Raw genomic sequence first — 143,053 nt, forward strand, 5'->3', positions numbered from 1 at the left:
CGGATCCCGGGCTTTGGGGGTGGACCGAGCTGAATCTCCTCTCCCTCCGGTGCCAATCCGAGCTGGGGCCATGCGCGGGCGTCGCGGGGGAAGGACGTGCTTGCTCACCTTGCCTCTCTTCAAGTGACCGAGGAGGGTGGACATAGAGGTGAAGAAGAGCGGTCCATTCGGCCACGCCTAGATCCGCAGTGCTGCAGGCACCGGACCTCACCACGACACCGCCCCGCGGGTGCTTTGAGGGTGTCTGATCCCGAGTGCAGGTGACTGCCCACGCATGGCTTCAACAGTGGCCGAATGAGGAGTCCTCGCAGAGGAGCCTTCACTCCTGAGCAATACCTTCCCCCTTCAGGGCCCAAAACTGTTAGAAAGTTCCTCTTTGTACGCGCCTGACATCTTCATGACTGTTTTTGAAGGTATTTAGCTCTTTTCTTTCCCGCCTTGCAGTGTTGCGGTCCCTTCTGGCCTGGAGAAGAAACTTCTGGCTGACCGTCGACGCCTTTTTGAGGGATTAGAAGCCTCCATCACTTTTCAGGTCTGCTGCCTCCCCCAGCTTTATTATAGCAACTTCCCCGTGGTCCAGCACTTGCCAGGCCTGCGGGGGAAGCCCCAGGTCTGAGAGCTGGGGTTGGGCAAGCAGGAGATCCGACTGTAGATCCTCAGCCCAGACACCTACTCTTTTATTCCATTCTCACAGTCTCAGTAGAGCAGAGAGGAATCTTTTAACGGATCCAGGAGTTCCTCCTGGAGTTCCTGGGGATAGAAGCCTTTGCAGAAGGGGCAGCCTCTGGGCCTGGGCCCAGTTCCAGCCTACTCTTCCTGACTCCTTTTGTGGGACCTTGGACTCGTGGGTGTTCTGTGCAATGCCACCCTGCCCCCTTAGAGTTATAGGTGCCTGTTAGTATTCCTTGGGAGACTTTAAAGGGAAGAGGAAGACGGATGGGACAGGGCTTCCAGCTTCTTTGAAACTGTTTTCCTTTCTTGGGCCTCCCTATTTATACATGCCAGGGAAATCATAAACAGCTGAGAGAGCTTGGTTTGGCACATGAAATTACCCAGCAGCAAAGGTTTCCTTGTGAACCAAGGGAGGAATTTACTCCAGAATTTTTTCTAGTCTTTTTTATTAGGAACTCGCAAGAGCCGTGGGAAGCAGGCAGGCTTGCCTGTCAGTCTGTTTCCTCCCTCCTAACCTGATGCCGCATTCTCTGCTTTGTGTTCTGGGACCTGACCACAGAGGGGCCCAGGAGCCCCAAGGAGGAGAGCACTCTCTATACTTCCTATTTTGACGTATCTGGACCTAGTAAGAGGGGGTGACTAATTCTGTCTGCGTGAGCCAGGCCTAGGGGATGAGTAATAGTTTGCCAGAAGAGGGATCAGGGCAAGAGCTGTTCCATGGCACGGGGGCAGCTTGTGCAAAGGCACTGAGGTTTTCTGAGCCTTCTACATGGCTGGACTTCACAGGCAGTGGGATGCCGGGAAAGGCTTGTGACCCATGCAGTGACCGTGAACTCATGGAACCAGTTGTTGAGGAGGAAGTGCTGTGTCAGAGGCTGGGGGCCCTGAGGAGGCCATCTCAAGGTCAGCAGGCAGGTCCGAATCAGAGCAGTGCCTGGTGGGATGGCCAACAGCAGGTCCTGGAAACTTAGGTAAATTTTATCTGAAGATAGATGGGATACAACTACTTACTATTATCTCGGTGTTGCTGGTTTTCTTCTTTAAAAAATGGCTTTAAAGGAAATAGACTTGTGCTTTAGGTTCAAACTGAGGGACAGTCACGTAGGCTCTTTTGTCTTGATTGCTCTCCTCTTTCCCTCGAGGTGGACAGTGGTCTGTGCACTGACCTAGACTGTCACAGCAAGCTCTGTGCTTGGGAGGGAGCACTCCCTGTCTCCTAGTGCTCTGGGAACAGTGGTCCCTCCTCCTGTCCCTCCTCCTGACTCATGTGGGCTTTTGGCTTCTAGATGACCTGTGTTTAGACATAAAGATATTATCATTCTGACCTGGAGGGTTTTGCTCAAACACTGATCTTTGGCTTCCTTCAAGGAAACTCCTCTGGTCTGCGCCCACAGCTTTGGAATATTTGCTGACCAGAAATGACAGGTTAGAGGGAGAGAGATGTAAGAGAAATTACAAGTGCGAGCCTAGGCCTGGGGCTGCATTCTCCGTTCTTTTTATATGTCTGTGTGTGTAAGTGGAGACCTGAATAATCACACAGATGTTGTAGTAGGAGCTGCGGGCCGCTTCCCGCCACCCGGCTAGCTTTACCCGAAATAATTACATGGAAACTGTATTCTTTTGAACACTGCTTGGCCCATTAGTTCCAGCCTCTTATTAGCTAGCTCTTACATATTGATCTAACCCATTTCTAATATTCTGTGTAGCACCACGAGCTGGCTTACCAGGAAAGATCTTAACCTGCGTCTGTCTGGAGTGGGAGAATCATGGCGACTGCCGGACTCGGCTTCTTTCTCCCAGCATTCTGTTCTGTCTACTCCGCCTACCTAATTTTCTGTCCTATCAAAGGGTCAAGGCAGTTTCTTTATTTAACCAATGAAATCAACACAAAACAGAAGACTCTCCCCCATCACACAGAAACTAATTAATCACAACACTGTTCTACCAGTGACTCAGCCATATTTCTAGCTAGCTCTTACATCTTGAATTAACCCATTCTATTAATCTGTATGTCACCATGAGGCTATAGCTTACTGGGTAAGGTTCTGACTGGCATCTTTCCCCTTTGGCAGCTATATGGCGTCTCTTTGACTCTCCCTACTTTCTCTCTATATCTCTGTTCAGATTTCCCACTTGGTTTTACACTGCTAAACCATTGACTGAAACAGCTTTATTCAGCAACCAATAAAGCAGTACATATACAGAAGGACATTCCACATCATCTCCCCTTTCCTGTCTAATTAAAAAGAAAGACTTTAATTTTAACATAGTAAAATTACATATACAAAACAATTATCAAGCAAGAATTATAGTTATAATATTTTGTATGAGTCTAAAGTTTTGTATCTAATTTATCTTTTATCATAACTAAGGAAAACTATAACTATCTGTCTCTAACTCCACCAAAGACCCAAAAGGATATAATATTACCTAAATAAACAGAAGTGCACTGTAAGCAACTTCCAAAGTTCTTTTGTAACATTGGGGCATCCATCTTCAGCCTACAGGTCCATAGTATCCAGCGGACTTTTCCATGAAGCAGGAAATTTGAAGCTCTGTTCACTTGTAATGGCAAAGATTATTAGTTGCTTTCTTCTGTGTCCTGCAGAATGTCTGGCAGTTTACTCTGTGAAGCAGGAACCCTGAAGGACCATCCCATCTTTTGGAATGTTTAGCCGGCATTTTTCTGTGTGTCCTGCATGCCCGGTTCATATAACATACCATTAAACAGTCTAGGCAGGAGCAATTTCTTGCCCAAATGGCTAGCCTTGTCATATTGAAGGCAAATTCCATAATGAGTTTCTTCGATATCCACCAACCTCTCTGAAGCAATTGGTGCTACCCAGAAGCAGACATGTCTCACTGTTGAGAAAAGTTTAAGTTTTTAAAACATTTTAAATGCCATATTCTCTAGGTCTTTGGAGTGTTGAAGATTATCTATCTAGCTGAAATAACATGAAATACATGTGCACATGTGGTGTATGTATGTGTGGATGAGCATGCTGGGGTGCACATGTGACAGTGTGTATGTGTGGGTGAGCATGCTGGGGTGCACATGTGGTGTGTGCGTATGTGTGGGTGAGCATGCTGGGGTGCACATGTGGTGTGTGTATGTGTGGGTGAGCATGCTGGGGTGCACATGTGGTGTGTGTATGTGTGGGTGAGCATGCTGGGGTGCACATGTGATGGTGTGTATGTGTGATATGCATGTGTGTGGGTGAGCATGCTGGCCATCTGAGAACAACTTTGCAGACTCAGTCTTTCCTTCTACCTTTATCTGGGGTCTGGGGGCCAAACTCAGGTCATCAGGCACGTGTAGGAGTCTTTGCTCTGCTCGGCCACCTCACCAGCCCCTCCACTCTTTATTTTATTTATTTATTTATTTTTTTTTTTTTGAGAGAGTCTCAGTGAACCTGGAGCTCAACAATTCAGCTAGGCTGACCAGCCAATGAGCTTCCAGGATCCACCTGTCCCTGTTCTCTCCACGATCAACACAGGAGGTCCAGGTGTGCTGCTGTGCACCTGACATTTACATGGTGCTGGGGACTTGGTATGCACAGCCCAGGGAAGACTGGAGGGGCCTAGGATTATTTATCAACACATGTGTTCTTTACCATCAACGTCCCCAGGGTGCAGATCAATCTCCCATCTATTTTAGGAAATTAAGGCTCCTGGATGCAGGCAAGGTCCTTTGTTAGCTGGGCGCCCGACCAGAACTGGTCCTTCCTCTCTACTATTTGTCAAACTCTTAGACATCCCCAAAGGCTGGGTAAAGTGAGTCCCCCCCGGTACCTCCTAAGAAAATGTGAGCTGAAGCAGAGAAAAGCGGGTCCCGGGAGTTATGCTATGCGTGGCGGTGGTGGGGAGGGCGGGCCATGTTTAGGCAGCTGAGGGAGGTTAAGTAAAAATATCTCCTCCCTTTCGGCTGAATGAGCGTGTGTCATATTACAGCCTGGTGCGGTTTGTGAAGTCGGAGACCACAGGCCGGCTCAGTTCCTGCTGCTGCCTGCTTCCCCTCCTCCTCCTCTTGAGCTGTGTTCCTTTGCTCCTGCTCTGCCTAGGACCACAAGGGGAATTACAGGGTAGGGGAGAGAAAAATCAGTAGGTGTGGTAGGTGAGGCGACGGGGCTGAGGGCCAGGGCTGGGGTCCGGTCTGTGCCCCTCACAGAATGAAGAGTAGGATTTGGCTCTTGCATGCCTTTTTAATGGACTCCGGTGACCATCGCACACCATGGGGCGGGAAGCAGTGTGGGGCTTGCCTAGTGTGGGTGGCTCTGAGTCAGAGTGCTTTGTGCTCAGCCTACTGACACAGAATCTTCGTGCCTAGAAGTGGCAGGTGAGCCCGATGCAGTCAGATGCAGAAGTTCTGTGGCCCTCCTTGAATCTGGACAGACTCTTCTAGAATTGGAGCAGAACCAATAGCCCCATTTTGCAGACAGGAAGCTGAGAGTGGGGTTTCACTCCCAGACAGTATTCCTTGATTTCCAATTCACCTTCAGCTCTTATTGATTTGTTTACTATTCAAATAGTCTTAGGAAGGAAGAAATGTTGACTCTGTTTTACAGATAAGCAAACTGAGGCCTTTCTTGGGGGAGTGAAGCTGCTTACCCTCTTTACAGTAACCCTGATGTTGTCCTTATGTTACCCACTTTGCAGATGAGAAAACTGAGGCCCAGAACACTGAGTCTCCTTTCCCAGCTCTGTGCTCTGTAGTTAGTGCTGCTCATCGTTAGCTCTGCACAGTGTCTTGGTACCTCCTGCACTCAGTGCTTGATTTAGGGAATGGGAAATGGGTCTCACTATACAGGCCTGGCTGGCCTAGAGTTCGCTCTGTAGACCAGGCTGGCTTCAGACTCACAGAGATCTGCCTGCCTCTGCCTCCTAAGTCCTGGGATTAAGAGTGTGCACCCTTGTCTGGTCTGTTTTCTGTTTGGTTATTTGGTTTTCCTGGTTATAACATCTCCCTGAAATCGGCTTTCCAAGAGGAATCCAGAAAGGGTTTGAGCCACGGAACCTGGTCGGGAACTCTTACGAGGGGCCAAGCCCATGGGGGTGGATTCCACCCCTGTGCTCCATTGGCTAAGTAAATGGTGTCTTGTTACTTTCCAACCTCAACGGCTTTGTCATTTGGGCCAAGTACTTAGCAAGCGCAGGATATATATTCATGCCTCTCAGCCTCCAGGGTGGGGCCCTAGTGTCCCTGCTCAGAGGCTGTGGCTGGACCAGACTCGGGTGAGTGCTCTGTAAATAATAGTTAAATCTGGGGAGTGGCCTGGTGGCATTTCTGCTTCGTCTCCTCAGTGGACTTTCCTTCCTCGTGGTGACAGGAGCTTGTGATACAAAATTTGGAAAATAGAAGTTTTTTAAAGATTTAAAAACAACAACAACAAAGAATTATCCTTAGCTGGCACCTAAGTGAGCACTACTAATTTTTGGGTGTGTTTTCTTCCTGGCATTTTCTTTTTTAGAAAAGATTTATTTTATGGTTTCTGTGTGTATGCAAGTATATCGGTGTGTGGGTTGTGCATTTTAGTGTAAGCGCTTGCAGAGGCCAGAGGCGGCTGATCTGGAGTTGGGGTGACAGACCTGGAGCTCCCTGGCGTGGGGGCTGTGAACTGAACTCAGATCTCTGGACGAGCCCTGCTCTCTGGCCTCCGCTTCCTGGCATTTTAAACACCACACAATGGTCATACTGTATGTACAATTTTCTGTTCTTTTAGATTTTTTCTCAATATTATAACAAATATTTTCTCATGAAGGATTCTTTAAACGTAACATAAAGTTGTTCTCAGGTTTACTGTGGTTTGGTTTTGTTTTTTTGAGACAGGGTTTCTCTGTATAACAGCCCTAGCTGTCCTGAAACTAGCTCTGTAGACCAGGCTGGCCTTGAACTCACAGAAATCTGCCTGCCTCTGCCTCCTGAGTGCTGGCATTAGCACTGCTCCACTTCTATATAAACTCTTACTCTCGTGGGCCAGAAGATTAAAATGATAGACTAATATGTGGTTAGTTTTTTCACTCTTGGGGGCCTGCCACCCAGCTCTCAAATAAATAAACCGAGACTTATTCCTACTTATGAATGCCTGGCCTCAGCTTGTTTCTAACCAGCTTTTCTAACTTAGATCATCCTGTTTCTCTTTAACTACGTTTCACCTCTGGGCTTTTTGCCTTTCTTTATTCTATATGTCTTTCTTTCCTTCTTACTCCATGGCTGGCTGTGTGGCTGGCCCCTGACATCCTCCTCTCCTTTTCTCCTCCCTTTTCTCGAGGTTCCTCTATTTATTCTCTCTGCCTGCCAAACCCATGTATTTCTCTTTCCTGCCTTGCTATTGGCCATCCAGCTCTTTATTAGACCAATCAGGTGTTTTAGGCAGGCAAAGTAATACAGTTTTACAGAGTTAAACAAATGCAACATAAAAGAATGCAACACATCTTTACATCATTAAACAAATATTCCACAGTATAAACAAATGTAACACACCTTAAACTAATATTCCGTAACAACAGAATAATTAATTTTATTTATTTATTTTTAAGTTTTTCTTTTTCCTTTTCTTTCCTGGTGTTGGGCATTAGACCCAGGACTTCATACATGCTAGACAACCTCTTTGCTGTACTCCCAACCCTATTTTTTGTAAATTATAAAAGTGAGGTGTGCTAGATTTTCATCACTATTATTCCACTCCCGGTGGCAGGTAGGTACCTTCACTTAACAATCATCTAAGCTCACACGTTTAGACTGTTCATAAACAATACCATGCTGAACACCCTAATAATTTTATATGTTCTTTAAAAAATTATTTACATTTATTTATTTATTTGTATGTGTGTGTGTGTGTGTGTGTGTGCACACATGCCAAGGCAAGGGTCACAAGACAACTTTGTGGAGTCTGTTCTCTCCATAATGCTTAGACCCACTGAGCTACCTCTTGCCCGGGTTCTTTCTTCATTATTACAAATGGAGTTCCTGGCTCAGTTCTGAGACATTTGATAGCTTATGCTTTGCCCACTTGTTATCCAGAAGAGTTGCAGTGGTCATGAGTGGTCCTGTGTTTCTGCCATCACTGGTGGGGAAACCGCATCCTTGAAGGAGCACTGTGACTGGCTACCAGGAGTCCAGTTGTCCTGCAGACTTCGGCAAATCTTTCTGCACAGTCCAGTATCAGAAAAGGGTGGAGCTGAGACTTTCAGTGGCAGAGCAGAGGGACCGTGGCTCTCTTTCCAGTTTCAGTGGCAGAGCAGAGGGACCGTGGCTCTCTTTCCAGTTTCTGCTTTGCACTTGCGGTTTGACCCCGATTGGATCTCCTCTCTGCAGAGGTTACTTGGTTCTCTTTGTGCTCGTGGTGCAGACCTTCAGTGGACCACCTCTGTGCCTTGGTTTCCTCAAGGGTAAAGTTAAGATTTCAATGTTAGCTCCCCACATTTTTGTTAGTTTGTTAAGACAGGGTTTCCTATGCCTAGCTGGTCTTGAACTCACTAAGTAGCTGAGTGGCCCTGCACTCCTACCTCCATTACAAGTGCTATGATTACATCTTGTACCACCTTGCCCAGCTGTGCATGCTAGTCCAGCCCTCTGCCGGCTGCAGGGTTCTGCAATGCACCGCCTTGCCCAGCTGTGCATGCTAGGCCAGCCCTCTGCCGGCTGCAGGGTTCTGCAATGCACCTATGCGGTGCTTCCCCAGTGCAGATCGTTCAGACTCTCAGAATTGCTGTTTTCTCATCTGATCCAAGCACCCTGGAGCGGGAGCAGAAGGGCAAGGGCCATGGTCTTTGTATGGTCACATGTTATTGCTTCTTGAGCTTCAGGCCAGGAGGTGAAAGCCAGTTGAGCTGTGGCATTCAGAGTGGGATTTGCATGGGCTACCCTAGGCCCTGTCCCCTTTGCACTTTACCAGACTGTTTGTCTATGAAGCAAGAGGACACTTGGTTCTAGAACACACCTTTAGAAGCTGGGAACGGCCGGCCTGGCTCTTTAGATGGTCTTTTAAAAGCTTGCAGAGTTCGTGGTTGCATAAAATTCCATTTTCATGGCGGTGAATGTTTTAGAAGCGGCAGGGCTGTGTTCAGGAACTTTTTAGAAAGGTGGAATCTGAGACTCTGCCCTTAGGGTGGCCATATTTAGCAGCTAAGGAAACAGGATGCTAGTTAAATTAGAATTTCAGATAAAGAATGAGTAATTATTTAGTATTATTTTGCTCCCTGCAATATTTAGGGCATACTTACAAAGAAAAATCAATGCATATCTGCAGTTCAAATGTAAATTGACATGCAGAGTTTTTCCGGCAACCCTACCTCCCTGGCGCCACTGCATCTGTTCTGGACTCCTGCAGAAGCCTCATGGGATGCTTGTACAGTTTCAAGTGTGGAAAGCATTATGTGCTAGAGGCCTTCCTGTCGAAGCCCAAGCTGAATGCTTTTTGTAATGACTGCGTGTCTAAATTAGAACATAGTATTTATTGGGGGTCTGATAATTCCAACATTGTATACGTCTGAATTTTCTGTATTGTGTTTTCATATTACAGAGAACTATAGGACTTACTATCCTGCCATTAGGCCCACCTGTGGTTCCAAAAGGTCCCCCACATTACAATGAAAATATATAGAGAAATAGAAAATTAATTTATCCATGGTTCTGTCCAAAACTGAGGTGGGTGGGTGAGTCTCAGTCCATCTCTGCCTGAGTGGCAACATGCACAGGGGAAAGAAAGCCAGGAAATACACATTCGAGCCGAGTTTCTCTTGGCATCGGGGCTCTTGTGGGTGGGCCATCGTCACTGCCCACGTGGAATTTCCCTAGAATAAAGCCAGTTCCTAGGCCTCTGTTACACCGCAGTGTTAGCAGATGAGGGGAAAGCTCCTGGCTTTAGGAGAAGCCCTGGCAGCTCTGGAGGCTTCGGTCTCCCCACCTCCATAAACATCTCTGCCAGTGCCCATGCCAAGCTACTCTCAGCCTCCACACTTGGGACGGGAGCACCGACCTTTGTGTGCCCAACCCTGATACTGTCTGCGCGGACCCCGAAGAAGGTGACACTCTTGACTGCCTTCTCACCTGACAGGTTTCCCCATCTGAACGGTAGAGATGGTCTGAGGAACTGCCAATTCCACCTCTTCACTCCACACACGCCCCGAGAGAGAGTGTTGCTACAAGCGCTCACCTAGCCCCGAGTGCCATCACTTGTGTAGTTTAAAAGTGCACATCTGAATCAAAACTCTTTCAGTTACTTTTCAACCCCAGGCTTGGGAAGATCAGGGAACTTGGCCATGGACATCTTGGGTACTGACTTGCCTGAGTCATTTGCCTGCCTATTTGACCTGGTTCTCTAACTTGGCTCCCACTCCTCTGTGCATGGGAGTGCTGCCTCCTCCTCACCTCCCAAGTCAGCTTCCCACCTGACCAGGGCCAGATCTCAAGGTCAAGTGAAGACCTGATCTGTCCGTTTTGCATCCTGGAGTGGGGTGCAGCTCTGAGGACAGGGAGGTGACACTGTGACTCTAGGCAAATGCTTTTAGACTTCTTCTAATAATTTTGAAAGTAGATAGACATGATGTTCTTTTTTTTTTTTTTTTGATTTTCGAGACAGGGTTTCCCCGTAGCTTTTTGGTTCCCGTCCTGGAACTAGCTCTGTAGACCAGGCTGGCCTCGAACTCACAAAGATCTGCCTGCCTCTGCCTCCCGAGTGCTGGGATTAAAGGCGTGCGCCACCACCGCCCGGCAGACATGATGTTCTGAAGAATCTCCCAGACTTACCATGACTACAATCACCCAGGAATTGATTCCTTAGGGCTGGGTTGGGGCCTGGAATCTGCATTCCCATGAGTGTCCAGTTCATGCTGTTGCTGCCGGTCCAAGGGTCACACTGAACTGTAAGATTCTAAATTGCGGACTGGGTGGAGTGCTTATCTAGCATGCATAGCACTGACTTAGAGCCACAGCGTGCTAAAGTGGATGCAGTGGTGCACGCCTGTATGCAGTGGGGTGATGTTGCACACCTGTATGCAGTGGTGTACACCTGTATGCAGTGGGGTGATGTTGCACGCCTGTGTGCAGTGGTGTGATGTTGTACACCTGTATGCAGTGGTGTGATGTTGCATGCCTGTATGCAGTGGTGTGATGTTGTACACCTGTATGCAGTGGTGTGATGTTGTACACCTGTATGCAGTGGTGTGATGTTGCACGCCTGTATGCAGTGGTGTGATGTACACCTGTATGCAGTGGTGTGATGTTGTACACCTGTATGAAGTGGGTATGGTGTTGTACACCTGTATGAAGTGGGTGTGATGTTGTACACTTGTATGAAGTGGGTGTGGTGTTGTACACTTGTATGAAGTGGATGTGGTGTTGCACACCTATATGAAGCAGGTGTGATGTTGCACACTGTATGAAGCGGCTGTAGTGATGCACACCTGTATGAAGCAGGTGTGATGTTGCGCACTGTATGAAGCGGCTGTGGTGAGGCACACCTGTATGAAGCGGGTGTGATGTTGTACACCTGTATAAAGTGGGCAGAAAGATAAAAATTTCAAGATTACATTTGCTGTGTATTGAATTCAAAGCCAGCCTGCGATAAATGAGACCCTGTCTCAGAAAAATTGGGCAGTCAGTCAACTGATAGTCAATTTAGAATGGATATTTCAAAATTAAGCCTATTGATAAGGCATAAATAGCCAGTTTAGATTCAGATGCTTTTTTCTTTTCTTCAGAGCTGCTCGTAGAACCCAGAGCCTTGTGCTTGTTGGGCAAGCCTTCCCCCAACCCAGGTAGCTCACCCTGGAGATTCCTTCTGTCCATCCTGCCTCCCTCTTCTCTTCGAACTCTGGGTCAGACTTTATCCCACTGTTTCTAGAATGCAAGCAGTTGTTGAAATAGTTTCCTGCTAAGTCATGAAGAGGTGGAGAAATAGGGCCCTTCAACAGGAGAGAATGACTCAGTGGGAAGCCATCTGAAGGCCTGCAATGTGGCTTTGAAAAACATCTCCACCAGAGGGTTTTACATTTAAGATGATAAACATCATTCTCAATTTGTGGCTTGCCGTGGCCCAGATCACGTACCCTGTGGCCCCATATACAAGAGACAGCAGTGGTTTGCCGTGGCTCAGATCATGTACCCTGTGGCCCCGTATACAATAGACAGCAGTGGCTTGCCGTGGCTCAGATCACGTACCCTGTGGCCCTCTGCAGAAATGTGCTGTAAGCCTGAGCAACCAAAGCTTCGGGTCTTTCTCCAAGTGAGTAGGAAGTGTACCCTTATTTATAGCTTGATACTGAGTACAAGCTAGACCCAAGAGTAGCAGTCTGCCTAGACCTCTTAGCTGTGTGTCTTGACCCCTGGGGCCTTACTTCACCTCTCTAAGCCTGAGGTCTTGCTTGGCAAGATGAGCGGCATGGTACCTGCCTGGCAGATTTCCTATATTGCCTGTCGAGTCTAATGCCTGGTAGGTGTACAGAAAGTGACAACTTGGCCGTTTGAATCCTTGTGGTGTGACTGGCCATCTAGTCCAAAAGTCCTACTGATGACTCGGGACGGGTCTTATAGGGTGAGAACAACCACCGCTGCAGCCTCCACCTTCCACAGGCAGAATGCTCCGAATGAGGTCCCCTGGTGGCCTGCACACTGTCAGTGAGCTCCCTGCCAGAGGCTAGCTTTTCCTTGGTGGACAGCCTGATTCTGGGAAGCTGCCTCCTCTCCCTGAGCTCCAAGGCAGTGCAGGCAGATGTGCAGACAGACTCAGAACCAGCTGCCTGGAGCTATGGTGGGGGCTGCGACAGAAACCCTCTATTTCTTGCTCCCTTGGGAGCATGTGGGTGGAGACCGGGCTAGTAGCATCAGCGACTTGCAGATCTTGTTTTCCAGTTGCTTCTGCCCTTCTAGAAGGGAAACCCGCAAACTTCGTCTTAGCTGGGGTCTTTGTAAACCTAGTGAAGCGTGAAAGCTGGAGTCCATCACAGGAAGCGTGCAGTGCTTTTCTTGCCCATAGATGGCAGCATCTGTATTGTGAGCAAGTTCTGTGGGAGTGTGCCTGTGAGCACACATGTCACACATGCGTGCAAGCATATCCTTTGGGGAGTCTGGAGCTGCAGCGGGCAGGGTCTGGAGTAGCATGCGCAGATCTTAGTCTGCTGGGAGAGACCCATACAGACATAGACTGCTGGTATTTAGTGTGGCAGAGAACCTAGGAACTGAGGGGTGAAGGACACAGGGTACAAAACTTGCCCGGAGGATGCAGGGGCAGAACACACTCTATGTGGCAGGAGTCTGTGGTTCAAGCGGCTGGCCATGACAGACCACAGGGAGTAGACACCGAAAGTTGGCAAAGGATCCTACACTTTGTCTGGGGCTGTGTGGAGCCACTGCGGGTCTGAGCGACCCAGTGATGTGGTCTGGGTCTGCTCTGAGGAGGTTTACACTGGGAGAGAGTCAGAGACAGAGTGGCCAGCCGAGAGGTAGGGTGTGTTCCCCTGTAGTCAGAGGCTGAACTGAATTGGAAGTCAACGTGAGCTGGAGGTCGTGGGAGTGCCTGGACCTCTGTGTGGATGGAAGATGGGAGATGTGGCCGGGGGTACCCATTGCTGCATGGGAAGCGTGAGGAAAGGGGTGCACTTAGGAACGTAAGCAACCCCCCAAGTGAGCAGGTGGGACCGGTTTGGAGTTAATGGAGTGTGCATAGCTGTCTGTCATTTTTCAAAACAAACCCCCATGTGCTTTGACATGCCTCTAGGAATTGGGATTTTCTGCAAGATATTTGAGAAAGGCCTGTAGAGGTGCCATTTAACTTTAGTACCCCAGACCTAGAGAAACATGTGACCTCTGACCCCTCTGCCTGTGGCTCCATGCCTACTACTGTGTTACCTACTGACATTGCAGAACCCATCAGCAAAGTCTGGGCCATGTACTCCGGTTAGGAAGGGGCTTGTATTGTCACATCAGGAGCCTTGGGGGCTCTTCTAATGGGCACTGGAGGTGGCGTTTGCTGGGTCATGTACTGCGCCACAGCCTTAGAGTGAAGCAGTTACTCCAAGGAGCTCATAGCCTGGCATCCTGAGGTCCACTCTTGACCAGCTCAACCCTCCAGCATCAGGTGTGGGCAGCACTGGCTGGAGATCTGCAGGTAGGCGGGATTTACCCGTGTGACCTCAGACACTGACACTGAGATTCCTGGGCCCTTTTCCAGGTTCCGCCAACACTCCCTCTCCCAGTGCCTGGCAGCTGTCACAGCGTCTCCTCCCGGAGTGGCTGTCTTCTCCTTGCACGGCTCTGAAAGGTAGGTAGAGCAACACAGAACCACTGTCCACGCAGTGTCCCGGGAGTCTAGATGATTCCGGAATGGAAGCAGCTGAACAGCTTTTGTGGACTATTCATTGCCCCATCTGCTCCTCACCAAGGGGAAGGCAGCTGAAGGCAGGGGTGAGGCGGGCTGAGCGCCCCATGCCTGCTCCCGCCCTGGCTGCTCTGTGGTGGGAGGAGAGGTGGGAACCCTCCCTTGCAGGTTGTGGAGAGGTGGACAAAGTTGGGTGTGGCCACCAAGTCCCCACTTGTTGACTTAGGAGGCACCTGAGGAGTGTGAGTCATGGGAGACTGGATGAGTCATTCCCACCTGGCTGGGCCCGCCTATCAGATTCCAGGGTGAGCCTGCGCTGCAGTGCACTGGTGGGGGGGGGGGGGGCAGAGTGCAGAGTGCTGGGCTGCAAGCCAGGAGACCCTGATTCCTTGAGTGGGTCCTGGGCGTTTCCTCCTGGAGGGCGGTACATTTGGTCTCCTCCTTGTCTAACAAGGTGGTGGTGGGGATCAGACAGCCCCGCAGATAACTTTGTGAGATGGAAAGCCAGGAGGGTCACTGTGAGAGCATTTCAACCTAACAGAAGACAACTTCCAGTTGTGTGAGGAGAAAGGAAAGCGCCCTGCGGCCCATGGCATCCGTGGTCCATGGCATCAGTGGCCAGCTCATGATGTCACCGTTGCTTGCCAAACGAAGCAGGAAGCAAGTGCTTGCATTTCCCAATCCTCCACTCCACCCAGCGGAGGAGCTGAGCATGCCTCTGTCCCTCTGAAAGTCTAGATGACAGGGCCTTTGTCCTTGGACCCAGAGGTTTCTAGAAGGTTCCCTAGGCCCAGAGGTCTGGCCACCCTCAGCTACCACTGAATGATCACATCTGGCTTCTGGGGTACATACTTCTGACAGTCCAGAAACTGGGGTGTCCCTTCCTGTGTATGATTTTGCTAGCCATGTCACAAGGCCCTTACATTCTGTCTGCCTGCCCAACTTCTGGAAACACCAGAGGGCCACAGCCAGATCTGCTCGGGCCTAGCTGAGGGTCTCAGGAGTCTGCCTGTTCACCCTTGCGGCTCCCCTATCCCCTGCACTGCACCCGCCCCACGTTCACCTCCACGAACTTGGATGTAAGCACGGCGCCCTGGTGTCCTCCCATCAGATCCTCAGATATCCTTGTCCCAAGTCTCTGGCACACTGATACCTTTTTCTCCATCTGGAACATTCTCTCCCTGGCTGCTGAAAGGCTGTCTTGTCAGTTTCCCCGAGCTGCCCCACCCACCCTTTCTGACTATGCACAGCGCTTTGTTTTTCTGACTTAAATGTTAGGCAGATTCTGGAATCCATTCATTCCCAGAATCATGTGACAAGTATCTAGGGCCTGAGTTGGCAATTAGAGAAGACATAAAGAATACAAGCTTCCCATTCCTCCTGGGTCTTGTGTAGATGGCTGTGCCTGCCGTGGCTTCCTGGGTCTTGTGTAGATGGATCTGATGTTCTAAGGGAGCAGCTAGGAGGAGGTGTTTCTCTGTACAGGCAGAGGAGCATGAGTGTCGGATGGCAGGGTGAGCTAGGAAGGGAGAGCGCCCCTCAGACGCAATGGGGAATGGCCAGGCAAGGGACCAGGGCTTCCAGGCCATGCTGCCCTTGACTGTGGATTTTACTCCACGCTACTAGAGACTGTTAGGAGCTTCCCAGTGGGAGACTTGGAGAACTTCATTAATGACGCCATCTCACACATGCATACATATACGCATGCACACGCGCGTGCACGCGCATCTTATGACCCTGCATGGTGGTGTTTAGTGTTTTCCTCACTGAAGTGCCCTGATTCTTCATGTAGGACTTGATGTCGAGAAGTCCTGGGAAATGTGTGCTTTCCCAGGATTCTCTTGGCTCTTTGCCTCCCGCCTCCCACCACCCTCCTGTCACCCTCCTGCCAGCCTCTCTCCCCCCCATCTCCCAGCCAACCCTTGCTGACTCTCTGGAATGGGTGGTGAACTGCCCCGTCCTGAAAGAGGAGCCATGCAGTCCCTGAGGGAGACAGCTGTGGCCCATACCCAGATGCTTTGCAAGACACCCATGGGGCCGTCAGCTTGTCCTGCCCTGGGATGGGCGCTGGGCTGAGGTGGGGAGTTGGGCGTTCCAGGCAAGAGGATTATGTGCAAAGGGCTGGCTACCTGGGGGCCTGTGTGCCTGAGGACGAGTGAGTCATGTCTGGAGACTGAGCTGAGAGTAGCAGGAGACACGGATGTCTGAAGAGACCTCGGATGCTAGCTAAGCTTCAGTCTTCGGGTCACTGGGAGCCATAGATGGCCACTGAGGACAGGAATGGCTCGACTGCTAAGATTCAGAGCAGTCAATTATGGCAGGCAAAGAGGAGGGCGGTCAGAGGGGCAATGCAGGACTCTCGTAGGAGATTGTGTTCCAGTGAAGCTCTGTCACGTCCCTTCCCTACACAGAGACACACACAGAGATATACACACAGACACACAGACACACAGAGACACACACACAGGGATATACACACACAGACACACACAGAGATATACACACAGACACACATACACAGAGACACACACACAGAGATATACACACACAGACACACAGAGACACACATACACACAGAGACACACACACAGAGATATACACACACAGAGACACACAGAGATATACACACAGACACACATACACAGAGACACACACACAGAGATATACACACACAGACACACAGAGACACACACACATACACACAGAGACACACACACAGAGATATACACACACAGAGACACACACAGAGATATACACACAGACACACATACACACAGAGACACACACACAGAGATATACACACACAGACACACAGAGACACACACACAGACACACATACACACAGAGACACACACACAGAGATATACACACACAGACACACACAGAGATATACACACAGACACATATATACACAGAGACACACACACAGAGATATACACACACAGACACACACAGAGATATACACACAGACACACAGACACACAGAGATATACACACAGAGACACACAGAGATATACACGCAGACACACAGACACACAGAGACACATACACAGAGATATACACACACAGACACACAGAGACACACACACAGACATACACACAGAGACACACACACAGACAGAGATATACGCACAGAGACACACATACATACACAGAGAGAGAGACATACACAGACACAGAGACAGAGATATATATATATACACACAGACACACAGAGACACACACAGACGTACATACAGACACACACAGACAGAGATATGCACACACAGAGACATACAGACAGACACACACGCAGACAGATAGAAACTCAGACACACACACATTCAGACAGATACACACACACACACACATACACACACACGCGCGCGCGCGAATGACCTCTCTCTCTCTCTCTCTCTCTCTCTCTCTCTCTCTCTGTGTTCTTCGCTCTTCCCCCATTCTGTTCCCACTGTCCAGCTAGGCTGACTTGAGTCAGATCACTGCAGCACCGGACTCTAGGAGTAAGTCTGAGCTAGTGTCTCTGAACAGAACGTGCCCAGTCCCTCTCAGCTTCATTCTCTGTATCCGTGAAGGAGGGCTCGGGTGGTGACCTGTGAAGGAAGGGGTACAGCACTTGGGTACATGCGATGGCTGGGGAGCCTCTACTGTAAGGTCGAGGCCCTGCCCAGGTCACAACAGGCTGTTCCCAGCAGTGCCCAGGAAGGCCACAAGGAGGATTTGGGGGGTAGGGCTGGAGCTGCCTTTAGCAGTGGTGTCTGGCCCAGGCACGGGGCTGGTTAGGACTTTGCACTCAGCACTCAGGATGGTGAGATTCTCAAAAATTCTAGACAATAACAGCAACAACGTTTAATTTGCAATGTGCCACAGGGGCTGTGATGTAGCTCGGCAATAGAGGGCCTGCCTGGGATTGGTTCCCAGCACTTCAGTAACGATAAAAAGAATGACAAAATACAGTTTCCGAGTTGATTGGGGCTAGGCACAATGAGATGTTTGAGAAGCAGGGTGTCACAGCATCCTGGCTGAAAGGGCCCAAGGGTGCACACCGACCTCCCTAGTTCACATTTTGGGAAACTGAGTCCCAGGCAGAAGCAATGGAAGAAGCAGAAAAAGAAGGCTAGGTCCAGGTCTAGTCTCCTTTTTAGGCGGGTGTGGCTCTTTGTTCAAACCCTATTCCTCAAGAATTGTGAACAATGGCTTCCTGAAGAAGTTTTAGTTAACTGTGTGCAGCGGGGGTGGGGGGCATTTCTGGGGCCGTTTATGCTCTGATGCCTGTCGAGCTGGGCCTGGCATAACTATTTCAGCCCAAGCCAGAAGGGCCTATTTATAGCTGCTAGATTGAAGCCTGGCCTATCTCAAGAGGCCTTTTCCCTTCTGCCCTGCCCAGCCATGGCTGAGGAAAACGCCCTAGGGGGAATGATGAGCAGCTGGGAACTGAGGGGCTCTCTGAAGCCTGTTCAAGCAGGACCACAGATTAGCATCCAATTATAATGGCTCTCTGCCTGTTCTGATGTCCTCTTCTGGCCTCCAACGGCACTACATACACATGTATGGTGCAGAGACATATATGCAGTAGAACACCCATAAACATAAAATTAAACAAATCTTTAAAAAATAAGGATAAAAAAGATGTATTTATTTTCATTTTTTTATTTTCATTGTTTTGCCTACATTTAAAAAAATTGTTTATTTATTATATATATACTTTCCAGGAGACAGTGCCAGATCTCATTACAGATGGTTATGAGCCACCATGTGGGTGCTGGGAGTTGAACTCAAGACCTTTGGGACAGCAGTCAGTGCTCTTAACCTCTGAGCCATCTCTCCATTCCTTGCCTACATGTCTTTAGCACTGTATGTGTGCCTGGTTCTAAAGAGACCAGAAGAGGACATTGGTTCCCTTGCTATGGGAGTTAGGGGTGTTTGTGAGCTGCCATTTAGTGCTGGAGCTGAACCCGGGTCCTTTGCAAGAGTGGCCAATGCTCTTAACCACTGCACCAACTCCCCAGCCCACGTAGGTGCTTTCTAAAAGGAGCAAGGGAGAGAGTAACAGGCTTCAAAATCTAGCCCTGGATTTAAACTCTGCTCTGCCTTTCCTAACTGTGCAAGACTTACTTCTCTGAGCCTCAGTTTCCCTGTCTCTAAAATTGGATGATGGCACCCATAAGTTTTAATGAGGATTCAGAAAACTGGTGCTTATGAAGTTCATATCATGGGGCTGAGGAGATGGCTTTAATAGCTGAAGTGCTGGCCCCACGTGCCTGTTTGATCCCTTGCACCTACATAACCACAGGGAAGGGACGGCAGGGACAGGAGGATCTCCCGGGGTTGCTGGCTAGACTGTCTGAGCTAATAAGTGAGCTCCAGGCTCAAGGAGAAGACATGTCCTCCAAAATATGGTGAAGAATGATTCATTGAGACAGCTGACCTTGATTCCCTAGCCTCTACATATATGAGCACACATCTGCACACACATACACACATCTGCACACATACCTACACACACATATGTGCACACATCTATACACACCTGCACACACACGTGCACAATACCTGCACACACATATGTGTACACATCTGCGCATACACACATCTGCACACACACATCTGCACACGCACATCTGCACACACACCTGTGCGCTCACACCTGCACACACATCTGCACACACCTTCAGACACATACACGCACACATCTGTGCATACACACCTGCATACACATCTGTAAGTGCACATTTGTGCACATACATCTGCTCATACACATCTGCACACATCTGCGTGCACGTGCACGCGCACACACACACACACACAGACACACGGTTGTTGTCGTGACGCCTGCGCATATGGAGCTTCAGTGTGCAGAAGGGAGTTTTATTTGCCGGTGATGAAGCTGAGGCTCCTTACGTATGTGCTGCACCTCTCAGTGGCCAAGAACAGTCAGGCTTGGGGAACCCTGACCTCCCACAGGGCCCTGACCTTTCTCTCTCCTCCTCCCAGCCCCCTGGGCCGATCCTGTTCCCAAGGTTCTGGGGAGCTCCGTGTTAGGGATTGTTTTTCTTAAGAAGTCCCTTCTGTGGTGCCACAGGATGACTCAGAGCTCTGAGTCACAGCTGATGGCAGGGGAGGCCCGCCCTGGGGGAGGCAGAGGGGAAGGATGGAAGAAAACAGGAAGGGGACCAGTTAGTCCCAGCTGGCCTGCTGTTTGATCCACCAGACCCAGGAGGCCCCTTCTCCTGCTTAGCCTCAGTTTCCCCAACTATGATTGTGCTGAGTGGACCCCACCCAGTTCTGCACATACCAATGCTGGGAGTCTGTGCTCTTTCCAAACTCTCCCAGGCCTCAAACTCACAGAGATCCACCTGCCTCTGCCTCCCGAGTGCTGGGATTAAAGGCGTGCACCACCATGCTTGGCTAACACGAGGACTTTTGTTTCCACAACAACATTCAACATTCCTGAAATATAATTCACATAACTGATTAAATTCACATAGTGTTGAAATAAGAGCAGCGGGGCTGTGTCCCTGGCACCTGGCCACCCGCATGGCTTATGCCCAAAAATAATTACATGGAAATTGTATTCTTTTGAACACTGCCTGGCCCATTAGTTCCAGCCTCTTATTGGCTAGCTCTTACATATTGATCTAACCCATTTTTAATATTTTGTGTAGCACCACGAGCTGGCTTACCAGGAAAGATCTTAACCTACGTCTGTCTGGAGTGGGAGAATCATGGCGACCCCTGACTCGGCTTCCTTCTCCCAGCATTCTCTTCTGTTTACTCCACCCACCTAAGGGTTGGCCTATCAAATGGGCCTAGGCAGTTTCTTTATTAATTAACCAATAAAAGCAACAGATTAATACAAGACCCACCTCCATCAACATAGAGTACACACACACATACACATACACACACATATATTTCTGCCATTTTCATGAACTCTGATTCTTAGTGAATTCAGGGTTTTGAAATCATCTCCACAATCATGTTTGAGAGACTTTTCTTTCCTCCCTTCCCTCCTCTTCCCTCCCTCTCCCTGTCCTTCCCTCCTTCTCTCCCTCCATCTTCTTTCTTGAGACAGAGTATCTCTATGTAGCCCTGGTTTCCCAGAAACTTGTGTAGACCAGGCTGGCCTCGAACTCGCTGAGATCCGCCTGCTTCTGCCTCCTGAGTGCTGGGGTTAATGGCATGCACCACCACACCTGGCAAGAACATGTTCATTACTCCGAAATGTTCCCTGTGCTTCACTGCCCACAGCTAATCAGCATCCGTGTCTAGCCCTCCCCACTACAGCATCCGTGTCTAGCCCCCCCTTATCAGCATCCGTGTCTAGCCCTCCCCCTTTATCAGCATCCGTGTCTAGCCCTCCCCCTTTATCAGCATCCGTGTCTAGCCCTCCCCCTTTATCAGCATCTGTGTCTAGCCCTCCCCCCTTATCAGCATCTGTCTCTAGCTCCCCCTCATTCAGGGTCTGTCTCTAGCCCCCCTCATCAGTATCTGTCTCTAGCCCCCCCCCCTTTCTGGCCCTGTGCAAACAGTTATCCTGCTCTGAACCTAGGATGTCTTCTCAGTATGAGGTCACCGCACCCTCTTACCATCTGTTAGGATTTCCCAGCATACACAGTGTCTCGTACACAGCAGATCATGGGCACATGGGCCTGGTGCGTGGCCCAGACTCAGGCACCATCTCAGAGCACTTACCTAGCATGCCAAGAGCTGGGATGGACACCAGTTATCTACTTCTCTGTCAGAGAAGCGCTACTGGCATCACGTTCTAGAGCTGAAGAAGGCCAGGCATTGACAGGACAGGTTGCTTTGACAAGGTCACACGGTGACAGAGGCTGGGGAGTGTCCCTAACTATGACGTCGTATTGCCCCTGCCCCTGGGGTGAGTACCACCACAAGGATGTAGCATGTAGCATGTAGTGTAGCTTATAGCTTGTAGCATGTGTTTTCAAGGACTGAGGCCCGGTACAGAGGACATAGACATCAGCACCCAGCAGAGTGTATGGTGGGTGAATCCTCATCGGGGCAAGAGCGGCATTGATGAAGCTGCAGAAGAGAAACCTAGTGCAGGCCTAAGGAACACAGGCTGGTGTGTGACATGGCCGTGTGTTTGTATGTGACACTGGAGCTCTGGTACATATGGGTTCCTAGGCCCCAGGAGGCTCTGTCATGGTAGGACCTGGGGCCCAGCAAGAGGTTTTTCTCCTCCTTACAAAGGCCTGCCTGTTTCTTCCTCCTGTTTCTGGATGCCAAAGAGTGGGCATGTTCCAGAGGAGGACAGGGGCCTCAAGTACGCCCACTGTCCCTTTAGCTCAGACAGGGGTCAAGGCATGGGGCCAAGCCCGTGGTTCAGGAAGAGCCTGCCAGGCCTCCAACTCCCCACTCTCCAAGGCAGCCCCCCACCCCAGCACTAGCTGGGGCCAGCACCAGTAATTTTCCTCTCCCTGATCCTCCTTCTTATTGGCTCCCTGACTGCTTTGCTGGCTCGAGAGAGATTGCCTTCAAGCCTTTGGGGAGTCGATTGCTAGCAGCTGCTGTGGGAGGTGCGGAGAAGGAGGAAGAGGAGGAGGTTACAGGTTGTGCACAACAGTTTCTTGAGCCCTCTCAGTACCTGGAGCTCACCATTTTATCCTGTTTCTTCTGAACAAAAGTGACAGGCCCAAGGTCACACGTAGCCAGTTCCCAGAGTTCCTGGCAGGGAGCTGGGTCACACAGAGGCTAGGGTAGATGGCAAAGGATGTCTGGTAGTCAATGAGCTATGCTGCTTAGGGCACATGGGTACCAGATCTCAGAGGGTCAAGCCTGGGAGCCCTGTGTATGTATTGGGGCCATGGAGGGGTCAGGAGCAGTGGCGGCCACAGGCCTACTTGAACGTAAGATCTTGTGAATCCTCCCTCTCTGCTCCTTGCTAGCCCCTGGCCTTCATCTTTTCATTGGAGTTTTTTTCTGGATTTTTAAAAATTTAATTAATATTAGATGCAGCAAATCTGTGACATGCCTGGCTGTCCTGTGTCCAAGGGCAGTGAAGTTCAGAGGGCTTGAATTTCTTGTCACAGTCAGCTTGTGAGTGTTGGGGTCCATACTGTTTTGGGTTGACAAAGCAAGAAGAGATTCTTGAGGTAGATAGGAAGGCTCGGAAGGCTGGCTCTTCTGGTGACTAGCCACCACCCTGTCTCCGGCCTTGGTTGGAACCCTCCAGCTGTCCCTTGCTTTGAGTGTGAAAGCGAGGTAGAGGCCAAGGGTGGGCACGGAGCAAGTGAGCTGCAGGTGTGTAAAGGCCAGCAGGTGCTGTGGGCCATCTTTGGATGTCATGGTTGCTAGGCACCAGCTCAGTGACACACTCAGAGTCAGGGTCTTCTGTCCTCCCAGACATACATCAGGGTAGCCTTGTTGCTCTGCTTTATAGAAAATGAAATTGGAACATTAGAAAGGGACCACGGACCCTGTCCCCTGAGCTGATTCACATCCCTCCATGAATGAGACCTGTCATCTACTATCTCTTGGCTATGCCTGCCCCTTTGCCCTCGCTGGGACCACTGCCTACGGGCTGCAGTGGGGCATTCGGGCCATCATGCCGTGGCCAGAGTCCTGCACCCACCACCACTCTCCATTCCCAGAACTCTCTCCATTGCAGAACTTGTTAATCCCAAAGATGTGATGAGAAAGCCCACTGACCCAAATCATCATGGGCAAATTAATTAAGGCAAGCAATTAATTAAAGCAAGTTTTTTTTTATTCATGTACACAAGCTGCCTTTCCCTAAATGTGGAGTTTGAGAGATCAGCACTGGGCATGAGGAAGACAAGGTTTTTATAACCGAGGGGTAGGGGGTTTCCAACTGGGGGATTTGAAGGGCAAAACTGACAGGGTTACAGGAGCAGAACATAAACATAATAGGTTAGTCATAACAACCTCCTGAAGCAAAGACATGATTGCAAGGTGGTCCTAACAAGGTAGCCATAACAACAGGTAGTCATAACAATCTTTTGGAACAAAGGTAGGGTTCCAAGATGGTTACAACTTTTTTATACAAAGATGTGGTTGCAGCTTCCTGGAAGAGGCAGTACAGAACCATTTGTATTTAAGGTTACAGATGGGGCAGAGCCTAATCCTTGAGAAACAGATTTAATCATAAATAGGAATGGACCTAGTTTATCTTTACTGTAAGATGGCTTTATCGCCCAAGATGGAGGCAGGCTGGTTCATCCACTGAAGCTCTGCTCTCTTTGGACAGCAGCCCACATTTCCCTTCCCCTTACACCATCACTTCACTGTACCGTCCTACAGTCTGATTCTTCCCAGAACTTCACAGGAGTGAACCCACAACATTCCTGCCTTGTGACGGGCACAGTGTCCTTGAGGGTCATCCCTCTAGCAGGATGTAATCTTTTCACAGGTTACTGTTCTGCTGTTTAAATATGCTTGTTGATTGTCTACTCACTCATTAATGAACCACTGGCTTGCTTCCATGTTTGAATTGTTGTGGGCAGTGTTGTTGTGAACATGGCTGTGCAGATGCCTCTTAGACAGCTTGCTTTTATAAACCAGTATTTTTTGAACATTTATTTTATGAAAAATCCTCTCTCTCTCCTCTCTCTCTCTCTCTCTCTCTCTCTCTCTCTCACACACACACACACACACACACACACACACACACACACACACTTTGTGGTTTGTTCTGAGATCCGGTCTTGCTGGCTAGCCCTGGGTGAGCTGAAACTTATTATGCAAACTGGGCTGGCCTCAAAGTTGCTTCTCTCGCCTGCCTGAGCACTGCTTGTACAGGTAGGTACACACTATCATACTTGGCAGGGAAGGTCTTTTGGTCTCTAATTTACACACAAGAAAATTAGGCTCAGAGAGACAGAAACTCACCCAAGCGACTGACCCAGCAAAAATGGCAGCTTTTTCTTCACAGGCTTCATCTGCACTAGGCTACACTGAGTCCAGTGTATTTCACCTGGTTATATGTCTTTAAGGTGTATGTGTGTGTATGGTATGTAAGTGCAGGTAACTGTAGCGGCCAGAAGAGGGCGTCAGATCCTCTGGGGTGGAAGTTACAACTGGTTGTGAGCCATCTGATATGGGTGCTGGAAACCAAACTGAGGTCCTCCCCAAGGGCAGTATGTGCCCTTAACAGCTGTTCCCTTATTAAATTCTCACAGCCTTCATGGGAAGAAGATACTACGGTCCCTACCTACACATAAGGGCACTGAGGCTCGAGTGCCAAGGTGACTTTCTCAGGGCCACTCAGCCGGTTAAGGGGTAGATCTTAAGCCCCCACTTTTGCTAGCGGAGTTCTTCCCCATTACATGCCCAAATCCTTCCTCTGAGCGGTTGCCTCCAGTGGCATCTCTTGACCCTTCCTCTGTGGCAGGGGCATCACAGACCCTGCCTTTCTGTCTGCACCTCACCCGGGTCTCCAGCTGATCCTGCCCCAACTCACCATGCCTGTGCTTGGGCCTGTGTTTGTGCCCCAGCTTCTCGGAGGTTGCTACAGAGTTCTGGGATAAGTGGGGGTGTGAGGGTCTAGGACTCAGTTTTTTGCAGTCCCAAGTTTCTCAGGGTTGGAGCATCTGCCTCAGGGCAGGAGAGACCGATAGCTACAGCGAGTCCTGGTGGAAGAGGCCTGAACTCATACACGGCCAAATCTTGTTGCTTCCAGGGCTCGGGGCCAGGCCTCCTTTGCCTGTGCTCACAGCACTGGGTGGGGTTGGCTCTGGGAGCTGGGAGAGGGTCTGTGGCTTCGGTCCCTGGGATAGAGTCAAACAAACCCCACTGGCCATCTTCCCAGTAGCTGTCCACACCCAGTACAGACTTGGCCAGGACAGAGGGCCAGCTGGCCATGCTGTTCCATAAGACCCAGGCCTTGCCTCTGGCCTGGTTGACCACAGACCTGAGTTCTAAGTCTAGGCTGTTGATACTGGCCCAATGGCCTTGAGGCATCACCTTTTTCTGCTTGGTGTTATCTACAAAGAGATGGGAGGTCAGTGGCCATTACTACTGGCAGTCCTCTGGCTTGCCCCCATAGTTCTGCACGTGGGTACTACTGTCTCTACTTACAGATGAACTCCTGGAGGCTCAGAAAGGGAAATAACCCAGTCCAGACTGCAGTCTAGCCCAAGCCCAAGTCCCATTTGAAAGCTGTAGTCTTACCCCTATTGCTCCGGAGTGTGAATCGCTGCCTTCAGGCCTCTGAAAAGAAGAAAGCAGGCTATTCAGGGATCCTTTGGGAGATGCTGTGTATCGTATCAGACCTTAGAGTCCCCTGAGGTCCCAGGAGCCTGACATTTTAAAATCCTCATTTAAAAATGAAGAAGCTGAGGCCTTGACTACAGGTGCTGAGGTCTGTGCATTCATGTCCTGGGGGCTTGCCAGAACTTGTGCGGGCCCTGCTTGTTTTCACGGGGTTTCATAACTGCCTCTTTGTTTACTGATCCTTGTCCCTCCTGGCAAAATCCTAGGCCAGAAGGGTGGGTGCTCCCAGGGGACCCAGAGCACAGTTGTGGGCCAAAGGCCAACAAGCTCTGAGGGAAAGAAGGGAGCTCTTCCAGTGAGTGGCCGGCTGCCGGAGAGATGGAGAGTTGTGTGTCTGAGCTGAGGGAACAGGACAGGGAGTGTCTTCCCAGCCTGCCAAGGGCGATGGTGAGACCTCTCATCTGGTAGCCTCCCTACACAGGCAGCCCACAGAGGTCCAGAGACTGACTTCCAGTTAGTCGGAGAGAGAATGGGCCAAGAGATGGTTATGGGATCCTGGGTCCAACCATGGGGTGGGGGTGGAGGTCTGCAGAAGGACATTAGCTGTACCCCTCGGTCCTGTGGCAGACATTGAGAAGGTGCCTGATGGGAAGGGGGCACTGGGCAGTACTCGTGAATGGCCAAGATGGGCAATCAAGGGGGTCAAGGGGCCAAGGGGGTACCTAAGGCACAGCGAAGAGCAGGGCCTAGGGTGTGTGAACCGAACAAACAGATGGTTTCGATATAGTTATATTGAAATCAGAGCAACCATCCCAGACCTGAGTGTCTGATATGGAGGTACCCCAGTCTTTCTCCACCCAGTGGCCATGGCCTGGGATCTTCTTAGACATTCAGTTGTCCTGGGTAATGACATCAGGCATCTGGAGGGCTCGAGGGCTTTCCTGGAACCTCCTCTGGCCCCGGCCGAGGAGATTTCTGCCTGCCTGTCTGGCATGGGCTTGGACTGGTTTAGCAACAGCAACCTTTTTCCTGCACAAGGTTGCTGCTCCCTGACCAGGTGAGGTGGGGCCAGGGCTCCTGCTTCATCTCCCAGATAGAACTGGAGCCCAGGAGTCCCTGGTAAGAGTTTGGACCTCAGCAAGACCCTCTTCCACATGAGTGCCTGAGCCGTGGTTTCTCTGTCAGTGGTGTGCCTGCCTTCCTTCTGCACGTATCTGCTTGCTCCCCCTGGATCCATACATCCTTTTCCAAGCAGGGAACAGAGTCAGGCAGGGTTCCCACATCAAAGACTTCACTAGGTGTGTGCTGTAGTGAGAAGTTTCGGGCTTTGGGGTGCTGTAGGGCAGCAGCCAGGCTTGATTACTCCCCGAGGTGGGGTGACGTGCTGCTACTGATGTCAGAGTCTCCTTCTCACACCTGGGGTCCTAGCTGCTCTGATTCAGAAGGACCTGTCAAGGTGACCTGGTCCCCATTTTGAAGATGAAAACCTTGAAGCTCAGAAGCAAGTAGGTTCTGTGCAGGATGGTGCAGCCAGGATCTGGGAGTGCTGAGGCCAGAAATGGCCTTAGAGTCAGAGTAGCAAGGCCTTGGCTTTTGGATAGATACTGAGACCCAGAGAAGGACGATGAGCTGCCCCCATCCAGGCGTCTGTGGCAGAGCCTTCCCTAACACGGGGCATGCCCCTTTTCCCCTTCACTTGAATCCCCTTGTCCCCTTGACCTCAAGCCTCGTCCAGGCATGGAACAGAGTAGAGAGATGCCCCTCTTGTCTCCATTCGCTGATGCCCTGGAGTGAAGGTTTCTAGGCTCCAGGGTCCCAGAAAGCAGAGGCAGAGGCTGGGCCTTGTCTCCATTCGCTAATGCCCTGGAGTGAAGGTTTCTAGGCTCCAGGGGTCCCAGAAAGCAGAGGCTGGGCCTTGGTCACTGTGACCCAAACTCCATAGCTGGCCAGCAAAACCACACCACCTTTGTGAACATTAACCTGGGGCCAGGGACTCTGGGCTGGTTCACTGACCCCAGGGGTCGAGGCCAAGCCATAACAGCCCTCTGTTAAATCACCAGCTGGACAAACTGGGCAACACTGCTCCTGAGGGACTGCTGAGCCAGTCCAGCCGCTGGCTCAGGCTGCTTGCCATTTCCCAAGTCGGCTGAGGAGCAAGTATCCCTTTACGCATGTTCTTAAAGCATTCTTTCTACAGAACAGTTGTTAAACAAACAAAACCAGCAACTCCCTTGGATATATTCTCATCCCATTTTAGATCTTGTTTTTTGCTGTTTTACATCTCAGGATGTAATTTGCTGGCACACGTGGTTAGCTCACTGGGGTATACAGTTCTGTGGTTTTTCAGTGGTGTGAACTGGTTGCTTGATCATCATCATGGTATGGGATTAAAAACGTCCCATCATCCTCAAAGGTTTCTTGTGCCAGCCACAGTGATCCGAACACTCCCTCCAGCCTCGGGCAGCCATGGTGCTGTCCGGAGTGAAAGGGCTGTCTTCACCACTTCCAAGCATGCCAACGGCTTTGACCGTTTGGTGTTTACTGACTTTTCAAGGGTTTGTGCACCAACCTGCACCCTCTTAGAAAGAAAGAGAAGAGCCACTCGATAGTCATCATTGTGCAATTTGCTTCTTGCCCTTGGAGGTCTCTCCATGCCTCCTGAGTGCCTACTATGTGCCACGAGGCACAATTGGCTCCAACTCACACGCACCCCCAGCTGCACTGTGGACTGTGGTCCATTATGTGACAGCCCCATCACTTGCTTCCCCAGGATATTTTGGGTTCTTTCCAATTCTCTTCCAACAATGCTTCAATGAATATCCTTGTCCACTGAAAGCAGTTCTGTGAATCCACTCTGTGTTAGTCCAGGGCAGCCCACTATAGGCTCCACAGGTCTGGGGGTGGGATTGATAGACTGTGGAGCTCAGAGGACTCAAGGCTTCTACAGGCATCTGATAAAATCCCGAGGTTTAGGTTTGCAAAGGCCTCAGGCTACCTACCTTCCTTGCCAGCCCACAGCCCCCTAAGCCAGACCCTTGTTATTCTCTGGGCATGGCCTGTGCTTGCCTGCTCTTTGCCCATACTTTGCTCCTCCCTGGGATGCTGTTCTCAGTCCCAGCTGTCCTCTCTGTCCCCTTAGGCTTCACCTATGTCCTCTTAGGCGGGGAGACATTGGGATGGGAGAGGGCAAACTTCTGTCTTGTAAGGAATAATGCAGTGCAGACTCCGAAGGGAACTGGTTGGTGAGCGTTCTCACCTGCGGACCAGGCTTTCTGAGCGGGCCTGATCTAACCCTCTGCAACCTCTGCTGACTGGAGACTGAGGTACAGTACACGGGAGTACTGCCTAAGTCCCTAATTTCCCAGTAATGAGCTGAGGAGTGGAGGGAGACCCAAATCGTGTCTCCCCAGGAGAGGGTGCAGAATAGTTTCAGACTGCACTGTTTTCCCCTTCTGTGAAATGCGCTCTCTTTAGAATATCTGATCTGAAGAGGATTCTCCAGTGAGCCTTTGAGCAGAAAGCGCCACAACCGGTTAGTTCATGCTAGGTGGATTTTGCCGGTTTGGTTTGTTTAGTTTTTGTTAGACCTGCTAATTGAACTAATAAGAGGGGGTTTGCACAGGTCACAGAAAAACAGCTCTCACAGAGTTAGCATCTGCTGTATGTCAGATCACATGCCGGATCTCCCGTTTGGAACTTAGGGTCCAAGGGGCGACCGCACCCATTTGGGTCGGTGTGGGAACCCAGATGTCTCCGAGATCCAGGACAGATCCCCGCCTCCCCCGCGGGCTACAAGGCCCTCCCTGCGGGGCGGTCTCCAGCTGGGGCGGGATGGGGCGGCTAGCTACTTAAAGGTCGGGGCAACCGCGAAGCCGCGGCCGCAGCCTGGGTCCTCACTGTCGCCATGGCTCCGCAACTCTCGCTGCTCTGCACGCTGGTCTTGGCGCTGTACGCACAGTCGCTGTCCGGTGCGGCCACTGGGTCGCGGGGCACAACCGGAGTGAGGGCGCCCCAAGGTCGGGTGTCTGAGGCGCGGGTGAGTGCCCGGGGTCACCGGGGCTCCCCGAGTAATTGTCTGTTGTAAGTTCTTGCAGATACAGCGCTAGGAAAAGGGGAGTAATTCAGGTGTAGAATGGAAAAACTGTTTTGTTGCTTTGTAAGTATGTCTTGCTGCTTCGGGGCTCCTGGGGCGTGGGTGGGGGCCCTGGGCCAAGGCTGTTTCCTTCCCTGCAGGCTAACCTCACCTTGGCCGGATCTTTACTACTGATTTGGATCCCATCTCCTTTACCATGTCTAATTTCTTCTCCTGTCTGCCCCCACCCCCACCCCCGTGCTGGTCTCCTCTCAGATTCCTCCTCACTTGGTGTCCCCCCCACCCCGTTTTCTATGGACGTGACTGTTATTATTCTCTACTTTCTGTGATTCCCTCTTTTCTCCCCCACACCCCACCTCTCGGTTCCCCTTTATGTCCTCCTCTACCTGTCTTGAGTTTCTCTCCCCAGTCTGGTGTTGCTTCTCCCCCGCGAATTTTGTTCCTACCAGACCTCCTTCTGGCTGAGGTGACCTACTGACTTCCATCTATAGGCGCCAGCCTAACCGTCTGCCCCACAGCCGCCCGCCATCCCCAGAGCATGCTTGGCAGCCTTTCCCCGCCTCAGCCTTCTCCTCCTAACAGGTTCCTGCAGACTTCAGGCTCCATTCCTCCCCCTTTTCCAAGATTTGGAAATGGGGTGGGTTCTGGGGTGGGGCAGGAGGGAGGAGGCAGACAGCGCAGGAGGCCACTTGGGCCCGCTAAGCCTATCCTTTCTTGGGGTGTTGACGGAAGATGGGGAGGGGCGCCTGAGGTGATTTTCCCTCTTCCGAAGAGCCAAAGCAAATAGGCCATGTGACTTGGGGTCAGGCCCCTTTCCTTTTGGATCCTCAGTTTCCCCATTTGCAGAGTAGGGGTGGATAATGAGTCCCAAGAAGGTGCTGGAAGAAACCCAACAGAATCTCTGGGGACCGGGAGCCACCGCCATCTGGGAGAGTACCTATACACAGAGTACTCTTGGGGTCCAGGAACATCCCTCTATGTTGCTCCCCAACTGAGGGTCCCAGAAAGACAGCCTGCCTCTGTGTACCTTAGCTGTCCAAACTGGCCACAGAAAAGGCGGGAGCTCTCGGTCTCCATAACAATAAACAAAAAGAGAGCTGAGTTGGAGACCGAGGCTGGTGGAGGATTAAACATTAACTCCCAGAAAAGGGCTGATGCTCCACCCCACGGGCGAGCAGGAGGCTCAAGTGAGTCACTCCTGGTGCTAGAACCCACCCTCCCTCGTGCCTGGGGTCTCCCTGCCGAGACCCATACGGTTGCTCAGGCTCTGCCCTGTTTTTCTGCAGCCCGGCACCATGGTGGTGGAGCACCCGGAATTCCTTAAGGCAGGGAAGGAGCCTGGCCTGCAGATCTGGCGTGTGGAGAAGTTTGACCTGGTGCCTGTGCCCCCCAACCTCTATGGAGACTTCTTCACGGGTGATGCGTATGTCATCCTGAAGACAGTGCAGCTGAGGAATGGGAACCTGCAGTATGACCTCCACTATTGGCTGGGTAAGTGAGCTGCTCCTGCTCCCCGACCCTGCCCCTCAAAGCATGGATAGACCTGGAAGCTGAGGGCTATGTGTGTCAGGCCTTGGTTATTGGTCACATACCACCACACTCCAGAGCCAGCCTGACCAAGTTCATATCCCTTCTCTGCCCCATTGACCTGCGAGCCACCTTGGTAACTCAGCAGTGTTTTTTTTTTTTTGTTTTGTTTTTTTTTTTTTTTTTTGATTTTTCGAGACAGGGTTTCTCTGTAGCTTTTTTGGTTCCTATCCTGGAACTAGCTCTTGTAGACCAGGCTGGCCTCGAACTCACAGAGATCCTCCTGCCTCTGCCTCCCGAGTGCTGGGATTAAAGGCGTGCGCCACCACCGCCTGGCTCAGCAGTGTTTTTATAGAGTGGACGTGCTGACAGCAAGGTGACATGGGGACCCTGGATCCCTCTGCACTACTTTAACTCCAATCATCCCCTCATTTTTTTTTCCTTCACAGTTAGGAGCCTAGAGTCCCTAACATTGGCTCTGATCTGTTTGTGTTAGGGTTACCCCATTATACAGATGGAGTAACTGAGGCTCTTAAAAGGCAAGAAGGGACTTACTCAATTTCTATAGCCAGGCTAGAATAGAGCTGTTGGCTCTGGGTGCCTCCTCCTCAAAGGGCCAAGACTACCTTCCAGATGCCAATCTCATGCTGCCCTGCTGTTCCCTAGGCAACGAGTGCAGCCAGGATGAGAGCGGGGCAGCCGCCATCTTTACGGTTCAGCTGGATGACTATCTGAACGGCCGGGCTGTGCAGCACCGTGAGGTCCAGGGCTTTGAATCATCCACATTCCTCGGCTACTTCAAGTCCGGCCTGAAGTACAAGGTGGGTTGGCGTTTACTATTTGACTGGCCAGGGCTCCCAGTCTCCCAGTCTTGTGGAGTGATGGACAGATGGGGCAGGTGTCAGGCTCTGGAGTCTCCCAGCCGTGGGTTTGAACCCTGGTCTCTCTTCCCAGTGCAGTGGCCTTGAACAAGCCACACTCCCTCCCTGACCCTTTGATTCCTTGCCTTACAATGAAAAGAAGGTTCTCTATATCCTCAGCGTTTTCTTCCCACGTCACAGCGAGCCCCATGGGTGACCTTCTCATGCCCCCCGAGGGGCTGTGCCAAGTCCCAGTTCTGCACCTGTTAGGGCTTTGCTGACAGGACTCTATGGTAGGTGTCTGACAGGCTGCTTTCACCACCACCCCCTTTCCCTTGAACTTGGACTTTCACACGTCTGGACCTGACAGGAGCATTTCCAAGCTGGGAACCCTGGAAACTGTACCCCAGTATGCTGTGTGACCCACAGCCTGGCTTGCCTCTCTGGTTTCCTGCCCTGCAGTCCCAGGGAGATGATTTGGTGCACAGGTGACCGGAAAATGTCCCAAAGCTTGGCTCCTTGAAGGTGTCAGGAGAAGCAGGATTTTTTTTGGGGGGGGGAGTTTCTAAACAGGGTTTCTCTCTAGCTTTGAAGCTTATCCTGGAACTAGTTTTTGTAGTCCAGGCTGGCCTTGCACTCACAGAGATCCACCTGCCTCTGCCTCTTGAGTGCTGGGATTAAAGGCTTGCGCCACCACTGCCCAACTGAGAAGCAGGGTATTTATGAAGTTCAGTTCTCTTTGTTTAGGGTAGAGAGGGGATTACAAGTTTGTGAACCCGATGAGTCTGAATCTCTCATTTGATGGGGTCTGGGGCAACTAAAGTACAGAGAGGTTGAGGATTGGGGTGAGGTCACACAGTGAGTTAAATGGACCTATGACTAGAACCCAGATCACCTGCCAGTTTTCCAGTGCTGTTCCCACTAAACCGATCTCCCATGACCAGTTCCAGTGGTCACTCTCTGACCTTCAGAGTCCTCTTTGTTGATGCAGAAATGTCTCCCTCACTCCCAGGTGAGGGACGGGAACTGAGAGACAGAGAGTACCTGTGACACTTAGATATCAAGGGAGGGTGTGTCCTGAACCAGCTCAGGATGGGTGGGGCTGGGCTTGCTTTCCCAACAGCATTTGCTGGGCTGCTGTGGCTGCCCATCCTCAGGGTCCTCAAAATCGTGAGTCAGGAGAGGCGGGAAGCCACGTCCTGCTGCAGCAAGACCAGCATCGTCTCTCCATTGGCCGTTCACTCAGCAGACAGGATCAGTTCCTGCATCAAGCTGGCTGTGGTGGCACACACTTGGAATTTCAGAATTTAGGGGGCAAAGAATAAGGAGTTCAAGGTTCTCCTCTCCTAGATAGTGCATCCACAGCCTTGTCTAAACAATACTCAGTGGGGAATAAAAGGAAGGAGAGAGGGAGACAGACTGTGCCAGCACCCGCTGTGACCCTCACGACGCAGGTGTAGTACTGAACCTGTGTGACCGTCTTATATCCTCGAAAGTTCCCCAGGAGGAGACAACAAGTGGTGGAAGCCCAGCCAGGGCTCCCCTCATTCCACAGGTGCTGCACTGAGCACTGGGTGTCAGAGGTGTGGGGCAGATCGCTTCCTTTCTAAGGACTTGAGGGGACTGGCAGTCTTCAGGAAGTCAATCCACTGAACGCAGGAAGGAAGAGAGGGGGAGTCCAGGGCGTTCACGTGGTCAGCTCTCATGTGATCAGCTCCCATGTGGTCAGCTCTCACGTGGTCAGCTCTCACGTGGTCAGCTCTCACGTGGTCAGCTCTCACGTGGTCAGCTCTCACGTGGTCAGCTCTCACAGGGAGCACAGTTGTCCCTCTGCCTCAGGTACCCGTTGCTTGGGGGAAAGCTTAGCAGATGTAAATGTGACAGTGGCCATGAACACAAGGACAGATTACCAGGCCAGAGAACATTGCAGTGCAGGCTATGGGTGCCTCAGGTTTGGAGCCATAGGTACAGTATATTGAGGTCTCGCCATTGCCGTTAGGGTGGTAGAGGTATCCCATTTTATAGATGAGAAAGCTGAGGTCCTGTGGAAAGGACCTACAAGCTAGCAGAGTGCTCTCATATCTCGTGCCATGGACTTTGCTCTGCCCTTTCCTCAGTTTACCTCATCCTGTGAGATGCTCGCTAGGACCGGCCGCACTGTGTAGATGGGGGGGGGGGAGATGTGCCGCCGTGCCCAGGATGCAGCTGGCAGTGGTGTGAGTGAGATTCAGACTCACGTGGAAAGGGTCTTGTGCCGCCCAGAGTGGGCGTTCCAAGAGTCCCTGACCTTTTCTCTGAGCTCCGTGGGGCTCATCCCCTGCATATCTAACTAGCCTCTCCTATATCAAAGGGATTTTAGGGAATGTTCTTGACCATGCTCTGAGGAACACTTGAGAGGCAGATTCCAATCAGGGCTCAGATTTGTGGCTTCAGTCATGAAAGGAACTGTCCCCGGAGGACACGTGAGACCTGTTTACACCTCCTGCAGGTCCTTAGGCCACCCCCGCACTTGGCAGTCCCAGACCAAGGTCCTCGGCCTCCCCACCCTCATCTATTATAGATGCCGAGAAGCTTGGCTTGTTACACAAGACTTGTTTCTATGAAAGCCTCCCGGGAGCTACTTCTGTCCTGGATCAGAGAAGGGGCAGAGAGGGGACACGGAGCCACCAGGAAGAGCTGCTGTTATTGTTCTGTGTCACTGTCCTGGGTGGGGGTGGGAAGGGTTCCAATCCCTTATTACTCACCCTCCTGGCTCTCCCCTTTCATCTTTACCCCCTACCCTGGGGACCCTCCCTCCCTCAAAGGACTTAAGTCCTTTGCTCAAAGAGAATCTGGGTCTATCAGTCCTGGAAGCCCAGACCATGGGCTAGCTGGAAACCAGACATCTGGACCATGGGCTAGCTGGAAACCAGACATCTGCTGGCACCTTGTCGTAGGAAAGGACTGGGTGGAGGATGGCTAGGTCCAACCTCAGCAAGGTTTTAGTTGTGTGTTTTTTCTTCATGGAAACTTTAGCGCAACCCCCCCCCCCAGCCAGCTGAATAAGGCAAGCTTCACATAGACAAGCCAACACTAAGGAGCAGCCCTTAGAGGGGCCATCCTGGGACTCCACCCTCAAAGGCAAAAACCAGTGGTGATTGGTGGCTTTGGTTCTTTCCACAAACCGGCCTGTCTGCCTCATGTCCTAATTCAGAGGGTGGCTCTTTAAACAACTCGCCCTGTGGGATTTGTTAGAAGAAACAGATGCTGATCTCTTCCCACCCAGAGATTAGATTAGACAGCAGTAATCAGTCCCTTAAAGAGAAAGGAATAGAAAAGTTCTAAAAGTTCCCATTCTCTCCTGTGTACAGCTACTGGTGTCTTCTGAGAACTCGCTTGATTTAGAGTGTTTGTGTGTGTGTGTGTGTGTGTGTGTGTGTGTGTCTGAGGTGGGGGAGGAGGGAGAGAGGGCGGAAGGAGAGAGAGAACTAATAAGAATTCCTGATGCCTGACATTTATGATACAAAAAGCCCTTTTTTCTTTCAAAGAGTTTTTTTTTTTATTTTGGTTTTGTTATTGTTGTTGTTTGTTTTTGTTTTTGGAGATAGGATTTCTCTATGTAGTCCTGGCTATCCTGGAACTCACTCTGTAGATCAGGCTGGCCTCAGTCTCCTGATTGCTGGGATTAAAGGTGTGTGCCCAATCAAAGAGTTATTTTTTAAATAGCAGAACGAAAGGCTTGCTTGAACAAGTGAAAGTATTTCCGAGTATACAAAACAAGCAGGCGGCCTCTCCTGTCCCCACGCTCACTTGTGTCTGAAGAGCCAGTACAACAGGTCCTCTTGGCACCCACTTATTTGGAGAAGCTTCTCAGACCCCCTCGTTCTTGCTTTCCAGCTGATCGAAGTCCTGGGTCATAGACTCTCAGGAGTCCCAGGGCTGATGGGAATGAGGCTGGCTTCTAAAAGGCAAAAGATCATGGGGTTGAAGCCCAGCTGTGCAGCCAACTTGTGGGGAGCACAGACACCTGCTCGGTCCCTCCTTACCTCTACCCCTTGCCTAAGAACTGTTTCAGTGACTTTCCTACCTTAGAGACTTGTGAGTCCTTCATGGACAGCGGGTGCCCAGCCTTACTACTGCTTAGTCATGGTGCCCTGGGGGCCTGTGGGCACAGGGTGATACCACTCTTTCCTGGTCCCCAGTGACTCTTAGGATTGTCTTGCCTCAGCCCTTGCCCTCCTCTAGACCCCAGTCACATTCTTGAATCTCAGGCATCATGGCCAGCTGGGCCCCCATCAGAACTTAGATTTATTCTTTCTATGATGGGAAAAATTCCTGGCTTACCATTGACTTGTGGACTTCCCAAGTAGAGTGGAAGCTATGATATGGCCCCGCTCCACACTGGGCTCATTCATGCCTAGTGGCACCCACAGCTATGCCAGAAGTGCTCTTGAGAGTGTTAGGGTAGCTCAGTCAGAACTGAACGGTTTGATTGAGGCCTGCAAAGCTGAATAGATCTTACGTCTATATCTGGAATGGCCACCAGAGGGCGCTCCAGCCCCAGCAACGGGAACCAGCTTGTACTAGATGAGTGACCCTTGGGACTCTAAGGAGAACATGGCTTTGCAGATTCAGACACACTGAGTTTTGATCATGGCTCCGCCAGCCAGCCCTCCTCACCTGTGAGATAGGTGCGGAGTATGTGGCATAGTGGGTATGGTCACGTGACAAACATCCATCGCACTCACTGTTACTGTGCAGAACAGGTACCTGGTTCCTGGCCTTTTTCTCCTCCCCTCCGTCAAGCTTGTATGGCCAGTGTCAGACTTAGCATTGCAGGGAGGTAGGCAGCCAGGGCCCTGGCTGGGGCGGTCTGAGGGCCTAGAGCCCGAGCTCCTACCCCTAAAGTGTGTGGAATGGGAAGAAGCCTTGACGTGCCACAGGCTTGCTGAGCATGCCTGAGGAAGTGTCCTCACTTCCCTGGGCTTTGGCTTAGGCCGGGCAAATGAGTGTAAGGCTGAAGGCTGGTGAGTCCCTGGAACCGGAGAGTCCCAGCAAGCTTTCTTTGGCTTCCTGCTGAATCAAGGGCCTGTGACATCTGTGGCAGGGAAGCCCATGAATGGGCTCCTCCAGAATTTGGTGATGGCTGGAGGGTGGAGGAGAGGCCTGAGGCGGAGAGAGGGAACGAGATTATCAGTGTCATTGCTCACGGTGGTGGAGGGCTGCCCCTTCCCGCTGCCTGCCTCTGAAGGCCCAAGCCACTCAGCACCACAGGAGGAAGGAGAAGGATGATGGGCCTGGGGAAGTCCAGGAGGACCTTCAGAGAGCCTGGGACGGTACAGAGGCCGGAGATGAGCAGGCTAGCACTTACTTAGCAGTGTGTGCTTTACAGAACAGGTGCTCAAACACTGTGAGGAGGGGCAAAGTGGCAAGGGAGGGGCTGTGTGGAGCAGAGGCAGACAGGATGCTCAGCCTAGGAGCCTTTGCTGTGCTCCTGTGCATTGTGCAGCAGGCAGGGTTGGTGAGTAAGGAACATCCCCTACACTTTGATCCTGGGTCTCTTTCCTTGAAGAAGATGGTGAATAGGTTGCCGCAGCGTCCCTTGGGGATGCTGGTTTTGAATGAGGAGTGTTTGCAGCCCTTTGACTCAGGGAAGTAACTCCAGGGATCTTTTAGGGGAAGTGTGAGATTCAGTGGGGTGTAGTGTGTAGGGAACCTAACACCCCTCCTTAGTTGTGTGATCTTGGGTAAATGTCATTCATTTTCTGAATCCCAGAAAAGAATGTCTCAATATTGGACACAGTAACAGTGATAGTCTTGAGTTAGCTGAGACCCACTGGACAGAATCTCCCTCCCCCCAGTCCTGTGCCCCCTCCGTATCTACTTCACTGGACCTTCTCCCTGGACTAACACTGTTCCTTGGCCTGACAGAAAGGAGGCGTGGCATCCGGATTCAAGCATGTGGTACCCAATGAGGTGGTGGTGCAGAGGCTCTTCCAGGTCAAAGGACGCCGTGTAGTCCGTGCCACGGAGGTGCCTGTGTCCTGGGACAGCTTCAACAATGGTGACTGCTTCATTCTGGACCTGGGAAACGTGAGTCTGGCCTGCCCCTTTCCAGGGCAACTGTGATCATCTGGATTAGATCTGACTCTGGGGAGGGGGAACACTCATGAACGGGGAGAGACCACAGGGACCAGAGAACCCAGATGTGTCATGCATGGATCTTGGGTCCTCATCATCTGCACAACGTTTTTGATGCGCAGACTCCCTGATATCTCTTAACACACACAGCTACATCCCTATTAAAACCCATACGCTCATTTCTAAGCCCATGGCATTTGTGGGCAAAACCTGCAGGCTCTTGTCCGCTGTGGACACTAGCGCCGCAGTGAGTGCCCGGACACGTAGACTTGGACGCACAGTGTATGACATCATTGGCTGCATATGTACCCAGTATGTGTCAATGTGTGTGGTGTATATCCCCAGGCCTACTTACAGGTAAGTGGGTGGTTCCCTACATGCCTCGTAGCTCCACAGAACACAAACCTGCAATGCACCCCAAAACTTCTGTGCGTATGTACCTGTGGCCTAATGCCCTATCTTCACTTAGCACAGGCTTTTTAAAAAAGCCTTAAAAATTATTTTATGTGTAAGCATGTTTTGTCTTCATGTATGTCTGTGTACTGTGTGTGTGCCTGGTGTTTACAGGGCCAAAAAAGGGAGTTGGATGCTGTGGGACCGGAGTTGCAGGTGGCTGTGAGCTGCCTTGTGGGTGCTGGTGTCGATCCCAGGTCCTCTGCAAGAGCAGCCAGCGCTCTTAAACTGCTGAGCCGCCTCTCGAGCCTCAGTATAGTTTCTTTTGTTGAAGCAAAATGCTGTGGTGTGTTCACCCAGTGGACATGCCTGTCAAGCTCCTATCTAACTGAAGACCGGGAAATACAACATTGCGGTTACCTGGAAAGCGTTGGTTGTTCCTTCCCAGTCCCTTTACCCCTCCTTTGGAACTCTCTCAACAGAATAGGCTCGTTTTGCACATTTCTGAAATTATTTGCAGGAGACCATCCTCTTTTGGCAAATTCTTCTTTTCAACCTTGCCTTTCTGAGATTCCTCGCTGTTGCTGCCTTCGGGTGTAGCTTAGGCGCTCCTTGCTTTGTAAGAGTCGACTCCATAGGTAGTCAGCTGCATGCCCGTTGTCATGGGTGCCCGGTCGGTTCTGGTTCTGGCTGCTCGGAACACTGTAGCACGGATCTTTTAGGGCATATACCTTCAGGCCTGCAGATCTGGTGGGGGTGTGGCTCTGGTGGGATACTGGCTAGCACACAGATTGGGTGAAGGCCAGGGACACTGTGGGAGCTGTAGAACATCAGTGCCTGCAGTTTTGCTTCCCACCAGCAGGGGACTCTATAACACAAGCTTGGCGATTGCATAGCTTAAGTAAAAGTTGATTTAGGCTCACCGGCTGGGGTGTGATGGGGTTCTTTACAGAATGGCTGATGTAGACAGGCAAATGGCCTGTGGAAAATAGTCGAGAGACAGCGGTGTAGCAGGAAAGACTGTACCTAAATGAAAAACATTAATCCCAACACAGCCACAATGACTATCAAACTTTAACGTGAACTTCAGAGGAACAAATTATATGTAGTCCATAGCAGCCAGCAATCTTGAGGCTGTTGTGCATGTCAGTATCCTCGAATGCAGAGAGCACCCCATTGCCCTTGTGTGACCCGTGTGTGTAATGTGCTGGCCCTCACCTGGGCCAGCGTGGGCCAAGGGAAGCTTTACATACCCACAGTGTGCACACTGCCACCCTTTCAGGCAGGCTGTGCAAAGTCTGGACTCTGACGTCCTGGGGTCTCTGTCTTACAGAATATCTATCAGTGGTGTGGTACCAACAGCAACAGATTTGAAAGGCTGAAGGCCACACAGGTGTCCAAGGGCATCCGGGACAACGAGAGGAGTGGCCGTGCCCAAGTACACGTGTCTGAAGAGGGTGCAGAGCCAGAAGCAATGCTCCAGGTGTCTGTGGAATGTTGGTGGGGTGAACGGGGGTGGGGTGGGGGAGTCTACTCCTACCTTCTTTATAAAGAGTTATTTGTCAGATCCCTTCCTGCCCTTAAGACCTTTTTTGATTTTCTACCTGGCCTGAACATTTAGGGGGTAGGAAGTTAGCTTCCTACAACTGTAACTCCCCTGAGAACTGGAATCTCAGGGTGTGGTGTATGCTGGGAGTGTGCATCCACCCTCCAGCAAGGAGGACCAAGCCTTCCAAAGGAGCAGGTTAGCAAGGAGGTGTCCCAACATTTCTTGAGGACTACCTGAAACTATTGTGACCCAGCCGTCAGCGTCTTCTTCTGACATTCCTGTTTATTTATGGCTCATTTGGTTAGCATTGTGATGGGGCTGTCAGTTACCATGGTTTGAGAATCTACCAACGGAGGCGAGCTTCCCTGGAAAACGGAAGGGGAAATGTCTGCCATGTGCCGCTGTATGCTCCCACTTGCTGGGGAGTTTTGACTTTTGTAAGGAGCATAAGGATTTTATGGGGAGAAAGAAAAAGATCCCAGACATCAGGGACAGTAGCCAGGATGTTAAGGTCTCAAATGGAACAGATACCAGAGACAATAGCTGGGATGTTAAGGTCTGTTAACAAACAGAGCAAACAAACTTGAAGCCTTGTTAGCTGAGGTTCCAGTTCTGACAGCCTCCTGGAAGCTGTGTGAGCCAGTAAGCTTGTCTCTCCTGCTCTCTGCGCCCCCTGCTGTGAATGGAGGGAGGTAAAGCAGAGCCCCTCTAGTCCTGGCTGGAAGGACTGGGGGAAGGGCTAGTCTGGAGGCGGGGCACCGAGAGGGAAGGACATTGACAGGCAGGTCATGGGAACTTTTTCTCCAAAGGGATCGGTTCTAGATGTCAGGGCCAGGCAGGCTCTGTCCACGTAGGCTGGCCTGCTGGGGAGCTCTCTCAGAAGCCTCTGGGCTCATGGTCACCCTTCCACCCCATCTCCACACCTTCCCCAGGTGCTGGGTCCCAAGCCGGACCTGCCTGCAGGCACCGAGGACACAGCAAAGGAGGATGCAGCCAACCGGAAACTGGCTAAGCTCTACAAGGTGAGCCCCAGGGGTACTGTTTCCCCACACCAACCCGGGTCAGGCTGGGGAGGCAGGAGGCTCCACCTCCCTCAGCTGCCCTGGCTGGGGGACCGACGTCCTAGGGCTTGGCTGCTGACCACTTATACTTGGCTCTCTACCCCTCCTTGCAGAAAGAAACAAACTTTTGTTGTTGTTTTGGATTGAGTTTGGGATTTTGTTATTGTATTTGTTTGACAGGATCTTGTTTTACTGTGTAGCCCAGGCTAACCTTGATCTTTGCAGAATTCTATAGGATTTCTGGGAGTCTGGGTCGGAAGAGGTGATGAGAAAGTATCACAGAACTGGGGTGAAGGTGATGGCTAACATTTCTGATAATGTCTTCCTTGTGTGTCTTTGGGTACACTTTTCAGTGCTGGGGTCCAGTCCAGGCCTTGGCTTGTGCACAAATCGGCCTGGTGCCAGTCTTAGCCCCTCCCCTGTCATTTTAGAATCCAGGATGAGTTCACGGGCTTTGCTATGTGGCAGTCTCTAGCTCCCAAATCTTCCTCTCCGGGGACTCAGGAGCCTCTGCTTACTCTGAGCCAGTCTTGTGAAATTTGGCCAGTGGACATCTTGGTTTTAAGTCGAATGAACTCTTTCTATTAGGATTCTGAGGTTTACAGGAATACCGAGGAGAGAGCCCGTATCCCCTCCTCTGGCTTCTTCGCCCTAGTGTAAGCAGGCAGACTTTCCAGCTAAGCCATTGAGAGGAGGCCAAGGCTGCCAACCAATTAGTTGTGTTATCCTGCTTCTCCAAGCTCGTTCCAAGCACAGTCCTGGTGGCACATAGTGTTTGGCCCTTGTTGTTTCCTTCTCAATACTCATGGTCTCCCAAGCTTCCCAGCAAACTCTTTACCACTTCTCAGAGGCCCGACACCTTTTATCCTAGATGGCCTTGAACTCACTGAGCTGTGAGGATGACCTTGAATGCCTCCACCTCTTGAGTTCCAGATTGCAGGAGTGCACCACCACACTGGATTTATGTGGTACTGGAGAATGAGACCCCCAGGCCTTGTTCATACTAGACAAGCAGAGCTCCATGCCCAGCCCCAAGACCCTCCCTCTGCTCTGTTTACCCACCTTCCTGTTCCAGGTGCAGCATCCACGTCACACGCTGGGTCACCTGCTTGGCTGTGCTGCAGGGCTGGAGGGGCCTGGACATTGATCTGACCCTCTAGGTGCTCACGTGGCCCTTCCATCCCCACAGGTCTCCAACGGTGCAGGCAGCATGTCAGTCTCCCTCGTGGCCGACGAGAACCCATTCGCCCAGGGCGCCTTGAGAACTGAGGACTGCTTCATCCTGGACCATGGCCGAGATGGGAAAATCTTTGTCTGGAAAGGTACGGGCAGGCGCCTAGGGTCCACTGGTCTTCAGAGGTATCAGAGGTCTCAGCCCCAGAGAGAACACTGTCACAATAAGAAATGATCAAGATGCTAAGCTAATGCCTAGCTTTGCAGTTGGCTTACTGTAGGGTCCTCGCCCCTTGCTGAGTCTGAGGCCTTGTTAGGGCTCAAATGACTGTTTGCCAAGTGACTGACAAGATTGGTCCTCTGGGAAGTTAATTGACACTACAGAACATTTATATATCTTTATAAAGTGTAGCTTTGTGGGACCCAAACTCCTGCAGGCCAGCATTCTGGATGGGGTAAGCCGTACGTTATTGTGTGGCTTGCTCTCTGCCAGGGGGTGGGGCACTGGGAAAGTCTTTGTGGATGGAGTTGCTCCTGTGAGACTGTTGGGCCTGGTTGTTTCTGAGACACAGACATCTAAGAAACCCTCTCCCTCTCATCCCCGGGGCTTCCTCAGATGCGCTGAGACTGGTGCTGGGAATTGGGAGGGAGGCAGCAGGTGGAGACAGCAAGAACGTGCTGGGCTGGCTGTCCAGGCGATCTGGGCATGGACCAGTCAGGGCCTCAGCTGACTCTGAGGTTCTCAAGGCTGGAGCAGAAGGAGGAGTGTGTCACCTTGGAAGGGGACATCTGCGCAGGGTGTGCAGCCTGGTGTTTGTACTGACGCAGCAGGTCAACTTCCTGTGACCTCTCTGAGACACCCATTTCCTTATATATGAGAGGGAACAGACAGCCATGACCTCTCAGATTTAAGGCTGTTATATGGATTAAATGAAATAATCTGTGTGTGGTTATGGTACCAAATCTGTGTTCAGTAAGTGAGCCACAGTGGTTAACATGGTTGCTGTTATTGGCCAGGACCCCAGAGGGGGCGTCTCTTGTAACTAGAAGCCCCCAGTTTAGGATGTTGCTCCCTGGTTACCTATGGTCTAAGTTTAAGGAGAGTAGGAGCTTGGGCTGCTGCCCTCTCCTGGGACCTCTGAGCTTCTGTCTTAGTAAGGATTTCTATTGCTGCGAAGAGACACCATGACCACAGCAATTTTTTGTTTGTTTGTTTTTTGTTTTTTGTTTTTCGAGACAAGGTTTCTCTGTAGCTTTGGGGCCTATCCTGGAACTAGCTCTTGTAGACCAGGCTGACCTTGAACTCACAGAGATCCACCTGCCTCTGCCTCCGAAGTGCTGGGATTAAAGGCACACGCCACCACCGCCTGGCTCACAGCAACTATTTTAAGGAAACAATTAATCGGGGCTGGCTTACAGTTCAGAGGTTTAGTCCGTTATCATCATGGCAGGAAGCATGGTGGCACACAGGCTGACATGGTGCTGGAGAAGTAGCTGAGAGTTCTACATCCTGATCTGCAGGCAGCAGGAAGAGAGAGCGACACTGGGCTTGGCTTGAGCATCTGAGACCTCAGAGCCCACCCCCATTGACACACTTCTTCCAACAAGGCCACACCCCCTAATAGTGCCACTCTCTATGAACCAGTGGGGGTCATTTGCATTCAGACCAGCACGGCTGTGACCTGGCATCTTTCCCTTGACTTCTGGCAGGCAAGCAGGCCAACACAGAAGAGCGGAAGGCTGCCCTCAAAACAGCCTCTGACTTCATCACCAAGATGGAGTATCCCAGACAGACCCAGGTAACGGTCTGAGGCCAGAAAGAGACAGATTCAGTTGGGGTAAGGGAGGGAGGAGTCCGCCATCCTCCTTGGGGACCAGGTGGGCACCCGAGGCTCCCTGAGGCCCTTGCTAGGCAGTCTTGCCATGTTCTCCCCTTCTCTCCCCTTTCAGGTTTCCGTTCTCCCAGAGGGTGGAGAGACCCCGCTGTTCAAGCAGTTCTTTAAGAACTGGCGGGACCCAGACCAGACAGACGGCCCCGGCCTGGCCTACCTCTCCAGCCACATTGCCAACGTGGAGCGGGTGCCTTTTGATGCAGCAACACTGCACACCTCCACTGCCATGGCCGCGCAGCATGGCATGGACGATGACGGCACTGGCCAGAAGCAGGTAATGGAACCTCAGGTCTAGAGCAAAGACCTGGCTCTGCCAGATTTCACAGGCCAGGTTCAGTCAGTGGCCCCAAGGTAAAGAATGGCAAAGGGAAGATGGGGGTGATTTTATCAATGTAGCCACACTGGGGAGGACAAGAAAAGGGGCCTCATGGCCCCCAAGTCCAACTTCACAGCCTGGACATGAGGGAGAGAAGGGGCTGGAGGTGTGTGTGTAAGCAAGCAGTCCTGGCCAACGTGTGGCTTAGTCAGCACCTCAGATCTGGTTCACAAGGAGGTCTGAGTAGGTCTGCATATCTGGGCAGGGTGAGAAAGCTGCTCTTGCAGTGACTGCAGGTTCCGAACAGTGACCGTCTTTGCCTTTAGCCTCGCAGGCAGCTGAGATAGGTCAGCAAGGTGCCCCTTGGAGTAACATGCAGAGCTGAGCAAGTAATTCAGAGTAAGGGAGACCCAAACCAAACAGAGACCTAGACATCCTTCCGGCTTCAGTTGCTGCTGGGCCCAGGCAGGAGAAGGATTCTGTGCCTGGGCCAGCTTTTGCTGGCCGCTTCCCTTTCTGTCCCCTCCCTCCCCGGCCCCCGGGGCTTCATGTCCCCACCCTCTGCCTCCCTGAGGAGGTTTCTTTCTTGTTTTCTACCACAGTCACCGTGGATGAGATTCTTTTGTTTAACTTTTGTTTGTTTGTTGGCAACAAATATCACCTGGGTACCTACTATGTGCCGGTCTCTTTGCCGGGCTCCCGGCCCCATCTTTTTGCCTAGGAGTGCCTGGTTGGAAGGGGAGGTGACCTCGGCCACAGCAGAATCTTGAAATCTGTTCTCAGAGTTGAAAAGAGAACAGGGGATTTTGTGGGAACGCAGGAAGGGAAGTGGGAATGAGGTGGCTGGGGTGGGTTTGTTGCTGGGGTCTAGGGGCACATTCCAGGTGTGACTTCTCCCAGTTTGGTGCTGATCCCATCTTCAGGAAGGGCCGTGGATGCCCGTCATGGGGTGTGGTGGTAATACAGTATTTTCGGTTTTCTTTTGTTTTTAGTAGATGCACGACAGATTTGGTTCTGTGCTTTAGAAATACTCCGTAAAAATAGGTAGGAGGCAGAAGCATGAAACTGGGACGTCTGTGATGGTTTAAGGAGAAACAATGAGGCACTTGGGACTAGTACAGGTGGAGGTGTATGCAGAGATGTTGAGGACCCAGAGTCCGTTTCAGGCTGGTGTCCACTGTCTTCCTAAGAAGAGACTACGGGGTCGTCTTTGCATGGCCTCATTACTGTCGTGGATACTCGCTTTCGTTATTGCAGAGTGTGGGGCCGAGGAAGCGGAAGTATTTAGTAGACAGAGAGTTGAGCTTGGCTGAGTCTCCTGGGCCCACTCACTCAACTTCTCTGCCCCTCATTGTAAAATGGGCTTGGGCAGTGTCTCCACTTGACCACCAGGTGTCACTGCAGGGCCTCCCGATGACGAAAGTCCTGTCACCGGATCTCCGTAGAGATGAGCCTGCAGGGGTCATTCCGAGGCCAACCAACTATGGCCCTGTTGAGTGAGATGACCCCTAAAATCCCAGTGCTTCCGTAACAATGGGGAGAATGGAAATGTTGGGGATGAAATATCAGTCCCGTTGGCTAGCGGCTGATGCTGGCACGTAGCATCATGCCATCTGCATGATTAGAGTTTAGGCGTGGAGGACTTCCCCTTAATTGTTTCAGATAAGAAAACTCCGGTCCTGAGAGGCACCTCTCAAGGGGTGGGGCTTAGGTCTGACTCAGGCCTGGCTCAGCCTTCTGATCTAGAGCTATCTTGAGGGGTCTTTCAGGGGGAAGTGAGAGGAGCTGCCCTGCCGCGCCTCTCACGAGCCCTGTGAGTGGGGTATATTGTTCGACTTTTCTTGGACCTGAGTGGCGACCTGTTACCTATACTGTCCGCTATCCTGGGGTCTCCAGCTAGCCCGAGGTAACAGCGTCTGACCCCAACTCCACCCCCGCAGATCTGGAGAATCGAAGGCTCCAACAAGGTACCCGTGGACCCTGCCACATACGGGCAGTTCTATGGAGGCGACAGCTACATCATTCTGTACAATTATCGCCACGGTGGCCGCCAGGGACAGATCATCTACAACTGGTGAGGGGCCTGGGCTGTCCGCTTGGTGTTAGCGGGAGCACGTGGGGACCAGACTGTGCCTGACTGTGGTGGCAAGAGGTAAAGGGCGAGATGACCAGAGGGAGTCTTGATATAGAGGCCTGAGCTGAGACAGCCACACCCTGCTGGGACTCCTTCTTGAAAGACCCTCGGGGAGGACCTTCCCTCAGGAGGAGACCCCTGAACCCAAGGAACAGTCCGAGACCACTGGCTGTAAATAGCAAGAGGTTTATTGGGCGTACACAGGTACCTGGTGCCTCCAGGCTGGGCAGGGGGTCTTTTATATGGAAACGGGCAGGCGGAGCAGGCATATAGAAGCAAAGGCATGGATACAGGAATCCTATTGGTCAATTCGAATGAGGAGATGGGTCAATTTGGGGACAAGTTCCTTGGGGATCTGATAATAATAGCTGACTTGGCCCTATCTAGGGCACATGTAGTTTTTCCCAGGACTGTTCGTTCCCCTCCTAGGCCGGGTGTCTGACCATAGATATCCTGTTTGACCGCCTAGGAGTGCTGACTTTACCTTGAACTTACATCTATTTGTGTGAAAGCTTTGCAAACTGGCGTAACAGCAGCTAAGCTGGGGTCTTTCATTCTCACCCACAACTCTAAACTTCTCGCCATCAGAATATGACGTGCCATCTTAGGGACAGAGACACACCAACCCAGCAGCTCCTGCCAGTCAATGCCAAGTCCCCTTCAGAGGCTGTCTTCCACTGTAATAGTTGTAGATGATTCTGTATTACATAGATACGTAGTATTAGTATGTATGTCAATTACAGCAATTATTTTATTGTTTTATAGCAGAGCATATAATCCCATTGCTCCCAACCCAGAGCAGAGTCCAAAGTTGTCAATCTGAACATTTCGTCCCACCTGTACCCCTGCAGACTCGTCCGCCAAGCCCCATCCTCTCCTGTTGACAGCTTGGCAGTTTTTATTTATCCTTTTTGCATGATCACTGGAAGGATGTGTAAGGTATCCCCAGCTCTCCAGCGTCTGTGTCTGCTCCAGTATCCCCAGCTCTCCATTCCTGTCTTTTCTGGCCCAGGCCCTAACTGAGACTCCATGGGACATCTCTAGGACCCCACAGGGTGTATCTTGTGTCCCTTCAGTCCCCTGGGATCTGCCCTTTTCCTTCATGACCATAACCCCCTGAAGAGTGATGCTCAGGAACCACGCACTCAGACTCAGTTCCAAAGCCCCATACTTCTAAAGCAGCTGCACTTATAAACTAGATAATACACAAATTATGATGGGGAGTCGTGGGGACTGAGCCCAGATTCTTGGACGTACTAGGCAAACCATTACTACTGATCTATAAGTCCAGCACCCTTTTTGCCTTTTATTTGAGGCAGAGTCTCACTAATTTGCTCATGCTGGCCTTGAACTTGCAGTCCTCCTGCCTCGGCCTCTCAAGTAGCTGAGACTCCAGGCCTGCACCACTAAGCTCAACATATGATACAGATTTTTTTGAGACAATGTTTCTTTATGAAGCCCTGGCTACCTGGAACTCACCCTGTAGATCAGGCTGGACTCCAGCTCAGAGATCTGCCTGCCTCCGCCTCCTTAGTACTGGAATTAAAGACTTGCGCCACCATGCCCGGTTGATACAAAATTCTTAAGAAGGCTTTTGACTTACAGCATATGCCTGGTACAAGGTCCAGCCTTGGCAAGTGGAGGCAGGGGACCGTGAGTCTCTGTAACACTCCCGTCTCAGGGTATCCCCATGAGGCTATGTCTGGTGTCTTTCCCTACCGATGACACATCTCATACCTGCTGTTTCCAGCCCATCTTGCATACAGGGAGATGCCCTGACCACTTTTGTACATTTTGCTTTTGAGTCCCAGTACCCTCTCATGGCTGTCCATCAGGGGATGGACCAGGGAGGTTCCTGCAGGGACATTTAGGACAAGGAGATCTACCTACTGTAGTTGGACCTATGATACTAAGTAAGAACACAGTCTGCTGAGCTGGGGTGGGCAGAGTGGGGAGGCTATTGTCGCTGGTTCTCCCCACTGCTCCATCTCTACAACAAGGAGGCTTATGGGTTACTGGAGCTGAGGGCAAGAAAGAGGCCCAGGGCTCTATGTAAGCTAGGGCTGAGTCTCTCTCCCTCTTCTAGGCAGGGCGCCCAGTCTACCCAGGATGAGGTTGCTGCATCTGCCATCCTGAGTGCCCAACTGGATGAGGAGCTGGGAGGAACTCCTGTCCAGGTGAGTCAGAACAGTGCCTCTTAGGGCTCCAGTCAGGGCTTGTTCTCTCTGCTCATTTATCTTCCTAATTATTCATGCACTCATCCAGGCACCTGCCCCCTCACCATCATCCATCCGTCCATCCATCTGTCCGTCCATCCATCCATCCATCCATCCATCCATCCATCCGTCCATCCATCTGTCCGCCCATCTCTCCATCTGTCCATCCATCTATCTGCCCGTCTATCCGTCCGTCCGTCCCTCCATCCATCTCTCCATCTGTCCATCCATCTATCCGCCCGTCTGTCCGTCCGCCCGTCTGTCCGTCCGTCCGTCCATCCATTCATCCTTCCATCCATCTATCCATCCGTCCATCCATCTGTCTGCCCATCTGTCCATCTGTCCGTCCATCTACCCATGCACACACCTACCTACCCATCCACCCACTTACCATCCATCCATCCGTCCATCTGTCCATCCATCCATCCATCCATCCATCCATCCATCCGTCCATGTATCTGTCTGTTCATCCATCCACCCATGCACCCACCCACCCATCCATCCATCCGTCCCTTGGTCCATCCACTCACCCACCCAACCATCCATCTGCTCACCGACCCATGCAACAGATATTTATGCAGGGTTTTGTCTGTACTGGGCTTAGTGTCGGCATCCAGTATATAGACACTGTCTTTCCTGGGCAGTGTCTCCATACCCTCCCTTGGCTGTGAGGCAGGAATGACACAGTTGGTTCCTGTAGGGCACATTTAGGACAAGGAAACCCATGTGCTGCTTTAGTTCTAAGTAGGAAGATGGTGGAGGTTGGGGCTGTGTGGGGTACAGCAGAGCCTCCAGATCTGAGGGCTTTTTGCATCCCTCTGCCCCCTGACTTGTTTAGGACTGACATCAGCATTCTGGAAGAATATACATAAGCAATCTGCTCTTCCTTTTAAGGTCATATTTGCAAACTTGGAGTCCCCTGGTTCTTGGAGCAGACTCAGGGACTGCAGGGCAAGGCTTCACGGAGACAATGGGTGGGAAAACAGCCAAGACAGCAGCAACCAGGGGCTTTGGCAGTGCCATCATCCCCAGCTCGCCCTGCTCAGTGCTCCGGTGCTGCCAGGTCATAGTTCTCCCATCCATAGCCAGATGTGGTAGTCTTTCTGAAGGGAGCGGTCCAGAGTCACAGAGAAACGCTGTTGGATGGGGGTGGGGGGCTGGAGAGACGGCTCAGCGGTTAAGAGCACTGACTGCTGTTCCAGAGGACCTAGGGTCAATTCTCAGCACCCACAAAGCAGCTCACAACTGTTTGTAACCCCAGTTCCAGGGGATCTGACACCCTCACACAGATATACATGCAGGCAAAAACACTGTTGTATAAAATTTAAAAAACTATGAAAAAGCAAAGCTGATCTTCTCCTCTCTCACCACCAGAGTCGAGTGGTCCAAGGCAAGGAACCTGCACACCTCATGAGCTTGTTTGGCGGGAAACCCATGATCATCTACAAGGGTGGTACCTCCCGAGACGGGGGTCAGACAACCCCTGCCAGTACCCGTCTCTTCCAAGTCCGAGCCAGCAGCTCTGGAGCCACCAGAGCCGTTGAGGTAATGTCAGGTCCCGGAACGTGGGCAAGATTGCCCTCCTGACGTCTTCTAAACCCACTGAGTAGACCTCCAGAGGCCCAGGGTTGAGAAGGCCTGGGTGGGATGAGGAAGCAGATTTTCAGGGCTTTCTGACTCGGCAGCCCCTTATCCCATCAGACCTCCATCATAGGCAGCTCACTACCTTCTCCAGAATTCATTCCGTGCAGCCTGAACTGCATGTCTGGCTCCACTGTAGTAGACCACTATGGTCTCGGCACTGTGGAGAATTGCTCTAGTACTTCCTTTGTTTTTGAACATTCAACTTTTGTTAATGTAGCCCCAAATTTCAGATCATTCTCACTTGTCACAGCATGTCTGAGAAGTGTGGGAGTTAGCCTGACCCCTCAGTGTCCAAAGTCTGTGTGCTGTCCGTCTGTGAGGGAAGAGGTCCACTTGCTGCAGGGTCCCTGGGCTGTCAGGATGGGCTGGGTTGCATTTCCTTGCTCCTGACTGAATGCTGTATTCCCCACCCGCCTCCAGGTGATGCCCAAGGCTGGTGCTCTGAACTCCAATGATGCCTTCGTGCTGAAAACCCCGTCAGCCGCCTACCTGTGGGTGGGTGCAGGAGCCAGCGAGGCAGAGAAGACCGGGGCCCAGGAGCTGCTGAGGGTGCTGCGAGCCCAGCCTGTGCAGGTGGAGGAAGGCAGAGAGCCAGGTGGGAGCCAGGGCCCCACCACTTCCATCTGCATCCTTCTCTGGTGCCTTCACCCTTGTGGGTGTTAAATGGGAGCAGGAGGATGAAATGAGCCCAGTGGCCAGTGAATGACAGGGTAGTCTCCAGACACTGAAGGAAAGAGAACTTGGCATGGATGGTCCAAGAGGACCCCGGAGATGGTGACAAGGGGTGACAGTGTCAGAGGGGTTCTCCTTACCTTTAGAGCTACAGAGAGAAGGGTATTAGTCATCTTTGATACTAAGAACCCATCCCCTCCTTCTTGGTACCTCATGGAAGCAGTGAAGGGTTGCTTGGTCTGCATCTGCCCGGCAGAAACCACTGTTAGGACACATGTTCTTCTTTCCCAGCCCCACTTTGGTGGCTGATGTATCACTGAGGCTTTTGAGTACTTGAAATGTGACTGTGGGGATGAGTGGACACGAGGCAGGTGTAACTGTTTGTGATACATTTCTATAGCAATGGTCACATGCAAACAGAACACACATAGAGCAGGTGTTGTAGAAAGAACATGGGGATTGGACTTGGAAAAGGTTTGCCCCCTGGCTTTATCACTCCCAGGCTTTGTGAATTACGTGAATCGCTGTCTCTGGGTCTCTGTGTGCTGAGTGGAGACAGTTATCCCCTTCCTGTGGTGCTGTTGTCTCTGTCATGAGTCTTATGCCAGCTTGCCCTTTCCAGGCCTTTCCATTCCCTTCTATCTCAAGCCCCTGGGGTCTTAAAGTGGAGAGCAGCCAGTTGAATATGGGCACAGTTTGGTCTGGGGTCTGGTGAGATGTGCTCATGGGGCCCTGGTTTCCCTTGGCAACTGACACCGTCTCCCTTCATAGATGGCTTCTGGGAGGCTCTGGGTGGGAAGACTGTCTACCGTACATCCCCAAGGCTGAAGGACAAGAAGATGGATGCCCATCCTCCTCGCCTCTTTGCCTGTTCCAACAGGATCGGACGCTTTGTGGTGAGTGGCGGTGACACCTTTGCTTGTGCCTAGGGAATTAGGTGGGTTTGGGGGTCAATGGACCTCAGAGCCTAGAGAAACAGCCTGGCCCAGTGGCAGAGGAAGGGCCCCTGAAGGCAGGACCAGCTCTGTGCACTCATCCTGGGAACCAATTGGAGCTGATGCTTCTTACTTGACCTCCTCTGACCCTTCCCAGATCGAAGAGGTTCCCGGCGAGCTTATGCAGGAAGACCTGGCTACTGATGATGTCATGCTCCTGGATACCTGGGACCAGGTGAGTTAAGGAGAAAAGGAGAAGGCCAAGACAGAGGGAGAAGCAGGACTCTTAACAAGGAGGGCATAAAAGACACAACATCGCCAGGCAGTGGTGGCTCACATCTTTAATCCCAGCACTCGGGAGGCAGAGGCAGGTGGATCTCTGTGAGTTCGAGACCAGCCTGGTCTACAAGAGCTATTTCCAGGACAGGCTCCAAACCTACAGAGAAACTCTGTCTTGAAAAACAAAACAAACAAACAAAAAACAAACAAACAAAAAGACACAACACCAGGTGTTTCCGGGGAGGTCCTGAATGGCTGTAAACCACATCATCCCCTCTCTCTGAGCCTCCATTTCCTCAGATGTATAAAATGGAAGCAGCGGGACCTGCCTGGCAGGTGCATTTCCACTGGAAACTGTAAAGCACCCTAGAAACCCAGGCTGCATAACCATGCTTCCTGACCTTTCCCCCTTAGCCTCAGGCGCTGTGCATTCTGACCTTAAGTCTGTATGAAGAAGGTTGAACTTAGTGTGTCAGAAGTATGCAGCAGGCCACAGCTGCCCAGTGTCATTTGGAGGCTTGGGGATATCACTCCCCAGCTCTGGGATCTCTCACGTCATCTGCTAGGGTGGCTGCTGTGAAGACCCAGAATGGATGGCATTCATTCATTCACCCAGCATCAACTGAGCATCCGAACAGCGCTCTGTGGGGGATGCTGGAAATGAAGGATTGCACCAAGTTAACCTCCTCTCCCCCCAGGCCTGTTCCCAGGGGAGCATTAGCTCAGTAACCCCTTCTATCAAGTACCTGCTCCCAGCATCCTCCAGGCTATAGAATGGCTGGACACAAAGGCCCAAGTCTGTCTTTCTCCCATGGGCAGCTTTGGGGCAGCCCAGGGGGAAGATCATGGTTTGCAGCCTGAGCCATTCGACTGTCGTTGTTGACTAAGTTGCTGGTGACTTCACCTGCTTATGCATCTCCTTGGCAGTCCTTGGCCAATGTTTCTTGGCCATTCCATTTTCCAGGCAAAATGTTAAGTGCGGGGAATCCTGAGCCAAGCCAAAGGGACACAGGGCCCATCCCAGCTCGAGGCTTTTCCAGTTCTGTAAGGAACACGTATCATAAATAAGGGAACGCAGTCAAGCCTGACATTTTCTTGTCTAAGGTATCTGACAACATCGATCGCCGTAGATCAGTGACAATTGCTCTTGAGTGTGATTATCTTGAGAGATGATGCATGAAAGTAGACGCAGAACTGGGGCGATGGCCCAGCGAGCAGAGCGCTTGCCGCATAAGCATGAGGACCCGAGTTCAGGTCCCTAGACTTCAAGGAAAAGCTGAGAATGATAAGGTGTGTCCATAATTCCATGCCCCTGAGGCGAGAGGAGAATAGAGGGGTCAGATGGAATCCCCCAAAAGCTCACAGGCCAGCTAGTCTGCTTACAACACTGTGAACAAGAAGAAGAGAAACCCTGTCTCGAAAAACCAAAAAGAAGAAGAAGAAGAAGAAGAAGAAGAAGAAGAAGAAGAAGAAGAAGAAGAAGAAGAAGAAGAAGAAGAAGAAGAAGAAGAAGATCCTACCTCAAAGTGTACGGTGAGGACCCACACCCAAGGCTGTCCTCCAACCTCCCCATGTGCACTGAGGCACAAGTATGCACACATGCATACACACAAAGATTTAAAGAAAAATAGATGGTGTGTAAAGACCAACAGAGTAGGTTTCTGTGTGTGACCAAACTTGTCGTAAGGCTCACGGTGGCATGGACTCTTTATTACAAGCTTTAGACATGTACTAGTCAAGACGCAGAGCTGGGTAGCCATTGTTGGATGGCTAAGGGCATCTGTCTACCCATTTGTTGAGTGGCTCCATGCCTTTGAAGGTTTTCCAACTCTGCCCCCTATGTCGCAATGGTTCTGACTGAAGCAGACTGGGATGAGGAGACTTGAGGAAGGGTGCAGCCTGAGGCGGACTGGACCTGCCCCCCAGAGGGGCCTTACCTCTCAGCTGCACCCCAGCCTCCAGGTCCTCCTGTGCGTCTTTGTCTTTGGCACAGCGGCTGCACCTTGTTCTACTGCTATTTCAGCCAGCAACTGTGGCTCTGCCATTGTTGGTTGCTTCTCTGACACTGACCTGACTGCTCATGCCTCAGCCTGGCGGGAATTCTGTTCTTGCAGGCACCAGCTCTGTCTTCACCACTAAATCTCTATCATTCTCTTTATCAATAAGACTTGAGATTCAAAGGCGGCATTGAAAACTTGCTAGATTAAAGAGGTTAAGTAACAATTAACTAACCTCTCCTTGCTGGGTCTCCTACAAAGCCCATTCTTCCACTCCACCAAAACAAAGAAAGCTGTGCGATTCCAACTCCCTCCCTACTTCTTCCAGCTCATCACTGTCTCTCCCGCCCTTGTTTTTTTAATGGCATTGACTGTCACCAGCACTTCTTATGGGATTTTCATTCCGTGTCTCACGTCCAGGTCTTTGTCTGGGTTGGAAAGGAAGAAGAAAAGACAGAAGCCTTGACTTCTGGTGAGGACGGGAGGCTCTCCAGTGGGGGTGGGATCTTTAGCTGCGGTGGTGTCTTTGGCTGTGGGAGTTGGCTGTGGGGGGTGGGGTCTTTGGCTGTGGGTGGCTGTAGGTAGGTGATGCTGTTCTAGGAGTTAGCATCCATGGGGTGGGGACTTCCTGCTCATAGTCTGCCCCTCTGGGAACCCTGCTTGGGGTGATGATGCCCCGAGGCTTTCCATAATTGCCTGAGGCAATGAGTTTATCAAGAAGAAAGGTTATTTGGGAAGGTTCAGCCCAGGTGGATTCAGACTCTGGGGATTTTGAGACTGTAACAAAGTATCAAGGTGGTGGGGAGTGTGTTCAGACTCTAAGGATTTTGAGACTGTAACAAAGTATTAAGGTGGCGTGTGTGTGTTCAGAGTAAAGCCGTCCGACTTGGAACAGAGATGAAAGAGTGGGGTCTCACTGCCACCTTAAAGGGCATGCCTCAAGGGGCAGAAGACACCACCCCTTAGAGTTCTCACTGCCCCCAGGCTGAGGACCCAGGCTTTTAGGGATGTTCCAGGTCTAAGCTACCACAGGTGTGAAAAAATAAATGTGTCCCTTCAGAATGCCTGAGGATTTCCTGGGGAACAGAACAGAGACAAGCCCATGTCCAAGTCCCAGGATGTCGAAGGGATTTTATTGTTAGGGTCTCTGTGTGGGAAAGTAGAATCTTGGTGGCTAATCTTGAGGCTGAACTCTAGGACTGGTTTCTTTATTTAATATCTTAATCAGCAGGAGGAAATGATACACTCAGGGAAGGTCTGAGAACTTTGTAGTTCCTGTTCTTCCTGTATTGGGGGCAGTCCACGTGAGGTCTTTGCTTTAAGCATTGGTGGTACTTAAGCATTGGTAGGGCCGAGACCACATTTTCTGGCAGCCCCAACTCTCTCCCTGAGGAGGAGACCCTAAGATTCACTGGATTTCTTCTCCATGTGTGCCTGCAGCGAAGCGGTACATCGAGACGGACCCAGCTAATCGGGACAGGCGGACCCCCATCACGGTCGTGAGGCAGGGCTTTGAGCCTCCATCCTTTGTGGGCTGGTTCCTCGGTTGGGATGACAACTACTGGTCGGTGGATCCCTTGGACAGGGCCTTGGCTGAGCTGTCTGCCTGAGTAAGGACCAGAGCCACCGGTGTCACCAGTCAGTGCCTTTGAGAATTCCCATCTTCCAAAGAGCTCATACAGCAAGCAGAAAGTTATTCTGTGTGTGTGTGTGTGTGTATGTGTGTGTGTGTTTTTTACAGTAGCCAAAACCAGCCCTGGGAAAATTCAGGGTCTTTACAAAATTGCCTCAAGTATCCGTGCTTTGGAAATTAAATTTAATAAAAGCTTTTTGAAGTGTGTTCTCCCCAGGCATGTCATTGCTTTGTTCATTCCATGGCCCTAGCCACACAATGGTCTCTGAACCTGCTCCTAGTCCTGATGAGTTGGCGGTGCCCAGGTAGGGGCCTCCCGGGGGCTGTAAGCCAGCCGATGAACTCCAGCCACCTTGTGTGTGTGTGTCTTGGTCCTTGAGAAGTTGATGGCACACTACCAAGTGTTCTAGTTTGCCTTCTCTTGTGATAAAAACAGTGACCAAAAGCAATGAGGAGGAAATGGCTTCTTTTATCTCCTAATTTGTAGCCTGTCATGAAAGGAGGTCAGGGCAGGAACTGAAGAAGAGGCCATGGGGGAGTGCTGCTTATTAGCTTGCTTCCCAAGCCTTGCTTATACAATCCAGGCACCGCCACCTCTAGTGGGCTGGGGCCTCTCCCATCAAACATTAATCAAGAAAATGTCACCACAGACTTCCCTACAGACCACTGGGAGAGGTAACTGCTCAGCTGAGGTTCCCTTTCCCAGATGCTCCTGGATTGTTTCTAGCAGACAAAAACTAACCAGAATAAGAAGCCAGCAACCAAGAGGCTGACCAAAAGGGGCAGGAAGGAAAGAGGCTGAGCGGAAGTGTCCTGCTTACCGCTTGGTCCTACAGTGTCTGCAAAGCTTTTAGGTAGGCCTGGTCCAAACAGGAAATGTTTTGATTTGTTTTAAATTGAGGGTATGGTTCATTTTTTGTTTCTTTTTTCTTTTTTTGGAATTGAACCCCAGATCCTGTGCAAGGTAGATAAGTGCTCTGCCAGTGAGCCACACTCTCTCTCTCTCCCTCCCTCCCTTCTCTCTCTCTCTCTCTCTCTCTCTCTCTCTCTCTCTCTCTCTCTCTCTCTCTCTGTGTGTAAGTCAGAGGACAACTTTGAGGAATCCCTTCTATGCTATGTGAGCTGCAGGTGCCTTTACCCTCTGAGCAACTTCACCTCTCCCTTCCTGAACCCTGTTCTATTTTATTTTGAGAAAAGGTCTCACTAAGTTGTCCAGTGTAGCCAAACTTTTTCCTCTGTCCTGTCTGCAGGTTCCCACAGCCACTTATGAAATAATCATTTGGAAGCTTAATATCTTAATATTAATTATAATTGCTTGGCCAATGACTCAGCTTCTTACTGGTGAGCTGTCTATATAAATTAACCCATTTCTAATAATCTGCATATCTCCACGTGTCCCGTGGTTTACCGGTAATGCTCTGCTGGCATCTCCCTGACTCCACCCCCTTTCTTCCTGTCTCTCAGCCTGGACTTCCTGCCCAGCCACACTCCGCCCTGCCATAGGCCAAAGCAGCCTCCCCATCAGCCAATCGTAATAAACACATTCACAGCATACAGAGGGGCATCTCACATGAGTTCAGGATTTATTTGAATTGCAAATATCCTTCTCACCCTCCCCCAAACTGAGATTCTAGGTATATGCTACCATGCCCAGTTCTGTGTTTTTTATTTTTCCTTTTGTATAATAAGTTTAGTATGACAGAGTATTTTATTTTAATCAGTCTTAGGCATATAATTCAGTGATATTACATAGATCTATAATGTATATATAAACATTTTAAAAGGATTTTTAATTTTATGTGTATGAGTGTTTGGCCTGTATGTATATGTGCGCACCATGTGAGTGAGATAAAGGAACTTTAATTCTGGCGCTGAAGTTGTAGACAGTGGTGAGCTGCCGTGTGGCTGCTGGGACTCTAACCTGGGTCCTCTTGAAGAGCAGCTAGTTCTCTTAGCAGCTGAGCTGTCTCTCCACCCCAAATCAAGCATTTTTATAGCCATCAACCTCAGTAATTAATAATGACAGTAGCAATAGTAATAATAAATTATAACAATATTGCTTTTTTTTTCAAAGCAGAGTTTCTCTGTGGAGTCCTGGGTGTCATGAAACTCGCTCTATAGACCAGGCTGGCCTCAAACTCACAGAGATCTACCCACCTTTGCTTCCCAAGTGGTGCGATTAAAGGCATACACTACAACTCTTTGCTTCTAAGTGCTTATTAAATAAATAAACCATCACCTTCTCTTTTTCCATCACCCTAGGAATCTCTATTCTTTCAGCCTTTATAAGTTTGATTATTCTGCATACCTCACCTAAGAGGAGTCACATAATATTTATTGTCTGTGTCTGGCTTATTTTTACTCAGAATTATGCTTTAAAACCAGGCTTTGATCACCATTGATGGGCGAATACTACTCCATTGCATGGCTATACCTCATTCATTCACCCACCATGGATGGTTGGATTATTTCCACCTTCTGACTGTTGTGTTCAATGCTGTTGTGAATGCAGGGTGAAAATATGTATTCTTTGAATGTTCTGAGTCAAATGAGCATGTGAGTCTTGGCTCCCTTGTCCTGTTCACTGTCATTAGGAGGCCTGACCTTGATAGAGTTCAAAGTCAACTACATTCCCTAGAGTAAGAAGCAGACAAAGTGTGTTATCATAGAGACATAGCCTGTGGTGTCTGCCTGTATCTGTTTTCTACAGCTGGTCCCTTCTGTTTATTCTATTACTCAAGACTCTTTGGTGAGATCTCTGCCTTGGCAACTGCCGTAGCCAGAGAGGCTCCTGGATCTGCCCAGGTTTGCAACCTTTGGAACACAGGGGAGGTATTCCTTGGTGTCCAAAGTGGTCCCTCTAGGCCTGAGTCTCTGCTGGTCTTCAGAGCATCAGAACTCCCTCCTGGATGCTCCCACGAACTGCTTCAAAAACTTTTCTCCTGGAGGTGCCAGACCAGTGCAAGGAACTCAAGGACGGAGCCTGTTCCCTCCCCTCTTTCCTTCTGGAGTTGTCTGACCACTTTTCCTCCTCTTGGCCCATGCCACTCCATGTTACAGGAGGGAGCTTCTGTATGTGGACTATAGAACAGCCCAGGGTGAGGTTTGGATGGTAGGAAGCCTGGGAGAGAGATGTCTGTATTTACACTGTTGTTTCCAACTCTGGCTGGGCCCAGAAACTGTCCAGGGAGCTTTTTAGAAGCATGGTTCCCTTGGGACCCTGTCTCCAGAGAATCTGAGTCATTGCCAGAGTGATGAGGGCAACACAGGAGGAATTTTCCTAGTGGAAGAGGAGCTGGGTTGAGAAACAAAGGTGGGGTGCTGTGGGGAGAATGGAGCACTCGGGGGGTGGGGCAGACGTGTGGCCATTGCAACTTTGGAGTAACCAGTGGACAGGAGCCTTGAACACTGTGCCAAGAGGCTTGGCTTGCCTTGCCTACCTCCAAAGGGTGGCTCTTGGTAGTCAAAGCAATTGACCCAGCAAGCGTAACATCCTGAAAACGCTTAGCAGAACAGCAGACCAGAGTTAAAACAGTTCATCTTGGAAGGAATCACAAAGCTCCAGGCATTAAGCTCCAGAAGTAAACAACACGAAAGCCTCAGGAAGTCCCTGAAGCTGATCCTATCCATTAGGGCTCTCCCTCCCCACATTTACCTAAGCTGATAAGGACTGCTGGGAGGCTCAGAGAAAGCAGGTTGCCCAGAGATGCTCAATATTCCAGGCCTGGAAGAGACAACTCTGCCTGTTGAGCTGAAGCTCTGTGAGTTCCAGGTGCCCAGCTTACTACACTGTCACTCATCCTGGGGTGAGCTTTGGTGATGCAGCTAGCTGTCTCTGAGTCATTTCTGCTCTTGTAAGTGACCCCAATAAACCCATTTGGTTCATCAAGTTGGACTCTGATGGTCTCCTGCAGATTTGGCTCACTCTTTGGGAGAGTAGGTACTTATTCACACCTCCCCAGGGTGACACACGACAGGGCCTTCTCTTCAGGGAGATGGAGGTTGCTGTGGACAAAGCCAGCTTGCTTCCTGGAAATCCATGGTTCTGGCTTAACCCAATGTAGGATTCTAGCAAGTGGTGGAAAATTACATGCATAGATCCTAGTGCATTGTGGGAATAAACTTGCCCTGTGCTGGGGTGACTAGGGTGTGTTGGACTGTACATGATGAAGAACCAGCCCAAACTAAATCGCCTTAAGAGCTCTCTGTGAGAGTCCAGAGTTTTTGGTGTTTGACTCAAGCCACTGTGGGCTTAGGTTTCCCACCAGATCTGTTGGCTTTGAGCATCAGAATGGTAGTCAAGTATCTGGGGTATTAGGGCTCTCAACTGTGCATCAGCAAGCTGAGGGCAGACAAATCTGTTGTTTGTAAATGTTTTCCTTGGGGAGGGAGAGGATGAGCTGCTTCCAAGTCCACAGAAAACCTTTCTTCGGTTCTCAGGAATCCGCATGCCCATTCCTGGCCAGATAAGTGAGTGATGTCCATCTGGTTGCTGGGTGAATTTCTCCTGTCCTGCGTGAACATTCTTAGAGGGATCCTGGGGAACACTAGGGGTTCTGAGGCAGGAAGGAGGCAAGAAGACACAGTGAATGGCTATTTGGTTGACTTTTGGGGGGGCCAGATGCTAAAAATAAAAACCCTAACAGTAGACTGCTGCAGCTTTGTGTAGTCATTATCAGAGGGTTTCAACTCCGGCCCGTTTCTCCCTCCCCCAGCAAAATCTTAAGAGTTTACTTGTATTCTTATGAGTGTTTGTCTGCAAGGGCATATGTGCGCCACATGTGTGCCTGGTGCCTGAGGAGGCCACAGAGTGTTGGGTCCCCCAGAAGTGAGCTGCTGCTGGTCGTGACAGGTGAGACCAAGCAGAGGCTCCTCCATCTTGTATTCTTGCTGAGGCCATTTCAGCTTTAACTAGAATTTGACCTCCTTGACAGAGAATCCCATGGAATTACCCATCTCTAGTCTAGGAACCCAAGGTCAGGATGTCCTAGCTAACTTTTCTTAGTATCCGTTCAGCCACCTGCTGGTGCAGAACCTCCTCCAGCTGATTCTTACAGCTTCTGTCCGGTTGCTTGTTTCTGCAAAGTCTGCCCCTGAGGCATTGAGCAAGATGCCAGAACATGGTTTCTGCCTTCAGAAGCCTCATGCTCTGGACACTTGGATTACACCTGGCTTCCCAAATACCTGTCCCAGATGGCTAAAGATTTTCAGCAGGTTACAAACTATGTCTGAGTGCTCACCTCTGGTGAACACCCCACAACAGTGTGGGTGCTGGAAGGGAGCCCGGGTTTCTCTGCAAGAGGAACAAGTTCTACCCTTTGAGTCGTCTCTCTAGCCCCTCACCCCAGAATCTTTAGGAAATACATTTTGTTTCATGTGTAGGTGCACGTGCACATCACGGCAGATCTGTGGCAGTCAGAAGACAACCTGTGGCGTTGGCTCTTTCCACCATGTGTGTCCTGGGACTTGAACTCAGATCATTGGGCTTTCAGGCAGGCACCTTTGCTCACTAGAACCTCAGTTGTCACAGTGGCTTCCAACTTCCTCTCACAAAGCCCTTCTGGTTACAGGGAAGATTTAAAACAGCCATGTGCATCTCTTTAGTGTTGCCTTTAGACAAACCCTAGCCTCATCCGAGCCTGGACCTGCTCTATACCTGATGTCGTGGGCATCATTGTTAAGAGACAGACAGCCTGATGAATCCAGCGATTCCCCGTGGCCTGGTTCACACACCAGGTAAGATTGTGAGTGAAAAGAAAGATGGCAGCCTGCTGTGCGCAGTGCTTGTCATTCTCTGAGTGTGATCTTTAGTTGGCACAGAGCTGTTTCGGGTAACTGGGTATCTATTTGTAGAGTTAGGGTATAGGAATAAGGTTGTCCAGGAGTTCTGATATTTCGAAGGCACGGTGGCTAGAGCAGTGTTCCCCTCGTTAAGTATACAAGTTTGCATGCTCCCTGATGTGTGCAATTTTCAGTGATGACCTATAGCTTTTAGCACGCTCTCAAAAGGGTGGCAGATAGGAACCATCCAAGGGCATGGTACAGACTGGGTGGTTCAGGGAAGAACCCTCAGGAGCACCATTTTCAAATTGGAATCCGCAGGATTCTATGAGGGACTTGTGAGATCTTACAAACAGAATTCAAACTCCATGTAAGTGGTAAGGAGATCGGATGCTAAGGAGCATGGCTGAGTGGAGAGCCCGGGTTGAAGGCCCCTTCTGTAGCTGTCCTCACTGGGGCTCTCAGTGCTGCACATGCGGACACTGCCAAGAGACACGTGTTCCAGTGGATCATTCCCTTGGAAATAAAGGTTTGCTGCTAAAAGGAAATCTGAAAAGCAATGGTAGGTGGCCAGGCTCGACAGTGTGGGGCCTCACAGGGTGAGAGCCAGGCATGGAAAGACGGCAGGGACTCATATGGTAGTAGCCAGACGTGGGAAGACAGTGTGGGGCCTCACAGGGGGGGCGGCCAGGCGTGGGAAGACAGGCAGTGTAGGGATTCACAACAATGAACTTGAAAGCATAATAAACCCTGTGTTTTGTGTTTTCTTTTTTCTATTCAGGGCCATGCTGTGAACATGTTGTTACAGACAGTCAACCAGCTCCCCTCTTTGCCCTGAATCAGTAAGGTTTCAGAACCTAAAATTCAAGATTTAAGCCCCCCCCCACCTCAACTATGATTGCAAACTCCAGTGAACTTCAAAGCAACAACACAGACTCTGACAGAGGGAAACTGGTTATAGGGTACACACTTTATTACACACGGCTGAAGGGGAGGACTCTTGAAAACCCACAGCAGCACCCTTCCCATGGCTCGCCGTTCCCCTCTTCTCCCTGTGACTGCGCTGTAGTCTACTGGGTGACTAATTCACAAGGCACAGAAGCAAAGGCCAGTCGGTGTCTGTTGGGAGAAATCTAGAGACCCGGTGTACCATTTTCTCCCTCTGAGCAGGTGTGGGTGTACCTGGTCCTCAGTGGAGGGAAAGTCACTTCTCCAAACAGATGAAACCATCATTTTAAATTCAAAATGCAAATGCAACTAGAGTTCTGGGTGGAAATCTCTAGAAAACCCAGCTGGGTTCAAGGCTTAGAAACCAGGTGTGAGGGAGGTGGAGGCTCCATGTGGGCCTGCAGCGCACAGCGGAGTGAATAGTGCTCCCACCACAGGGAGCTGTTCTTTTAGGCTTCTCCAGGTGAATCAAGAGCCTCAAAGATGTTGCAAAAGTCACCACCAAGCTTTCCAGGCCAAGGGAAGGATGTCACAATAAGAAACTGTGGCCCACAGGGACCGACCACTTCCTCTATTGGTATCAACGTTTGATGAAAACAACAGCAAAAATCCTAGCCAAACAAGCATTTTCCCTCTGCAGCGAGAGCTCAGCACGGGTGTCTGTGCAAGATCAGGGATCACACGCTCCCGTTCCGCGTGTTAAACTGCTCGGGTAGGATCAGCAGTCACAACACTCATAGTGTAGAGTAGTTAACAGTATGCAGACAGCAAAGTATAATGGTTTTCTTAAGATTCTTTTAAAAAAGTACTTCTGTATGTACGCTATTCAAATGGGCATATAACAATTATTTATAGAACTTAAAAAGTTAGTTTTAAAAATCAAAAATTTTAAAACCTGATACATGAAAATAGGCAAAAGTGAGAAAAAGCACTTTTGTGACAAGAATTTAGCTGCTCTTTAAGGCAGCACAGAAAGGGACCATCAAGTCTGGGGGAGGCACAAAGGGCTTGTAAAAACTGCAGGCATTGTTTTCAAAAGGACCACCCACCACAGTGGGGAAGTATGGTACCCAGAGGGGGTGGTACAGGCCCCCGGGAGGGACAGTCAAGCCTCTTTCTCGAGTTCTGATAGGATCATGGAGAAGTCTGGGCTTAGATCAGGCAGACAGACACTGGGGAAATGCCCTTTAAGATTCCCTGATGGGAAGGCACAGGTGGCCCAGAGAAGCAGGGTGACACAAGTCTTCACTGTGCAGAGCATTTGCCCAGTGGGGTCGGGTGGCATGTCGAGGCTGTGTCCCTCGCCTGGCTTGACTGCTCACATAGGGCTTGGACAGTTTAAAGGAAGTTAGAGAGGGCTTCAGCCTACCACAAAATAAGATGCAGATTTAGTAAAGAGTAAGTTACGGTGCATAAACCACCCATCTGTCTCAGTATTTACAAGGAAGTGATTTTGTTTGTTTTGGTGCTAAAGATGAAACCCGGAGCCTGCTACACAAATGCTCTACTATTGAGCTACGTCCTAGCTCCAAAGTGGTCTCTCAGCTGCTCTTAGGATTCCTGTCCCTTCTAAGAGTCCCTCGGTCTACATACAGAAAAGGGGAGGGATGGGAACAGTCAAGCTTCCTGCTAATCTCGCTGCGACTGAACGGCTAAATTGGTCCCCACTTTCCCCTGGGAAGGGCTCAGCACAGTGCTGCACAGACCTGCACAGCTCAGTGTTTAGAGCCCATGAGGCCCTGCAGCATATCGATGGGCAGAGGGAAGACAATGGTGGAGTTCTTCTCTGCAGCGATAGTGGTCAGGGTTTGTAGGTACCGGAGCTGAAGGGCGGCAGGGGACTCGGTGATAACTATGGAAGCTTCTTTCAGAGCTCTGGACGCATTCATCTCTCCCTCAGCTGCAATCACCTACGGAGGGGAGGAAGAGGTCAGTTGGCAAACAGCATGGTGGCACCCTGCAGTCTTCCAGTAAGGGCTCATGTGCCTTAGGCAGCCTTCGGGACTTCCCAGGAACCATCAACGCCTAGACACTCACTTCCAGATGTTCTCCTGGAACGTGCTTAAGGGTGTGTCTGGCTCAAGGCATTCTCTTTTACTGCCGCCTGTCCCCCCCTGAACAGGGAAGCACAGTCACACTGAACAGGGTATTGAATAGTCCACGGAACTGGGAAGGGGAGAGCGGCTGACTTCGTGTGTGGGTACAAACCCTTTGCAAATTACGTGGATTCCAGTTCTTTGAAATCAAAGAAAGGAAAGACTTTATTGAACCCAAACCTGACAGATCCTGTTTGACAGAAGAAGGCAGTGTGAGTTTTAGCACATGAACTTGTGTACACACTAGGAAGTGCATGACAGCTCCATAGTAACGGGTACTAACCATCCACGCACAGCTCCATAGTAATGGGTACTAACCATCCACGCACAGCTCCATAGTAACGGGTACTAACCATCCACGCACATGTGATGACCCCCTCACGCATTCAGAAGCATATTAGGAGAAACTCTGGAATACTTGCAGAACCCTCTTCAGACCTACAGAAAGCTTTCACTCTGCCCTGTCCTGAACATGTTGCTGTAGGATGATAAAATAATTCCCAATAAGCTGCCTTGGTCATGGTGTTTCAGCACAGCAATAGACAGATAGCTAATACACTCCTCTAGAAACGGGACAGCATCTCATGGTATGATCAAGAGGCAGACAGAGCAGAGAAATCAAGTTCTGAATGTTGTATCCAAGTTGCAACCCCCAGAGAGACCACCAGGATCCAGTCAAGTCCAGAATGCAAAAGCAAGATTTATTCAGCGCACTCTCCATCCAGGCTGGGGCCTCGGCCACTGCTCAACACAGCACAGTAGGGAGGAGACCCCCTCATCATTTGGGGTTGACATTATATAGGCAAAAACCACAATCCAGGTTCATTTTGGGCCAAAGGAATTGGTCTTACATAACAGCAGGTGTCTTATCTCTAACATGCCACCTCCCCAAAGCAGGCCCCCTCCCCACTTTTGAGTGGCTTCCTCTGCTCAGACTTTCTTAGGGAGCAGTGCTGTGTTCATTCTTGCTGCACGCTGTTACTGCCTGTGAATAACTCAGCCTTTATCCATCTAACTCAGGATGGGTACTTGGAAAGTTTCCAGGTTGGGGTGAGTGTTTCTGTGGCACACCCCTGGAAACATGGGCATGGATCTATGAGATACACACTGAGGGGTGGAGCTACTGGCCATGGGCTCTGCAAACATCCAGCTTTGGTAGATATTGCTACACTGCCTTCCAAAGTGACAATACTAACAGGCATTCCCACAGCGGAGCACAGGGGCTCCCGTTCCTGCCTCTCCACTCCTAGCTCCTCTCACACTGTGTTTTCAAGCCATCCTGATGGATGTCTAGGGTGGCATCTGCCTGTGACTTGAATCTGAGTTTCCCTGTGGCTTATTAACTTGAGGACTTCCATTCTGGAGTCTGTATTTATGGTCTCTCACCCGCTCTCTCTCTCTTGGCAGCTTGCTTCCTGAAGGGGCAGCTGCCTTCTGTCTTCCCGTGAGAACTTGAGTGTGAGCAAGGCTGCAGCCATTTTGGAGCTATTATTTATTTTGTAGTGTACTTTAAGAAGCAGGCCCACTGTGCAGACCCCACCCTTCATGTCACAGCTGTCAGGCTAAGGGACAGCATGGTAGCCAGAGTTCTAGCTGGCCTCCTTTATCTTTGCTCCTTGTTGAGAAGAAGACAGAAGTGGTTGAGATACTGCAGAAGGGCAGTGGTGGGAGCCCCAGAGGAGATGGGAAGGGAAAGGGGGGAGAGAGTTCCCACCACTAATCAACTGTGGGACCTCGAGGAAATCGCTCTGCTCTTCTGGGCTCCAGTTTTCACTGACTAGGATGGCAAACAAGTTTCATTTTGAAGGCTAACTCCAAGCCGTTGAGGGTTGTTATCTGGAGCGCCACAAAAGGGTTCTGATGTCAAGTCTAAGCTCAGGGGAAACAGCTCCGCAGTTAATCACTGACATGGGGATAGAAGGTGCAGGTTCTCAGTAAGGGATCCTTTGATTCTGATATTCTATGCGTGAGAAATTATTGTTTTACATGGTATAAAAATGGGCTTTTAGCCAATGACAGATAATAAGGTAAAAGCAGTTCCTAGTTTCCAAATACCTGGATGGTAAGAGGAAGCTTCTCACAACACCGTGCATCCTGAAAGTGATGGTTTGGCAAGAACACACGTGAGAGTTCTGCAATGTCACACATATTCGTGAGCATCTGCAGAAGGCATGGCGACGCCGGCGAGGCCATGCCAACAGGCCACTCCTCTGTCTGCTACTGGCAGCTAAGACATTATAACGGCCAGTCTGTGGCTGAGCCAGGTATCCTACAGCATGGACAGGGTTCTGCGGTTGGCCACGTGCAACTACTACCCCTTTCTAGTGATGACAAACTGGTTTGCTCCTGTCAAAGGCACAGAAAACCCTCCTATGAAAACTGCTCCCGCTGTTCACAAGGTGGGGCTATGTGGCCATGCTCGGGTGTGCTCTCACCCCTCTTTTCCCAGAGAGAATCCCCTTCTATACAGGAAGCCTTTGCTCTTTACAGCCCCTTAGGAATGCTGGAACTTCGGAGTGAGGCACTCTCCACCATGGGCTATTTACAGTGAGAATCCAAGTCCAACTCTGGAGAGGCCTACCTTTCTTTCCAGTCCTGGGGGTTTAGGGAGAGGCTGCATATTTTGATACATTGTCATTTTAAAAGATACAATTCTTTTTGATGCTAGCTTAACAGCACTACCAGAAGGGCCACTCATGTAGGCTTAAGACAAACGCGAGATGAAGATGAGAAGAAAACATAGAAAGAGAAGAAACCTGTGGGAATGGGAGAAAGAAGAAGCAGTAGGAAGGAAAGGTCCCTGGAAAAGAGAGGGAGTGGAAACCATGAGCACGAGGGAGGGACAGGTGGCTGCAAGCTGAGGCGACTGTCCTGTGCTCTGAACAACAATCTGCCTTTAATATGAACTGAGGAAATCATGAATGCGGCTCACAATCCTGAGAGAATGATACAATCTAACAGACCAATATTCCCATGAGACCTAAGGGAAAAGGACAAGATGCAGGACAGTGTGCGCTGTGCAGTGTAGTTGTGCCAACAACCAAACAACCTAGTTAAATAAAATGCAAGGACAGGACTAGGGAGATAGCTCACCAGATAAAGCACTTCCTTTACAGTTCTCCATGAGGACCGGAGTTTGGATTCCCCAGCACTCACGTAAAAGCAAGGCGTGGTGGCACACATCTGTAACCTCAGTACTGGAGGAGGGGAGGCAGGCGGGTCCTGGGGCCTTGCTGACCAGATAACTCCCTGTCTCAAAAATGCACACACACACACACACACACACACACACACACACACACGATGTACTCGTGCATACACACATGCACACACGTACACACACGAATGCACAAACACGTGCATACACATGATGCACTCACACACTCGCATGCACACACATATCAATACACACACGCACACACATGCATGATGATGCACTTGCACACACACACACACACACACACAATTGTTAAGAGTAGTAGCCTCTGAGGAAATAGGATTTGAAACAATGGGAAGAGCTTCTATACTAAACATTCAGGGCTGTTTCACTGTTTTTCAATGAGAGTGTTTTTATTCCTGTGGATTTTAAAAAGAAAACTGAACTAAACAAAACAGAACCTAAACAAGCAGGAAACATTACCTTGGCTCTTGCCTCCCGGGCAGCCTCTGCCTCTGCAGCCATGGCTCTCTGGAGCTGGACCGGCAGTTTCACGTCCTTAATCTCCACGCGCTCCACCTTTATTCCCCAGTCATCAGTGGCGTCATCCAGTGTACTCTGGAAGGAAAGGAGAAGCAAGTGCAGCACACAGGCACCGAGGCTCCTGTCCAGGCGCCCAGAGCAGCTGCGTCCTCTGGGATGTGGGGTGGATCGGGTCTGGTGACAGTGGCAGAGAAACAGCACCACGGGAGCTCAAGCTGGGGCTGGAGACAAACCGCCCTGATTCTATTACTGAGGAGCCAGTGCAGCTGTTCACAAACTCGAAGGGGTCATAAAGAAACCGTTTATTTGCGGTTTCCACTGCACCTCTTCCAATACTCTGCCTCGCTCTCATAGGCCAAGAGCAGGATGGGCAACACAGTGAACAGCTGAGGCCGTGCTCCTGTGAAACACAAGTGCAGTGGCCAGCCTGGGCTAAGCCTGCTTTGCCACTGTTTGCCTACCCGAGTCAATGTGAGCCATGAATTCCCATTTCACTCCTCTCTTTAGAAGGGCAGAAATGAACCGCACTATTCCAGGAGGGATGATGGCATCACACAGGCCATATTCCTTAGCAGGGCGGTGGCAGTGATGCTGAGGCAGGACCGCAAGGCCAGCCTGGGCTACAGAGCAGGTTACAGGGCACTCTGAGCTGTAGAGTGATAACTGTTTCAAAACAAAACAAGCCACAGACTTAACCATGGCAAAACCTCTATGAAGGGCAGGAATTCATATTTATAATACTGTAACGTTTTTGAACAGGTCAGCCTTACTTTTAGTAACATCTACCTCACAGTCAAGACTGGAAGGCATGACAGGTATGCGTGGATTCATGGACCTGTCCACACACCAGGGCTTCAGTGGTGTTCTTGCAGAATAACATCTAAACCATTATGATCTTATGATGAGGATAGTATGGATTCTGGGAAAAAACAGAACACTGGAAGGAATCTAAAAATAGCATGAGTACCATGAACCCATGGATGTTAGTCTGAAAACATGTATATAAAGTTTGGAGCCCTGGAAAAGAAAAAAAAGGCAGCCATGCTGTCGTCAGTCATGGATCTAGCGCAATTATCTCTTCGGGCTAAGTGACAGAGCCACCTTCCTCACCTGCTGTAGGATAAAGCTCTTGTACACTGTAAGGATTTGCCACTCATAATAGTATAATAAAACACTGATTGGCCAGTACCCAGGCAGGAAGTATAAGTGGGCCGACTAGACTAGGAGAATTCTGGGAAGAGAAAAGGCAGAGACACAATCACCAGTCAGATGCAGAGGATGCAAGGTGAGAACGCCTTACTGAGAAAATGTACCAAGCCACATGGCTAAACATAGATAAGAATTATGGGTTAATTTAAGTTGTAAGGGCTAGTTAATAATAAGCCTGAGTGAAGAGGCCAAACAGTTTATAATTAATAAAGCTTCTGTGTGTTTCTTTGGGACTCGGCAGGACAGACGCTTCCGTCTACGCTCACCTGCATGTGGTGTGCAATCTCCTCCCTGTCAGAGAGAATCTGAGACAGGTTCTTGGTGCCCAAGGCATTCCTCAGCGTGGTTTGTGCCAAAAGACGGGTTGCCGAATCTGCATTGGTGATATTTGCCACAGCCAGGGTTGCATTCTGAACACGGTAATAGACCACGCCATCCACACTGATCGTCACTGAATCCTTAGTGAGGACCTATAGGAGGAAAAGGACAATCACACACCCACCACAGCTTCTTCATTGTCACTACAAATGTTCTTCTCTGAATCCTTAAGCAATGGCTGATCTTCTTCAGTGAGGCATCAGAAGGTTAATTACACCTTTCGAGATTTCATCAAACATTCCTAGTTATCCAACTCCAACAGATTATCCAATCACTCAACAGATTTGAAGATGCCACTCATAGCTAGCATTGTTCTTGTTCATTTCTTCCCAGCACTCAGATGTCTTCTCAGTGGTCTCCCTGACTGCCACTGTCAGGCACAGCTCCCGGCACCTCCCTGCCCCTCTGTGGGATGTGGACGTTTCCCCGGAGACTGAGTTTCCTTTCTTTTTTCCTCATTTGATTTTTGTTGTTGTCTTTATTTTTTTGAGACAAGGTTTCTCTGTGTAGCAACCCTGGCTCCTGGCTGTCCTGGAACTAGCTCTGTAGACCAGGCTGGCCTCAAACTCACAGAGATCCTCCCGCCTCTGCCTCCGTGGTGCTGGAATTAAAGGTGTGCATCACCACCCAGCAACTGTGAGTTTCTTAGGGGCAGTTTTTCTTCGTTTCTCTGGCACTGACAGTGTGACTGATAGCTGGTGGGTCCCTACATGAGAGAGGAACTGAAATGAGATCCAGAAAATGAGTGACGAGCCTTGCAGGAGCGGAGTCCAGGACCCGAGATGGCTCTGCTTGCACCCAGCTCGGTGGGCTGTAGCGGGCTGTAAGTCATGAGACCTGGAAGCCCCTCATCTGTGACTATTTCTATGATGGTCAAGGGAGGAGGTGTCATGAAGGAAGCCTTTTAAAACATCCCCAGCTATGCGAATGAAAAGTAATCGCAACAGCTAAACAGCCCCATAGCCCTGCCAAGCTCCAAAGCGGCAATCCTCTTTTGTTGTTTAGCAATCTAAAAATACCTCTAAACTAGAGAAGAGGGGACCTATTCACAAATGCACAGCTCCCTACCATCTCACGTGACAACCTCTTACTGCCATGGGAAAGTGAATGTCACTCACAGATCTTGCCACTGTGGCTGCCTGCCACAGCTGTGTTCAGAGTGTCTCTGCTCACTGTTAGTGGGCAGAGGGTTTATCTCCCTCTGCAGCAAGCTCACAGGGGATGGGAAGAGCTGCTTGCCAAGTTCCAATCCACTCTGGGCTGGCAGCTTGCAGGGGAAAGGGAACAGCGAGAGGCAGAAGTGCACAGCAACACGCCAGATGCCCACAATGTTTACACAAGAAAATGCCACACAATTCCCAACCCTCTCAGGAGCTCCAGGGAGCCCATCAATGACAGGGAAACATGCAGAGAATCCGGAGATGTCTGCACTGAGAAGTCCAACCATACCAGATGCTTGGGTCAGTACCAGTAAGGGAGTTCCCATCTGGATTATGTGATCTGTGATAGGAGAAAGCTAGGCTCCGGCATCATGCTGAGCTCCCAGCCTGTGCTCAGGGAACATGCTCTCCCTCCTCCCACAGCTAGCCTGGTCAGAAGCCGTGGGGACTCCTGTCTGCACTGGTTACTATGTCTCCTGACATATGGGTACCTAATGGCCATGACAGAGCTGGTGTCCAGTGCAGTGAGTCCTGAGCTGAGGGGAAAGCAACAGAGAATCCACAGGATTTGTCTCTCTGCAGTGTAGCCTTCTAGGAACTGGCTGTGGATGCTGCCTGAGCTGCTTGTGAAGAAGCTGGAAGGGTGCGAAATGATACAGAGACTCCTAAAATACCAAACAAATGAACAGTTGCTAATTCTGTGGCTTCTAACCAATTTGCCTCAAATAAAAATGAAGACCCTTAGAAAGGATGTTCAACTAGACTGAATTTGTTTTTCTGTCAGAACCCATGGAAGAGAGTTGTGGTGGGAACAATGATAGCTCCATGTCCTTAGTCACACAGTTTCTACTAACAACAAGGAGCACTCCCCGGCGGGCACTTCAGTCTCAGCTCTCTGCTAAGCAGTTCCCGCTGGACTCTCACTCACTCCTTACAACACCACATTAGGTAGGCCTCGCCGTTATGACCTCCATGTTATAGCTGAGGACCTTGAGACACAGAGAACCGAAAGACTCACCCAAGGCCATAGAGCTGGGAAATGGGAGGCAGTCAGCTGCCAGCGCTGGCCTAGGGCAGGCTGTGAGAGCCCTCAGCCATAGCTAGAGAACGGCTCACCTCCTGAGGAGGAATATCAAAGGAGATGGTCCTCATGTCCACCTTGATGACGCTGTCAGTGCAGGGCAGGATAAAAAACAGACCTGTAAACAGGCACAGGATGGGAGAGATGGGATTAGCTTCAGCTTGATCAGCCCTCGCGGGCTCAGTCCCGACTGCTGTTTTTAACACTCTCACTCACTTCTCACCCTAAGAGGTCAGTCCTGAGCACGGTCTCACACAGTACAGTGCCTCCACTCTGTTATTCTCTACCTCCATGGCTCTGCATGGAGTTATCCCTGTCAGGAATACTCTGTGGCTAATACTTCTTCATGCCTCGCATTCAGAAGGGCAGCCATAGTTGTACATGCAGGTATTTACAATATTTGGAAGGCTGAGGCATGAGGATTGCTGGGAGTTTTCAGCCAGCTTAGGGTAGACAGTGAGTTTCAGGTCAGTCTTTGAGATGCTGCTTTGACAAGAACAGAACAGAACAGAACAGCCAACCAGAGTGGCTGAGATGGCTCAAGAATGTTTACTGCTTTTCCTGAATGACCCAAGTTCAGTTCCCAGCACCCATATAGACTGCTCACAACTGCCTGTAACTCCAGCTCCAAGGGCTCCAACTGTCTGATGGATTCTGAAGGCACATACACTCATGTGCACATACCCACATATAATTGTATTTATTTATTTGTTTATTTTTGGTTTTTCAACACAGGCTTCTCCTATGTAGCCTGGTTGTCCTGAAACTCACCCTGTAGACCAGGCTGGTCTTTAACTCAAGATCTACCTGGTTCTGCCTCCCAAGTGCTGGTATTGAAGGCATGTGCCACCATGCCTGGCTAACATATAATTTTAAAATAATAAAAATAAGTATTTAAAAAAACAACCAATAAGCCGGGCGGTGGTGGCGCACGCCTTTAATCCCAGCAGTCGGGAGGCAGAGGCAGGCGGATCTCTGTGAGTTCAAGACCAGCCTGGTCTACAAGAGCTAGTTCCAGGCCAGGCTCCAAAAAAACCACAGAGAAACCCTGTCTCGAAAAACCAAAAAAAAAAAAAAAAAAAAAAAAACCAACAGAAGAGATGGGAAAGCTTTGCCTCGTGTCTGCTCTCCTCTGGGTCTCCTGTGCGCTTCAGGGCTCTGTGGCTACTGTCCCACAACACTAAATGCGGGTGGTGGCTATCAGCTTCTGTGTCAGGGTCCAGCCTTCAGACAGCAAGCCCTTTGATAAGGGACTGTGTTCAGTTCCTGGGAATTCCCAGAGCCTAGCTGGGTGTGGCGGCACGTTCCTTTAAACCCAGCATCTAACTGAAGGTTTTCTTTGGATGGATTCCCATGCTCAGCCTCCCACAGCTGTGGCCAGTGCAAACAATAACCTAATCACTCTAAGCAGATAGTAATGGTCTGGCCAGGGCCACCAGCTACTACTGTCATAAAGCTTTTGTTCTAAGCAGAGGCCTCACTGGGGACTCATATCAGTAAGGCACTCCAGTCTCAGAGTGGAGAGAGGGCTCAGCAGTTAAGGGCACCTGATGGTCTTCCAGAGGACCAGGGTTTGATTCACAGCACCTACACTGGGTAGCTCCCAAATTCTGTAACTCCAGCTACAGAGGGATCCCATATCTCTGGCCTCTGTGGACATCAGCACTGATGTGCACATACCCCCTAAACACACACACACACACACACACACACACACTCACTCACACACTTATATAGGTTTAAAAAACCACAACACTTTAGTTTCCAAACAGAAACCTAGTACTGACCAGGTCCTCTGGCGCCTCCTTGCAAAATGCGACCCAGCCTGAAGATGATGACCCTTTCATACTCCTTTACAATCTGGAACACAAACAGGAATGAGAAGTCACCATGATGAGCACACGCATGTACGCACAGAGCTTCTTAACGTGTTTCTGCTCTGGCCAGGCTCAGAGCCTCCTGGCGTTTTCTCCATTCCCGACAGTGTCTATAGACATTGATCTGGTGTTTGCTCTTCCAAGCACAGGGCTTATTTATTGAGCACACACCCTTATACTTCTTACAAAAGCAAGGGGGGCTGGGAGTCACAACACAGGCCTCTAGTCTCAGGGCTTTCAAGGCAGAAGCCAGAGGATGATGAGTCTGGGCCAACCTGAACTACGAAGTGAGTTCAAGGCCAGCCTGCACTACCTAGAAGCCCCTGCCCCAAACCCAGAAAAACACTCTGGTTGTGGACACACTGGGAATCAGGGCCGAGCGGGGAAATCCATCTCCACACCCATTAGCGTCCCTGCTTATCATTCATGTTTTGTCTGCTCAGAAAAGCTTATAGCTCTTTTTCTGATTCCATTAATTACAACAAGATGTATCAGGAAATGCAGGTCGCACATTCATTATTTTAGGAATATGCAAATGGAAGTATTAGTAACTCCGCAGGAAAGCTCTGTGCTGCGGAGCGCTCACTCTGTTCCAGGCTCTGCAGTCAGTAGGTTCCAGGCTTTGCAGGCTGTTCATTTCATCCCCGCCATCGTCCGCAGCAGCGACTGCCATTTTCTCCCGTTTTATAAGTGAGGAAACATGGCAATGGTGGTACTGCCAGCAAACCCACCCTGCCCTGCCATCCTAGCTGTGAGGGGCTTTCTCACGGTGGTCTCACATCCCGACACAGAGAACTGGCATGGCCACTGTCACTTTGCCTGTGAGGAGGAACTGAGTGGATAGTGGCTGAAAGGAGTTTAAGATCTACTGTAACTCATCAGCAGATGTGTTTTCCAAAAGAGAGATGGAAGAAAATGAACCACAGGCCCGTACAATATCCCAATATCTGTCTCATAGGCCTAGTGGCTTACAGAGGTAGGAGCTACCCTGCTCCAGAAGAAATGCTCTTTACCTTTATGCAAATCCATATTGATAACGGGAAGGTTATAAGTACGAACAAGAACGAGAAAGCCACCAAAATCCATCCGCATGGTCCCAGTTCTGTCCTGGAGTTTTCTGTTGAAAACAAAAACATACAGCCTGAGCCAGGCGGTGGTGGTACACGCCTTTAATCCCAGCACCCGGGAGACAGAGGCAGGCGGATCTCTGTGAGTTTAAGGCCATCATCACTGCACCTCACTCCTCCAGGAACAGCCCTGTCTGTGCTCACCATGCTGGTTGCTTACACGCACCGGCCCATGCCTCATATGGCACTCATTTCACCAGCGAACGCTAATCAGACACTGCTTTTTATTTTGCCTCGTATATGAAATGGTGAAAACCAAGAACACTCGGCTTCTACCACATACAGTGAGGAATAAAGAGTCATAACCAGGTGGGGAAGAGGAATGGTGTCTGCTCGGAAGATTCAGGAATGGAAAGGAGAAGAGGGGCACACATTGGGCTGGGGGTGAGAGTGGACTGGGATGGCTGGATCACAGCCTTTGTCAGATTCCTAAAAGTAAGGAAAACACCAACAAAAAGACAGAGGGAATGTGTGTTCTAGTTCAGGGCACAGCATGGCTCATGACAAAAATCATAAGGCACATGCCCATTATAGTGTCTTTATACAAATTACTTCTGCACACTGCCACCATTTCCTGATTAGTAAAGGGGCTGTTTCTGGTTTCTTGTTATTAAAAACAATGCTGTGGTGAATATCATTGTACTTGGTCTTCCTCATTCTTTTGCATATACATAGTGCTTTTGTCTGATCACAAATGTAACACATATACATCCTGATGCAAAACCATGTAGGAAAATATAAAAAGAGGGAAAAGCTACTTTAAGCTCAGAAACAGTTAACTATTTCAATACATTCTTCCAACTTCTTTCCTCGTTCATGATATATTTTAAAATTCAAATGAATAAAGTTAGTAGCATATCCTCCTCCAGCTATTGTTCATCTTTTATTAGCCTCTATAGCCATGAACTTGTACTTTTCTTGTTTTTGACTTAAAAAAAAAAACAAAAAACCAAAGTTGTTGCACTACTGAAATTTACAAGGGGCCGCCAGTGAGATGGCGCAGCAGGTGAAGGTGCTTTCTGCCAGGATGGGGACACTTGAGTTTGATCCCTGAACCCACATGGTAGAAGAGGACTCATTATTGCAAGTTGTCCTTTGACCATCACACGCATGCTGCCACACTGGCACTGTGGCATGTGTGCTCTGGTGCATGTGTGCTCTGGTGCATGCGTGCTCTGGTGCATGTGTGCTATGGTGCATGCGTGCTCTGGTGCATTCGGGGGGCTCTGGTGTGTGTGTGCTCTGGTGCATGCGGGCTCTGGTGCATGTGGGCTATGGCATGGATGCACATGCACAGAAACACATTTTGTTTAAAGTCAAATAGTTCTACAAGTTAATATAGAAGTGCAGTTCCCATCGTTACACTGAGATTCTTCAAAGCCCAGAGAAGTACATGGCATCAGAGAGGAGGACCAGGGAGTCAGGTGGGTAGTTTGAAAACTGGACACAGTCTTGTCCATATCAAATGCTTGGCTCCACGCCAACACTATTATATTTATGTTCTTATTCCCTTTACAGTGAAATGATCCTATTACTAACCATCAAGATCCCATCCCATCTGGTCACAGTTCAACAAAGTGTATAAACTACACTTCTCAGGAGGTGGGGTTCCGCTGGGCTCATAAATGAATCTCCGTCAGCCATGATTATTGGGCAAATAAGAAAAAGCAATTCTCAGTTACCCACCAAAATTTCATAAGCCTTCTTTCCTCCGACTCTCTCAGTTATTAATTTAAGGCTGTCTCCTTCTGTAGCTTATGAAGAAGGAAATGACAAGCAACAAGCAATCAACATTCCTGAGACACTGTGGCTTAAATACTTGCCAATGCTTTATTGGGAGAAGACTTCTAGAGAGCAGGGATCTCACCACACTTGACTGTAAACTTTGCCATTTTTCATACACTTCCCTTTTCACTGTGAAATTCCTGAAAACTGCATTAAAAATAAACTTTTAACCAATCAAAACCAGGATGTAGGAGTTAGGTGGAAAGATGGCTCCACGGTTCAGAGCACCGGCTCCTCCTCCATAGGACCTGGGTTTCGTTCCCAGCAGCCATTTGGTAGCTCACAACCTCTGTAACTCAAATCCCTAAGGATACAATGCCCTCTTCTAGCCGCTGCAGACAATGCATGCATGTGCTGTACAGACATACCTGTACGCAAAAGGCTGAAGCAAACAGAAATAAACGAGCCAGCTGTAGTGGTACATACCTTTAATCTTAGCGCTTGGAGGCAGAGGTCTGAGTTCGAAGCCAGCCTGGTGTACAGAACGAGTTCCAGAACAGCTAAAGCTACACAGAGAAACCCTATCTGTAACAAATAATAACAATAACAACAATAAATTGAAATATTTCAAAAGAACCTAAAATGATATATATCTATACATTTAAATTTATTATTATGCAAATTGAACTTTAAGAAAAGTAATATAAAACCAAAACCAAACATAAAAAGGTACAAGTTGTACAGTAACTTTTGTGCCTGGCTCCAGGGAAAGTGGTTCCTTCCTTGTAAGCTCCTAGACCAAAGCTCAGAGAATGTCTGTTGCTATCCATCCGCCGCATCTGGTTTGTTTGAAGATGAACTGGAGCTGGCAGTTCATCCCAGGACTAAAAGTCCCTGGGAGTAATGAATCCCATTCACCACTGAGATCTAATTACTCTGACGTTCAAGATGCATTGGGTTCTCTGCTGAGAAAGGCCAGCAACTGCCTCCCATCTAAGATGAGGGCTAGGTCACTGCACTGTCGAGCAAAGGGGAAGGGATAGGCTACAGAGTTGCTGAACCATCTCAGTTACAGTATTTCAAGGCAATCCTTTCCTTCCCTTTCCCGGAATGTGAGTTTATGTTATAAACTGTCCTGACCATTACTGTCTGGGTAGGGACAGACAGGATTCTAGGAGTTTTATACTAAAAACACATGCTATTCACGTCTAATAGCGCTTTATTTAGGGGGAAATGGGCAGTGAAAGTAAAGCCTTGGAAATTTTTATTTTCTTCTTAAAAGATTTATAGTCAAGATGCAACTGTCCTCGTCCTCTTCCTCCTTTTTAAACACCACTGTTCCTCAGCAGACTGCTAGAATTTAGCAATCTTCTTCGTGTGAGGGGCCAGGAGGAAAAGGCTCTGCAGACCACAGCGTGTGAGCGAGCACTCCAGTCTACTGCGGCAGTACAAAACAGCCATGGGCAGCACACAGTATGTGTGTACAAGGATCATGGCTGCATTCCTACAAAACTCACTTGTGTACACTGAACTCTGATTTTCATGTGTAGCAAAACATTAACCCTTAAAAAGTATAAAAATGTAAAAGTTGGACTGAAGGAATGTTTTTTTTAATGGCAAAACTATTTCAGAGCCTGGAGAGACGGCTCAGCAGCTAAGAGCATTTGTTGCTCTGGTAGAGGACCCGGGTTTGGTTCCCAGCACCTACATGGTGGCTCACAACCACCCATAACCCTGTTCCAGGAGATATGATGTCCTCTTCTTGCCATAACAAGCACCAGGCACACATGTAGTACACATAGATAGATGAAGACAAAACACTCATACATATTAAATAAAATTTAAAAATCTAAAACAAACAAAAACAAAACAAAAACAAAACAAAAAAAAAAACCAAAAGGCTATTCACCTAAAAAAAGAGCTAGTCAGCTGATTTCTCAGGAAGTGAGTGAGGAGGAAGAGATGTTGTAAAGGATGGCAGCTTGCGTGTAGCAAGCACAGGAAAACACTGGCCAAGTCGGGAACTGCCCAGTCCGTGAAACAACTGCATTTTTCTGGGAAGAGAAAGGGAACCCCACATGAGCCAGACTGAGACTTCAGCCCGCGAGGGTTCCAGAGCACACTTCTGCCCACTGTCCTAAAGGAATCATCAGCTGCTTTCCGCAAGGGGTTATTCTTAAAAGACAAACAAAGAAAAAGCAAGACACAAAACCAGATCACAGACTTTTTCCCTCAGGAAGGGCTAACCAGTGGAGAAAAAGAAAGCAATTTGCCAGCCCAAGGTTTATACAAACAGGACAGGCACTCCTTATGTTAGTGTTTCTTTCTCCTCAAAGCTCTTTTATTTAGACATCTTAAAAAATATCCAGTTAGAAAGCTCTCATGAGCCGCTGGTCAGCATGGTGGTCCACACCTCTAACCAACACTCAGGAGGCAGCTGCAGGGGATCTCTTTGGGACGGAGGCCAGCCTGGCCGGCCTACAGAGTGAGATTCAGAACAGCCAGGACTACAGTAGAAAAACCCTGTCTCAATAAAATAAAAAAACAAAAACTCTTTGGAGCTAAACATTGTGTTCATTTAAAATAGAACTAAAAAGCACAGAACACTTTATCACTGGCTTCCCAAGTCTTCTTCAGATGAAGTGCTAAGACATATGGACAAGATCGAAAATCCAGCGTCCGATCCCAGCCCCACCACTCCATTTTCTCCTCAGTAAAATGGAAGAAAGAACAGTGCCTTTCACAGTGCTATGAAGACCCATTGAGAAATTATGTAGAATGCTTGACTTTAAGATCGCCATTAATTCGCTCATAAGGATTGTTTGATCGGGTGACTTGCCTTCCGGGACCCACATACCATGGAGAAAATATCAAGACTAACGATCTGCTTGGGGACTCTATCTCAGAGGAGGAACAGATCACATATGGGGTAGTAAACTAGTTCTAAACTTTGTCAGTCTGTCTGTCTGTCATACACGTTCCCCTAAATGCAAACATTCTGAACGGAAAATGAGTATATTTCTGTGAGTCTAGCTGTCATTAATCTTTTTATTCTTCGTTTTCTCTATGAAGTAATGCCATAATAATCTTTAAAGTTTCTAAAGAAAATTAACATACATCTGTGGGGTCTCTGTGACCACCACAGGCAGTAGGGGGTTGATCCAGGAGAGATAAGAAGGCAGTTTGGTTAAACGACTCAGTAGCCAGTGTTGGTTCAAACTCTGAGTCTGACCCAAGTAGTGTATTTTTGGCACAGTCAAGCACAGCACAATTTGGTGAAATACTTCCTGATGAAAACTAACTCTATCCTGTGTGACAATGAAGCTGTTATAAAGTTTATGTGACATATTCCAGAAAGATGGGGCCAGCAGATATGCTGAGAGGAGAAGCTCATGAAAAGGCCTGGGGGAGGGATCTGGTCTGGACTCACCACGCAGTGCAAAATCCATCGAGCTTTTAGCCAGCTCTCTCTCAGCCTTCTGGGTGGAAAATGGGTTTCCCACGTCTCTCTCTGAAGAGAAAACCCTGTGTGTTTAGCATTTTGGGTTCCCTAGTGCTTCTCTGGAAGGAGTACATATGTATTTTCTTATTTGATAATCCTAGGAAATGCAGAAGTAAGATTATGCCTAACTATATGGTAAGGAACTGTCCCTCTGGAAGTGGAACTCCTGAGTGATCCTGGCAGTGGTGGTGCTGACCACAAGCCTGTCTCTTTAACGCTGCTCTCACCTCCGTACACTATGCTATCTTCTCACGAGTGCTCACTCCAGTGGACAACACATTTGGCATCATTTTTATTGTCTTATACTTGAAGGCATTTTCCTGGTTGCATTTTCAAGGCTCCACTTACTAAAAAAGCAAACAAAAGCTTGAGGTTCAAGTTTCTTTAGTAGTTCCAGAAAGTGGGCAGAGGCCGAAAAAGAAAGAACAAGGGTATAGTAAGTGTTCCTGATCCACAACTTCTGTCTTCGTAAGTGAGGATTCTTACTAGGCACAATATACTCTCTTGCCAATTATAGTTCCTTTCTTGTTAATGCAAACCTAGATAAGTGGTCTGTCTACAGGAAGAAGATATATTATCCTAAAATCAATGAACAATAAAATAAGCTGTCCATCAACACTGATAAGATTATTTACTGCCTTCCACTTCCCTTTTCTTTCAACATTTATTCAATTACTATGTACTTTATGCTGAAGTTTTTTTTATTTTGGTTACCCCCCTCACCTTAAAACAGGCTTTCTCTGTGTAGCCCTGGCTGTCCTGGAACTTACTATGTGAACCAGGCTGGCCTCAAACTCAGAGATCCACCTGCTTCTGCCTCCTGAGTGCTGGGATTATGGTGTGTGCCACCACCACCCAGCTCATACTGAGTTTTTACAGTGAGGTTAAAAAGGAGACGGTAACAGATCAATCCAACCGACAAACTTCAATACCATACAATAAATGTTATGTCAGAAGTATGTCCAGGACCTTCGGCTGACACAGCTTACAGGAAGCTGCTTCCCTGTGGCCTCTTTAAACCTCACCTTTAGTCCCTTCTGAGGCACTTCATGAACATTTCATGTTTTAAAAGCAGAGCAGTTCCTTTATCTTCTACAGTGTTAGACTATTCAGGGACACTGAAATCTATTTACTCATAAGCAATATATACACAACAGCTTCCGCAGTCTTGGTCTTCAGTTGAGTTCATTTAGTACCACTGATAGTTTAGTTTAGGTCAATTATTGAGTTAAAGTTCTCCCCAATCTGATCAACTGGAACAACCGAAATAAACAAATCTGTCCCATGATTCTGCTTATTTCCAAGAGATCCTCCCAAAGGGACTTATCTGTTGACAACAACACAGGCCTTCACAAGCCACCCACACTGTTCCATTACTGAATGCGCTAGCTTTAGGTAAACTGCCTTGGTTCCTCCCAGGTTTGGTATATTTGTCTCTAGGACTAATTCCCTGCAAGGCTAATGAAGCAGAGCTGGGGTTTGTAATTGCACTGCAGCCATCAGCAGAGTCCTCTGAGTGACTTTATCCAGGAGGTTCTGATTCGCGCTGGGCTCCTCTGGGCTTCCTTCCTTTGTTGTTGCTTAGCCCATGAAGTCCTCAAGTTGAACCAGACTATACTTTGGTACCCGCTTTACAGACAGCTAGCTATAGGATCAGGAAAATGGCTCGGAAAGTCAGAGCCTGGGTTGGAAACTTAGTTCTGAATCCTTTGGGCTGTACTTTTATCTTCCAGCTCTCAGCCTCCTTACTGAAAGACGGGGAATAAAGACATTGGCTTTATTGGCAGGGTTGCAATTGGATGTTTATAAAGAAAGCATCTAGCTATGTTTGCCACATGACACATTTGGGAAACTCTATTAAATACCTTATAGTAATATTGTTTTTCCTAATGTCAAACCACAGAGGCTCAAAATTAAAAACAAAGAACTAGAAAGCAGGAAGGTGAGATGCCTCAACATGCAAAGGCGCTGGCTGTCCACAAGGACGGCCTGGATTTGAACCTGGATCCCACATGGTGGAAGGGGAGAGTGATTCTTGCAAGTTATCTTCTGACTTCCACAAGCCAGCCACACACGCGCTAAATAAGTGGAAAGGTTTTAAAATCGGAAGTGACAAAAACCAAGCAAAATTTTATTTGAGTATATGCTTCAGACAGAGCACATCCATTTTTACCAGTTCTAAAACATTTCTGTCTAAAACAGATAAATGTAGCGTTAAGAAAAGGGAGTTAGAACTAAACACCAAACTGGTCTATGACCGAGAAAATGGACCAATCTTGAAATGCAGAGATCATGCTTGTTCTCAGGGTGCTTCTCAAGATGCTTTCCCACTGCCGTAGGTGGGCGCTGGCAGAGTCGGCCAGCACACCTGCGCTCTAGGGAGGCCCAGACTGCTAGACAGTGGCCTGTTCAAGTTTTGGAATCACTGAAATACGAATTTAAAGTATGGTTCCACTAATCCTGTGTGGCTAAGGCAATCACTCTGAATATCAGCTGTGAGGATTCAATAAAATAACGTTTATAAAGTCTAGTTTTTTGTTTTGCTATCATTCTCTTTAATTTTACTACACTCCCAATTTGGGAAGTAAAGCATGGAGCAAGATTCACACACATGCTTTTATGTCTGATACTGAGAATGGAACCCAGGAACTCCTGCCCGGTGCTCTCCTACCACACTCCGGAGCCGTCTGAAATTCTTGTGATACTCCTGAGAAAGAAATTTAAGGAGGTGTTCCTGGTTTAGGGGACGGGATTTAGATGGGAAATCAGGCTGACTTTGCAGATAATCCGCACGGATGACAGCGTTCTCTGCTGGAAAAGCCCACTCAGCCTCCTAAATCTCTCCCACTGTGCCATCCTCTCTGAAATTCCATCTTTAGAAATAATTCCTTTGGATCAGTAAAGCTCCTGAGAGCAGAGCAGAACTCCTGTGAGGTTTATTATCTCTTACTGGGCATCTCCCGACCCCAAAGAGTTGTCCAATTTAAAGGCTCAAGTAGGTAGTTCTTCCAAGGACTCTAATTTCTTCAGAGGGGATAGGATGCGGCCTCTTACTGTTCTTGCCTTCAAGACTAGGAAGGCCCCAGTAGGGTGTTGAACAGCGGGCTATTTACCTGAAAAGCAAGATCTCCAAGACAAAGGGGGGATAAAATGAGGCAGACAATGGAGCTGGAAGGAAAGGAGGCTGAAGCCTAGCCCTTTCTCAGGAAACTTAGTTTCCCGAAGATGGGGATGGAGGGAAGCGGGTCGAGTTCTTCCCTGGTCCATAGGCGTGGGGATCACCGTATGGGAAGCTTCTCTTATGAAGCGCTGGGGCAGGAAAGAAAGGAGAATGGGAGAGGCTGAACACGCTAGAGAATCACCTCTACCACAACTGCCAGGGGTTGCCCTGGTCCGCATGCATGGCGCGAGATAAGGAAGCGCTGGCACCTGACGTGACATCTAGGACCCGAAGGATAAGCGAGTCCCTGCCTGCCAGGGTCCCGAGCAATGGATACACGCCCCTGCCAACGGTGCGCCCTCTTGGTTGCCATACAGGTTGCGTCCCAGCACTGGAAACTATTATCTCCCAGCCCGAGAAACCAGGGGTAAAGGAGAAGAGCGCGGTTCTGAGGAGTGCACACAGTGCAGGGGAGACGCGCCTTTCGGAACCCGGTGGTCAGTGGGGTTGCCGCTGCAGGTTGGGGGTTCGATACCCGGGGGCTGGCTCAGGGCGGCTGTGCCAGAGACGAGGGACTCACCCCTGAAGGACTCGGGGAGCCGCTGAGTCACGACGTGGTCGGAAGGTCGTTTCTCAGACATATTGCTTGAGTCGGAATCGCTCTTCACCATGTTAGTCCCGAAAGCTGGAGCCTCAGAAAGCCGTTAACAACTACGCGGCTCGAGCTCCGCCTCCCGCCGGAGATCCTCCCAATAGGCGCCCGGAAATGGAGAGGACACGCCCCTTACCCCGCCCTCTCTCGGGCCGCGCAGAGGGGCGTGGCCTGAGGGGGCGTGACCTGAAGGGCGTTGTCGGAGAGGAAGAGTCTGGGAAAGAGAGGCTGGAATGCTTAGGACCCCCGCCAAGGTCTCGCCCCAGCTCGCGGTAGGGTGATCCCAGGAGGAGGTGCGGGGACAAGGCGGTGCTGAGGCGCGGTTCTAGAGCAAGGCCTCCTGCAGTCCCAGGCATCAGAGAGGAAGGAGCGCCCTCGTGTCCGGGGTGCTGAGGCCAGCCTGGGGCACAGAGTAGGTGGGGTGAGAGGAAGGAGCCCACACCACCGCCCTCTCCCCAAAGCGGACGGGTTCCCGGGAGGCGCATTTACTTTTTTTCAAACAAAACTAATTTATGAAGCATCTGGCCTCAAGCTGGCGGTCCTCCCAGTTGGTGGACACAGTGCCAACCGTGGTGAAGTTTGTATTATACCACAAACAAACAAGCTAAGGGTGTTGCGAAGCGACAGCGTAGAGAATCCACTTTGGTTAATAAAAAGAACCCGGAAGGCTTCTGTAAATAAGGATGTGATCTTGGGTGTCACTTGAAAGATGACAAGGAACCAACCTTGGGAATGGGGGCAGTTTTGTTCATGAGAGTCAGGCCTGGATTCTAACGTTACATGTTTACAGTGCCCAGACCCAGAACACTCCCAGCCTCGAGTTGCCTCCCTTGGGGTTTGTGGCTGAAAACCTCACGTTTGAAAAATCACTGCTGTTTTATTTTTCCTTCTTTGCTCTTAATACAAACTGTTCAGAGAAATGTGGAGGTACACAAAATAAACTTTTAAAGCAATTTTATTTCGAATAAACACAGAATTACAGCTGCAAAGACATTGCAGAGGTCAGAAGGACCAGCTTACCCACGTTACTCCCGCCTGTATTGTAGTTTCAAAACAGGAAATTAACCCTGGCAGAATATGTATATTAATACGCCACTTTATCGCACACGTAATTCTTGTGACCACAGTTATAAAGATACGGAGCTATTGCATCCCTGCCCAGATCTTCCTCTTGGTCCCTGTAATCAGTGTTGGCTGTGTGATTTCAGATGCTGCACAGTGGTTTGCTCTCAGGAAATGATACAGATTCCTGGACTTTATAGCTGTTGTTGTGAAGAACAGAACACGGAACAGTGGAGAGGGATAAAGACGGCCTTTGTTCGAGGTGAAAGTTCTAAACTTTTAAACCTTCTGACTCATCTCTCCCAAGCTGACTTCCCATAATATAAGTCACATGCTTGCAAAGACCTGATTCTAGCCCTGGGGACGGTGGCACAGCTCACGCAATTGCGGTATCAGCCTTTCCAGGTACGGTGTTGAGTAGAGAAGGACGGGCTGAAGTAGTTAACAGTCTGATCTCTTAGACTCCTCCTTGATCAAGTGCCCAGCTTCATCCATATTTTCTTTCCGCTATAAACATGGCCCTGAGGCTTGAACTTCCTGTCTATGCTATGGTTCTCAGGGAAGCAGAGTAAATAGGAAATTAAACCCTCTTGGTTACACAGCTTTTTACTGGAAAAGAAAATGGTATTTCAAAGTGTGTTTGTCAGTACTGCTCCGGCTATGAACTGAACTCTCACGGCAGCCCCAGCCAGCGTCATTTCTGAAGCACTGCCCTTTGGGACACAGGACTTGGTAAACATTTGTGGCACTTAATTCAGATTGCATCAGTTCTAACATTAATTCTGGGCCCCAGTGAAGAGCAAACTTCTGGGAATAGATGAGAGCTTCCAATTCTGAGTTAGATATTTTGACTATCACTTGCCAATAATATTGTTACATTTTGACTTTCACACGAATTCTTTGTAAATGCCTGCTTTAAATAAACTTTAAACATAAGTTTTAGGGGGTTCAGTGGTTAGGAGTACTTTTGTTCTTTCAGAGGACTTCAGTTTAGTTCTCAGCACTCACACTGGGCAATTCATAGCCACCTGTAACATCAGTTTCAAGGGATGTATCTACTCTCTTCAGGACCCCGAGAAGACCAGGCACACATGCAAAGCACTTACATACATGCAGGCAACACACACACACCACCACCACCACACCACACCACACCACACCACAAATATCTCCCTTTAAAATTCCCAGGATGATTAGGAGTTAGAATTTTCTAAAAGAGGGCTGGAGAGATGGCTTGCTCCCCAGTCATGGGGATGGAAGTTTAGATCCAGCCCAGTGATCCACTGTGGAGCCAGCCCTGCACCAAAGGGAAAGGGCTGTGTGTGTCTAACTTGTTCTATAACCAATAAAGACTTGGGAGTCAGATATTGGAGTGAAAACCTGATAGATCAAAGAAACAGCAGAGGAGTGACCAGCTGACTTCTCCACACCTCCCAGACCATAAAGGGCTCAACCGAAAGCCCATGACTCCTCAAGTCCCTCCCTACTCCTTCCTGTGCGCGTTATCCATATCCTTGGTCCTCCATAGTCTCTATGACTAATTCTTTCCACACCTTAAATCATTTACTTATTCCTTTACACCTTGCACTTTTACGTCTTAAGTCATTTCCTGTGTTCCTTTAGCGGTAAGTTGCATCTGAAGCCTGATTATCCTTTACCATAAAGCCCGTGAATAAGGCAAAGCAGCCTGTTTTGTTAACAAGAGACTTATCTAATGAATTACCCAAGTTGTTGTAACCTTGTGGGGAAGGAGCTGTTAAACTGGCGAAGCTATAACTAACCTAGGTGTCAGACACAATCAGATCTGTATAGCAATTTCTTTTATCATTTTATTAAAAATAAAACCTGGGAATAATTATTAGGAAATAAACCAGAGAGAGCCACAGAGCAACTGGGAAAGGATCCTGCCTCTCTCCACTTTCCAGATGGAAAGGACCACACAACCTCTGCCCCCCTCCCCCCACATGTGTCCTCCTGTCCTCTGAGGCCACCAGGAAACTCTATGGTCCACCCTGACCAACTGAATGTGGACTCCACTCTCCGAATCAAGGTCAGACACCATTGGTGGTCTCAGAGCAATCAACACCAACAGATCTCCTCCAACATTCCCCCCTTTTTGTCCAAATAAAAAGGAAAGGTTTTAACTCTATCGTAGTAAAACTAGATACAATAAGAACAATTATCAGGCTGGGAGATGGTGGCACACGCCTTTAATCCCAGCACTCAGGAGACAGAGGCAGGTGGATCTCTGTGAGTTCAAGGTCAGCCTGGTCTACAGAGCGAGTTCAAGGACAGGCTCCAAAGCTAATAAAGAAACCCTGTTTTGGAAGAAAAATAAAAGAACAGTTGTCAGGTATTATCTGAATAGAATGGAAAGATATTAACTTTAACAAATGAAACTATAGACAATAATAACAATTATCAATAAGAATTACATTCACAATACTCTATTATCCATCCTCTCTTGGTCCAAAATTTTGAACCTAGTTTACTTTCCAGCGTGACTAAGTAAAACTATAGTGATAGCTATCTGATCTTCAACACCATCAAAAACCCAAGAAGGATATAATATTACAGAGTAAATAGGAAGTGTAGAGCAAGCAACTTCCAAAGCTATGAGAAATGAAAGAGATATCTGGCTGTGTGAACAGTCACCCAAGATTCCTCTGCAACATTAGGGCATCTGTCTTTGGCCTACAGGCCTAGAATATCCGACAGACTTTTCTGTGAAGTAGGAATTTTGAAGGACTGGCCCACTTTGTATGGGAAAAGTTTGTAAGTTGCCTCCTTTTGTGTCTTGCTTGTCCATTTTGGGCAGCATATTGTCAGCAGTTGAGGTGAGAGTAGTTTCTTTGCCCCATGGCTAACTTTGACACAGTGAAAGTCAACTCCATGTGGAGTTTTCAATGCCCATCATCCTCTTTGGTGCTTCCAGGAGCAGACACAGACAAATACCACTGTCATGAAAAGCCCTAGTTACTAAAACATTAAAATGGCATATTCTGTAGGTGTCTGAAGTGTTTAACAATCATCTATTATTTAAAATATGCTTCTGATTGACCTAACAGAATTATAAATTTGACTGTTATGGATCACTAAATACCAACCTGTATTTCTTTATTATCTTAAATAGATTTCAAGTTCTAGAACTTTACATTACAATTTTAAATGAGCTGCATAGTTACAATACCTGAAACAAGAAATAGAAACATAAAATACAGTATAACAAAAATAACCTTAAATTTTTATCAACATAACAAAAATACCTTAACAAGAGTAGAAACTTATATACTGTATAACAAAAATAATCTTAAATTCATATCATTATGCAAAATATCTAAAACAAGAGTAGAAATATATAGAGAGTATGTTCTAACAAAAAAACTTAAATTTGGATCAATATACAAAAATCCATACGTGTAAAATATTTGCAATTAATAGTTGCTTTTTAGCTTAAAGTAGATTAAATAATCTGCCCTTTTATCCTAGCATTTCTATATTCCCCTTTTTTCTTTTCAGAAAGAGATTCTTGAATCTAACCTTGCTTAGTTTCCTCCCTGATCATGACCAATAACTTGTAACTGACCCCCTTTAAACAAGGATAAGCATCAATAATCCACCTAGTGATCAAAAAGCATCCAACCCACCTCTTGGAAATGTGGGCATTGTATTCTTAAAATGACTTCCTGTTGTCTGTGGGAGACAGAATCTTTAGGGAACTCTAAGAAAATTAGGATGGCGGTGAAGTTCTAGAGGAGCTAGCTGTTGTCCGGTCTTGGTGTGCTGGGATAAGGCAGGGCTTCTCTGGAGTCCTGGCTGGAGTAGTCTGAGGCTGCACCATCTTACCTACCTGTCTTGGAATCGCCCTGAGCTGTTTATAGGCCACAACTGATCTTTGCATGATGTTTATCAGTTTAGTGGCATTACATAATCCAGGTGGAATCATCATTGTGCGGTCCCATCATCTTTTTGAAGACTTCAAAGTTCGCTGTTAGAAATGTTCACGGTTCACTGCAGAAAGCTTAAACATTTTAAATGTATATGCAGCAGATCTTGGAGAAACTAAAGGACTGTAACCTATTAAGTACACCAAGGATAAACAGACTTAATCCATAGTTACTTGCTTCAGCCTCAAGCCTGAAATTGCATATAGAAATCTAGATGAAGCCTAAATCTAGAATTACTTAGTACTCTATATGACCATGAAAACACAACAGAAAGCTTAAACATATATACATATATTAGTCTTATACATTTTGAGATAATATTTATACCTTAAGAAAAGTTTTAAAGCATCAAAGTAAATCTGAGGGATTATGAGATTAGTGGCAAGAGACTAGTCCTTAAAGTTAGGCTTTCTTGTGTCCCATAGCAGGTGGTTCTTCTGACACAAGACAGGGACTTTGGCTTTCCTTTTAACAGGCATGGCTTGGGTGTAAGAAAGAAGAGAGCCACTCTCTAGCTTTAATTTCTAATTGAGTTGGGACTACATAAAGACCATCTGCGTAGCGTATCTATGGAGAACTATAGAAACAAATATTTTGATAGATTTATGAAATTTTATCTTGTTGGAATACCATTAGGCCAATTTACTCCTTTTCTGGGGACATTTTCTGTGGATGATTCACCCTTCTTCAGATGCTTCATTTGTTCTTAGATGCTTTTGTTCTCCTAGAAAGACAAAAATAAAATCATGCATTAATCTGAACTTTGGGGGAGTTTTCCTTTTTTTTTTTTTTGAAAGGTTATATATATAAATGGGAATCTTGGGGGGTGGGGTGGGATGGGGATGAGGGGAGATGGGGAGAGAAAAGTGTGAAGGAGAGGATGAGGGGAACTGGGGAATCGGGGTGATTGGGGGTAAAGGAAGGTTGGATGGGGGAGCAGGGAAACTCATACCTTAGTTAAGGGAGCCACCTAAGGGTTGGCAAGAGACTTGAACCTGGAATGGCTACCAGAAGCCCAGGGCAATGTCCCCAGTTAGTTCATTGGGGCACCTGAGGATAGGGAACCTGAAATGAACCTATCCTATAATCATACTGATGAATATCTTGCATATCGCCATAGAACCTTCATCTAGCGATGGATGGAGATAGAGACAGAGACCCACACTGGAGCACCGGACTGAGCTCCCAAGGTTATAATGAGGAGCAGAAGGAGAGAGAACATGAACAAGGAAGTTAGGACCATGAGGGGTGCACCCAACCACTGAGACAGGGGGGCCGATCTATTGGGAGCTCACCAAGGCCAGCTGGACTGCTACTGAAAAAAACATGGGATAAAACCGGACTCTCTGAATGTGGTGGACAATGAGAGCTGACGAGAGGCCAAGGAGAATGGCACAGGAACTTTCATCTGGCGATGGATCGAGAGAGAGAGACAGAGACCCAATTTGGATCAACCGTCTGAGCTCTTAAGGTCCAAATGAGGAGCAGAAGGAGGGAGAACATGAGCAAGGAAATCAGGACCACGAGGCGTGCACCCACCCACTGTGACAGTGGAACTGATCTATTGGGAGCTCTCCAAGGCCAGCTGGACTGGGACTGAATAAGCATGGGTTGAAGCTGGACTCTCTGAACAGGGCGGACAATGAGGGCTGATGAGAGGCCAAGGACAATGGCACTAGGTTTCAATCCTAATGCATGAACTGGCTTTGTGGGAGCGTAGCCTGTTTGGATGCTCACCTTCCTGGACCTAGATAGAAGAGGGAGGACCTTGGTCTTCCTGTAGAGCAGGGAATTTGGACTGCTCTTCAGTATCGAGAGGGAGGGGGAGTGGACTAGGGGGAGGAGAAGTGGAGTGGGGATAGGGGGAGGGGAGCGGGGGGAGGGGGCAATATGTGGGAGGAGGGGGAGGGAAATGGGAAACGGGGAGCAGTTGGAAATTTTAAGTAAAAAAGAATAAATAAAAAAAGGTTATATCAGATCAAATGAAAGGAATTTGTTAGTCTTTTAAGTTAATTCAGATTGAATGGTCTTACAGTTAGATGAACTACTGCCTCTCCTAACCAAGAGGTCTCTTCTGATTAAATCAAATCTTTAACAATCTTGATGGTATTCATAACTTTTCTTTTCTTGTGGAAACAAAAGCAAAATCTCTTCCCCAACATAACACATATTCTGGTTTCCATTCTGATGTCAACACATCCTTAAAGTATACAGACCGATTTAATTCAGCAGTTTTTTCTACTACCCAATGTCTCTCCACAACTGTCATTCCTTTCTCATTAGCATTTAAACAATTTAAATTTAATAACTCATTGTGCAATCTGTCTCTGAGGGTCTTTATTACCCTTTTCTGTTTATTAGGCATATTTTTATGATATGATTAGGTATTTCTATAATTGCTGATTCTATAGGTATACCTGTGATATAATTTATAATGCAATATATTAAAAAGTGTTTCATTTTACTAGAGACATATGCTGGAGCATTGTCAGTCTTAATTTGTACAGGTATCCCCCATGATGTTCACAGCTTTTAATAAATGTGTAATTACAGAATCAACTTAAAGCAATTGCCCATTGAAATCCTGAATATGTTAAGATGTGTTTTCCATTGCTGAAACTACTCACATTCCCCAGAGATTCATTGCTATGTTAGCCACATATGGTTTTAATTTTTATATTCTTGTACTTTGTTTAACCCGAGATAAAGTTCCAATCCCAAGAAGTTGAACATTTACCTCCTGAAGAGGCCAATCTGGATGCCAAGATTTCGGTGAAATTATTGTTACAACCATGCCTGTGTCATTAAACTTTCAATTATAATACCATTTATCCATATTTTCGCTTTGGTCTTTTGTCATTTATAGAAGTTTGCCAAAATACTTGTTTTATGGTCTCTCCTGAAAATTTTGTTTTATTTGTTAAAGTTACTCCAAAGCAGTATGTTTTTTAACAATGGGTATTAGGTCCTCTGTGGAGGAGTTTCCCTCATGCTGATAGGGAATAATTGAACCATGTATGACATTGGGGCCTTCAAGAGGCCCCCTAAGGCATGTCCTTGTCTGCCCTTGTTGGTCTGCATTCATTGGTCCAGTGTCAGCCTCTGCCACACCTTCTGCATACTTTAGAAAGCTGGGGCCTTCTGTTTGATTATATCTAGAAAGAACATTGTTTCTAAGAAGGCCTTATCTACAATCCCTTTTTTAAAATTCATGGTTTTTACATTGTTTTTTTTTTTAAATATTTATTTATTCTGTATACAATATTCTGTCTGTGTGTATGCCTGAAGGCCAGAAGAGGGCACCAGACCTCATTACAGATGGTTGTGAGCCACCATGTGGTTGCTGGGAATTGAACTCAGGACCTTTGGAAGAGCAGGCAGTGCTCTTAACCTCTGAGCCATCTCTCCAGCCCTACATTGTTTTATTGATATTTATTGAGCTCTGAATTTTTCTCTGCTCCCCTCAATGCCTTTCCCTTTACCCTTCAGTCCTCCCCCAAGGTCCCCATGCTCCCAATTTGCTCAGGAGATCTTGTCTTTTTCTACTTTCTACTTCCCACCTAGATTAGATCTATGTAAGTCTCTCTTAGTGTCCTCATTGTTCTCTAAGTTCTCTGGGATTGTGGTTTGTAGGCTGGCTTTCTTTGCTTTATGTTTAAAAACCACCTATGAGTGAGTACATGTGATAATTGTCTTTCTGGGTCTGAGTTACCTCACTCAAAATAATGTTTTCTAGCTCCATCCATTTCCTGCGAAATTCAAGATGTCATTATTTTTTTCTGCTGTGTAGTACTCCATTGTGTATATGTACCACATTTTCCTTATCCATTCTTCAGTCGAGGGCCATTTAGGTTGTTTCCAGGTTCTGGCTATGACAAACAAAGCTGCTATGAACATAGTTGAGCACATGTCCTTGTGGCACGATTGAGCATCCTTTGGATATATACCCAAAAGTGGTATTGCTGGGTCTTGAGGAAGGTTGTTTCCTAATTTTCTGAGAAATCACCACACTGACATCCAAATGGGTTGTACCAGCTTGCATTCCCACCAGCAATGCAGAAGTGTTCGCTTTCCCCCACAACCTCTCCAGCATAAGTTGTCATCAGTGATTTTGATCTTGGTCATTCTTACAGGTGTAAGATGGAATCTCAGAGTTGTTTTGATTTGCATTTCTCTGATGACTAAGGATGTTGAACATTTCCTTAAGTGTCTTTCAGCCATTTTAGAATCCTCTGTTGAGAGTTCTCTGTTTAGGTCTGTACTCCATTTTTTTACTGGATTATATGATCTTTTGGTGTCCAATTTCTTGAGTTCTTTGTATATTTTGGAGATCAGACCTCTGTCTGATGTGGGGTTAGTGAAGATCTTTTCCCGTTCTGTAGACTGTCGTTTTGTCTTCTTGATGGTGTCCTTTGCTTTACAGAAGTTTTTCAGTTTCAGGAGGTCCCATTTGTTAATTGTTTCTCTCAGTGTATGTGTTGCTGGAGTTATATTTAGGAAGTGGTTCCCTGTGCCAATGTGTTCAAGTGTACTTCCTGAAAGACCTGGATAAATCCAGACCCCTCTAGCAGAAAAAAAAAATAGAGCCAAAAATCTAAGCAGGAAGAGAAGAGCCAAAAATCTAGGTTAGCTGGTTCACTGGCTCTATTTTAGGAACTAGTTGAAGATAAAGTTAGATTATAATCTTGAGAAACAGAAAGTTACCCCCTTGTGATGATCATTGGTATTTTCAGAATTCTTCAATAATCACTGGTATTTTCAGAATTTTCCAATGGTGCCCTCCCTACCCCCTTTAGATTACTGGGTTGTGGTTTCTTACCTTAAATACCTGTAGTGGGGGCTGCGGGCCTCTTCCCACAGCCCGGCTCATGGTTGCCTGGCTAGCTTATGCCCCAAAATAACAACACACAAACTCTATTCTTTTAACACTGCTTGGCCCATTTCTGTTCATGTATGTAGCACCCCAAGGTGCGCTTACCGGGAAGATTCTAGCCTACGTCCATCCTGGGTCAGAGCTTCATCGTGTCTGCTCTGGAGAGGAGAGCATGGCGTCTGTCTCTCAGAGGAGCTGCCCTGCATCTGAGCTCACTTCCTCTTCCTCCCAGCATTCTATTCTGTCTACTCCACCCACCTAAGGGATGGCCTATCAAATGAGCCAAGGCAGTTTGTTTATTGACAAATGACCTTCCTCCATCAAATACCCCTTCTCCCAGCTACTCAGGGTCGAACTCTCTACCCCTGCGTGGGAAATGAGTTTCAGCCCCAGTGCACTGGTTCCAGTCCTGTCAATAAATCTCGTGTGATTGCAGCAAGGACAGTCTCTCATGAGTTCCTGGGGGGTCGTGTTATTCAGAGACTTGAGTGAGAGTCTCCCCGCTCTGGAGGTCTTTCATTTGGGGGCTCATCCCAGGATTGGCGACCACCCTACTCTCCGAACACCCACTTGGAGGTGAGATATTGTCTGTGTGTCTGTGTCTTTGTGTTTCCGTGCCAGCTGAATTCAGGTTCTGTACAGGTTTTATATTTTTGGTTTCGGTTTTGCAGTTGCTCATGTCTCGGGAGGAGTGATCAGCAGATATGCTAGGTGATCACCGGCTGCCGGCCTGGGAGAAGTCCCAAGAGGTGAGAAGGGACCCAGGGATGCCTGGGACATTCCAGTCTGGGTGCTGGTGAGGATACGGAAGTTCTCCTGTATTGGAGGAACTATATGCCCTCTCAGCTGTCTATATTTCTGGAATGGTTTTGTCCAGACAAAATGGTGGAGACAGACATTTGTTTGTGTGTCTTGTAAGTCTTTGGACTTTTGTTTTGTCTTACTTGTGACTTTGACGATTGGGACAGACTGTGACGTTGACTCAGGATCAGTGGTTTTGTCTTTCTAAGTAGTATGTTCAGTTCTCTGGTGAGATACACAGGTGACGTTTCTCAGTTCTGTGGTATGACACGTGAGTAGCATGGTCAGTTCTCTGTAGACATGTGTGGATAGCGGTCTCATTTCGATAGCAGGGCAGGTCACACCCACAAAGCAGCTTGAAGCTGTGGTCTTTGGTCTGTTTGGCACCATTGTCCTGTATGTCTGTGTAATGTGTGTTGTGCTTTTGTCCTGACTTAGACTGACGCTGATGTACTCAAATCATGACTTCTTTTGACTTTGATATTGTGACCACTTACAAGACTTCAGAAATAGGGCCATAAGTACAGGGATATATTTCATAAAAAAAGAGTTAGCTTTGGCCCCAAGCATGAGGCTGCGGGGCAGCATGCTTGTATGGATGGCTGGGCTATTCAGCCTTGCTGTTACAAGGTATCGAGACTGCCAGACACAGTTGTAGAAGGCGCATGTACCCCAATAGGATTTCCAACACTAAACAAAAAATCTGAGGGTAATCGCTCAACAATCTTTTTCCCCCAGTGCTGCATACACCCGGCCCCCTCCCCCCACCGTGCTGGTGGATGAGTTCCCTCTACCTGCCCTGGAGTTGCACGCCTCAAACCTCTGGTCAAAGCTGACCAAGGCTTGGCTTGACAGGTGAAGAACTCTTTCAGATCCTATGGGTTATAAGTATTATAAGTATCTGTTATCATTTATAAGGGCTGGTTACAAATTATTGTTGGTTAATGTTAAAAAAAAACTATTGTTGGTCTCAAATATTTCACACTGGTACAGGATTTTATGTGCTGTTCTTGTTTAAAATGTAGCCATAACATCCCCACTGAGAAAAACCACAAAAACGACTTTGGTAAGAGTTTTTATATTGTCTGTAAGGCAAGAGAGAATTTTGATATGTTGTCTAAAAAGCAAGAGAGATTTTGGTAAAAAAAAAATGTGTAAACAGAAATGAGCTTTATCTAGTTCCCTGCATATGTTTTTAAGGTCAAAGAGAGGTTCTTCAGGGGCTGGTTGAACCACCATCTGTGTTTCTTGAACATTTAAAGGAGGCTTACAGGTGTTATATTCCCTTTGACCCAACCTCTGAGGGTCAGGAAGCTACGGTAGCTATGGCCTTCATAGGAGAGTCAGCATCAGATATTAAGAAAAGTTACAGCAGTTAGAAGGGTTGTAGGATTATACCTTGCAGGATTTGGTTAAGGGGGCATAGAAAGTGCTTCATAAGTGAGAGATTGAGGAAGAGAAGCGAGAGAGAGAGAGAGAGAGAGAGAGAGAGAGAGAGAGAGAGAGAGAGGACCGGAGGGATCATAGACAAGAGAGAAATTTGATAGAATTTGGCCACAGTGGTAGGAGAGAAAGGGAAGACAGGACCTAGACAGATAGAACATGGGCAACAGAAGACCGAAGATGAGTGAAGATGGACAGAGGCACCCCTTGGACAAAGACCAGTGTGCTTATTGCAAAGAAAAAGGACATTGGGCAAGAGAATGCCCAAAGAAAAAAGGAAGGGCCTCTAAGGTACTGGCCCTAGAAGAAGATGATTAGAGGGGATGGGGCTCAGACACCCTCCCCCACACCTAGAGTAACCCTGACTGTGGAGGGGACCCCTATGGATTTTCTAGTGGACACAGGAGCGGAGCACTCTGCTGAAACAACCATTGGGGAAGCTAAAGAATACAAAGACTATAGTAGTTGGAGCAACTGGACAGAAATAATATCCGTGGACCACCTTACGAACTGTAGATTTGGGGAGAGGACAAGTGACTCATTCTTTCCCGGTTTTCCCTGAGTGTCCCACGCCTTTATTAGAAAGAGATTTGTTAACGAAGTTGAAGGCCCAGATCAGGTTTACTTGAACCGGGCCAGAGGTGATCAAAGCCTTTTGTTGACTGAACCAGTGACCTTCGCTCCCCCTGCTGTCCTCAATCCCGCTACCCTACGGCCCGAGACTGATGAGTCCTCACCTACCCATCACTGCACTGACATTCTGGCAGAAGGAACTGGTACACAAAATTATCTGAAGGATCAGCCTTGGCCTGGGAGTCCGAGCTGGTACATGGATGGCAGCAGTTTCGTGGTTGAAGGTAAGTGGAAGGCGGGGGCAGCAGTGGTGGACAGGAAGCAAGTAATCTGGGCCAGTAGCCTCCCTGAAGGATGTCGGCCCTGAAAGCCGAACTTGTGGCTTTGATACCAGCTCTACCGATGGCAGAGGGGAAGTCTATCAACATCTACACTGACAGCAGGTATACATCTGCCACTGCCCATATACATGGAACAATATACAGACAAAGAGGACTGTTAACATCTGCAGGAAAAGACATAAAAAATAAAGAAAAAATTTTGAGTCTCCTCGAGGTCATACATTTACCAGAGAAGGTAACCATCATACATTGTCCAGGGCAACAAAAAGCTCGAGATGCTGTGGCTAAAGGAATTCAGATGGCAGACCTAACTGCTAAACAGGCGGCCCAAGCAGCAATGATCCTGGCAGTCAAAGAGCCTAAAGATTATCATGATATCAGTGAAACCAACTTTAGATACACCCTGAGGACTATCAAGTTATTGGCAAATTACGACTACTACAGAAAACCCCATAAGGGGCAGTAGAGACAAGAGGAGGAAAACTAGTCCTCCCACAAAAAGAAGGGCACAAGTATGTTACCAACTTACATTACCTGACCCACTTGGTGGCCAAGAAACTAAAAGATGCTGTTAGAGCCTCCAACTATTATATTATGGGACTCTCTGACTTGGCAGAAGAAGTTAAAAGCTGCAAGGCCTATGCTATGACTAATGCAGGACACTCCATATATACTCCTGTGACGAGGCTCAGGGGCAACAGGCCTGGGGCCTACTGGGACATAGATTTTATAGAAATTAAGCCAGCCAGATATGGTAACAAGTACTTATTAGTTTTTATAGATAACTTTTTCAGGCTGGGTAGAAGATTTTCCTACCAGGACTGAGACAGCCAATGTGGTGGCTAAAAAGATCATAAAAGAAATCTTCCTGAGGTTTGGGATACCCAAGGTAATTGGGTCTGATAATGGACCTGCCTTTGTTGCGCAGACCTTTATTTGCCCGCCTAAAGGCCCTTGAATTGGTGAGACGCCAGATCTAAAAACAACTAAAAGAAGTTTATACGCTGAAGACTCACACATGCTGCATCAGTTCCAAGTAGGGGATGACATTTTTGTCCAGTGGTGTCAAGTTGGGAATCTTGAGCCAAATTAGAAAGGGCCATACTTGGTACTCTTGACGAATTGCAGTATCGGGGCTTTTAACACCACCACCAGTCAGGATGCTTGTGTTTGGGGGACTAATTAGGCTGACTCTTACTGAGGTTACAGGTGTAGGGTCATGCCTGGGAAGTCCACCGGCTGCCTGCAAACGTTTGTGTAATGAGACTCTTAAGAGCCCTAAGACTCCTGACACCAGGTACTTGTTTCCCCATTTAGATAAATGGTGGCCTTGTAGTATAGGCCTGACACCTTGTGTGTCAACATCGGTTTTTAATGACACCAAAGATTATTGTATGCTTGTACAACTGATACCTAGGGTCTTTTATCATCCAGCTAACATGCTTAAAGATGGGTTTGACAAGCACCCAACTCGCTTTCGATGAGAACCTATTTCTCTAAAACTAGCAGTAATCCTGGGCCTCGGGGTAGCTGCCAATGTTGGGACAGGTACCACTGCTCTAAGACAGGCCCTTAGTACTTTAATGAATTAAAACTAATTACCTTCATTAGAGAAAGAATAAGTGCTGTTCAGATTTTGATGTTACACCACCAATATAGCGCTTTACAAGGTCAAGAAGATACTGAAATCTAGTTCTATGTTTAGAACTAGGCACAGAAGAAGTGGGGAGATGAAAGACCTGGATAAATCCAGATTCCTCTAGCAGAAAAAAATAGAACCAAAAATCTAAGCAGGAAGAGAAGAGCCAAAAATCTATTTTAGCTGGTTCAGTGACTCTGTTTTAGGAACTAGTTGAAGATAAAGTTAGATTATAATCTTGAGAATAATTTTGAGAAACAGGGAGTTACCCCCTTGTGTTGATCACTGGTATTTTTGGAATTTTCCAGTGACACCCTCCCTACCCTCTTTGGATTACTGGGTTGTTTTTTTCCCTTAAATACCCCTTCTCCCAGCTACTTGGGGTTGAATTCTCTACGCCTGCATGGGAAATGAGTTTTGGCCCCAGTGCACTGGTTCCTGTCCTGTCAATAAACCTCATGTGATTGCAGCAAGGATAGTCTCTCATGAGTTCCTGGGCAGTCGTGTTATCCTGAGACTTGAGTGAGAGTCTCCCAGCTTGGGAGGTCTTTCAGTGTCTCGACAGGTTTATTTGAACAAAGCAACTCCTGAGTGAGTTCTTCAGTCCCAGAAATCACGGCTGGAGAAGCTGCCCACCTGAACTAAAGCAAGGGGCTTTATATAGGTTATAGGTGAGAGGTGATGATGTGTCTGCCACAAGTTGGGTTTGTGCCCAAGAATGGTCAAAAGCTGAGTGCTTAAGTGGGGATGGAGGCAGCTGGCCACTCCAGGGAAGGAAGCTGCTGTAGCCACCAAGAATGTAGAACTGGGCATTTGGTGCCTTCCCTTTGTTTGGAGACTCTGTCTGGGGTTGGAGAAGGAGACAGGAATGCAACTTTCCAGACGGCAAGGATGAACTGGAGCTACTGACAGCATTGGTCTATCTTTGTCTTTGCTCACTTTTCAGCTCTAGCTATTTGGATAAACTAAGTAATACAAGAACCTGCAATACTCTAGGTTTGATCCCCCAAGAAAGTCCTTTTACAAGGTCAGGCATTCAGGCAAGTCCACATTCCCTCAGGGACCTGAAGAAATTTACTGCTTGCTAAAAAAGGGAGACAAATTCTTGTCTTTGGCAGGAGGAAATTTCCACCCTTCTATTAACATATGGCTGGTGCCTATTGTTAAGGTCCTCAACCCATTATCGCAAGCCACACCCCAGCTCACAAGCCTCCTTTCTCCCACTTAATCCTACGTGCCACTGTAGAGTTTAAAAAGTATATTCTTTTTCAATAGACATGCTGGCAGCCATCATGATTCACCATCAGATTGTGTCTGTCTCCTCTCCCCTCGCCAACTCCACAAAAAAAGAAAAGGGTATTTGTAGCTAAAAAGCATAATATATGGTTTTTATTGCTTTTTCTCATATGTTGTTGGCATTTGATTAGCATTTCAGGTCACCAAATTAAATACTGATTGATTGTGATGATGGTAACATTAGGACATGGAGATGGGGCTGAAGATGTGCTATGAATGTATAACTGGATGAGTCCTAAGGAAATTTAATCAGTCTTTTTCCTGGACTCATTAGAAATGCTTCAGTAAGAACAGGGAGGTTCTTAATTACCTCCTACTTTAAACTACCGATCCAGGCTGTTCTTGCTGCCTTTAATAACATCAGTCAACCAAACACTTGCAGAAACAGAAAAGACAAGCCTTGTGTTTGTGCCATTTTGTTGAGTCCAGGGGTTGCGGCACAATGGTGGGGGCAGAGAACAGACTACCAAAGTCTATTAAACCAGAAGCAAGCTTTATTATGGAAAAAGAAAGAAAAAAATCACTATGGGCACACAAAGCTTATCAGCTATAGCTGTGACTACAGCCAGAGAATGGGTTTCTGTAGCTGTGGCAATGAGGGCTGGTTTCGGACCTCCTCTTATAGTAAAATCAAGCACCAGGAGTGGGCCAAAGAGCTTTTACATCCCTGAGGTCAGGCTTAAAGTCACATTGCATTCTAAGTTTTACAGCTTTTGGTTGAAGGACATTAGACTGTTAACTTAGTGTGTTTGCGAAAGCCTGTGGCTGACACAGGCGCTTTCCACTGTCCCTGTAAGGATGCAAGGCAGACAGTAGAGTCACATAGGGGACAGTTAAAGATGAAGGGAATACAAGCAGAGGGTCCCATAGAAACAACAGTTAGACGCTAACCTTTGTCTGTGGTACCTGCCTGGCTGGGAAGCTGGGAGGCAGGAGACAGTTGTTAAAAGTTTACCTCTGTCCACATGGCTGCCAGGATGTCTGCTCTTAAAGCACAAAGAGTTTGTTAAAGGTTAACAGTAGCTGCCATTTTTATTTATTTATTTTTCTCCCAAAATGTGTTTGGGCTTACAACTTTATATTTCTATATTCCTGAAGTGGTCACTTTATTTCTGGACTCTTCACTGTCCAGCTTGGCAAATCTGATATGTTTCTTTGGGTGAGTATATTATAATTTACTTTTTGTCTTTTCTTCTTTTCAGTAAATTGTTCCAGAATATGAGTCACCATAGGGGATTTTGTTCATTTGGGGTGTGGCAACAGATTCATTACATCACAATATGTGGTAAGATATCAGGAGATCAGCTTTAGGAGCTTATGGTGGGGGGCATTGCATTGTTGTTATTTAATAGATTTGTTCAAAGGTCACTATAATTATTTGGTTTTTAAGTTCCCTTAGACAATGTTTATTGAAGATCTACTCTCTGCTGGATAGTGTAGTAGGTGTTTACTGTGTATCAATAAACAAAATGACAACTCTTCCTGTCCTTATTGATCTAGTATTCTCTTTTGCACATATTAGTTTTTAGAATTTCTATAACAAACCTACAGACTGGGTGACTTAAGCTCCAAAAATTTGCTTTTCTTGTTTTAGAGCAGTGGTGCTCAACCTTCCTAATGCTGAGACCCTTTGATACAGTTCCTCACGTGTGGTGACTTGTCATTTCCATCACTCAGTGCTAGCCATCCCAAGTGTAATTGTCTGTCCTGTCCCTTTAAGAGACAAGCCCTGCCCACTCCCCACTTCCACCAAGCAAGCGGATGCTTCCACCCTGTGCTCTCTCTTTGCCCTGTCTCTTCAGAAGAGGTGGCTCAGGTCTTTTCTCCTCCCCCCTTTTTTCCTCTTTCTCACTTTCTCTCCCCTTTTCCTTTTACTGAATAAACTATATCCAAACCTACTCTGCATGGTGTGCCTATCTGTCTCTGTCTCTCACCTGCCACAGCTCCTCGTGGGACCCACCTGCCTCTCATGGCCCACTGTACCCCTTGGGGAGCTGCGCCATTTTATCTAAACCATTACACAGATGCTCTGTGACTCAGCCAGGCTCTATCCACATTCCCTCCCGCCCACGGGTAGGCCAGATGAAGATACATGGAATTTCTTTCTTCAAAGACTTTAAAGTTCTTGTCAAATAAGTCTTTTACTTTGGTTAGAGTTAACCCAAAATACTTTATGTTATTTGTGGCTATTGTGAAAGGTGATGTTTCTCTGATTTCCCTCTCAGCCTCTTTATAATTTGTGTATAGGAGAGATACTGATTTTTTCTGAGTTGATCTTGTATCCTGCCACATCACTGAATGTATTTATCATCTGTAGGAGTTCTCTGGTAGAGTTTTTGGGGTTACTTATGTACACTATCATGTCATCTGCAAATAACAAAAGTGTGACTGCTTCCTTTCCAGTTTGAATCCCCTTGATCTCCTTTTGTTGTCTTATTGCTATTGCTAAAACTTCAAGAACTATGTTGAAAAGATATGGAGAGAGTGGACAGCCTTGTCTTGTTCCTGATTTTAGTGGAATCTCTTTGAGTTTCTCCCCATGTAATTTGATGTTGGCTATCAGCTTGCTGTATATTGCTTTTATTATATTTAGATATGTTCCTTGTTTTTCTGATCTCTCCAAGACCTTTATCATGAAAGGGTGTTGAATTTTGTCAAATGCTTTTTCAGTATCTAATGAAATGATCACGTTTTTTCTTTCAGTTTATTTATATGATGGATTACATTGATAGATTTTCTTTTTTTAAAAATATTTTATTTATTTATTATGTATACAACATTCTGTTTGCATGTATGCCTACAGGCCAGAAGAGGGCACCAGACCTCATTACAGATGGTTGTGAGCCACCATGTGGTTGCTGGGAATTGAACTCAGGACCTTTGGAAGAGCAGGCAATGCCCTTAACCTCTGAGCCATCTCTCCAGCCCCAACATTGATAGATTTTCATATGTTGAACCAGCCCTGCATCTCTGGGATGAAGCTGACTTGATCATGGTGGGTGATTTTTTTTGATGTGTTCTTGGATTCGGTTTGCCAGTATTTTATTTTTGCATCCATGTTCATGAGCGAGATTGGTTTGTAATTCTCTTTCTTGGTTGAGTCTTTCTGTGGTTTTGGTATCAGGGTAGCTGTAGCCTCATAAAAAGAGTTTGGCAATGACTCTTCTGTTTCTATTATGTGGAACACATTAAGAAGTATAGGTATTAGCTCTTCTTGGAAGTTCAGGTAGAATTCTGCACTAAAACCATTTGCCCCTGGGCTTTTTTTGCTTGGGAGGTTTTTGATGCCAGCTTCTATTTCCTTGCAATTTATAGGTCTATTTAAATTGCTCACCTGGTCTTCTTTTAATTTTGGTATATTTTATTTATCTAAAAAAATTTTCATTTCTTTTACATTTTCCAATTTTGTGGAGTACAGTTTTTGTAGTATGACCTAATGATTCTCTGAATTTCCTCAGTGTTTATTGTTATGTTCCCCTTTTCATTTCTGATTTTGTTAATTTGAATGTTCTCTCTCTGCCTTTTGATTAGTTTGGATAAAGGTTTGTCTATCTTGTTGATTTTCTCAAAGAACCAGCTTTTTGTTTCATTGATTCTTTGTATTGTTTTCTTTGTTTCCATTTTGTTGATTTCAGCCCTCAATTTGATTATTTCTTGTCTTCTACTCCTCCTGGGCGCATCTGTTTCTTTTTGTTCTAGAGCTTTCAGGTATGCTGTTAAGTCACTAATGTGAGCTTTCTCTGTTTTCTTTATGTGGGTACTTAGTGCTATGAACTTTCCTCTTAGCACTGCTTTCATGGTTGATGGAGGTGGGTCTTGTATTTATCTGTTGCTTTCATTGGTTAATTAATAAAGAAAACTGTTTGGCCCTGATAGGACAGAGAATTAGATAGGCGGAGTAAACAGAACAAAATGCTGGGAGAAAGAAGCCGAGTCAGGAGTCGCCATGATTCTCCCACTCCAGACAGAAGCAGGTTAAGATCTTCTCTGGTAAGCCAGCTCATGGTGCTACACAAAATATTAAAAATGGGTTAGATTAATATGTAAGAGCTAGTCAATAAGAGGTTGGAACTAATGGGCCAGGCAGTAATTAAAAGAATACAGTTTCCGTGTAATTATTTCGGGTAAAGCCGTGTGGGCGGCCGGGTGCCGGGGACGCAGCCCTGCCGCTCTTATTACAACAGAGTGGTGCCCAACGGGAAATGATGGAGGTGGTTTTTGTATTTTATCTGTTGCTTTCATTGGTTAACTAATAAAGAAAACTGCCTTAGCCCATTTGATAGGCCAAACCTTAGGTGGGTGGAGTAAACAGAAGAGAATGCTGGGAGAAAGAAGCTGAGTCAGGAGTCGCCATGATTCTCCCATTCCAGACAGACGCAGGTTAAGATCTTTCCTGGTAAGCCAGCTCGTGGTACTACACAGAATATTAGAAATGGGTTAGATCAATATGTAAGAGCTAGCCAATAAGAGGCTGGAACTAATGGGCCAGGCAGTGATTAAAAGAATACAGTTTCTGTGTAATTATTTCGGGGCATAAGCTAGCCATGCGGGTGGCCAGGTGCTGGGGAAGCAGCCCCACTGTTCATATTACAACAGAGTGGCACCCAACGTGCTAATGAACTCCACGTAAAACCTGAGAGGGCTTAAAAAGCAGAGAGAGAAAGAATTTAAGACAGCTTTATGCTGTTTGTGGGTTGCGTGTGGCAAAGAAATTGTCCTGACTCAGCAGCAGGAAAAAACTGGCTGTTTTAAAATGCCGGCTTTCTGGGCTGTGCCGCCATCGCGATCTCTGTCTGGCTCCTGCTGGAGACAGAGCTTTTGAATGGAGCATTTGGAGTAAAGTGCTACGGCTTGCTTGATGGCAATGTGGACTGCTGTGTGCCTGGAACTGTGTGTGGCTCAGGGGCACCAAATGGCTCTGAGGCAGGAGGGCTCAGCTCCGCCATGCTGAACTGTGCTGGTCTCAGGCAGGAACTACCATAATTACCGTAATAACAGCGCAGTTAAGGTTTCGACTGGGCAGGACACACACAGGCGATACCGTATTATCTGTACATGGTGCAACTTAAGTTTTTAAGAAGTGCTTAACATATTAAGAAATGCTCCTGGATAGTAAAAAAATTACAGATTCACAATAGAACTGATTCAGACACTGTTGGATGAATGTACGTAGGCTTGAGAGAAAAAAATATATATATAAAATAAAGTTAATGTCTTAAAAAAAGGGTAAAGTCTTTAAAGAGACAGAGTACAGATAGTTATAGATTAAAAGAAATAAAGAAAAATAAGCCATGTAAAAATGGAAAATTCACAGAGAGTCTGGATACTTTGTATTATTGTGTTTTCTTTAAAATTTTTGACTGTAAAGGAGCTAAGTACAGAGAGACATTTCATTATATGGGCTGTACAGAGAGACATTTCATTATATGGGCTGCCAAGCTAAACCAAAATGGATATAAGGGTATTATGATTTCAAAATATGGGTCTAAGGATATGATGCTTTGGAGAGGGTCTTCTTTTGTTTTCACAGAGGATGCGACCCTATGGATTTCTTCTATCCCAATATGGTATGATAGACCACGCCCTCCTAAAAGGTTACTGTAAACACCCTCAAAAAATTACTTCACTCAACTGCCAACTGAGATGACCCTGGCACACAGGTTATCCCATAAAAGACCTAAATAACAGCGCCCCCATACAACAAAAAGCAGTTTGGACAGAAAAAACTGCGCCCATGTTCCCAAATATTGTTTATAAATGTTCTTTTACATTTAAAGGGGGATATGATATAGATATGAATAATTTGCTTTGGTATGGATTTGAAGGTCAATTTTGTTATATGTATATACATATTTCTAATCTTGATTAAGGTATTGTGACTATATAGTTCATTTAAAAATATAATGTATATAGGTTGTTAATAGATAATCATCGATAATTGTCAAGATTTTAGTCATGTTAGTTAGATTTTCTAGATGTGCATAGATATATTTCAGCTAGATAGGCATTCTTCATATCTTTCAAAGACTGCAGAATATGGCATTTAATGTTTTAATAACTTAGGGCTTTTCATGATAATGAGACACGTCTGTTCCTGGCAGCACCAATCTACTTCAAGAGGAAGATGGGCACCGAAGAGGCTCTTAAGGAGTTTGATAGCCATTTGGGCAAGAAACTGCTCTTGCCTGGACTGTTGCATAAACTGGACACAGAGAACCCGCAGAAAGAGGACTGCTGAACTTGCCTAAAGGTGAGATGGCTTTTCGGGGTTCCTGACTCCTAAAAGAGTCTGCGAGACATTCTGCAGGACACAGCAAAAAGTGACTGAACTGTCTTTGGAATTTCCTGCTTGATGAAAATGTCTGCTGGATACTATGGGCCTGAAGGTTGAAGATGGATGCCCCAACAGTACAAAAGAACTTTGGGTGACTGTACAGGCAGCGAGATGTCTCTGTCATTTCTAGAGTTTTGGATTTCTTGTTTGCTTAGGTAATATTATATCCTTCTGGAGTCTTTGATGGAGTTGAAAAATAGATAATGATTATAGTTTTCCTTAGTTATGATAAAAGATAAAATAGATATAAATATTGTAACTGTAATTCTTGCTTAATAACTGTTTTGCTATATGTAATCTTACTATGTTAAAGTGAAAGCCTTTCTTTTTTGTTTAAACAGAAAAAGGGGAAATGATGGAGGTGGGTCTTGTATTTATCTGTTGCTTTCATTGGTTAATTAATAAAGAAAACTGCTTGGCCCTGATAGGACAGAGAATTAGATAGGTGGAGTAAACAGAACAAAATGCTGGGAGAAAGAAGCCGAGTCAGGAGTCGCCATGATTCTCCCACTCCAGACAGAAGCAGGTTAAGATCTTCTCTGGTAAGCCAGCTCATGGTGCTACACAAAATATTAAAAATGGGTTAGATTAATATGTAAGAGCTAGTCAATAAGAGGTTGGAACTAATGGGCCAGGCAGTAATTAAAAGAATACAGTTTCCGTGTAATTATTTCGGGTAAAGCCGTGTGGGCGGCTGGGTGCCGGGGATGCAGCCCTGCCGCTCTTATTACAACACATGGTGTCCCCTAGGTTTGGCTATGCTGTGCCTTCATATTTATTGAATTTAAGGAAGTCTTTAATTTCTTTCTTTATTTTTTCCTTGACCCAAGGGCGGTTCAATAGTTCACTGTTCCATTTCCATGAGTTTGTAGGCTTTCTGAGAGTAATACTGTTGTTAAATTCTAACTTTAATCCATGGTGATCTGATAAGACATGGGGTTACTCCAATTTTTTAACATCTGTAGAGGTTTGCTCTGTTACTGAGTATGTGATCAGTTTTAGAGAAGGTTCCATGAGGTGCTGAGAAGAAAATGTATTCTTTTGTGTTTGGGTAGGATGTTCTATAGATGTCTGTTAAGTCCATTTGATTCATGACATCTCCTCTCTTATTTGTCTGTTAACTTTCTATCTGGTTGACCTTGCCATTTGTGAAAGTGGAGTGTTAAAGTCTCCTACTATTTGTGTGTGGGATTTGATGTGTGATTTAAGTTCTAGTAATGTTTCTTTTTCATAAGTAGGTGCTCCTGTATTAGAGGCATAGATGCTCAGGATTGAGACTGCATCTTGATGAATTGTTCCTGTTATGAGTATAAAGTGTCCCTCTCCATCTCTTCTGACTGATTTTAGTTTGAAATCAATTTTGTTAGATATTAGGATAGCTATACCCACTTGTTTCTTAGGTCCATTTGATTGGAAAATCTTTTCTTAACCCTTTACTCTGAGGTAGTGTTTGTCTTTGAGGTTGAGGTGTATTTCTTGTATACAGCAGAAGGCTGGATCCTGCTTTCATATCCATTCTGTTAACCTGTGTCTTTTTATAGGTAAATTGAGTCCGTTGATATTAAGCAATATTAATGACCAGTGGTTGTTAATTCCAGTTATTTTTGGTAGTAGTGTTTGTGTGTTTCCCTTCTTTGGGTAGTGCTGGTGGAGGGCTATCCGATGCCTGTGTTTTTGTGGGTATAGTTAGCTTTCTTGAATTGGGGTTTTTCTTCTAGTACTTTCTGTAAGGCTTGGTTTGTGGATACATATTGTTTAAATCACTTTTTGACATGGAATATCTTGTTTTCTCCATTGATGGTGAATGAAAGCTTTGCTGGGTGTAGTAGTCTGGGCTTGCATCCATGGTCTCTTAGTGTCTGCAGCACATCTATACAGGACCTTCTGTCTTTCATGGTTTCTATTGAGAAGTTGGGTGCAATTCTGATGGTTTTACCTTTATATATTACTTGACCTTTTTCCTTTGCAGCTCGCAATTTTCTTTCTTCATTCTGTATGTTTGCGTTTTGATTAGTATATGGTGAGGGGATGCTTTTTTTTTTTTTGATCCAGTCTATTTGGTGTTCTGTAAGCTTCTTGTACCTTCATAGGCATATTCTTCTTTAGGTTGGGAAAGTCTTCTTCTATGATTTTGTTGAATACATTTTATGTGCCTTTGAGCTGCAGTTCTTCTCCCTCTTCTACCCCTATTATTCTTAGGTTTCATCTTTTCATGGTGTCCCAGATTTCTTGGATGTTTTGTTATGAATTTGTTGGATTTAATGTTTTCTTTGACCAATGAGTCTATTTCCTCTATAGTATCTTCACCACCTGAGATTCTTTCTTCTATCTCTTGTATTCTGATGGTTATACTTGTCTCTGTAGTTCCTCATCATTTACCCAGATTTTTCATATCCAGAATTCCCTTGGTTTGTGTTTTCTTTATTACCTTTATTTAAGTCTTCAAGTCTTGAACTGTTTCCTTCACCTGTTTGATAGTTTTTTTCTTGGTTTTCTTTGAGGAATTTATTAATTTCTTCCAATTTTTGTTTGTCTTCTTCTCCATTTCTTTTTTTTTTAAAGATTTATTTATTATATACACAGTGTTCAGCCTCCATGTATGCCTGAAGGCCAGCAGAGGGCACCGGATCTCATTACAGATGGTTGTGAGCCACCATGTGGGTTGCTGGGAATTGAACTCAGGACCTCCAGAAGTGCAGTCAGTGCTCTTAACCTCTGAGCCATCTTTCCAGCCCAATTCTTCTCCATTTCTTTAAGTCAGTTTTTTTATTTCCTCTCTCAAGGTCTCCATCATTTTCATAAACTTACACTTAAAGTTGTTTTCTTCTACTTCTGAGTTAGGATAATCAACTATTGTGTGACTGCTGAGTTCTGGTGTTACCATGTTGTTTTTTAGGTTGTTGAATGAATTATTGCATTGGTGCCTGCCCATCTCTTCCTACAAATGAGGCTGGCAGTGTCTTTGTGTCTTGGTCCAATCCTTGCTGTGGCTGTCTGAGTAGGAGTTTTTCTTGGTCTGCTCTGTACTGTCAATGTCCATCTCAGAAATCCTCTGAGGTCTCTATACACCTGCTCTCTTAGTCTTTTCTCCTGGTTTGCTCTCTTGGTACTCTTTCTTAATCCCCTCAGCACTGTAACAAGCTCTTGGTCCCTCTTAAGTCCCCTCAGTATTGAAGCAAGCTGTGTTTCAGAATTCCACCAAGGTTGCAGGAGAATAGGCGGGTTTGGGGGTATGGTGTGGCTGGTACTTTGGATGGCAGCTGCATGGGTTTGGGGGATCCTAGCCACAGGAAACTCCCTGTTGGCTGGCTAGAAAAGCCGAGGGAGTTGGGGGTTCCTTTCTTTTCTTGTGGATGGCTCATAAGTGGTCCCTGCTGTGAAAGACAGTCTAGGATGGCCTCTAGCCTCTGGCTTTTGAGTCACCCAGACCAGGGTCAGTCGGTTTCATTAATACTTTGCCTATATAGAGAAGATGTTCTTTTACAGGCCTTATGGTTTTGCTCTTTTCATGGATTTTCACATTTTTAGCTAGGGAGAATAAACCCTCAAACTACCAGGCACCTGCCTGTAAACACTCTGCTGCTGTCCTTTCTCTGCTTTTCCTTTCACTGGGCAGCCCCTTCCCCACCCGTCTGAAAATGCTCTTTTCCACTCGCTCCCATTCCGTCTATTCTTTCCCTGCCACTGCTACTGCTGGTCCCATGGAAACCGACCTTTGCTCCCCACCTAGGCTTGTGGTGTAGCAGCTCATCAACAGGGAGGATCATACCTCTAGGTCTCTCTTGTTATTATATTTTAAACTCCCGTGGCTTAAAAAGTGTGGCTTCTCCATACAACATGTGACTGCTGCCATGTTGACTGAGGTCAGGTGACCTTACCGCCATCTTAACTGAGGGCCAGTTCAGGTAACCCAGTTCTGCCATCTTTACTGAGGTATTCTCTGCCTGGTCTCCCAGTGTTGACTCTGTTACATGTGTGTTTTGCACAGTACACACCTTTGGTAGGGCCCACCAAAAGCATCCACTTTGCCTAATTCCTGATCACTCTGTGTGTGTGTGTGTGTGCGTGTGTGTGTGTGTGTGCATACTTAATGTAACTTAAATATACCTATGTTTACTTTAAATGTTATAATTGTCTGCCTATTATATCTCATTCCAGACTAACAAAGCAATAAGTTTTATGTTTTAAATTGGTATGTACTTTTAAGTATCTTACAAAAATACTATATATTTAATCCAACCCTGCTTTAAAATATATTAAGCTGTTCTCTACTATTGTCCGTTCTACCGTTAAGCTTCTATTACAAGCAGTTTTTTCTTCTTTCTGTCCTTTTACAAGTGTAATTTTTAAAATTTTATTGATTTTTATTGAGCTCTACATTTTTCTCTGCTACCCTCCCTGTTTCTTCTCTCCCCTTAAACCCTCTCCCAAGGTTCCCATGTTCCCAATTTGCTCAGGAGATCTTGTCTTTTTCTATTTCCCATGTAGAGTATATCTATGTATGTCTCTCTTGGTGTCCTCATTGTTGTCTAGGTTTTCTAGGATTATGACTTGTAGGCTGGTTTTCTTTGCTTTATGTTTAAAAATCACCTTTGAGTGAGTACATGTGATAATTGTCTTTCTGGGTCTGGGTTACCTCACTCAAAATACTGTTTTCTAAATCCATCCATTTGCCTGAGAAATTCAAGAAGTCATTAATTTTTTCTGCTGTGTAGTACTCCATTTTTTATAAATGTAACACATTTTCCTTATCCATTCCTCAATCGAGGGCCATTTAGGTTGTTTCCAGGTTCTGGCTATGACAAACAAGGCTGCTATGAACATAGCTGAGCACATGTCCTTGTGTCACGATTGAGCATCCTTTGGATATAAACCCAGAAGTGGTATTACTGGGTCTTGAGGAAAGTTGTTTCCTAATTTTCTGAGAAATCACCACACTGACATCCAAAGGGGCTGTACCAGCTTGCATTCCCACCAGCAATGCAGGAGTGTTCCCTTTACCCCACAACCTCTCCAGTATAAGTTGTCACCAGTGTTTTTGATTTTGGCCATTCTTACAGGTATAAGATGGAATCTCAGAGTTGTTTTGATTTGCATTTTTCTATTGACTAAGGATGTCGAGCATTTCCTTAAGTGTCTTTCAGCCATTTTACATTCCTCTGTTGATACTTTTCATTATGCAAAAATGTCACAGTCATTCTGATATAAATATGCTGCTGATTTAAACCTATGTTTTCAAAAACCCAAAGAATTCTTGTGAGTTCCAAGAAGTCAAAGTGAAGGATCCATCTTAAACAGGTCAGATACACCCAACTCAATTCCCTGGTCTTAAATTTTTTTTTCCCTAAACTTAACTTTTTCCTCTGTTCTGCCAATATCTTTTTTGTTGTTGTTGTTGTTGTTGTTTTTGTTTTTTTGTTTTTCGAGACAGGGTTTCTCTGTGGTTTTTGGAGCCTGTCCTGGAACTAGCTCTTGTGGAACAGGCTGGTCTCGAACTCACAGAGATCCGCCTGCCTCTGCCTCCCAAGTGCTGGGATTAAAGGCGTGCGCCACCACCGCCCAGCTTCTGCCATTGTCTTAAACAGGTTTAAGGGACACTGGACATTTCCAGACCACAAACACCGGACAGAAGAAAAGATACCAGCTTTGCCAGGATGTGACCAGCACCCAGCTTTCTCACATTCCCCCCTAAGACAACGCCCACAAATAAGCAGCAAGCTGTGTTGAAAATCTGCCACCCTAATTCCTTTAACCTGTTGTGTTTAACGTCCTGCCTTTTTATTATAAAAAAAGAGATGGGAATGTAATGGTCTGTCCTGTTCCTTTAAAAGACACTCCCCCCTTTTCTGCCAAGGCAAGCAGATCTTCCTTCTGCTTCCAGCCTATACTATCTCTGCCCCTGTCTCTCTTGGGAAGAGGTGGCTGCTGCCATGGTTTCTCTCCTCTCCTCTCCTCTCCTCTCCTCTCCTCTCCTCTCCTCTCCTCTCCTCTCCTCTCCTCTCCTCTCCTCTCCTCTCCTCCTCTCCCCTCCCCTCCCCTCCCATCCCCTCCCCTCCTCTCCTCTCTCTTTCCCCGTCTCTGTCTCTGTCTCTCCCTCTTCCCTTTCCTCCCATAACCCATGGAATAAACTATACCCAAACCCTCTTTGCACATGACATGCCTATCTGTCTCTGTCTCTCACCTGCGGCAGCTCCTCGTGGGACCAGCTTCCTGGGACTACAGAGGCTTGGCGTCCAAGACCATTGTGTTGGCAGGGTTGATTTGTGCCTAAGATCTGCCCCAACCCTCTCTCCCTCTCTCCTTGACTTGTAAGTAACTTTTTTTTCCCTGTATCTTCACATTTCGTTCCCTGTTTGCTTCTGTCTAGATTTCTGTTTTCTTAAAACATGATCGTATTGGATTTGGGTCTACCCTACAACCTAATTTCAACTTAATTGCCTTATAGATCTTGTTCCCAAATACAGCTCTGTGCCGCGGTACCAATATCCAAGGCTTTAGCATATGAATTTGGGGACAATGCATTTTAACTTATATTTACACATTTAATTCACTTAACATACAAGACGACAGTGCCTTCCCTGCTGTAACACCCGTGTTGCTGAAATAAACCCTTTCTTCCTGAAATTTCTTCTACTTTACAGCAACAAGAGAAATAACCAAGGCAAAACTCCGACGCAGAGCAGTGGCCACCGCTGTAATGAACTTGATTTTGACAATGGTTTACGGGAGGAATGTAGAAGGCATAAGCAGAGCTTAATGGGTTGCTTTGAGGGAGTGTGGAAGTCCAGAATACGGTGGGATGACACACGGGATCAAGGGCATTCTCAGCCTAAGAGGCAGGCCATGGGATGGTTACTTCCCACCGCCAATGATCAGTATTGGAGTGAAGAGGCAGAGAAAAAAGATGGAGCAAAAAATGTTTGCCAAGGAGAGGAGAATGGGGTATCTGAAGCTGGGACAAGAGCCAGGTGTGGGGGTGCATGTCAGTCCCAGTAGGAGCAGAGGATCAGGAGTTCATCCTCAGGCACATCGTGCCTATGTCCCAGGCCTGTCTCAAAAATAAACAAATGCCAAAATAAAGATGTGGACAAGTCAGGTTCAAACAAGGAACTGGTGCCACTGAGAGAAGCCTTGAGTTTGTGCATAGGGATTGGTGGGGCCACTTCTCCATCTTTCTGCTTCCTGTTTGCTATCCATGCTCCTGCCTCATAGACAAACTGCTACAGGTGCCATGTCTCTGTGACGACAGGCTGTATCTCCACTAAGCCAATACAAATCTCCCCTCCTGTAAGCGGTTTATGTCAAGTCACATGACAAGAGAAAAAAAATTAACTAATGCAGAAAGGAAACTGAAGGCATGCAGTTTGAGGAGGAAGAAAACAAGATCACAGATGACACACTTGATATAGAAAATCTCAAAAAATTGACATAGACCTCTTTATAAGGACTGATTGCAGGAAAATGGCAGGAACAGGGTAATATTCAAGAAAGAGTCCATTACTTTTCCAAATATCATTAAGTAAATTTGAGGTTCAGAGCAAAATGCAATTTCTCTTAGCCCTGACTGCAGGAGGGAGCCTGATGGAGACTCATATTTGTCCCTAGGTTGGTGCTTTCCCTGTCTGATGTGTAGGGCCTTGCAGTGGGTGCGGCTCTGCCATGTACCTCTGAGGTCAGCATCGCCAAAGTGTGTGTACACACTGAGCTCACATCCCTGTTTCCCAGGACCACAGAATTCCAGTTTCTATCAGTCTACACTCCGGAGATCATCAGTTCCAGGAACAGTTGCCCAAACGCCCTGAGTGAGAGAGGAAAGTTGGAGTTCTCTTTCCTCTCAACAGTGGTGGTAATGTAAAAGCTAATTTTGAAATAATTTTATGTTTACAAGAGTCTTAGAACTGGAGCAGATAGTCTGGACACACTTTTCATCAATCCTTCCTCTCTCGTTAGCATTGCTCATAAGCGTAGCATATTTGCCAAAACTATGCAATGATGGCAAATACTTACGATACCTGAACCAGACTTCATCTGGATGTCACCAGTTTCCCAGTGATGTTGTTTTTCTGCCTTCAAAGTTCCTACTGCACCTGGCTGTTGCGTTTCCTTTGTCTCTAATTGATGACAGCTCCTTGGTTTGTCTTTTTCTTCACGTTAGACCCTTCAAGAATCTCTTTGTAAGATTCTGTGGTATATATCACTGCAGATTTTGGCTTTTCCCACAGTATTTTGTATCATTTTCCTGAGCTTGACTTCTCAAACTTTTTTACTGTCTCCTCTCTGTGTACTGATAGGTTTGTGGGATTTAAAAATCCACTTACCATGTTTTAGTGGAATTTCAGAAGTAGTGAAATTGTATTGTTATATTTAATCTTCCATTTTTATCTAGGAGATAAATATTTTGGGAGAAACACTTTTTGATCACTCAAATTGCTGGTAACCTGTGGTTAGCAGTGTCTTCACCCACAAATAGCTTTGTTTTGTGCCTTTGTTATATTCTGTATGAACTGTGGTGAGAGACACAGTTCAGTTCACAGCCTGTACAAACCCCGCACCGCATCTCCTTGGTCCACAGAATGCTGTCCACATTCCAGTACAATATACAAACCCCACGGCACAGCCCTACCCAACCTTCCCAATTTCTCTCATCTCTCCGCCCACATCACTTCCTGCTTACAATGAACTTTGGTTTCAATTGAAACCCATAACACATATAGGTCTTTGCTTCTGTAGTTCTGTTTCTAGGCTCACTTCTAACCAGTAAGTTATCATCAGAAATGTCGAAATTGGGGAGGCAGTTCTTGTTACAATAAAGAAAGTAGGGAAGAATCAATTAAACTTTGCCCTTTCATAGACAGGACACACACACACTTTCTTACCATAATACAAGTCCCAAAATGTTCCTGCCTAGCAAAATGTGCTGTTTTATATCCAATCACGGATGGCTAGATAACAGCCCCTCAGGTGCTGCCACACAAAAGCTAGTGTGAAATCTTCTCCCAGTTCAGGATCCCCAGAATGTCAGTCCTGAGCTTCCTTTGCTGGACACAACAGAAAGCCTGCTCATATGTACAGGTCTGGCTAATCTATACCAGGACACATCTGGCTACTGCTTCTGGGAATTGCTCGGGGACAGGAGAAGGCTCTCCAAGGGTGTGGCAAGCCAGTAAGCCACTCTAAGTCTGTCTATGGTGCCTAAGGTGTCAGAGGTTAAGAATGTTGCATGGCTTCTTTAAGCAAGATTCAACAGGAAAGTTACTGAACAAAATATCTGAGCTCTCAACTATGCCTGTTTCTACTGATAGAACCATTTAATCTTCTCTTGAGAAGTTCATACCTTGCTCTATTGTGCCCTACAAGGAACTAAATGATTAATACGGGACTCTAAATGGATACCTTCACTGCCCATTATGAACAATAGTTGTTTGGGCAAAACATTAAATACTGTGCCAAAGCTGGACGCGTACAACAGTCTATCATCCAATGAAATTATAAGTTCAGACTCAAGCGCCTCTAGAAGACACGGGTTTACAGAAATACATAGATCATTCTGGCACTGACAGCACCTACCTTTGCTGCTTGTGGTCCCTTCCTCACCTTCCACTTACCGGTTTTATGGGGCGTTCTCTAGAACATGTTGTAGGAAGCAGAAAGATTTCACTTTTATTCTAGTACAAGCGTATTCACTTGGGGACGTCAAGGTAAGTCCTAGACATTAGGACTTCGAGCAGAGCGCCTTGCTGTCACTATGGGCAGGAAGCCAAGGTAGCCTGCGATTCAGGGCTGCAATTACTTACGGGATGTAGATCTTTAGTCATTGGTCAGAAACTTGAAAAGGACGTATCTGCAAGGCTGATAACAAGGAAACGTGAAGAGGAGACACATGAGTGGATCTTTCAGAAGTGAACACAAAGGAACTAGCATGCATGCTTACCAAGCAGAGTCCCTGGCGGAGGTCTTGTAATAGAGACGGACAAGATGACCTGTCCTGTGGCTCCCATTCTTCATCTTTCCGCACCCTAGTATTTAGTGGGTCTGTGCATAAAGAGTCCACAAGGTGGCGTCAGGAGGCTCCTCTAGAAGCAGCTCCACTTCAGAAGTGACAGCAGTTACTTTCTATGCTGCGCCGTCTAGTGGCCATTCTCGTGTACTGCTCGGGTCCCAGATAGGATAAGAAATGCAGAAGGCTTGTTCTCTCAGAGTCTCTCCTTGTCATCCTGTCGTTCCTACACTCCAGGCTTTGCTTGGACTTGCACTAACACATCAGCCCAACTAGGCGAGTTGCTCACACCCCAGCCCTCCCTCCCATGCTGCCCATACTTCCAGGAGGCAGGTTGTGCAGCCGCCTTCCACCCATGTGTCACAGCTGTTCAATCACCCCTGTCTCTCTAATCAAAACTCAACACGGAGTATGTGAAGGACTGACTTGGCAACTCTTTATATCTGATCTAAAATCAAACACGCTTGGGCAACAGCAAAAACGAATCCGAATTTCTACTCAATAGAGGCAGGCTAGAATCTGCCATCAGACATGCAGCTAATGAAAGAAGCCTGTGTGACCAGGTCATGTTGGAAAACCACAAATAATATAAAAGACCAGGACCATAGAACCCCCCTACACCCTCTAGTGTATAGAAATGTTCTCCAATACAATTACCTAGATGAAACTCAGCACACAGAAATTAAAAGAATATTCATAAATATGATTGAAGAATTCAAGGAAACGAACAGACAGGATTGGAACAAACTCCTGTGCTGTAATAAGGCCACTTGGCTGCTTGTTTGTTTTGTTTTTTTTATTACATGCGGCCTTATTACAACACTCCTGAATGAAGTTCAAGAAAACACGATATCTGAACAAAATGATGAAGACGATTTAGGATTTGAATTCAGTAATCAGAAATACTGAAGAAAATTCAAGCTGAAGTGAAGATGGAATTAAAAAGTGAACAACCCAATTACAAAACTCAGGAAAGCCTTGCCAGCAGAACTCAAATGACATAGGATCTAGAAAACAGATGACCCAAATGAACAATGGGCTATGGAAATGAATGGTGAGTTCTCAAAAAGAGAAATCAAAAGTGACTAAGAAACATCTAAAAAAGTTTTCAACATCCTTAACAATTAGGAAAAATGAAAACTAAAACTGCTTTGAGAGTTCATCTTGTCCAGGTCAGAATGCCTAAGATCAAAACACCAAAACAAATAACCCAATTAAAAAATTGGATGCAGGGGGCTGGAGAGATGGCTCAGCGGTTAAGATTAAGCATTGCCTGCTCTTCAAAAGGTCCTGAGTTCAATTCCCAGCAACCACATGATGGCTCACAACCATCTGTAGAGGTCTGGTGCCCTCTTCAGGCATGCACGCAGACAGAATATTGTATGCATAATAAATAAATCTTAAAAAAATAATGTGGAGGAGACAAGGTAAGTTAAAAAAAATTGGATGCAGATCTGCTGTGGAATAATCCTTTTGTATACTGGGAAGGTGTGTTGCTCTCATTGTTAATAAAAAGCTGGTTGGCTGATAGTTAGGCAGGATTTGGGGGGTGGAGAGAGCACTGGGAAGGAGGGTCAAGTTGGAGGAGTCTCCAGCCAGACAAGGAAGGAGCAACCTGGGGAGTTCATAGCTGAGGTAAACGAGCCTCAGGGCAGCTCACAGATTAACAGAAATGGGTTAATTTAAGTTGTAAGAGGCTGCATGGAGACAAGACTAAACTCTCAGCTGAGCATTTATAATTAATAATAAATCTCTGTAGTTATTGGAAAGCAGCTGGTAGGACAGAGCTGAGCAGTGGTCTAGATGGAAAGGCCCACCTACACAGATCTAAACAGAATTTTTAAAAGAAGAAATTCAAAATAACTAAGAAATACTTAGGGAAATGTTCAAAATCTTTAGCTGTCAGGGAAAAGCAAATCAAAACAACTCTAAGAGTCGACCTTACACTCACCAGAATGGCTAAGATCAGTTGTACAAGTGACAGCTCATGCTGGTGAAGATGTGGAGCAAGGGGAACACTTCTCCATTGCTGGTGGGAGTGCAAATTCATCCAGCCACTATAACAACCAGTATGGTGGTTCCTCAGGAAGATGGGAGTCAACCTCGCCCAAGATTCAGCTGTACCCCTCTTGGACATATACCCAAAGGCTGCTTCATCCTCCCAGAGATAGCTACCCCTTCTTATTACTGCTCTATTCATGGTATTCAGAAAAGAGAAACAGCCTAGATGTCCTTCGACAGAAGAATGAAGAAAGAGAATGTGGCACTTTCACACAATGGGGTACTACTCAGCTGTTAATAACAAAATCATGAAATTCACAGGTAAACATCCTGAGTGAATTATCCCAGACCCAGACAAACAAATATGGTATGTATTCACTTATATGTGGATATTAGTTCTAATGTCAATGATAACCAAGCTACAGTCCATGGAACCACAGAGGTTAGGTATCGAATAAGGGACTAGGGGGACAGAAAGATCTTGTTAGAAAAGGGAAATACACTAAATAATTATGAATGTGGGGGGTGACAGGGATGGGAGATTCAAGTGGGGAGTGAGAGGGAAGAATGGGGCAGAGGAAGGAGTACAGGGAGAGACAACTAAAATTAAGGACCATTTGAAGGGTAGGGTGGAAACCTAATAGCGTAAGCTTCATATATGTGTGTATATGCACACACAATACACACATACACACACTACAAGCGATTTAACAGAAATTGCCAAATAATGGAGACAGCCCCAAATGCCCATCTCTTGTCATCAAATGAAGTTTCAAATTCCAAGACTGGGTTAAATCTAATTGGGGTTTTGTCCTAAGGGGTCCCATGGGAATCCTCAAACCACTCAGGCCGTTGCCAAGATGATGGGTTGCTCTCCACAAACTGACTGCAAGACCCCATTGCTGAAGACAGCACCTTCATAACTCATTGGCTGTGGAGAAGTCAAGCTGGGGCCTCTCCAGAGCTTTCATCCTAGCTCTTCCTTACAGGGAAATACTGTGTACACCACCAAAGAGAAGCATAACAACCCAGACGCAAGTTCTTGGGTCGACAGTGGTGGCCTGTTGTTGGGAGCCATGTGGCCTAGTTACAGATCAGTGTATGAACACTTGTCCAACAGGTCTCTGTGAGGCAAGACCTGAAGAGATGGTTTCTCATTAGACAAGGACCAGGGGACCTCAGAACAGTGCAGAATACTGCACGCTCTCTTCTCTCTTGTAAGAGTGATGATTCTCTTGGTGGCTTTTAGTGCCACTTTGTCAGTCACTCATGGGGCAGATCACTCCAAAAACCCTATTTTTTTCTCCAATATTTTCCTTGGGAACTGATGTTTCCCAGGTTTCTTATCTGGAAACACCAGCTGTCACCCCAGACCTGGGAGCTGTTCTCATTCAGGGCTGACAGGATTAGAGGCAATAAAAGCGAATGGGCACATATAAGAGAGCAGCATAAGGGGCATTAACTGCATCTCCTAATTATGAAAAACAAACCAAAACAAAGCATTAAGATGGAAAAAGAGTGCCTTATTAAAGTTTGTCCGTATATAGAATTAGGCATGCAGGACCCTTTTGTAGGGCAAGGGAACAGTTTGAGAAATAGAAGCTAACAGTATGCATGAGGTTTATGACAAATCACCCCTATTTATGTAAATAAATTCCGTTAAGTTTTGAATGATATTGTTGTTCTTGAGAATGTGTGCCTATGTCCATCACCTTTTAGCTCTCTGTAAGGCCGGGATGTGCCTGGTTCAATATTTTAGCCAAGCTAACAAAATGCTGAGTGTTGTTTTTGGTTTAAAAGTTGTTTTGTTGTGAAAGTTGGGGAAAACATAGATGTTTTGGAGGCTAATGTTGAAGGGTGGGAAGTAATTCTAGAAGCTGACCTCCCCTCTCCCCACAAAGTTTGTCCTCAGGGTTAGAGACATCAATTAGCAGTTAATTATAACTGGTAAAGGGTTGGGGGTTGGGGTAGGAATTATGTAAGCTCAGGGATCTCTTTGAAAAGAAAAAGAAAAAAGTGGAAACTGGATGGGATAATAGGTAGATTAGTGTAAGCTTACTCACACTAATAATAATAGTGAGTAGCAGAGTGAACTGTGAGCTATTACTTATAGGCAGTTTACATTGGTATCGATTCTTGTATATTGATACAAATTCAAATTATATTGAATATGCTCCTATTTCTGTTTATAATATTTGTACACCTAAGCAAAGGAATTTTGTCATATTGTATGTGTGCATACTTCTACCTCTGTTTAAAAAATTTTATATATTAGTACAATTTTAGGATATATTTATCATATTGTACTATTTATTTCTACCTCTGATCAAGATACTTACACATTGTTTACATTTTTGAGGTCATTGCCCTTATCTGCTGCACAGTTGTTTAAAGACTGTTTCACATGAAGTCTTAGTCTTGAAGCTATATAGGTATTAAGAATTATAGGTCAATAGTCTTCCATGTTTGTCATACTTATAGTTAGACTAATCAGGTTCTTTAGATACACAGAGATTGTATTCTGCATAGATAGGTAATCTCCAACCACTTCAAATAACTGTAGAATATGGCATTTAAATAAACTAAGGTTCTATTAACATGAGACACAATAACTCCTGGCTTTACCAATCTATTCCCAAGAGAAGGTTGGGCACCGAAGACACTCCATTTGGAGCTTGTTTTCTTCTTGTTAAAACTGACCATTGGTGCTCTCAGTGTCTGTGTTACTAGGGTTTTATTTAGGAAGTGGTCTCCTATGACCATGCATTGAAGACTACCTCCTGAAACTGAGAAGCTTCTGTAAAGCAAAGGACACAGTCAATAAGATAAAAAGGCAGCCTATTGAATGGGAAAAGATCTTCACCAACCCCACATCAAAGGACTAATCTCCAAAATATATAAAGAACGCAAGAAATTAGACATTAAAATTCTAAGTAGCCCAAGTAAAAAATGGGGTACTGAACTGAACAGAGTTCTCAACAGAAGACTCTCAAATGGCCAAAAGATGCTTAAGGAAATGTTCAACATCTTTAACTATCAGGGAAATGCAAATCAAAACAACTCTAAGATACCATCATACACCTAGCAGAATGGCTAAAATAAAAAACACTAATGATAGCTTATGCTGGAGAGAATGTGGACTAAGGGGAACACTCATCCATTGCTGGTGGGAATGCAAACTTGTACAACCACCTTGGAAATCAGTATGGCGGTTTCTCAGAAAATTGTGAATCAACCTACCTCAGGATCCAGCAATACCACTCTTGGACATATACCCAAAAGATGCTCAATCATACTACAAAAGCACTTGTTCAACTATGTCCATAGCAGCATTATTTGTAATAGCCAGACCCTGGAAACAACCTAGATGCCCCTCAATGGAAGAATCGAAAAAGAAAATGTGGCACATCCACACATTAGAGTACTACTCAGTAGTAAAAAACAATGACATCTTGAATTTTGCATGCAAATGGATGGAAATAGAAAACACTATCCTGAGTGAGGTAACTCAGACCCAAAAAGATGAATATGGTATGTACTCACTTATAAGTGGATACTAGCTATAAACAAAGGACATTGAGCCTATAGTTCATGATCCTAGAGAAGCTAAATAATAAGATGAACCCAAAGAAAAACATATGTAGATCCACCTGGAAAATGGAAACAGACAAGATCTCCTGACAAAATTGGGAGCATGCGGGTGGGAGAGAAGGGAAAATAGGAGAGGAAGAGAAGGGGAGGGTTGAGAAGAACTTGAGGGAATGGGATAGTCGAGATGGAAGATGGACAGAGATGAGAGCAAGGAAAGAGATATCTTGATTGAGGGAGCCATTATAGGGTTAGCAGAAACCTGGCTCTAAAGAAATTCCCAGGAATTCATAAGGATGACCTTACAATAGAAGAGAGGGGGCTCAATCTTGACTTGTCCTCTATTCAGACTGATGAATATCTTAAATATCACCATAAAATCTTCATCCAGCTACTGATGGAAACAGAGGCAGAGACCCACATGGGAGCACTGGATTCCCAAAGTCCAGTTGAAGAGTGGAAGGAACAAAGAGGTCAAGACCATGATGGGTTCACCCACTGAAACAGTTTACCTGAGCTAATGGGAGCTCACCAACTCCAGCCAGACTGGGAAGGAACAAGCATGGGACCAAACTAGTCCCTCTGAATGTGGTTGACAGTTGCATGGCTGGGGCAGACTAGGGGGCCACTGGCAGTAGCACCGGGATTTATCTCTACTGCATGTACTGGCTTTTTGGGAACCTATTCTCTTTGGATATACACCTTGCTCAACTTAGATATAGTAGGGAGGCCTTGAACCTTCCACAAAGCAATGTGCCTTACCCTCTCTGAAGATTGGTTGGGGGTTGGGTGGGAGGGTGTGTAGAGGAAATGGGAGGAGAGGAGGGAGTGGGAACTTGGATTGCTATTTTTAAAAAATCGAATAAATTTTTAAAAATACAAAAAAAAAAAAAAACCCACCAGACCTTTGGGCAAGAAACTGCCCATGCCTCTACCACTGATAAAATGCATGGTGTCTTGGCAAGACAAGCAGGATACAAGAAAAAAGACTATCAAATCTTGACAAGACAGGGTAATATGGCTTTGAAATTTTTCTGCCTCTGAAAATGGTCTGTCAGTTACTCTAGGCCTTAGCCTAAGCTGGTTGTTCCAATGTTGCAAATGAGACTTTGGGTGGTTGCCCAGGTAGCCAGTTGTCTCTGTCATTTGTTGCACATTTTCGGAAGTTGCTTGATTTTACTTCCTTTTACTCAATATTATTTCCCTTTTCAGGTCTTCAATGGGGTTGAAGACTAGATAGTTGTAGTTACTTTCCTCTCATGACTTGGCCAAGCTATTTCTAATACAAGGCTTAGACTCCTTGGAATAGGGTAATTATTGAAATATTTAGCATTTGTTTCTTGCTTGATATTGTTTATGCTGGTTGTAATTCTAATTTTTATATTTGATATATGCTCTTATTGTATATAGTTTTGTATTAGACTTAGAACTCTCTTATTTAGACAAAAGGGGGAGGTGCTATGGGAACTCCTTCAGCCAATAGCCTGTAATATACCCGCTCACTTGGGCATGGTCTCTTATGCCATAAATGCAGCCATAAAGCTCCTCTCTCTCTCTCTCTCTCTCTCTCTCTCTCTCTCTCTCTCTCTCTCTCTCTCTGTCTGTCTCTGCTGCTGCTGCTGCTGCTGCTGCTAGATTCGGTTCCTGCAGAGGACTGTGATCTGTGAGTCTATCCCTGAATAAATAACCATTTATTATACTCAATTCTGAGACAGTGTGGGATTACTTTATAGTGTCCTCTTCAGGTGTGTGTGTGTATATGTGTGTGCATACGTATATATGTGTGTGTGCATGTGTGTATATGTGTGTGTGTCCATTCTTTTGGTTACATCTCATTAGAGATTACTTGCTAATATGTATTTTTTACATGATTTGGAGAATGATCTACCACAGTCATACTTTTGGTTTTGAATAATTAGTTCATTAAATATATAAAAATCCGCAAAATAAAACAATAAATATAAAGGGTGGATGGATAGACAGGAAAACACCATCAAATTGGGTTCTCAAAATTCATGCAGCAGAAATCAACTGGGAAGCCCTTTTGAGGCAGCCAGATGCAGTTCCCGAGAGAGTCTGGCAGAGTCAAAGTTCCCCTCAGGTGAGACTTCCAAGTAAAAGAATAAACAGCAGCAGATAACCTCATCCAACTGGTGGCTCTCAAACATCCTGCAGATGTAGACTGGGGAAGTTCAAGCAGGGCTTTTGTAGAGATCAGAATGCAAAGATAAAAACCAAGCTCTTGGAGGAGGGGTCTCATCCATGAGAAAGGATTGGGAATGGCCTAGAGGAGCTGTGGGATTACAGGAAGCTCCAGAGAAATGACAGGAGAAGAGGGTAGGAAGGGGCGCAACAGACCAGTCGGACCTAAGGACTGCAGGATTGCAGCTCCCGAGGGTGGCGAGATAGCGTCAGGTGAAGAGGGCCAGCTGTATGTAGACTTAAAGACTGTAACTGGGGCTATCTCCACCTCCAAGAGTACCAGAGGGGTGCTGGACACTCAACGGTCATTTCCTCAGATTCAGGGAAGCATTTACACCATCCAAACGGGAAGCTTACCTAGTTGCTGTTGGTGTACTGGGTGCTGAGTGATTGGTGAGCTGAAAGGTGAGTCTGTTGTGGGTGGACTGGAGATGAGTGATGGGGTCCCAGTGTGGCTCAGACCCCAAGGGGAAATGCAGGCGCTCAAAGAGCCTATCCGAGACACAACACCAAATGTAGGTGTTGGAGCTCTGATGGAGGCCAGGAGTCAAGGATTGCCATAAAGCCACTGCAAGCATTGCAGCTCTGCTCCAGGGAAAGGTGTCCCCGATGCAAGTGTAACAGCTCTGCTCTGGCGGGGGATCGTTACCCAGGAAGGTGTTACAGCTCCGTTCCTACAGGAAACTTCCTCAGTGCTACAGTCCTGCTAAAGCGGTACAGCTGGGCTGGGCTCTGGGGAAGCGTCCCACTGCACAATAAACCTCACTCAAGAGATTTACTGCTAGGGTGGCTGTCTCTAGGGTTTAGGAAACTAACAGGGTACAGAGCTTCTATAGGGTTCCTTAGGGGAGGGGCCTTCTCAGGGTGGCTTGGGATTGGTGAGGTTTTGTGGCCTGATTCGGGGGGGCGGGGCAAGATCAGGAATTGGTGGGATTTCATGTTGAGGGATCTCAGGGATTGGTGGGATTCTATTTCCTGACACTGGGGCAAGCTCGGGGATTGGTGGGATTTCAAGTTCTTGGCCCTGGCCTTGGGGTCAAGACAGAGTCAGTGTATTCTGTCTTTGGCTCTGGTCTTGGGGTCAAGTCAGGGTCAGAGTAGTTTTCCTCGGCCTTTTTTACCCTACAGAGGGGCCAACCCCCGTTCCAGAGCTTGCTTCTCCGTGAAATCAAATAGCACGTGACAGTTTACCAACATAGCATATATACGGGTATCTAGTTCTTGGCCCTTTTCGGGGATTGAAGCCTCCGAGTCTCTGTGAAGCAACTGGGCTCTGCTCTGTTTACCTGCTACTGTGGAGGCTGCCTGGTCTTGCTAGGTGGGGTGTGGCAGGTACTCAGCTCTGGGATAGCTTCACTGTGCCAGTCAGTGCCCGTGGGCCAGACAGTGCCTGTGAGCACATCACAAGGGCCTCTCCAAAATGGTGGTTTGCTGTGGCAATGACAACAGGAGGTCTGTGGTAGGCAGAAGGCACAGTATTGCATAGGTTAGTCCTAGTGGGGCAAGCCCTGTTCTCTTGATAGGAAGCCATTCAACCCATCCAGCTCATAATGCGTAGGGCGGCACATATGTAATACAAGAAGTAGCTCACTGCAGGCCATCATGGCTCCCCCTGTCTCAGTCACCAGCAATTTCCATTAACACTCCCATTTAAATACCAGAAAATCCCCTGCTTCTCTCCCATAAAAGGAGATACAAATAATCCACTATAAATGGAGAGTTCAGAAATAGAATATAGAAATAAAGGGCCCAGTCCAGGAACATAGAAATATAAGTTGTAAGCCCAAACACATTTTGGGAGAAAAATAAATAAATAAAACTGGCAGTCACTGTTAACCTTTAACAAACTCTTTCTGCCTTAAGAGCAGACATCCTGGCAGCCATGTGGACAGAGGTAAACTTTTAACTGTCTCCTGCCTCCCAGCTTCCCAGCCAGGCAGGTACTGCAGACAAAGGTTAGCGTCTAACTGTTGTTTCTATGGAACCCTCTGCTTGTATTCCCTTCATCTTTAACTGTCCCCTATGTGACTCTACTGTCTGCCTTGTATTCTCTCAGGAACAATGAAAAGTGGCTGTGTTAGCCACAGGCTTTCGCAAACACGCTAAGTTAACAGTCTAATGCCCTTCAACCAAAAGCTCTAGAACTTAAAATGCAATGTGACTTTAAGCCTGACCTCAGGGATGTAAAAGCTCTTTGGCCCACTCCTGGTGCTTGATTTTACTATAAGAGGAGGCCCAAAACCAGCCCATGGTAACAGCTGCAGAAGCCTGATCTCTGGCTGTGGTCACAGCTATAGCTGATAAGCGTTGTGTGCCCATTGTGATTTTTTTCTTTCTGGAATAAAGCTTGCTTCTGGATAGACTTTGGTGGTCTATCCCATTATCATTGTACAACCCTCGGACCCAACATAATCTATAATGAGATAGTGTCTCACTATGTCTACACCCGCACCGTGACCATGCCTACAGCCACACCTTGACGTAGTCAAGATGACGGCATTGTCCACGCCTAGAGCCGCACCGTGACGGAACTGCCCATGCCTACAGCCGCACCGTGACGGCACTGCCCATGCCTACAGCCGCACAGTGACGGCACTGTTCATGTCTACAGCCGTTCTGTGACGCAGTCGAGATGACAAGATGACAGCACTGCCCATGCCTACAGTCTCACTATGACGCAGTCAAGATGACGGCACTGTCCATGCCACTGTCCACGTCTACACAATGATGGCACTGCCCATGCCTACAGCCGCACCATGACAGCACTGTTCACGCCTACAGCCTCACCATGACCCAGTCGAGATGACGACACTGTCCCCAGAGATGGCTTCCTCCCTTTCTGAGTCACTACATTTTAGTCATGTCTTTTTTATGAATTTTTAAACTTGTGAAAGAAATATTCATGGATAACCTTATCTGTTTGTTAGACTATAGGCTCCTTGGGGACCATGCAAAGTTTATTCTATACACTTTTGTATCTTTATAAACAATGAACTCATAAAGCAAAGGACACTGTCACTAAGACAGAAAGGCAACCCACTGACTGGGAGAAGATCTTCTCCAACCCCGCAACTGACAAAGGTCTGATCTCCAAAATATATAAAGAACTCAAGAAACTAGACCGTAAAAGGCTAATCAACCCAATTATAAAATGGGGCAAGGAGCTGAACAGAGAATTCTCAACAGAAGAAGTTCAAATGGCCAAAAGACACCTAAGGTCATGCTCAACTTCTTTAGCAATCAGGGAAATGCAAATCAAGACAACTTTAAGATACCATCTTACACCTGTCAGAATGGCTAAAATAAAAAACACCAATGATAGCCTTTGCTGGAGAGGTTGTGGAGAAAGGGGTACACTCATCCATTGCTGGTGGGAATGCAAACTTGTGCAACCACTTTGGAAAGCAGTGTGGCGGTTTCTCGGGAAATTCGGGATCAACCTACCCCTGGACCCAGCAATACCACTCTTGGGAATATATCCAAGAGATGCCCTATCATACAACAAAAGTATATGTTCAACTATGTTATAGCAGCATTGTTTGTAATAGCCAGAACCTGGAAACAACCTAGATGCCCTTCAATGGAAGAGTGGATGAAGAAAGTATGGAATATATACATATTAGAGTACTACTCAGCAGTAAAAAACAATGACTTCTTGGATTTTGCATGCAAATGGACAGAAATAGTGTTTTCACTATCCTGAGTGAGGTAAGCCAGACCCAAAAAGAGGAACATGGGATGTACTCACTCATATTTGGTTTCTAGCCATAAATAAAGGACATTGAGCCTATAATTTGTGATCCTAGAGAAGCTAAATAAGAAGGTGAACCCAAAGAAAAACATATAGACATCCTCCTGGATATTAACCTTCATCAGGCGATGAAAGGAGACAGAGACAGAGTCCCACATTGGAGCACCAGACTACAACCCCAAGGTCCAAACCAGGAGCAGAAGGAGAGAGAGCACGAGCAAGGAACTCAGGGGCATGAGGGGTGCACCCACATACTGAGACAATGGGGATGTTCTTTCAGGAACTCACCAAGGCCAGCTGGACTGGGTCTGAAAAAGCATGGGATAATACCGGACTCACTGAACATAGCGGGCATTGAGGACAGCTGAGAAGTCAAGAATAATGGCACTGGGTTTTGATCCTACTGCACGTACTGGCTTTGTGGGAGCCTAGGCTATTTGATGTTCACCTTAATAGACCTGGAAGGAGGTGGGAGATCCTTGGGCTTCCCACAGGGCAGGGAACCCTGACTGCTCTTAGGGCTGATGAGAGAGGGGGAGTTGATTGGGGGACGAGGAGGGATATGGGAGGCGGTGGCGGGGAAGAGACAGAAATCTTTAATAAATAAATAAATTAAAAAAAAATCATGAACTCCAGGCTGAAGATTGTTCAGTGATGGAGGTGGGTCTTGTATTAATCTGTTGTTTTTATTGGTTAATTAATAAAGAAACTGCCTAGGCCCATTTAATAGGCCAACCCTTAGGTGGGTGGAGTAAACAGAAGAGAATGTTGGGAGAAAGAAGCCGAGTCAGGAGTCGCCATGATTCTCCCACTCCAGACAGACGCAGGTTAAGATCTTTCCTGGTAAGACAGCTCGTGGTGCTACACAGAATATTAGAAATGGGTTAGATCAATATGTAAGAGCTAGCCAATAAGAGGCTGGAACTAATGGGCCAGGCAGTGATTAAAAAAATACAGTTTCCGTGTAATTATTTCGGGGCATAAGCTAGCCATGCGGGCGGCCGGGTGCTGGGGACGCAGCCCTGCTGCTCTTATTACTACAGTTCAGTGGTTAGAGCACTTACCACTCCGTCAGAGGACCCATATGGCGGCTCATCACTGACCCTTAAGTAGTTCCAGGGAACCCGAAGCCTTCTTCTGACTTCAGAAGGCATTAGGCAGGCACATAGTGCACAGACATACATGCAGGCAAGACATCCATATACATAGAATAATATATAAAAATTTCAAAAAACAAACTCAGAATCACTAGCAATAGAAGCAAGATCTACGGTAGAATGTCTTCAGTTCACCCAAGTTTACTCAACCCTAGGCAGACTAAATACCGACCAAGTAGAGATCAGCCATAAGGAATACACATCGCAACAACAGCAACAGCAGCAACAGGACAAGCATAGTGATGAATATTAAGCTTCCTTTATGTGTATCTATTTGACATGTATATGATTTTTTTCATAAAAAAATCTATTTTTTTCAAAAATGTCTATACTGCCAAAAATGATTCTCACGATTTTTATAGCACATATATAAAACATTAATTACATCTGTAAGTAATATTTGTCCATTTATTTTTACTCAGATGAAATAAAATTATAATTTCAAAGACAGATAATTTACTCTGAAAGAGTATGCATTTTTTTAAGTGTCCCAAGTTTTGTATTTGAAGAATTCTTGTTATTTATTTGTGAATTCATAAACTCTATGACACAACATCAAGTAATTCATGGTCGCCATGCTATCTTAATGTGCTTGATTTGAGGAGGAGTTTTAAGTTTTGGATTCCAGTTGTACTCTGGTGATAACACCCTAGTGGGTTTATTGATTAAAAAATATTTATTTAGGTGGCTTTCGTATGTGCTGTCAAGTTTCTTTGTGCTGTCATCTGTAACTCCCTTTAGATACTCTTTAATGAAAGCTAGAACATTATTGGGTGTGCCACCAATAATGGCACTGTGGTAATAGAAGTCTCCCTTCCCAAAGGGGATAAAAGCTGCTGACTTAACTCTTCTCTCATAGGGGAAATCTCTGGGGTTTTTTAAATACCACCATGAATGGAGTTGAGCTACAGATTTGCCCAGAGTTTCAACTCCAAAATCTTTTTTGAAGATTTGGTTCACAGCCATAGTGAAGAGAAAGTTGACCTCATATTGGATGTCCTGTATGATTTTATCTCTCATGTTCTTCATGCTTCGGAGAGTATGGTCTTGATTGTAATCTTCATCAGGCAGCCTCAATGTTTTAAATGACCGAAGAGGACCCAGCTCTACGTACGGTATATCATAGATGTTATCAGTCGAGATGTAAAAAATAACGTTGTAGCCAACCATGAAGTACTTATCAGCAGATTTTAGGAAATATCTCAGGTACTGTCTTGTAAGGCTATGCAAAATGAAGAGAAAGACAATTTCACTGGAGTTCACCAGGAGATACGTGCCATTGATACCAAGAAGATAAAGAGAGAGAGGTTGTCCCTGTACCTTCAGCTGTATTGGTTAGTGAAAGAAAATATAGTAAGCTTGGGAACCTGAGAAAAGACAGTTTGTTATGAAGAAAAGGAAAGAGGGTTGCTAATGGGGAAGAAACAGCAGCAACAACAAACCCACTATCCACAGCTACACAGGGCAGTCAGCAGTAATGCCAGGTTCGTAGGAAGTAGTGCTTAAGATAGAGACAGTCTGTGACTGCTCATCCTTATTTCTCCAAAATGTGGAGGGCAAATACCAGCAGTGCGTACTTTCCAGTAGCGAGGACAGCCAAGCCTATGGTAATGTTCAGTCTCTTATAATACTTGTCTAGAACTTGTCTATCGTAAGTTCCTTCCCATATGACCGGAGCGAGCCAACCAGTTGTTGCTATAACATCAGGACGTTTTCTGTTGAACAAAAAAGAACAAAAATCCCATCTGAAATGATGAGAGTGATAATAGCTAATGCTTGTAAAGTTTCTACTATGCTTTTACCTCCTGGTTTTCCCCCTCCCTTCACCCGAGGAAGATCTAGAGTATCCCCCTGTGGAACTGGGGAGATGGCTCATGAAGTGCCATGAAAGCATGAGCACCTGGATGTGGGTCCCTAAAACCTATGTCAAAAAATCTGGGCATGGTGCACACCTAGAGGTGGAGACAGGGGCATCACCCAGCCTCGCCCTCAGTGACTTCCATGTTCAGTGAGAAACTGTCTAATAAAATAAAGTAGAAACAGACTGGAGAAGGTGTTGTGGGATGTTAATTGAAGATGTGTTACATTTGTTTATGCTGTGGAACATTTGTTTAATGATGCAAGGATGTATTGCATTCTTTTAGGTTGCATTTGCTTAACCCTGTGAAGCTGTGTTACTTTGCCTGCCTAAAACACCCGATTCATCTAATAAAGAGCTGAATGGCCAATAGCAAGGCAGGGGAGAGAAATAGGCAGGGCTGACGTGCAGAGAGAATATAGGAGGAAAAATCTAGGCTCTAGAGAGGAGGGAGGAGCTAGAAAAGGAGAAGGAGAGGAGGATGTCAGGGGCCACACAGTCAGTCACAGAGTGAGAAGGAAAGAAAGGTGTATAGAATAAAGAAAGGTAAAAAGCCCAGGGGCAAAATGTAGTTAAAAAGAAACAGTCTAATTTAAACTAGAAAAGCTGGCTAGAAACAAACCAAGCTAAGGCTAGGCATTCATAAGTAAGAATAAGTCTCTCTGTGTATTTATTTGGGAGCTGGGTGGTGGGCCCTCACAGAGTTAAAAAAAACAAAAACAAAAGCAAAAATCAACTACAAGAAGACAATTCAGTACCAATCTCTGTCTTCTGTATGCACCTGCATACACAAGTGCATGCATGCAAAAATATGTGCACACACATGCACACTTTTCCCTATTCCCTTTTCAACTTCTCCTTTATGCTTCAGGCACACAGATGCACTATAGAAGAAAATGAGACTAGTGGAACAAAGAGAAAAACATTTGTAGTAATAAAAAAAAAGCCTGCTAAAGCCAAGGCACTAAATTAAAGCACATTAACTCACACATCTTAGAAGGCATTGAATACAAAGAGATTGTAAATTTAAGTACAAATCTACATCTACACAAAGATACAATCTGGCAATCCTTACTTGCATATTAATAATAGTTACAAAAATCCCATAACAAAAAATTCTTTAAAAGGACACCACTACCATTTTAAGGATATTTTAACTTATGCATTTATTTATAGAGTTATTTTAAGTCTTCTGATACCAAAAATTTATAGGCATACACTTATATTCAGATCAAACTTGAAAATATACTTTAAAACTAACCTACCGAGGTGGTTCAGTTGGTGGAGTACTTGCCTAGCATGTGCTTGGGTTAGATCACCACTTGGCAGATGGAGGCAAGGGGATCAGAAGTTCAGGGTCATCCTCAGCTATGTCGTGAGTTCGAGGCCAGTGCAGGCTACATGAGATTCTGTTGAACAACAAAGCAAAACAAATAAAAAAACTGATTGAAGGCATTTTTGTCCAAGTGATGAGACGTAAGTTAAGTATGGCATCTATGCAGATAAAATCTGTACTGGACATGGGTTACACATGCCCATTGTGGTTTTGTTTTATCTTTGGTTTCATCTCATTTTGTTTTCTGGTAGTGTTGGTGTTTAAACCCAGGACTCCATGCATACGAGGCAAGTGTTCTACCACGGCATTTCCAAAGTACACCACTCCTATTTTAAAGATTCTTTAACTTAAGTATTTATTTATATAGTATATATAAATATAACCCATTTGAGAAGATGAAAAGATTTGAAGATTATTGTTTTTCTCAATAAATCAGATTATTATTATTATTATCTAGAATGAAAGGGGAAGATTCTCTTAAAGACCCATCCTTAGCATGAACGGTAGCTCAGTGGGAAAGTCTTGCGGTACAAACACGAGGTCCTGCATTTCAGCTCCCAGAACCCATGCGGAGAGCTGGACACCGGCTGAAGGGAAGGCTCGAGAGTGCTGCTCTTGTAGAGGACACTGGATGAGTTTCCAGCACCCACATATGGTAGTTCCCAATCATCTGTAGCTCCAGTTGCAGGCGCACACACAAACTCATGCAGGCAAACTCTTGTGGTGTGTGTGGTTTAAGCTGGCCATTGCAGTGCATGTCTTTACCCAGCAGCGAGGTGAGAGTCAGGAGGACCCTGAGGGTGGAAGGGCTAGCCAGGCTAGCCAAGTTCAGTGAGAGAACCTGTCTCAAAAGGTGGATGGCGATATAGGAGGACATCCAGTGTCTCTCCATTCCTGTGGCTGGGGCAACTCTGTACACACATTCATTAAGGTAGAGCCAGGGTTGATTAGCCTACACGCACATGCCTACCTATGAGCGTGTGTGTGTGTGTGTGTGTGTGTGCGCGCACACACAAATTCAGGGACGGAGAGTGTGTCCTGCTCTTGCAGAAGACTCAAATTTGGTTACTGGAACCCATGTGGAGCTGCTGAGGATTGCCTGTAACTCCATCTCCAGAGTATCCAACAGGCCTTCTATTCTTTTGCAAGCATGCACACTCACATGCACACACACACACACACATATATACACACACACACACACACGTGCGAGTGCACATACACACAATTAAAATGACGTCTTAACATTTTAAAAGATGACATTGTTTAACAAAACATAAACCAAGGGGGCTGGAGAGATGCTTCAGTGGTTAAGAGCATTGCCTGCTCTTCCAAAGGTCATGAGTTCAATCCCCAGCAACCACATGATGGCTCACAACCATCTGTAATGAGGTCTGGTGCCCTCTTCTGGCCTGCAGACATACATACAGATAGACTATTGTATACATAATAAATAAACAAATTTTTTTTTTTAAAAAAAACATAAACCAAGAGGAAAAGGTGAAGCTTTCATATTTAAGAGTCCTTAAACACAAAACTTTGAGAGGGGCTGCTGGCCAGAGCTGTGCTGTTCAAGGCTGCTTGGTGGCTCATGAGCGACACAAGAGTCCTCTGCATACCATCAAGACACCTGAGCTAGTCAACCCTGGTGCTGCCTTAGTGAATGTGTGCATAGAGCGGCCCCAGCCACAGCAATGGGGATAATGCATGGCTAAACAGTGTGGCCACCCCTTAGTGAGGACAACGAGGCGGGCACTGAGTGTCCGATGTCATACACATCGCCTAACTGAAAGGCAGTGAATTTTATGGGGAAGTGTGGTGATGGTTGGCTCATTCCCATCACAACCTCTGTCCTCACTGTGTCTGTCTGTCCAGAAGTAGCTAGCCTACAGAGAGTGGGAGAGTCCACAGAAGTCTTCCTTTCAGTGCAAGCTGAGAGCTAATTCGCTCTGAGGTTGAGGTATTGCCCCTAGAGTGTTCTCGATGAGTGAGCTGTTCTTTCAGATGCCATGTTTCCCACAGCTGAAGTGCACAGTCCTTATGGGCAGGTGGATATAGGAAAGTGTCTGCCTCTTGGTTATGTAGGTAATTCATTTATAGAATGTGGGACTCTCTATGTTTGTAGCACTTATGGTCTTAGATTCCATGGGTTGGGAAATCCTAGTTCACAAGGAAGGAATCCCTTCTTCAGGGAATAAAGATATGGTCCCATAAAACCTCTACAGGCCTTTCAAGGAGGAATCCCATCTTCAGGGAATAAAGATATGGTCCTATAAAACCTCTACTGGAATCCCTTCTTCAGGGAATAAAGACATGGTCCCATAAAACCTCTACAGGCCTTTCAAGGAAGGAATCCCTTCTTCAGGGAATAAAGACATGATCCTATAAAAACTCTTACAGGTTTTCAAGTTTTCTTAATTGTTGAGTTAAAAGGTAAAAATGTCATTAATATCCTGACTGGACAAATAATTCTCATTACCAAGGAAATACAAGCTGCTTCTGCAGACATGACAGCAAGGATAAGTGCCGTCCACAGAACACAGCAAACTTCACTGGGCTTCTCTCTACTATTCTCATTTTCAATAAGAATTAATGATTCCACGGGCAACTGTGGTACCTCAACACGGCTGCGCCACCGAGGGCTCCGGGTCGCCGGGAGAGGTGACATCAGGACAGTGAGCAGCAGCTGTCAGGAGAGGGTGAGGAAGCCTGATGTCATCTACTTCTGTTTATTATCCGTCTCCCTAATGGCTGCTCCTCTTTCTCTGCTGCTTTGTAGGATGAGCATTGGTGATGGCTATTGAGACTATATTGTCATCATCTTGTGATGATGCAATCGATGGGACTTTATGTTTATCCTGTTTGGGGACATGAGCTTTTTCATACAAGAGAAACAGTGCCGGTTTGTAGACGGGCAGGGTTGTGCTAGCTGTTTTTCATTTATTATGGTTTTCATCCATCCTCATCCCTTCTCTGCTCTGAGAGGAGATTGGTTTACCCAGAGTCCTTTGATCTGGGACTTCTAGTAGGTTCTACAAATGAGAGGACCAACGAAAGACCAGAAAGCAGGAAGGGTGAAAGGTCAGGTCCCCTATCTTCTGGTTTTCTCGGACAGCCACATCCCTCTGTGATTACGGCTTGGGACAGCTCCTCTTCTGGCAACCCCTGGTCTCCTTCCCTTGCTCCTCTAGGCCTGGTTGTGGACCCAGTCAAGAATGAAATATTTGATATTACAAAACTAATGCTAAGTAAATACATAAAATAAGTAAAACGTTACTAGCATTTACCCACTCTACGCACTATAGATTGGAAAATAAACGGTATACTAATTCGATGTCATTGAGTAACCTAAATCGAAATTTAAATTTGAATCCTTTAGTTACTTATTTTTCTTTCTTTCTTTTTTTTTTTTTTTTTTTTTTGGTTTTTCAAGACAAGGTTTCTCTGTAGCTTTGGAGCCTGTCCTGGAACTAGCTCTTGTAGACCAGGCTGGCCTCGAACTCCAGAGATCTGCCTGCCTCTGCCTCCTGAGTGCTGGAATTAAAAGCATGCGCCACCACCGCCCGGCCTTATTTTTATTTTCTAAGTGTGAGTGTTTTGTCTACATGTATACATGAGCAACACATGCATGCTTAGAACCCTAAAAAAGGGCATGGGTCCCTGGAACTGGAGTTACATGTGGCTGTGAGCAGCATGCAGGTGCTGGGGCTCCGTCCCAGGCCTCTGCAAGAGAAAGAAGCACTGATAATGCTGGGTCGTCACTGCAGTCCCTAGTTAGCTGTTCTTATTCTTGCTTTGGTATGTGTGTGTGATGTGTATGCATGTTTACACGTATGTGGGTGTATGTCTGTGCATGTGCATGTAGAGGCTAGAGATGGACAAGGGTGTCTTCCTCAGCTACCTCCACCTTATGTGTTGAGTCTGACTCTTACTTGAATCCAGCACTTACCAATTAGGCAAGATTAGCTAGCCAGTTTTCTCCGGGGATCCCCATCTTCACTTTCTGAGCACAGGGGCAACAGGCTAGTCACCATACACAGCCGATATTTGTGCAAATGTTGGAGAGCCAAACGCTGGTCCTCACGCTTATGCAGCACCCAGTTAACCACACAGAACCAACTTCCCAGGCTCTGAGCTTTTAAAACAGTGACTCCATGTGAGAAACCCACACTCTTCCATCACACACACACACACACACACACACACACACACACGCACGCACCACGCACGCACATACACGCGCGTGCACATATTTGTTGGCATATAATAGCCCCTAGATGGCAAATATCACAGAATGTCAGTGAAATGCATAAATGCATTACAAACATCTTATAAGCATGTTTATACTATATAAGCATAACATTACACAGTCGTTATAAGAGACTAATGGTCTCCCCAGAGTGTAAATGCCAAATGAGGGTAGCAGGGAAAATTGACACTAGCAAAACAATATATATACATACATGAAATGTCATGTTGAAATCTACTTATTTATACAATTAATTTGCTAATTATGGGGATAATAAATTAAAATTTAGAGGAGTCAATATTGGCATCTTTTGGTTGTACCTCAAGATGTTTTCTCCCTAATAATACCAGGAATGTCAGGCCAGAATGAATATGACAACTTCCTCAACTACATTATTTTTGAAAAGTAGACTATAAACAGATAAAAAAAAATCTTAAAAGTAAAAAGTCTTAGAAACAAATGAGACTTGGCACTAGTGTTTCGAGTACCTACAGTTTGATAACAGAATAGCGTATTCTTCTAATTGAATTTTATTATTGTTTTGTTCTTACTTTGGATTAAACCAGGCTGAGAGCTGAGGTTCTTCCAAATGATCATTCCTAGGTGCAAAGAGAGACTCGGGAGTCAGTTCTCTGATGTGACGAGTGCAGTTTGGTGCAAAGAAACAAATAGGAAATCTTATCAATAGCATCAAATGGAGCCAACTCAGCGAGTGGGGAGCAGGATGGGGGTAGAAACCACTCAGTGGGAGGGCTCAGAGCAGGGTGGGCTCAGCAGCAAGGTAGGGGTAGAGACAACTCAAGGGGAGGGCTCAGAGCACGGTGGGCTCAGCAGCAGGGTGGGGGTAGAAACCACTCAGTGGGAGGGCTCAGCAGCAGGGTGGGGGTAGAAACCACTCAATGGGAGGGCTCAGCAGCAGGGTGGGCTCAGCAGCAGGGTGGAGAGGACAAAGAAAAGACCCAGCAAACTGTAAGTCAGGGTAACAGAAATTACTCAGCGTGAACAACAGAGACAAAAACTAAAAGCAAAAGAGAAATGTGAAGAGATGGAGTGGGCCATAACAAAAGGCAACACTTGTGTGACTGAAGTCTCAAGGGGAGAGGAGAGGGAGATGGAACCAAAACAGGGCGCGCTGAGTTTTCGTCCACTTGACACAGGTCAGAACCATCCGAGAGGAGGAGTCCTGTTAAGAAAATGCCCCCAGAAGATCAGGCATTTTCTTAATTTTTTTTTTTTTTTTTTTTTTTTTTTTGATTTTCGAGACAGGGTTTCTCCGTAGTTTTTGGTGCCTGTCCTGGAACTAGCTCTTGTAGACCAGGCTGGACTCAAACTCACAGAAATCCGCCTGCCTCTGCCTCCCGAGTGCTGGGATTAAAGGCGTGCGCCACCACCGCCCGGCGATCAGGCATTTTCTTAATTAGTGATTGAAGTGGGAGGGCCCAGATCACTGTGGGTGGTGCCATCCCTGGGCTGTGGTCCTGCATTCTGTAAGAAAGCCGGCTGAGGACAAGCCAGTAAGTAGCTCCCCTCGGAGGCCTCTGCATTGGCTCCTCCAGGTTCCTGCCCTGCTTGAGTTCCTGTCCTGACTCCCTTCAGGGATGAACAGTAATGTGGAAGTGTGAGCCAAATAAACCCTTACCTCTTCAAGTCGCTTTTGGTCATGGTGTTTCATCATAGCAATAGTAATTAAAAAAAAAAAAAAGACTGAAATCTCCCCAAGTACGGCAAAAGAGAAACAGATTTAAGAATCTAATTGAACTGAAAACTAAGGAAAAATATCTTGAAAGAAGGCAGAGAGAAATGACCCTTCACCTAGCGAAGAAAAAAATTCAGGAAGTGATTTTCTCATTAGGCCAAGAGGAAATGGCACCATATTTTCCAAGTTACTTATGAAAAAAAAAAACCTAGTTAATTGAAATGTCTCTGACAAACTTTGTTGTGTTCATGTATGAAATATGTGTCAGTCAACAGGTGTAGACTACTGGCAAACAGCCCACTTGGATTTCAGGGGCACCATGCTGGGTGGCAGAGGCTCTGATCAGTAGAGCGTATCTTTTATGATTCTGTTTATAAAACTGTGGGAGCCCGCATGTGACTCAGTTTCCGTCTGGAGTCATTTCTGACTTAAGTCATTTGAGTTCAGGTTTGCTTGCTCTGCTTTTTCTTCTAACCTTGAGGGCTGTGAGAGACTTCTGACTTAGCCCATAGGAGAAGAACACTCCCTCTAGTAGACGGTACATTGCTGACGACAAACCTCAGGAACCTCAAGATAGAGAGCACGGCTGCTTCCAAGCAGCAAGCACATGTTGGAGAGGAGGCCGCTAACTCAAGCACAGGAATGGTCTTGTGGTTAGACACTGACCGACCATCTATGCTGTGCTTTGTTCTGCTTTTACATATAAGCAAGTTCTGAAATAACCTCGGGGCTGTTGGCTGTTTGGGCATCATGACCAGATGACCTCCTGATTCATCCTGTCTTCTGTTCCTTTCCCCTGACTTTCCTCTAGGCTTGAGGATGCCCTTTTCCAGGAACCCTACCTGACTTTGTAGGAGCGGCTCCTACATAAAACTCCCAAAATGACAAAATGTTGGAGATGGAGAATGATTAGCAGTGGGACCGGGGTTAAGCAGGCTCTGGAGCAGGAGATTAGTGTGAAGGAAGAGAGGTATCTCTTGACTGATGCTGTGCTTGTGTGAATCTCTATACGTGATAAAAAGGCAGAACTGTATATGCACCTTGTCTTAGTGCCGATTTCCAGATTTTGAGTACAGTCCTGTAGCTGTGACCCTGGCACTCATGGGATGAAGGTCAGGTGAAAGGTCAGGAGAAAGGAACACAAGATTTCTATGAGACTGCCTGGGAGCCAGAGTTACTTTGAAATAAAGTGGAAGATCATAAAGAGGGCATCCTGTTATTTTCAGAGACCTCTTTAGCCAGAGATATTTCATCATATAATTTTCCAGGAATGCACTCTTCCAACACCAACATTAGATATGCCTAAATTCAGTAAAATGTGTACTAACAGAGAAGTCTGGTTTTGTTTTTGTTTTGTTTTGATATAAAGTTAACTAAATATATTTTTAAGCAACATGGTCTTGAGATTACTTTTTCTATTTTTCTTTTATTGCAAATAGATTATAGGCAGGGTAGGGATGGTGTGCACTTTCAATTTCAGCACTTGGGAAGCAGAGGCAGGCAGATCTCTGAGCTCAAGTCCACCCTGGTCTACAGAGCAAGTTCCAAGATACATAGAGAAACCCTGTCTGGAAAAAAACCAAAGCCAACCAACCAAACAAACCAAAAACACCCCAAAAAAGTAAATAGATTTTTCCCCCATTCAGTATGCTCTCATTACAGTTCCCATCCCCCAACTCCTCTGAGTTCCTCCCCACATCCCCTCTCATCCGGGTTCACACCCTTTTGGTTTCTGTTTAGAAAACAAACAGGCCCCTAAACAATAATAATAAGATAAAGCAGAAACAAACAAACCGGAATAGCACAAGACAAGCAGACAGAAGGAAAACCAACAAAGAAAAAGCACAGGAAATACATTTAGACACAGACACTTTTGCACACACAGCAACCTCAGAAAAACACAAAATTGCAAGCCATGACATATATGCAAAGACCCTGTAAGGTAAAAAAAGGAATCCACCCTTGGGAGAGTTGACTTCCCAGTCGTGAGCTCCGACAGGGTCGTGAATGGTAGGAGTCAAGCAGGGTGCTGTGACCTTCTAGAGAAGCCGAAGGCAAACGCTGGCCTGGACAGGGTTGCTTAAATTTAAGTCTGTGGCAAAGGCGCCCTTCTCTGTATAGCATCTCCGCTAGGATCTGCTTTTCCCTCCGCCGTTCTTAGAATAGCTGCAGACAGACACTTACCAGCAGACGTTCATCTTCTGCAGGTGATCCTTTATTCTTTAAGAAAAAAAAGCCAAATTAGTTTTAAATTGGAAAAAATGCCTATAAAGAATGAAAATGGCAAAAAAAACTTTATAGTTGAAATTCCTCCTCCCACCTGTTTGTACACATTAAACATGGACTCTATGCCAGACTTAAGGTTGCAGAAATGAAATCCGTAGCAAATACAGGCATGCTAGTAGATGCCTGGCTGTGATCTCCTTCATTAAAATACAACAACAAGGCGAACAGGCCTCAGCCTCCCTCTCTCCTCCTTCCACTCTCCCTCTCTGTCTCTGTCTCTCCCTCCCTTCTCTCTCCTCCCAATACTGTCTTCTCAACAAACTCCACATTCAAGCTCTCTCTGCAAGGTGTATTCTGTCACCCCCTGCAGCCCTCTCCCCACGCACCAATGCCCCAACTCTCACTGTATTTTAAGGATAACTCTGGAGGGCAAATGAATGGAGCTTAGGGTGCCAAAGCAATAGGGTTGACTTTAAAGACATCCCTCCCGGATGCAGCTGCTTTCCAGACAGCCTTGGTATCCTTGTGCCCCTTAAACTATGGACACGAAGGAGATGCGAATTTACGTTTTTCTGTGTGAGGGGATGTTATCACATTTCTCTAGTCCAACCTTGTTTCTCTAGCAGGCTGCTATTTTAGTCTTATCCACAATGATCAGAACTTTGATTTTTTTTTTCTTAAAGTATTTAAACTAGCAGCCACTGTAAAAGATGTTTCTGTGTAACGGACTGAGGAGGAAGACTCACAGAGATGCAGAGACTGAACTGAATTCCAAGCTAATGTAAAGTTAACAGAGTATGTAGGTTTTCTTTCTTTCTTTCTTTCTTTCTTTCTTTCTTTCTTTCTTTCTTTCTTTCTTTCTTTCTTTCTTTCTTTCTTTCTTTCTTTTTGTTTTTCAAGACAGGGTTTTTCCTGTGTGGCCCTGACTGTCCTGGAACTTGCTTTGTAGACCAAGCTGGCCTCAGACTCACAGAGATCTGCCTGCCTCTGCCTCCTGAGTGCTGGGATTAAAGGTGTGCGCCACCATGCCCAGCTCAGAGAATGTTTCCATAAGCGAGTGGCTTGAGAGTAAAGTATGAGAGCTAGCCCAGCAGTTAAGGGCACTTTCCCAGGACCTGGTGGCTCACAACCTTCTGTAACTCCTGTGGCAAGGGGATCTAGATCTTTCTTCGGGCCTCCCATGCCACTGTGTGCAGGCACTCACACATACACATGAAACAAAATAAAATTTAACAGACAGAGCTCCCAAAGGCCCCTTTATTGCCTTATCTCTTCATGGCGTTATTACCCAGTACCCCAATGACCCAGACTGTAACACTCCCATAAGGCAAGAGACTTTAAGGTACTGTGGTTACTGCTCTACACCAGCTGGAACAAGGCCTCCTAGCAAGAACTTGATCAGTACTTTTCTCTCTTTCTCTTCTTCTCTCTCTCTCTCTCTCTCTCTCTCTCTCTGTCTCTCTCTCTCTCTCTCTCCCCCCCCTCTCCCCCTCTCTCTGTCTGTCTCTTTCTTTCTCTTTGGGTTTTTGAGACAGGGTTCCTCTGTGTAGCCTTGCTTTCCTGAACTCACAATGTAGATCAGGCTGGCCTTGAACTCACAGAGATCTACC

General features: G+C 46.9%; 3 protein-coding genes across 4 annotated transcripts; 1 reads left to right on the forward strand and 2 right to left on the reverse strand.

Annotated features, from left to right (window-relative positions):
• Positions 1-463: 463 nt before the first annotated feature.
• Gsn (gelsolin) lies at positions 464-56,893 on the forward strand. 2 transcript variants are annotated; one of them, XM_057754778.1, is made up of 18 exons: positions 464-532; positions 13,842-13,931; positions 31,563-31,767; positions 32,470-32,624; positions 38,574-38,735; positions 40,510-40,659; positions 41,658-41,747; positions 42,976-43,108; positions 44,670-44,758; positions 44,910-45,125; positions 47,108-47,241; positions 49,388-49,478; positions 50,892-51,062; positions 51,582-51,756; positions 52,605-52,729; positions 52,926-53,003; positions 55,465-55,516; positions 56,485-56,893. In XM_057754778.1, exons 3-18 carry the CDS (start codon positions 31,572-31,574, stop codon positions 56,652-56,654), a joined length of 2,187 nt encoding a protein of 728 aa, XP_057610761.1. In that variant the 5' UTR covers positions 464-532; positions 13,842-13,931; positions 31,563-31,571; the 3' UTR covers positions 56,655-56,893. The 2 variants fall into 2 exon arrangements, with proteins under 2 accessions (XP_057610761.1, XP_057610760.1); XM_057754777.1 differs by lacking the exons at positions 464-532; positions 13,842-13,931 and adding an exon at positions 30,047-30,219.
• Positions 56,894-63,415: 6,522 nt separating this feature from the next.
• Stom (stomatin) lies at positions 63,416-85,124 on the reverse strand. The gene is made up of 7 exons (XM_057755099.1): positions 85,002-85,124; positions 75,921-76,024; positions 74,818-74,890; positions 73,066-73,148; positions 70,678-70,881; positions 69,143-69,277; positions 63,416-65,316 (listed from the first exon to the last, which is right to left on the reverse strand). Exons 1-7 carry the CDS (start codon positions 85,090-85,092, stop codon positions 65,122-65,124), a joined length of 885 nt encoding a protein of 294 aa, XP_057611082.1. The 5' UTR covers positions 85,093-85,124; the 3' UTR covers positions 63,416-65,121.
• A 45,518-nt stretch (positions 85,125-130,642) lies between these two features.
• LOC130864372 (N-acetyllactosaminide alpha-1,3-galactosyltransferase-like 1) lies at positions 130,643-139,183 on the reverse strand. The gene is made up of 4 exons (XM_057754631.1): positions 139,161-139,183; positions 138,073-138,120; positions 131,656-131,793; positions 130,643-131,300 (listed from the first exon to the last, which is right to left on the reverse strand). Exons 1-4 carry the CDS (start codon positions 139,181-139,183, stop codon positions 130,643-130,645), a joined length of 867 nt encoding a protein of 288 aa, XP_057610614.1.
• Positions 139,184-143,053: the final 3,870 nt, after the last annotated feature.

This window comes from Chionomys nivalis, chromosome 22 (assembly GCF_950005125.1).
Source record: "Chionomys nivalis chromosome 22, mChiNiv1.1, whole genome shotgun sequence".
In the NCBI taxonomy this organism is placed as follows: domain Eukaryota; kingdom Metazoa; phylum Chordata; class Mammalia; order Rodentia; family Cricetidae; genus Chionomys; species Chionomys nivalis.

What these genes read in the sequence shown, in the direction of transcription:
- Gsn (XM_057754777.1), top strand. Translation starts at nt 30,088, where the DNA reads ATGGCTCCGCAACTCTCGCTGCTCTGCACGCTGGTCTTGGCGCTGTAC. An exon ending in GTCGGGTGTCTGAGGCGCGG is followed by an intron (nt 30,220 to 31,562) that starts GTGAGTGCCCGG and finishes GTTTTTCTGCAG; the next exon opens with CCCGGCACCATGGTGGTGGA. An exon ending in ACGGCACTGGCCAGAAGCAG is followed by an intron (nt 45,126 to 47,107) that starts GTAATGGAACCT and finishes CCACCCCCGCAG; the next exon opens with ATCTGGAGAATCGAAGGCTC.
- Stom (XM_057755099.1), bottom strand. Translation starts at nt 85,092, where the DNA reads ATGGTGAAGAGCGATTCCGACTCAAGCAATATGTCTGAGAAACGACCT. An exon ending in GCTCCCCGAGTCCTTCAGGG is followed by an intron (nt 76,025 to 85,001) that starts GTGAGTCCCTCG and finishes TGTTTTCAACAG; the next exon opens with AAAACTCCAGGACAGAACTG. An exon ending in TTGATATTCCTCCTCAGGAG is followed by an intron (nt 70,882 to 73,065) that starts GTGAGCCGTTCT and finishes TTCCTCCTATAG; the next exon opens with GTCCTCACTAAGGATTCAGT.
- LOC130864372 (XM_057754631.1), bottom strand. Translation starts at nt 139,183, where the DNA reads ATGACCAAAAGCGACTTGAAGAG. An exon ending in ACCAAAAGCGACTTGAAGAG is followed by an intron (nt 138,121 to 139,160) that starts GTAAGGGTTTAT and finishes CTTTGCACCTAG; the next exon opens with GAATGATCATTTGGAAGAAC. An exon ending in TCAGCCTGGTTTAATCCAAA is followed by an intron (nt 131,794 to 138,072) that starts GTAAGAACAAAA and finishes TTTGTTCAACAG; the next exon opens with AAAACGTCCTGATGTTATAG.